The 144179-nt window shown below is 36.8% G+C and overlaps 6 protein-coding genes across 8 annotated transcripts; 4 read left to right on the top strand and 2 right to left on the bottom strand.

Annotated features, from left to right (window-relative positions):
• The first annotated feature begins 754 nt into the window (after positions 1-754).
• Dus2 (Dihydrouridine synthase 2) lies at positions 755-6357 on the top strand. Its single transcript, XM_073976614.1, has 5 exons — positions 755-1016; positions 1305-1898; positions 1959-2124; positions 5745-5965; positions 6032-6357. Exons 1-5 carry the CDS (start codon positions 812-814, stop codon positions 6283-6285), a joined length of 1440 nt encoding a protein of 479 aa, XP_073832715.1. The 5' UTR covers positions 755-811; the 3' UTR covers positions 6286-6357.
• Positions 6358-6446: 89 nt separating this feature from the next.
• Positions 6447-10931, bottom strand: mRNA-cap (RNA guanylyltransferase and 5'-phosphatase mRNA capping enzyme). The gene is made up of 5 exons (XM_073976613.1): positions 9451-10931; positions 7797-7932; positions 7326-7738; positions 7058-7257; positions 6447-6995 (listed from the first exon to the last, which is right to left on the bottom strand). The coding sequence occupies exons 1-5, from the start codon at positions 10563-10565 to the stop codon at positions 6748-6750; spliced, it is 2112 nt and encodes a 703-aa protein (XP_073832714.1). The 5' UTR covers positions 10566-10931; the 3' UTR covers positions 6447-6747.
• Positions 10932-32914: 21983 nt separating this feature from the next.
• On the top strand, positions 32915-55570 carry LOC141398871 (uncharacterized). Of its 2 annotated transcripts, XM_073976616.1 has the most exons (4): positions 32915-33193; positions 33373-33592; positions 52975-53169; positions 54529-55398. In XM_073976616.1, exons 2-4 carry the CDS (start codon positions 33407-33409, stop codon positions 55150-55152), a joined length of 1005 nt encoding a protein of 334 aa, XP_073832717.1. In that variant the 5' UTR covers positions 32915-33193; positions 33373-33406; the 3' UTR covers positions 55153-55398. The 2 variants fall into 2 exon arrangements, with proteins under 2 accessions (XP_073832717.1, XP_073832716.1); XM_073976615.1 differs by having other exon boundaries at positions 32916-33592; positions 54529-55570.
• A 26432-nt stretch (positions 55571-82002) lies between these two features.
• LOC141397088 (protein FAM210A-like) lies at positions 82003-85122 on the top strand. The gene is made up of 3 exons (XM_073973003.1): positions 82003-82648; positions 83825-83970; positions 84033-85122. Exons 1-3 carry the CDS (start codon positions 82134-82136, stop codon positions 84191-84193), a joined length of 822 nt encoding a protein of 273 aa, XP_073829104.1. The 5' UTR covers positions 82003-82133; the 3' UTR covers positions 84194-85122.
• Positions 85123-92460: 7338 nt separating this feature from the next.
• Positions 92461-100738, top strand: LOC141398873 (ADP-ribosylation factor-like protein 2-binding protein). 2 transcript variants are annotated; one of them, XM_073976618.1, is made up of 5 exons: positions 92461-97984; positions 98050-98138; positions 98211-98421; positions 100029-100350; positions 100412-100738. In XM_073976618.1, the coding sequence occupies exons 4-5, from the start codon at positions 100043-100045 to the stop codon at positions 100584-100586; spliced, it is 483 nt and encodes a 160-aa protein (XP_073832719.1). In that variant the 5' UTR covers positions 92461-97984; positions 98050-98138; positions 98211-98421; positions 100029-100042; the 3' UTR covers positions 100587-100738. The 2 variants fall into 2 exon arrangements, with proteins under 2 accessions (XP_073832719.1, XP_073832720.1); XM_073976619.1 differs by having other exon boundaries at positions 98211-98389.
• A 417-nt stretch (positions 100739-101155) lies between these two features.
• On the bottom strand, positions 101156-104777 carry LOC141398872 (tRNA (34-2'-O)-methyltransferase regulator WDR6). Its single transcript, XM_073976617.1, has 3 exons — positions 104675-104777; positions 103874-104617; positions 101156-103520 (listed from the first exon to the last, which is right to left on the bottom strand). The coding sequence occupies exons 1-3, from the start codon at positions 104751-104753 to the stop codon at positions 101311-101313; spliced, it is 3033 nt and encodes a 1010-aa protein (XP_073832718.1). The 5' UTR covers positions 104754-104777; the 3' UTR covers positions 101156-101310.
• Positions 104778-144179: the final 39402 nt, after the last annotated feature.

Here is a 144179-nt window from a genome sequence, read left to right on the forward strand (position 1 = left end):
ACGATAATTGCTATCGATAATCGACACCTAAAGGCCGCGGCCAATGCGGTCCGTTGTGTAACGCGTTGCGCGTTGAAAACAACAACCATATGAAAAATTTGTAAGTGATGCCAAGTTTGTTCTTGAAGTTTTCATGCGGCTTTAAGATTTTTTTGTAAACTCCCTCCATTTTTGCAAGGGAGATTTTTTTGGAGGAAAACACATGTTTGGGAGCGTTCATAATACCTCCTTTTTCTTCATCGGGAGCAAGTTGAGTTTAAGCATTAAGCTGGGATAAAATTATAATTTTTTCTATATAGTCGGCCTTCGACCGGGAATTTAAGACTTTCTGCTATGGACAGGAGCCAATCTAGGGAACGGAAACATTTTCTTTTAAATTAAAATTTTTCTCTAAGTAGCCGACATTTAACAAGGGAATTTTCGGAGGCCCACATTTCGGGAAGTATGGACTTCCGCATTAAATGTTATATCTATTTGTGATCAGGGTGACGAGACCTACCTGTGGCAAAAATTTGGTCCCGATCCGAGCTTAATGAAAACATTCAACTTATGCCCTCCATCGGAATTTTTTTCCGTGCGGATTTTTTATTTGTGATGGCAAAGAAGGGAAAGAGAGAAATTCCGCACGGAATTTTTATTCATGATTGGGCTGAATATATTGCCGTACCACTTCAAATCGTCATTAACAGTTCACCAAATTTGGCATCATTTTTCATTTGTTTATTGGCTGCACTTAAAAAATTCACATGGCACAACAGCTGTTGTTGGACAAACAAAACAAACAGGCAAGGAAAACAAGCCTTTCTATTTTATGTTGTTTTGGAAAATATTTAGTAATATCCTGAGAAAAATGACAGCAGGAAAACTAGATTATAGCAATAAAATCATTTTGGCGCCCATGGTCAGAGTTGGAACACTACCTACACGACTTTTAGCACTGGAAATGGGAGCAGACATTATCTATACGGAGGAATTGATTGATTTGAAATTGGTCAAATGTGTGAGAAGCGTTAATGGTGAGATGGAATTATAAGAAATATGGAAACAACTCTAGTTTAGTAAAAACTCTCCCATTTTGTAGCAATCGGTATAGTACAGCCGGGTCTAACCCGGGTTTTGTACCCGGACTTTCGGGTCCAATAACCGGGTAACCGTCCCCCAAAGAAAATTATACATTTCCGTGATCAGCGCAACAATATCTACGTCTGGAAAAAATTTCAGAAAAATCGGAGAGTTTTTACTAAACTAGAGTTAAGCCGAAGTATGCATTTTGAATACTAATTAATGGTGTTTCACATTTCCAGAGGCATTGGGCACTATTGACTATGTGGACCCTTCTGATGGTACGGTTAGTTTCCGTACTTGCAGCTTGGAGAAATCACGTTTGGTTTTACAAATGGGTACCTGTGATGCTGAACGTGCATTGGCAGTGGGCAAGAAAATACAGCATGATATCTCGGGGTTGGACATAAATATGGGTTGCCCTAAAGAATTCTCCATTAAAGGTGGAATGGGAGTGGCTCTTTTGGCACAGCCGGAAAAGGCCTGCCACATTTTAAAGACTTTAGTTGATAATTTGGAAATACCAATAACATGTAAAATAAGAATATTACCAAAACTTGAAGATACCATTGAATTGGTAAAGAAATTAGCTGGTACTGGTATATCAGCGATTGGTATACATGCCCGTACACGTGATGAACGGCCTCAACACAATCCTCACCCAGATGTAATACGAGAAGTGGTGAAGCACATAGATATACCGGTTATATGTAATGGTGGTTCACGAGATATAGAACGCTATGAAGATATTCTAAAATTTCGTGATTTATGTGGTGCATCAAGTATTATGGTGGCTCGTGCAGCCCAAATTAATGTTTCGATATTTAGGAAAGAAGGTTTGTTTGAATGTAATTTGCTTTTTTATTTTTTCAATTCAGATTTTGTATCTTTTATAGGTTTGCTGCCAATGGACGAATTGATTTGTAAATATCTAAAGTTAAGCGTCGACTATGACAATCCACCGCACAACACAAAATATGGTATTCAGAGTATCATTCGTGAACAACAAGAAACCCCAAGAGGGAAGCTGTTCCTGAAGTCTCAAACAATGCAACAAATGTGGTAAGTGGAAAAAAGATGTTTTTACAGGGGCTGTTGAGTTTAAAAAAATACACATTTTGTGGTCTTGAGATGCTTTTGAAAGTCTTTAAAAATCTTCCTTTTTATATTTTTGGGATGCTTTCGAAAGTCTTAAAAACACGTTTTATGTTGTCTTGAGATGCTTTTGAAGGTCTTAAAATACGTTTTATGTGATTTTGGGAAGCTTTTAAAAGTCTTCAAAAAATTTACGATTTTTGGCTTTAAGAAATTGTTTAAAAATCCACATTTTATGTAGGCTTGGGATGTTTTTGAAAGTCTTTAAAAAGAAATGTTTTATGTGGTCTTGGGATGCTTTTAAAAATTCGAATTTTATGTAGTCTTGGGATGATTTTAAGGGGTCGATCATCGATAACAATTATCGTTGAGTGGCGTTGCCAGTTGTCAAAATTGATCCACGTATGGCAACTCTCAACTGAAGTTGCGAATCTCAGTTGACGAAGCGGCTGTTTTTCAGCAACCACTAATTTTCAGTTGCAGTGAACATTTTCAAAGAAACAAGAAGTAAAATAGAAGGAAAAATAAACATTTTGTTAACCATTATTGATTCTTTGCATCATTAATTAATTTTGAGTATCAATATGGTGAAAATAACGACAAAGCAACAGTTCGAAATATTATGGGTCTATCTTGCATTGCCACTTAACTTGAGTTGAGTTGTCAGTTGTCTGCGCGACTGAGATGAAATGTTGTACCATTAATGTCAACTCAACTGGGTGGTCGATAAACATGTTATCGATCAGTGTTTTTTCAAACTTGTGACCTCTATTCGCAAAAAAAAAAACTTTAAAAAATAATTTGCGCTATGGATAACTCTTTTGTGTATTCTGGACAATATTTTAATATTTTGGCTGAGTTTTCGAGCAAATTTGGAGAACAACCCAAGATTGGAATATAACCTTGCCATTGAATCTTCGGATCGTCAAGTTTTATTTGCAAAAAATGATAAGTTCGGTGGAATTATTTTTTGATGATGAAGAAAATGTACAGGACGTTGCATCTATTAGAAGAAATTTGTGGGACAAGTCGAATCCATTGGAATTGCCATCTGCACTGTAAGTTGATGTTCATGTGGAAAGAACTGTATAATCAGTAAATGATTTCAGGTTTAAGGCGTATTTTCGATTGCCAAAGGATGCCGTAGTTTACATTGTGGAAACGTTAAAGGATGACTTCAAAGTTACAGATCAACAGAAATACCCACACTTTTAAAAGTGTGCGCAGCGTTGAGATTCTTTGCGGACGGAAGTTTCCAAAAGTCCCATGGCAATGATTTCAACAATTGCATGGGTCAATCTACATTGTCGAGCGTATTGAAGGAAGTTGTCCACTTGATATAGGACAAATTGTGCCAAAATTGGATCTTTCGAAGTTGACGGAGGAGGAAAAAAGACATAATAAAAACCATTTTTATTCAAAAACGAAATTCCCTGGTGTAGTTGGCTGTATAGATGGAGGATGTTCCTCATTTGTACTTAAACTGAACCTACTGTATTTGTCACCAAATTCATTTGCAAAAGATTTGCTGCTATCCGCACCAAAGGCGATAAATTCACTTATTGTGATGGACCACCACCAGTGTCGTTGAAGTTTATTTTATTTTGAGGCATTTTCTTTTTCAACTTTGCTTTAAAGTGAATCCAGACTCTGCCACTCTTCAGGTGTTCGTGTTGGAGTTTCATAGCTGTTTAAACTGTCCGAAATGGACCTCCACGCTTCATCCGCTGTGGCTTTGGTTTCACCAAAACTCCCGAACTCCTCGGGCTAAGTTTGGATTTTCACTCAGTTTATCAATTAATATTTCGAACTGCTGCTTTGTCGTTATTTTCACCATATTGATACACAAAATTAATTTATGATGCAAAGAATCAATAATTGTTAATAAAATGTTTATTTTTTCCTTCAAATTTACTTCTTGTTTCTTCGAAAATGTTCACTGCAACTGAAAATTTGTGGTTGCTGAAAAACAGCCGCTTCGTCAACTGTGATTCGCAACTTCAGTTGAGAGTTGCCATACGTGGATCAATTTTGACAACTGGCAACGCCACTCAACGATAATTGTTATCGATGATCGACCCCTTAATTGATAAACTGAGTGAAAATCCAAACTTAGCCCGATGAGTTCGGGTTTTTGGTGAAACCAATGCCAGAGCGGATGAAGCGTGAAGGTCCATTTCGGACAGTTTAAACAGCCATGAACCTCCAATACGAACACCTGAAGAGTGACAGAGTCTGGATTCAATTTAAAGCAAAGTTGAAAAAGAAAATGCCTCAAAATAAAATAAACTTCAACGACACTGGTGATGGTCCATCACAATAAGTGAATTTATCGCATTTGGAGCGGACAGCAGCAAATCTTTTGCAAATAAATTTGGTGACAAATACAGTAGGTTCAGTTTAAGTACAAATGACGAACATCCTCCATCTATATAGCCAATTACACCAGGGAATTTCGTTTTTGAATAAAAATGGTTTTTATTTTGCCTTTTTTCCTCCTCTGTCAACTTCGAAACGATCCAATTTTGGCACAATTTGTCCTCTATTAAGTGGACAACTTCCTTCAATACTCTCGACAATGTAGATTGAGCCATGCAATTGTTGAAATCATTGCCATGGGACTTTTGGAAACTTCCGTCCTCCAAGAATCGCAACGCTGCGCACTCTTTTAAAAGTGGGGGTATTGCTGTTGATCTGTAACTTACGTTGAAGTCATCCTTTAACGTTTCCACAACGCAAACTACGGCATCCTTTGGCAATCGAAAATACGCCTTAAACCTGAAATAATTTACTGATTATACAGATCTTTCCACTTGATCATCAGCTTACAGTGCAGATGGCAATTCCAATGGATTCGACTTGTCCCTCAAATTTCTTCTAATAGATGCAATGTCCTGTACATTTTCTTCATCATCAAAAAATAATTCCACCGAACTTATCATTTTTGCAAATAAAACTTGACGATCCGAAGATTCAATGGCCAGGTTATATTCCAATCTTGGGTCGTTTTCCAAATTTGCTTTACTCAGCCAAAATATTAAAATATTGTCCAGAATACACAAAAGAGTTATTCAAAGCGCAAATTATTTTAAATAGTTTTTTTTTTTTGGCGAATAGAGGTCACAAGTTTGAAAAAACACTGATCGATAACATGTTTATCGACCACCCAGTTGAGTTGACATTAATGGTACAACATTTCATCTCAGTCGCGCAGACAACTGACAACTCAACTCAAGTTAAGTGGCAATGCAAGATAGACCCATAAAAGTCTTTAAAAAGTCCGCACTTTAGGTGGTCATGGTATGTATGCTTATAAAATTCTTTAAAAATCCACGTATTATGTAGTCTTGGGATTCTTTTGAAAGTCTGTAAAAATCCAATGTATGAGTGTGCAACTGAATTATTTTGACGAAGTTTAAACAACACAAAGCAAATGACGGCACGAAAGTCAGCCTTTATGTGGTCTTTGGGATATTTTACAAATCTGAAAATGTTGTGTGTAAAAGTGTTGTGAGTTTTTGTCTCTGGCCCATAGTGTTTAACCATACTGCTGAATTGTGTTTAAAACCCACCTTCTACATTTTCAGTGACATTTGGAATATGGGCGACTATTGCCGTCAAAAAGAATTGGAATTACACAAGAAAGGATCATTTGGTAGAAGAAAAGTTATTCCCGGCCAAGTACCTGACTCTGAAATACTCGAGACTGTGGCGAAAAAAGCTAAACTAGAAAATGCCAACGGCAATGATGAGGACAAGGATATTATTGAAGATAATATTGCCTTTTTAAGATGTAACTATGATATGAGTAAGTAGATGTGATCTTTTAATGAATTCAGAAAAAATTATTTGCTAACTTTTATCACCTTTTCAGAGAATGATAAATTTCCCAAAACGCTACTCTATGTATATGCCAATAAAAATGAGCTATTACAACCAGTTTACGATACCGAAGGCAAAGATAAACTCTTTCGTTCGATTTGTAAATTTGATGGTAAACGTTATCGTTCCACGTTTTGGTCAAAGAATAAAAAACAAGCTGAACAGGCTGCCGCTTTGGTGTGTTTGAAACATATTGGTTTGGTAACGGAGGAGGAACTTATACGCAATGGCAGTATATTGAGATGATGATGGTGGATATGTAATTTTGTTTAAAATAAATGTAGAACAATTATATTTTTAAGATTGTCCTGACCAAAAGATGATGTTTTTGTACGAGTTCATTAGATTACTTACCCATTATCCTTTTGTTTCGTAGTGTCTATTCCACATAGAAGTACTTGATTCAATTCAATTAAAATGTTTTTTTTTTTTTCAAAAACAACTTTTCTGTGGTTCCATACATAATTTGTGTGATTTTTTGTTGATGCATTATTGGATAGCTAACTTGGTCACTATCAATGTTGGTTGTTTAATTTCAATTTGAAAATTTCAATTAAAACTAGTTTTTGTTTTTTTTTTTTTTTGTTTAAAAACGACATTTTGTCTGTCGATTTGTTTTTTGTGGACATGAGTTGTTGTTGTGGTTTTGCAATATTTCCTTTTGAGATATTTGGAAATATTTATTTAGATTACTAAAACTACGTATTACTAATTAGGAGGTGGTCGAACTTGTTGGGGCTGTTGTTGTTGTTGTTGATAGTGTTGCCGTTGTTGCTGCTGCTGTTGTTGATGTTGATGTTGTCTTTGATGATGATGTTGTTGATTGTTATGATGATGATGTTGATTATTGCTACGTGGCGGTGGCATCATATCATTATCATTCCTATAGCCATTGTGATGGATAAAATGTAATAGAATCTCTTTTGTCACGGGATTGCGTATGCTCTCGATGACGGCTGTAATGAAATAAGTCTTGTGGTGTGTACTTTACATTAAGAATATAATCTGGAACACTTACACATGGCAGTATTATAACTATTAGGCATTGTTTTATCGGTACGTTCTCTCATCAACTCCCATTGTCCCTGTCCATTTATGGTACATTCCACAATTTTATTATCCAAATTCATGGCCTTAATGGTTTTCGTAAAAGGCATTTGAGCAAATGGTGGATCATGACCACCAACAAATAGATAACACACTTTGCGGGTTAGTATTCTGTTTGGAAAGGATCATGATTAATAGATATTTTCCATGAAGTTAACAGGAATTTATCAATTACTTACCCTGCACCAGATTCGGTGTGAACTTTTAAACGAAAATCAACTGAATTCATATCCAACGGCTTCCATTTGAATACATCTGGACACACGCCAGCCGTGTAAGGTTGTTCAGATGGTTGAAAGATAAGACCATCCGGTTCATGGCATAAACTTTTGGCAAATTTCTCTCCCAACAATGAGGCCGATTGCCTGATATCCCAAAAATCTTTCTTGCGCAAACTAAATGGTTCCGATGGACGATTTATAATACCCTTCTCTATGGCTTTGTGACGCGGCATTATGACTTCCATGTCTATACATTGTAAACGATTTGGATAGAAATTCTCTTTACCAATATCACGATTACTAATTCGTATTATGTCATAGATGAGGTATCGTGGCGTGATTTGTCCATTGTATTTATCCAAAACCATTTCCTGTAATGAAAAATTTTTTTTAAGTATTGAGAGGGAAAAGCTTTTTTCTTTTACATACACCATCCAGTAGAGTATCCTCCAAATGTTCATGTAGGTTATTGTATTTTACAAATGTTAAATTCTCCACTTGGAACACGGAGTTGTTACGATCGATAAAATAGATTTCATCACGTTTGTTAATCAACATCATATATCTGGAAGGGAGGAAAAACAAGTGATTATTAGGAGAGATTAAAGAATTTTTTACAAAAATCGAAAGAGGACTGTAGTATTGAATTTTTAAAGATTTTTAGGATTAACCAAAAAGGCAATAAGCGTGGACATTTTTAAATATTTTTAGGAGCATCAACAAACAATAAACATGGATTTTTAGGAGCCACGAAAGGTCACAATGAACGCAGATTTTTTAAAGATTTTTAGGAGCCAGCAAAGGCTGCTACAATTGTATATTTTTTAAGGATTTTTAGGAGCCACCAACGCCCACAATAAACGTGTATTTTTTAAAGATTTTTTTTTAGGAACCACCAAAGACCACTATTAACGTGGATTTTTGAAAGATTTTTATGAGCCACCAAAGGCCACAATAAACGTGGATTTTTTGAAGAATTTTAGCAGCCACCAAAGGCCACAATAAACGTGGATTTTTTAAAGAATTTTAGCAGCCACCAAAGGCCACAATAAACGTGGATTTTTAAAGAACTTCAGGAGCCACGAAAGGCCACTATAACGTGGATTTTTTAAAGAATTTTAGCAGACACCAAAGGTCACAATAAAAGCAGATTTTTCAAGATTTTTTGGAGCCACCAAAGGCCACAACAAACGTGGAAAGTCGAATGCCCCAATAAACGTTGGTTTTTGAACTATTTTAGGAGCCACCAAAGACCACAATAAAGTGGATTTTCGAAAGATTTTTAGGAGCCAACAAAGACCACAATGTACTTGAATTTTTTAAAGGCCCCCAATAAACGTCGATTTTTTGAAGATTTGTTGTAGCCACCAAAGGCCACTATAAACGTCGATTTTTTTTAAAGATTTTTAGGAGTAACCAAGGTACCAAAAGATGTGCATTTTTTAAAAATTATTGGGAGCATCCAGAAAATAAAAAAAAAATACGCGTCAAATGAGGCAAAATAATTGAATTTTTTTATAGATTTTAGGAGCATCCTTCTATTGACTGAAGACCTTCTAGAGAGTACTTCCATAGACAGAAGGCTCCTTAGTTCATTTAAAATTAGAAGGGCCCCCAAAAAGTTCTTCTATTATCATCCTAGAAAGAAGTGTTTAATGCGTCGAATACTTTTGAAGAGTTCTTCTATGGATCGGAGACCTCTTGAATATCAGGTCTTCCATCCATAGATAGAAATCCCCTTCATGAAGTCTTAATTGCATTGGCTACTTATTGAAGAGTTCTTCTGTGGATCGAACAACCCTTGAAGATAACTTTTTCTTTATGTGGAATATTCTATGTTCTACTTTATTGTTCTACGCATAGAATACGGTGGTGGTGGTCTTCCACAAATAGGAGACTCGCGAATGTGGTATTCTATGCGTAGAAGATCCCCTGGAGACTGCTTCAATACAAAAAATGTCTCATGAAGATTTCTTCTATGCACAGTTGTTCCCCCCTAAAGTGGTCTTTTATACATAGAACAACTTTCAAAATTCCATAAACACATTTAAAAAAATTTGAAACAGGTTGCTATTACACTCACCTCGTACCATCAGCCTTCCACGAGACACGATATGGTATTTCTTGCAGTCTTTTCATATTTTGGCGATCCATCGAAACGGGCTGACAACCGGGGAAACCGCTTTTCTTCCAACCACACATATCTTGGACTTTTTGCTGCAGTTCTCCAAGACGTGGTTGATCACTGACCCATGTTACACCCGGTACACCTTCCATAAATTTGGCATTTTTAATAACAAGTTCACGGCGGCGTTTCTTTTTTGGTTTGCCATTTGATGAGCTGCCTGCCCCGTCACCACCCTCATCTCCACCATCATTATTACCATCTGCATCATCAGCATCCGCTTGGTCGTCAAGATCTTCTCCCTCATTACCATCATCGCCACCACCACCACCATCGTCTAATGAATCTATAAGTCCTAGGCTACCGCCATTGGAATGTGAGGAGGAACGTGCTGCCTTTGCCATTTGTGAATTGGATGAATGGGCCATCTCATCATATTTACGCTTTTTACCACGATCCGAATCATCATATTCCAAACACCAACCCGGCAACTCGGGTGCCGGTGGTGCATCTTCTTCGTCATCATAACGTCTATATAGTTCATTTATATAATCTTGTTTATATATACCCGGTGGTCGAATTTTACTAAATGTAGCCAATGCTGCCTCCACTGAAAAATCTAAACGTTCCACCAAAAACGAAGCTATGAGAAATCCCGTTCTATTGAAACCATGTGTACAATGGACACCAATAAGATCAAATGGCCGATCATTTATGAAATTATCCACAATCTCAATGAACGAACGTGTTTGTTCTGGTGATGGAGTCTCACCATGGCCACGACATTGCAATTTCACATACTGGGTGCCCTTGGCCTCAACAACGGCACGATCATAAAATCGTTTGGTATTTGTCAAGTCAATCCATAGACCCAAATTGAGTTTCAGCGTTTTGCAATAGCCAAATATCATCTCTGGATGAAAGAAACATTCCATGGGCATCTGATCATCGAATGCTGCACTTAATGGTGTCTTGAAAGCTATAAATTTCTCTGCAATAATGCCCTCACTTTTACGTGGACAATATAGCCACCGATTAGGTACTGGACCAGGTCCACGATTACCATTGGACATTTTCGCCTTAGTATGCTTCGCGTGATCACAGGAAAAGTACCACAGCAATTCTCACTACGTCTACTTTCTATTACTTTGCTTGCTGGTGTGACAGCTGCCACTTCAGCTGTTTTAAATAATCTATTTATCGCCTGTGTTTGATTGTGTACTATTTACCGTTCGCTGCTATTGAAATTTATGCATAATTTATTAATGTTTTTATGGGAATTTATTCGACTTGCTTATTTTTTGTGGAAAAAGTGTATCTCTGTATCTCAATACGGCCTTATCCTTTTTTCACAGAGTCACAAACATTCGGAGAAAATTGTTTGTGCTGTCAATTGCCAGCCGTCAACGTGGAAGTGTGATCAATTGCCGTGCCTGTAAAAATCGCTAGTTTATTATAGATTTGTTTACACGTGTTAAATATATGCGTTTTTTACTTAAAATGTATTGCTTGGTTTACATTTACGAAATCCACTCGATTTCAACTGTCAATTACTTTGCATATACGTCAAATGAAAATTCATCTGAAATCCACTGGATTTCATTTGACGTTTAGCATATGGATTTGACAGATGAAATCGAGTGGATTTCGTAAATGTAAACATAGCTTTAAGCAATGGAATTAACAGTTGAAATCGAGTTGATTTCGTAAATGTAAACTTTGTGTAAGGCTTGGTTTACATTTACGAAATCCACTCGATTTCAACTGTCAATTACTTTGCGTATACGTCAAACGAGAACTCATCTGAAATCCACTGGATTTCATTTGACGTTTAAGCAATGGAATTGACAGTTGAAATCGAGTGGATTTCGTAAATGTAAACCAATCATAAGATAAAAGAATAGAAGAGCAAGGGCAACATAGATCGAATTTTCTTCACTCTTTTATTAGAAATGACGCCCAAGTTTATTGAAACGTCGGATGTGTTTTCGGCTTTAGAAATTGCCCTTTTCCAGAACCTTTATGTTATCGGAAAAAATAGTAAGAACTAGTAGATTCTTGCAGTTCTGGAACAGACCAAATGTATACACTATTTTTCGTCTTTGAAAGAAATGATGTCACGTATGGTAGGGATCAACAAACTGGCTTGTTTGTAAGGATCTTTAAAACGGGGTACACACGATCAGTTTTGACTGTCGATTTTGTGTTTGCCTGATGACTGACAAAAATGAACGGCCACACTGGCATGCAACCGATTATTTGAGCAAAACTGATCGTGTGTACCCCACTTAAGCAACTGCTTATGAAATGTATCGAAAGGAATGCATTTTCCACAACTCCGTGTGGACTGCATCAAAAGATGTAGTAAATGGTCTGTTCCGGTACTGCAAGAATCTACTAATTTTTAATATTTTTTTCGATAACCTATGGTCTGTTCCAGTACTGCAAGAATCTACTAATTTTTAGTATTTTTTTCGATAAGATAAAGGAAAAAATATTATCGTAGTAAAAAGTAGTAGCTTCTTGCAGGTTCTGGAACAGAGCAAAAATCATTGCACAATTGCCAAGGTGGTCTCACACCTGCTGTTCGAATATGAAATGTCAAATCCCTTTATAAAAACAATTATTTTTGTTGTAATTTCCCCACAACATAAATAAAGTTTTGACATAACATATTCAAAATTTTACGATGCACCTACCTGGTGCCATGACAAAAATCCAGCCCCAGGTTCGAAAAAACCACAGAAAATCAAACCTACACCTATGCCCGCTTTCTTTCAAAATTGCCAATTGTGACAAACTTCAAATTTTGTTTATGTTTTGTTTTCAAAATTAATAAAATGTTAAACAAATAAATGAAACCTTGTAAAGAAAAGCTAACATTTTTTATGCGGATCTGCTATGCAAGTACGTACATATTTCATATATCTGGTGCTGCTTCCTCTGTATTCAGACTCAAAAAATCTGCAACATGGACTGGTTGCTTCCATAAATAATCAGGAGACAGTGGTGAGTGAGCTAAACAAATACAACGTGTCGTGTGGTTCCAATGCACATGCCGGGCATGTGTTGGGTGTCGTGGCATCAATTGTGGCCCAAATGAATTGAGCGGCCTGCGCAACTTCATCAGTATGAATGCTATATAAGTGAAGGCTCGTTGATAAAGAGGTCATCGTTTATACCCCTCTCCCCAGATCATGAAAATCTCTTCTGAGGTATGAGTGAAGTCTGTCCACTATATCGTGGCAATGTTGCTAAAGGCGATAACATCCAATCAGGTACTGCATCGACAACATTATGTTGTGCATTAGCACAAATTGTTCGTCTCCTCACGAATATGATCCAATGGTGTCATAAGGAGTCACCCTGTTGCAGTTCATTCTGGCACATTGGAATATTCTTCTACTGCGTAGCGCTAACATTTGCATACCACGCTCCGCATAGCTTACCACAGATCGGCCTATTGCTTCGTAAGAGGTTACAAGCTTTCTTTGTTCTGCCGGCCAGCGATCTGCGGACCTTATTCCTGCTTCTGATCTGTGCACTGGCGACTTAAACATGCTATGGAAATTTAAACCCAATATCTTGAGGGAGTTAGTGGTCGGAATCATTGACCAATATGTTGCGGGGAGACCCATGGATTTAGTGATGGAGATTTTCAGATGAAAGTACTGCAATAGGTCATCTACAGTCAACCAAAAAAGTCTACATACACCCTATAAATCTCGGGTTTTAAGGGCAAGGAAACATTTTTATGAAAATCCAAGAACATAGTTCTATCTCATATCCCTAATAAACAATATTACATACAACAAAAATATATTCCATAATGCGAATAACGGTAAATTCTATAAAAATTAAAAAATTAATAGGGAAAAAGTGTACATACACCCAATGAAATATAGAGATTACCGTAAAATTTATGGAATAAGCAATACAAATTTTACATTTTATTACTTTATCGACTGTCTATTACATATTTTAGACAAAATAGGAACATATTTGTGGATTAATTGCCGTTATTTAATGTCAGACTTCGCGTATAGCTCGTTAAGGCGGACCCCTGCAGATTTCTTTAAGTTTTTCAGTCTGGTAGTTTATGAAACCCCAGAAAATACAGTGGTACTAATAATTTTGGGATCCAAGAGCGCTATGAAGTTTTTGTTGTGCATAATATATGCTCCTGAGCTTCGCTAAATATACGAATTCCTGAGTTTTCTCATAAATATTATAGTTTTCACAACATCCCAAGGGGCAAATTACATACAGAAGCCTTCGAATTACCTTGTAATAAGGTCTGGTACAATCCTCGCGCATCCATTGAATCAGCAATGTAAAAGTATCCGACATTTATAACGCTTCAAGTGACCCTAACGACCATAATACGAGAGCATACTAGTTAACAGTGTAAATTTCATACAAATTTCATGCATTCTTTGGTGGTGCTTTTATTTTGATGCTTTGGAAACTTTAGGAGCGGGTTTGAATAATAATGTTGTACATTTCTGATTGAGTTAAGGTCCACAAATTTATTACAAGGTAATTCCAAGGTTCTTGCTTGTAATTTGACCCTTGGAATACAGTGAAAACTATAAAATTTATGAAAAACTCAGGAATTCGCATATTTAGCGAAGCTCAGGAGCATATATTATCCATAAGAACAACGTCAAAGCGCTCTAGGATCTCAAAATAATTAGTCCCACTATATTTTCTGGGGTTTCATAAACTACCAGACTGAAAACTCAAAGAAATCTGCAAGGGTCCGCCTTAACGAGCTATACGCGAAGTTTGACCTTAAATAACGCCAATTAAAGCACAAATATGTTCCTATTTTGTCTAAAATATATCATAGACAACCAGAGACATTCGATAAAGCAATAAAATGTAAAATTTGTATTGCTTATTCCATAAATTTTTTGGTAATATTAATATTTTATTGGGTGTATGTACACTTTTTCCCTATTAATTTTTTAGTTTTTATAGAATTTACCGTTATTCGTATTATGGAATATACTTTTGTTGTATGTAATATTGATTATTAGGGATATGAACTAGAACTATGTACTTGGATTGTTTTAAAAATGCTTCCTTAAAGCTGTTCTACACGGTATGTTTTTTACATATTTGTGCATACCAACTGTCACTTTTTACAAATCTGAATTTTGTACACATGGTGTGAACCATACAGAAATTTCAATGCATGAAAGTGTTATGTGCATACATATGTATATTTTTCGAATAGAACGCGCTCTATTCTCGTCTGTACAACCAAAGGTAAACAGCTGTTTTGTTTGTACGCGGAATAAATAAAGAAAACAACAGAAAACGAATGAAAAATAAAATTTTGCCGTGCAGAAGGAATCACATATGGGCGAATAAAAGTGACAGTTGCTATGCATGAATATGTAAAAAACATACCGTGTAGAAACCCCATTACCCTTAAAACTCGAGATTTATAGGGTGTATGTAGACTTTTTTGGTTGACTGTATGTAGATATTTAACCCATCACATATGTCATCAACGATAGGACCCGACGCTAAGATCGAACAATCATTCGCATACATTGCAGCCTCAATGCCGTCTGGGGAGTGTCACACGCGCCAACTCCTCTTTTTTTATTTATAACGACTTTTGTTTTAATTTTATTTTTATTACGATAAACATTCTTTATGTATATGTTTATGAAATTAAAAATTGTCATAACTTGAACATTAAAAGCAAAACCTATCAAAATGGGTTAGACACAAGTCGGCCACCAACGAAAAAAAATTGTAATCAGCTGTGAGCTCTGCCATACCTTTCTTATTATACCATGCTGCAAACAACAGCTGTGTTCCTTTACTTACCAGGGGTTTGATTCTATTTCGATGAAAATGTGAAATGAAAATTTTATAAAGGAAATAACTGTCAAATGAAAAAAAAATCATAAAGGAAATATTTTTCATTTCAAATTTTCATAAAACAAGAATTCAGCCCCTGAGGTTACCATTTTTTACCTGTAAAGCTTTCCTTAACCCCGAAAAGTGGCAAAACTGGAAGCAATTTTTCAGAGAGAGAGAGGAGAGAGAGCGAAAATGGCTTTCTCTTCTACCACAGGCTACCAGCAAAATTTCTGCAGGTAAAAAATGGGAGAACTGATTTTTCGACTTTTGTTTGACGATTATTTCACAATGAAGAAGAAAATGGACGAAAAACAGAAGAAGACGAACGCTAACAAAACTAAATTAAAAATTGTGAAATAAAAGACGAACATTGATTTTTTATGTTTCTTTTTGACATTGCTGCCAGATCTCCCATTTTTCCGTTCCTTTACTTTTCTGGTAAAAATGTTCATGAGAGGGCAATTTTGAGCAATTTTGACACTTTTCTCTTTTACCACTCTTACCATTAAAAAAGTAAATGAACAAAGCTAACTTCTAGTTGAGGTTTTTTGAAAGTACATATTGAGACTACAAAAACCCTAGTAGGGTTTTGTCCTGTCAGATCCAGTTCAGATTTTATGGTCTCATCTAAACCGGGCTAAATCTACAGTTTTTTGCATTTATCGGGCCTTTATCTCAGAAACGGATAGGATTTTGGCCTTGCTGTCTTTGGCAATAAACTAGTAGAACTTATCTTTTGAACAGACCACAAAAACTCCACCTAGGGCATCAAAATCGATAAAATATAGAAAATTTTACATAATTGCTGAAATTCTGATCAGTATCAGCTAAACTGTTGGGAGTTGAACCAAGTAACCATTTGCAAAAATTTTCCAAATAAAGTTCTCAACAATTCTTCAGAACACTCTGAAACTCTAAAATGCTTACTTATGCTTGGTTAACATTACGAAATCCACTCGATTTCAACTGTCAATTCCTTTGCGTATACGTCAAATGAAAACTCATCCGAAATCCATTGGATTTCATTTGACGTTTAAGCAATGGAATTGACAGTTGAAATCGAGTGGATTTCGCAAATGTAAACCAAGCATTAGTCCCGGTCCACACTAGAGTGATTTCATTGAAAAAATGTCATGAAATTATGCGGCTCTAGATCGACCTCCATACTAAAGTTAAATCATAAAATTGCTGTTGTGGAGAATTCGATTTAAGAACACCTAATTTCATGAATTTTTTAATGAAATTCACGCTTGTGTGGACCGGGAATTATACCCCGGTTACACTATTGAAGGTTAACCCACTGGGTTTAATAGATCCAGTGGGTTAATCTTTGCTGGTTACACTTAGCTTTTCGAGGATATAAACTGTCAGCTGATGTTTGTTTACGTATACATACAAAATAACTAATAAAGTCGTGTTTATCATTTTTACAATTTCTCGCATGAGATATCGTCCCCTCTTTGCTCATATTGGTATATTTTACACACAGGGATACATTTTTGTATCAAGGTATCAAGCGTACTTTTTGTTAAAAAAGTGTCTAATGTAAAAAATAAATAATTTTATGATTTTCAAATAACTTTAGATTTGTTAACTCCATAAAATCACATGCGACCAATCGTAAACGTGTAAAACACGACAAACTCTGTTGCATGGTACAATAATACAGGTAGCATTATCATGCCAGCTGATGGTAACATAATGTGTCAATTGCATTGAATTGATGTCAAATTTTGACATCTTATGTTGCCAACAATTGCCGATGCGGCTACCTGTGTATTTGTACCATGCTCTGTTGCAAAAACAGTTGCAACTTTTGGTAGAGTTGGATTTTTTTGCACAAATACCGAATACAACACTGTATATTTTGTGGATTTATGCCGGATTTAAAATAAATCCAGTCGTGAGAGGACCCAGCAAAATACATTGGAAGTAGTGCAATGTAGACTAGTTCTTTCACGGCATGTTTTTATGCAGTTCAAACGGAGTCGTGAAAAAGGCACTCCATTCCTCACATTTTAACCGCATTTGGATGCAATCCAAAGAATCACATCCATTTGTCACATTTTAACAACATCCCAAGGCAGTTCAAAGGAGTCGTGAAAAAGGCACTCCAATTCCTCACAATTTAACAGCATCCGGATGCAGTGCAAACGGAGTCGTGAAAAAGGCACTCCGTTCACTACATTTTATTAGCAGTTGTTAGAGATCCCTACATGTACATAAATCAGTTTGTACATCTCTACAGCAGCAGAATACATTTGTTAATACAAACTAAATAACATTTAATTTGTGAAAAATTTTCCGGTAACTCACGAGAAGAAAATTTCCCAGTGGAGTGCTGTTGGAGTAAATGTCGAAATCTTAACTGGTGATGGGAAGACAATATCAAACCCATTTAGCGGATGAAGCAAAAGCACTTAAGCTTGGATTAAATGAAAAGCGGGTGAAACACACATGTTTGCAATTAAATTCAATAGAGAATTTTCATAATTTGTGTTAATTTAATAAAGTTATTAATATTTTTGTTTTACACAAATAATAAATGCATTTTATTTTGTTATTCAAAACACGTGCTCCGGACTGCCTCCTATTCTACTCCAAAGGGTCAGTTAAAATGCAATGCCAAAGGGTCAGTTAAGATGCAGTGCCAAAGGTTCAGTTAAAATGCAATGCCAAAGGGTCAGTTAAAATGCGATGCAATGGAGTGCCTCTTTACGTGGTCACTCCCTTGTAAAAATCATGAGTGAAAATGCATAATTTGATGCACTTCCAAATCACTTGTACATATCATTTAACTGCCTCTTTGGAGGCAAACTTTTCGCTGGGGATTTAATTTTTGTATGGCAAATCTGGTCAGATTTGACCAGATTAAGCAATAAATCCTCATAAAGTGGGTTAACCCGGCAAAAAACTGTAGTGTAACCGCACTATTAAGCTTTGTTGCACAACTAAAAAGTTTTTACAATTTTTACGACTTTTACACATTTTACCTGAAAACCCGTTCCCGTACACAAAAAAGTTGTAAAATGTTCACTTCTCTTTAAACAAAAATGGCGCTGAATGACGCTCTCTTTAAAAATTTTTTACTCGACAAATTTGAGCGTGTAAAAAATAGTAACATGGTTGCCGGCTTCTGATTGGCTGGTACGCCGACTTTGACATTTGTTCCAGTTTTTTTGACGTATTTTCAATTTTTGCGTTCCCGAACTTTTTGAAAAAACTTTTGTTTGACAACAATTTTTCTCTCTTTTACGAGTTCTACCATTAAAAAGTACGAGAACAAAGCTTTCATGTTGTTTCAGCGGTATTTTCATCATATCTTTTACAACACGTAGTTCAAACACAGTTCACACCAACAGTTTATTCTCGCATATCGGATTTCACCACATTATTGACATATTTATTAAATCGTTGTTTAACAGCGTGTTTTTGTAAAAACTTTTTGCCCATTCGTTCGTCGATTTCATGAACGAAGACACAATTTGGTTTTCATAGCGGTTGACGTTTGTATTCGTGTGACAAACAAATGAAAGCTTTTTATTTTCGTAATTTTTTTGGTTTTCGTAAAAAAACCAGACGAACGAATACGTCAAAAATAAACGAATAGAAAAGACCCATCGTTTCGAATGAAAATTAAATAATTTGAGTAATAAATGGCACAAAACACACGAAAACTGGAAGGGAATGCAATTTTATTTATTTCCATAGAAGCACACGCGTATATGTACATCCGTTTCTTCATATTATCACAATTATTTTTGGACACATTTGATTACATTTTTTTCTTATTTTTTGTTTTTCATCTGTTTATCGGGGTTACCATCAAGTAACACATTTTACGTGCAGATGCCTATGCAAAATGCACAAAATAAGTATAATGGAAACCCTGAAATATAAAAGCTTTTATGAAATAGACAAAAGCTTTCAGATAAAAACGAATGGTTCGTAAAATTTTACAAGAACCAAACTTTGAACGTATACGTTTTAGTACGAACGGTTCGTGTGACAGGCAAGCATTTTTACAAAAACACCCTGTAAAAGTATAATGAAAACAACATGATAGAGGCATTTTACAAGAATGGCATGTGTATTATATTCCAGCGAATATTTTTCCAAAAGAAAATTAAAGAAAAATAAAGAAAATTAAAGGTTTTCGAGATATGATGCGAAATGTATACAAACTATGAAAATTTTCGATATTTTATAAAATTTGAGGCAGTAAATGTAGTTTTTCGAGGTAAATTTTTTTACAAATATTTTATTTTTGTCCTTATCTACAAATTTGCTTCAGAGGTCAGATGAATATTTACATAGGTTTCAGAGATATAGCCCAGAATTGCTTTAAAAAGTCAATATTTAAGGATGCTTAGTTGGGGCTATAAAATCCAAGCTGGATCGGACACAACAAAACCCAACTAGGGTTTGTCGTTTGCGTCTGTACTCTCAAAAAATATTCTGCTCAAATTGTTTACACAAGATTACCTTAAAAATGTTGCACAGTGTTACAAAAACCGTACTAAAGTTGTAAACGATTTTCATATAAATTTTGTGTAAGGGAACGAAAAATGTGTAAAAGTGGTAAAAATTGTAAAAACTTTTTAGTTCTGGAACAGAGCTATAATTTGTACCAGAATACTCATGTTTTTTGCAATAGATCTTTACCGATAATGTAAAATGTTTTCTCTTCCACTATATGACATATAGGTAATAGCACGGTTACACTACAGCTTTTTGCCGGGTTAACCCACTTCATGAGGATTTATTTGCTTAATCTGCTCAAATCTGCCCAGATTTGCCATACAAAAATTAAATCCTCTCATGGCTGGGTTTATTTTAAATCCGGCACAAATCCACCAAAAAATACAGTGTTGTATTCGGCATTTGTGCAAAAAAATCCAACTCTACTCAAAAAGTACCAAAAGTTGCAACTGTTTTTGCAACAGAGTTTGTCGTGTTTTACACGTTTACGATTGGTCGCATGAGATTTTATGGAAATCATAAAATTATTTATTTTTTTTTCATTAGACACTTTTTAACAAACAGTACGATTGATACCATGATACAAAAATGTATCCCTGTGTTTAAAATATACCAATATGAGCAAAGTGGGGACGATATCTCATACGAGAATTTGGAAAAGTGTAACACACGACTTTATTAGTTATTTTGTATGTATACGTAAACAAACATCAGCTGACAGTTTATATCCTCGAAAAGCTAAGTGTAACCAGCAAAGATTAACCCACTGGATCTATTAAACCCAGTGGGTTAACCTTCAATAGTGTAACCGGGGTATAAACATAACATGACGGACACATAACATAAATAAAAAATTCAACGATATAAAACTTTCAGCGAAAGTTCATGGAACCCTGCGTAGCATTTCATTTCAATGTTTACAATCTATGGGAGGATTTTGTTTACATTGAATTAATATCACAAGCATTTTTTAGATTTAGTAATGATATTTTTCTATAGACAAACCAGTAAGGAAAGGATCATAGTCGGGCGGGGCCGACTATATGATACCCTACACCACTGGGAATATGTAAAATATAGGAGATATGTATCAATTTGAACTGATTTATATACATATATATACACATCCCAAATTTCTTCAAAATTAGACAGAGCGGGCGAAAATATACATAGGAGCTATATCCAAATCTGAACCGATTTCGATATAAGTTGTTACACTTATTTCTAGACTAAATTCAGTCACACATTCCAAATTTCATCAAAATTGCACGTAAATAGCGTGTTTTCAGCAAATACGTCAAATCGGCCGAAAATATATTTGGGAGCTATATCCAAATATGAACCGATTTCGATGTAGTTTGGGACATTTATTTTGAGACCGAATTCAGTTACACATTCAAAATTTCATCAAAATCGGACGTATATAGCGTGTTTGGTGCAGCAAATACGCCAAATCGGCGGAAAAATATATGGGAGCTATATCCAAATCTGAACCGATTTCGATATAATTTGGTACATTTATTTATAGACCTAATAAATTTAAATGTCAAATTATAGCTACATCGGTCTGAAAATGTAGCTACAAACGTCAAAACAACGCAAATCGGGGGTACCGTTATATGGGGGCTATACCAAAACGTGGACCTATGTCCACAAGTTTGGCTATATAAGTTTATTGACACTTAAGAACCGTAAGTGTCAAAATATTGCTAAATCGGTCTGAAAATGTAGCTAAAAACGTCAAAATACCGCAAATCGGAGGGTACCGTTATATGGGGGCTATACCAAAACGTGGACCTATGTCCACAACTTTTGTTATATAAGTTTATTGACACTTAAGAACCCTAAATGTTAAATTATAGCTACATCGGTCTGAAAATGTAGCTAAAAACGTCAAAATACCGTAAATTGGGGGTACCGTTATATGGGGGCTATACCAAAACGTGGACCTATGTCCACAACTTTTGTTATATAAGTTTATTGATACTTAAGAACCCTAAATGTCAAGTTATAGCTAAATCGGTCTGAAAATGTAGCTAAAAACGTCAAAATACCGCAAATCGGGGGGTACCGTTATATGGGGGCTATACCAAAACTTGGACCTATGTCCACAAGCTTTTTTATATATGTTTATTGACACTTAAGAACCCTAAATGTCAAATTATAGCCAAATCGGTCTGAAAATGTAGCTGAAAACGTCAAAATACCGTAAATCGGGGGGTACCGTTATATGGGGGCTATACCAAAACGTGGACCGATATATCCCATCTTCGAACTTGATCTTCCGACGGCTAAAAAAATGGTATTCCCCAATTTTCAGCGAAATCGGTCAACAAATGCGACCTGTATGTTGCGAACGGACGGACGGACGGACGGACGGACGGACATGCATAAATCGACTCAGAAAGTGATTCTATGTATATCCCTAGAAGGAACTATGGGTCTATCTCGCTTCCTTTTGTATGTTACATACAAATGCACTAACACATAATACCCCTTACCACATAGTGGTGTAGGGTATAAAAATGAACTGATTGATATGACATTGATTTGTGTTGAAAACATATATTGATTTGTTTATAACAGATTTTGTATTATTATTATTGTTGTTAATAATAGAAAAACGTACACTCAAATAAAACATCTCAACAGGTGGTGTCGTACACTCGCACAGACCATTCGGACTCTATGAGGAGTAGGTACAATATCATTAAACTAAATATAGAAGAGCGGTATCTACTTTAAAAAGGCTGTCAAGCACCAAAACTGGTATAAACATGGAATTTTGAAGACTAAAATACCACAAATGTTTGAGTAAAGTTTTGTGTCATTTCTAGTAAAAGAATAAATTATTGCCCGTCTAAAATTGAGCGAGGTTGCCTTTCGTATTTTATTTTAAAATTTTTAACACTTAAAATTTGCATGTAATTATTTGGCCATTAAATGTGATAATCGTTGAATGAAAAATTTGATTGATTTCTTAATTGGTAATATTGATTAATAACTATAATATATTATTCATGAAAATATGTGTGTGGTAAAATTTATATTTAAATAACCACTTAACTGAGACATTAGCATCCCAATTTTTCACACAGATAGTGAGATTTCATGTCTGAACGGCATCCGTGAATGAAGAATAAATAAAGAAGTTTGACGTTGTTAAAATACTGAAATATATCACCAGAATATTAGAGCGGATTCATTTGATCAATTGAATTTGATCTCATCATTAGAAGTGATCCCAAAGTTTATGTTATTTTGGGTGGAAAACAAATTATAATACAGTTATGAAATTAAAACTATGTAAAATTATTCCTTGCTTAGGCATTTTTCATTCTCTTTAAAATTAAATTTGTTTCGAAAATATTTAAAAAAATATCCATAATCTCATCAGCCAAATACCTCTTTTTTTGTTGTAAACAAATACCAATTAAATTACAGCGGGCAGCAATAATATTTTCAATTGTTTATGGACTTTCTTTGTACAATAAAAATTGTATTTTTATGTAAAAAGAAAGATGGCTAAGACGAACAAGAGCTTCGTCATGTAATCAATAGTTGGATGTTGATCATAAATTTACACTTTTATTACGTTTTATGTGGCATGTAGCAGTAATCACAATCGATTTATTTAAACATATAGACAAACAGATACCATTTGTATGTATGTTTGTACATTCCATATACAACCACCCACCACCCTCCATTTGAAAATGTTGCTGAATTTCCGAATGTGATTTCCGTTACACATACGGAAAATGTTCGGCCAACAATTCAATTCGAATAATTTGCAAACCGAACGGTTCAGGGTTACCGTATTATATTTCATTTCTATCGTACTAAAAATGTTGGAGAAAAATTATCAAAATGTTAAAATAACATATACAGTCGCTAATGTGTGCAGTAGGGTTATGATGATTTTGATGAACTTTTGCCTACGATTAGATAAAATCTTAGTTATAAGGTGTTTCGATAAAAAATCTCACACAGAAAAAGCTTTTAAAGTTTTATATAAGCTTTTTTGAAAAATTTTGGAGTTACTTTAAGAACATATATACAAAGCTTTAAAGCCACACGACATAACAAAATTACATAAGCATTTGTTTCTCACCAATTTTATTGTCATATCATTTCATATATATAATTTTATGTCATATAACCTTATTCCATATATCATATCATTTGAAAGTGGTTTGTGCGTGACCTTTTTCATTATTTAAACTTTTTTTTTCAATTTTAAACATAAAGTTATTGCTCTGTTCCAGAACATGCAAGAATCTACTAATTTTTACTACGATAACAATTTTTCCTTTATGTTATCGGAAAAAATAGTAAAAATAAGTAGATTCTTGCAGTTCTGGAACATACCATATTTTAGTTATTAATAGGCAAAAGGTCATTCATTCGTGCAACAGAAAATAATTTTTTGATAACATTTTTTTTTAATTCATAATATTTTTCCAAAGTGTTTTGTGGTGACCTTTTTTAATAATTAAATGGAATGAACGTTGCTGCAAAGACATAAATACAACTAAGACTAGACAAAATGCATGCAACAAAAAAATGTTTACGAAACTTTGTATAGAAACATTACCCTTAACAGGTTGCAGTTAATTCAAAATCTCAACCAAGGAGGAACATTTCATGTAATGCTATCAGAAACGAAATTTATGAATTCAAGGATCTATTCAAGAATAATTTTATGTCAATTGGATCGGTAACTTCGGTTAAATACGTAAAAATGTATAAAAGAAAAAAATGTTATATCACCATATCGTAATATAACATTATGTTAAATTCAAAAGCCATTCACTGAAGAATGATAGCAAAAGAAATGTCTTATCTTGCTGTATTTAGCTCTGTTCCAGAACTAAAAAGTTTTTACAATTTTTACCACTTTTACGCATTTTGCGTTCCCGTACACAAAATTTATATGAAAATCGTTTACGACTTTTACAAGTTTTACGACTTTTACCACTTTATAAAGTACGGGAACAGGCCATTTATGTCTTTGTTGCTGTTTGCATTAATAGCCAAAGTCATTCATTCTCGCTACAGGAAATCTTTTTTGAGAAATAATTTCAAAAAGTCATAACCCTAGTGTTTCGCCATTTAATAGGCTGTTTGCATTAGATCTTTTTGCCGGGTTAACCTTCATTATGAGGATTTATTTGAGGTTTGGGCTCTGGAATTGACATTTAAAACTCAGTAGGTTTTAAATGCACTTAACCCGATTTAATAAACCCACTGGGTTTCAAATATCAATTCCATAGCGCAAATGTCAAATAAATCCTCATAAGAAGGTTAACCCGGCAAAAAAACTATAATGTAAACGCCGCTTAAGTACAAACGGGGTATTACTTGTTGCGTCCACACCAGCAAAACTGCCGTGAAATTACGTCTCCGGAAAGTTTTTATTCCGGTACATAAGAGCAAACGTGGCATTAGCGTCTTTACAACATGACAATCAAAACATGAACTCAACTGTCCTGTCATGTGTAACCACAGTGTAATAGAATTGCACTCCGTTCGATACAATTTATAAGCAGTTGCTTTAGAGATCCCTACAAAAAAAAAAAAACAGTTGTTTGATACCTATCCGCCGCTGGCGAAATCATTTATTCTAAAAATAAAAGAGAGTGTATACATTTCTAAGAATTTGTTATAAAATAAAGAAATAAAAACTTCAGCTGCTCACATTTTTGCGGTAGTTCACGAGACGGAAATTTTTAATGGAGTGGAGTGCAGTTGTAGTCCATGTCGAAAGCTGAACTAGTGATGGGAAGGCAACATAAAAAAACCTTTAGGATGATGAAGCAAAATCAGATGCGCATGGTTTAATTGGAGAACGGCGAAAGTAAACTCAAATGTGATTGAATTTAATGGAAACTTTTTTTTTAAAATTTGTGTTTATATAATAAAGTTCTTTGCATTATTGTTTTATACATATAATAAATGCATTTTATTTATTCTGGGATATTTCGCAATGGTTTGCATTTTTTTGCATCTTTAGACCGACTAAAAATGCAATCCGAAGAGTGCCTTTAAATTCAATCAAAAACACTCTGATTTGGATCGAAAATGGAGTGCACCCTACCTGAGTGCTGTGGAAACTGGAGTGCATCCTAGTTGCGCGTTCTCTTATAAAATTCTTAAATGAATTCATAGGAAAAGATGTACTCGAACGGCACTTGTACTGTACACTTGTAGTTATTTAACTGCATCCGCGGATGCAAACTTTTTGCTGGGTAGTGTTACCACTGCATTATAATAGCTCATTTAGACTAGCCATAAATCCTCAACTGGATTTAATAAATCCAGTACAAATCTCATTACATTTAGATATACCTTTGGAGGATTTAAATGGCAGTCAGCTGATTTTTGTTTATAGCGCAATTACTAAGGTAGATGCAACTGATCGAATTTAAAACATCAAAGGAAGTTGTAAATTGAATTCGTCTCAAAAAACATACGGCAAATTACAAATTTATTGTATAATAGTACGTTTATATATAACCGGATTTAACAAACCCACTGGGTTTGTTAAATCTTGTTATATATAAACGTACTATGATATTGAAAATGTTACCACATTATCCTACTAATGCAAACTAATGAACAAATAAAGAATTACTTTATCGTTTAATAGGCGTTTACACCAGAAAATTTGTCTTCAAATACAACTCTGATTTACTAACACATACAAACATTTATCGGCTGTCTACCAGCTGTCCATCATTTTTTCACAGACAGTCGGGATAACAAATTTTTTACATATTTGTAAAAATAAGTGAGATAACAATTGAAATGTGTTGTAAACAAGAGAACATGAACAAAAACAATATATGTGAAAGGAAAACAAAAATAAATCGATGATTTTTATTCATAATTTTACAACTGTTTTTGCAGTTGTCGGGACGCCTACGCTACACAGGCAAATTTTGGGTTTTTGACAATCAGTACATGAACTCAACTGTCCTGTCATTTGTAAACGCAGGGTTATGTCATGTTCATACTAGCATTTGAATCACGTCGTTCATTCTCATAATTATGTACACGAATTAACCCGTTCATACGACATGGTACACAATTCATAGCAACATGATTCATATTTTCATACTTTTTATTTACTGATTTTTAAGAAAGTTTCAGCCAAAAGACGAGTCAAATTAATTAATATGAACTGAAAAACATTTATTCTTTTTTTCAGATATCTATTTAATATTAAATAATATTATTTTCATTCATATTTTCTATTTTTCTTACAATTTTGGTGTTTTCAGCACATTTTTTACTTTTTCAATTTTCAAAATTAACGAGAGAGAGACCTGCCAAAATAACTTTTTGGTATACAGAATTTCCGGCAGGCATTTGACTTTTGTTTCTAAATTTGTACGCGATTAATAAAAATAAAATTATGAAAATCATCACCCTGTTCTGTCAGTGTAATTTTACCCACACATAAACAATTTAAGCGCTCGCTCTTCTTGGTCGGCTATGTGCTAGACACACACATAAATAAAATGAGAAACAATTGCAGAGACAAGTTTATTAACAAAACAGTGGAACGCACTGAAAAGTTCTTAAAACGAAACAGAGATATTCTAATATTAAATGCGGACAAGGGAAATGTGACAGTAGCTATAAGTAAAGAGGATTATAAAACGAGAATGAATGACATAATATCAGATATGATGACGTACCAGAGGCTGACCAAAGATCCAACAACGGGCCTTATCAAAAAGAATAATGAACTTGTGGAGGAGTTATATAAGAATAACATAATTTCGTCAATTGAAAGGAAGAGAATGAGAACGGACGTGGCTACATTCATATAGATAACTACCCATTAAGACCAATATGCTCATCGGTTAACTCACCATCAATAGAGTTATGCAGATATGTGACGAACATTCTAAAGAACTTAACAACTAATTCAAAGTACAATGTAAGGGATTCGGTACAATTTAGAAATAAGATACAGAATTTGACGATTGCGGATAATGAAAAGATGGTTTCATTCGATGTGGTATCACTGTTTCCCAGCATACCTGTAGATTTAGCACTCTCAATTATAGAAGAAAAATGGGACGAAATACAAGAATACACAAATATGACAAAGAGCCTATTTTTAAGTATTCTAAAATTCTGCATAAAGGACAATCGTTATTTCATATATGATGACAAACTGTACAAACAAAAGAAATGACTACCAATGGGTTCACCAGCTTCTCCGATTGTAGCTGATATAGTTATGGAGAAACTACTTGACACCTGTATGGAACAACTGACGACAAAACCTGTAATATTGACGAAATATGTGGACGATCTATTTGCAATTCTAAGAGATAATGTAATACTGGATACAATGGCAATACTCAACAAATTTAACATCAATATAAAATTCACAATGGAAGAAGAGAATAATGGTTCAATCCCTTACCTCGACACTTTAATAAAAAGAAAGAATGGAAAATTGGAAATAGACTGGTACCAGAAACCTACGGCATCTGGCCGTATCATCAATTATTATTCAAAACATCCAAAACAAATGATTATAAATACTGGACGCAATTTGATAAATAGAGTACTGAACATAAGCGATAGTAAATTCCATGAAAATAATAAAACGAAAATAAGAGAAATACTTACCAAAAACGCATTTCCCAAATCATTAACAGAAAATTTAATATCAAACTACAACAAACCAAACAATAAAGCAAAACCGGACAAAATATATAAAACCATGGTCTATATACCTGGTATTTCTGAGAGATTCCATAATTCTGATTTATATGACAATAATAAATTTAATATTGCACAACGTTCAAACAACACACTGAAACGGCTGTTCAGCAATACCAAAAAGAAAATCCCAAGACTTGAAAGACACAATGTTATACAGTATGCAAAGTTCATATTCGTACACCCCTAAAAAATGAATAAAATCGTTATTAATTCCATATTTTATGTGCAAATATGAAATAATTGATAGGAATTACCATAACGAAGAAAGATTTAAGAATAACAAAACAAATTTTTAATTTATTCCGTCATTTAGGTATAGATGGCGCCTGTGTGGGTGGCAAAATTCGTATTCGTACACCTATAAGCACTATATATTTGGAGTTTTTTTAAATATTTTCAAAGCAAAATACCGCAAATTTTTGTTTTAGACTTCTTTTTGAATGCCTCTGCTATATAAATGTTTAATAATAACGGTAATTTTATTAAAAATTTTGCATGAATAAAAAGTCGGAGGAATATTTAAAATCCTTAAGAAAAATGTGGTAGATATGATTAGCTATTGCAATTTATTCCCGAATTTTTGACGAAAATAGCTAATAGCAGTCCTTCTGTAACAATGTTTGAGGTCTAATATGAAAAAAAAAGTTGTCAGCGTTTGGAAATGCAAAGAAACGTAATCCGGGCTTAGGTAAAGTAAACACATTTTTGGTTTTTACTTGGTAAAAATCGGAAGTTTCGTTTTATATTTGACATAAAATGTATTGAAGTTTTAGAATACGGTTTCGAAAATCATTCTATGTCAAGAAATATCGGAAATTACGAGGAATAAAAAAATTTTAATTAAGAAAATTTCCCCAGAAATAATGCCTTTCTTCAAAAGGTTACCCCACGTTCTTTCCTGGACTATTTAATTAATTCTTTTGACATTTTTGTACTCATTTTGGATCCTTTGGTAAAGAAATATAATTTTCAAGAAGTAAAAACCACTATTTTCGCAATTCGGCAGCCATAACCATCGTTCATAGTAAGGGTAGAATTTCAGTCGTACGCAGACAGTATGAAAACTTGTACAGTTTCATTTTTCTTCATAATTTCTCACACTTTTCGGCATAAAATGATTTTCGAAACCGTATTCTAACACTTCAATACATTTTATGTGAAATATAGAACGAAACTTCCGATTTTTACCAAGTAAAAACCAAAAATGTGTTTACTTTACCTAAGCCCGGATTACGTTTCTTTGCATTTCCAAACGCTGACAACATTTTTTTTTCATATTAGACCTCAAATATTGTTACAGAAGGACTGCTATTAGCTATTTTCGTCAAAAATTCGGGAATAAATTGCAATAGCTAATCATATCTACCGCATTTTTCTTAAGGATTTAAAATATTCCTCCGACTTTTTATTCATGCAAAAATTTTAATAAAATTATCGTTATTTTTAAATATTTCTATAGCAGAGGCATTCAGAAAGATGACTAAACCAAAAATTTGAGGTATTTTGCTTTGAAAATCCTTAAAAACTCCAAATATATAGTGCTTTTAGGTGTACGAATACGAATTTTGCCACCCACACAGGCGCCATCTATACCTAAATGTGGGAATAAATTAAAAATTTGTTTTGTTATTCTTAAGTCTTTCTTCGTTATGGTAATTCCTATCAATTATTTCATATTTGCACATAACATATGGAATTAATAACGATTTTATTCATTTTTTAGGGGTGTACGAATATGAACTTTGCATACTGTATATCGAATCGAATGTGACGGTAATGAGGAAGATAAATGTGGCAAAATATATGTGGGCACCACCAAAAACAAACTCAAGCAAAGACTTTCGGCACACAAATCTGACGTTAAATTAAGGAATCAAAACTCTATACAAAAAACTGCGCTTACGGAACACTGCAAGCTTAACAACCACCTCCCAAATTTTGAAAATGTTAATATCCTACAAACAGAGAGTAACTATAACAGACGTTTAACATTAGAAATGCTGCATATTAACAAAATACCAACAAATAAGAAGATAAACTACAAGAGCGACACTGACAATGCAGCTTACTGCTATCGATTCCTAACTCAAAAGAGAATGTGCAATACGTAAAAACCTTTCAGTGCAATATTTACATCAGACAATTGTAGTGAAACTACGCTAGATCTTAAGTAATATTTGACAACATAGTTTTTACGTATATGTATGCGAATCTTTTGATGTTTTTATTATTTTTAATTTTTAGTCTTTAGAATGCTGTGATATTTTTCTGTATTATTTTATATCTTTAATTATACAATATAATTGTTATTTTGTAGATCTACCCCTGAAGATGCAATTTTATAATTGCGAAATATTGGGATAAATACCGAATAAAAATATACTGACCTCAAGCTCGAAGATAATTTTATTTTTATTAATTGGATAAAAAGGTCGAAAAACATAACAAAGTTATTTGTACGCGATTTTGAAACGATGGACAAGAAATGCAACTGCAGTAAAAGAAGAGAGAAAATTTGCTATGATTTGAATGTAAGCTAGTCGTAAAACCGTTTACATTTCATTCATGTTTTGCAGTTTTTCTAAAAATATTTGGGTTTTCAATAAATTTTTAAAATTTGCATTTTTCCTGTCATAACTAATTTATTTCGATAAATTCTCTCATTTGTTAGAGATGGGACATAATTAATCGTAGTTCTGAGAGTAATTTAAATTGAACGTTGTTCGTTCTCAAAATTTTGTATGGGAAATGAAGTAATTATATCGTAATTTGGGTTCGAATAACGAATAGAGAGTGAATTACCGTCAGTCTGAACAAGGCATTAGACGTCGTAAATATTATGGCTATATCGCACCATATGCTTTTTCACATGTATGACATCAGCTGGTCTGTTTATTAGTATACCCAAAGTGACAACATATGGTCTGTTCCTTTACTTTTAAAAATGGTAACAGTGGCAAAAAATGGTAAAAGTGGCGAACTGCTCCCATATAAATTGCGTGTTTTTTAAAGTAAAGGAACGCTTTGCAGGTTAAAAATGGTAACCTCAGGTACGTAAAGGAACAGAGTAATACATGTGAAAAAGCATATGGTGTAATATAGCCATTAGCCTTGGTTGTTTAAAATTAACTTTGTACAAGGCAAGGCACATTTATAGAAGGTAGAAGTGACAATTTTTACTTTTTTGGTAAATTTGGTTTTTTAAAGTGTAATAGGGTCTACTTATGAAATTTGGAAATTCGAAATTTGCTACCATAAAATACTTATTTTTATCCTAAACATGTAATAAAAAAGACCCACGACAGTTCTGAATGTTACTTCTACCTTATGTAAAATGCCTTGACTTGGTATATCAAAGCAAATTTTTTTCTAGCAACAAGTTGCAAAAAACAGAGTTGTATACGAGAATTTATGCGGGATTTAAACAAATCCACTGAATACGAGGATTTTTTGTTGTATGGCAAATAAAACCTGATAATGCGCTAAATCTGACTAATGATGACATATCTAAATGGCCTATAACATAATAATATATATGATCTGTTCTAGAACCTACATGAGTATACTAAATTTGTCAAAAAAATAAAAAATAATTCAGTCTTGCAGGTTCTGGAACGAAGCATTAATATAATTGTTCCCACAAACATCCCAGAAGGGTCAAGGGAGAAGAAATATTTGATTTCATTGCATATACACATCGTCATAAAGGAGGTTATCGAGAAAAAAGCTAATAGAAACATGCTTTAAGGTATACAAGATTAAGTTTAAGTTTATTTTTTTATTGAGACTTTTTAACAAAATCAAGGTATTTGAAACGTTATAAAGGAGGTACTTAAAACTGGAATGTATTATTTTAATGACTGATAAAAAGAATATAACCCAAGTTATTAAAATCAGCAGTCAAACAATCATTATATATGTTTACAATAAAAAAAGAAAACGCTTGCTCCCGACGTTAGCAGAATAAGAAGAGTTCTTCCCCAAATAAATAAATCCTCATAAAGCTATACAACATTAATCCCAATCCGACCAAATATCATATATCAGTGAATAGACGGCAACACCGAATGATCCGTTGATTTTGTAAAGAACACAATAACAAACATCCAATCCAAAAATGACCAAATTGAAATTGTTTTCAATTTGTTTATCGACTTTTAGTTAATTTATGATCAATAACAAAATACACACACACACAAACAGATGAAGGAAAATAATGTCGAATCACCTTTTAATCCTCACAAGACAGACGGACAATAAGCAGCCCAGCTAGCAGACAAACGATTGCGGATTGTTTACTTTTATTAATTCATTGCGATGACCATTCATTCGTTGTATTTTCCCATGAAACACGAGTAGTGAAAATTGGATATTTTTCGGAAAATTCACAGAATACATCTTTCACGAGTGCTCTAGTACGTGGCCGCGATCTGTGCAAACGTTTTCTTTCATTTCAGGCATTTAGTATGAAAAGAACATTTTAACAGGAGCCTTTGCTCTATAAACCGACGGGAGATTCTCGACACCGACCGGTCTATAGTGGATACTTCCGTTAAATTTGTGTTGATTAGTATCTGTTTGAAACGTAAAGTGAAAATATAAAGCGAAAATTTGTGTAAAAGAAAAATTAATAAGAAGGAATTTATTACACAAAATAAAATAACAAATAAGAAGAAGAAATAATAATAATAAAATAAAGATGTTTTTCGCAAGAAAATATAAAAGTGATTTAAAAAAAAAAATAATTTTAATTAAAAAATATAGAAATACATAAGTAAATATAATTAAAGTTTAAATAATGCCCAGTGAAGCAAAAGTGTCGCCACCTAAAGTCGTTCGTCATGGCAGTGATTCACCAACACATTCAAAAACTCCCTCCATATCCTCGTCAACGGCAACGTCCACCACGAAGCGCATGGATTCGCTGGTCGATGATGAAATTATACAAAAGAATTTAAAGGAATTAATGGATAAGAAAAATCGAGTAAGTGCCAAGAAGTCTTGCAGGAACTATCAACCAGCATTCATATTAAAGAAATAAAATAGGGTCGGAATGCACATGGACCATTCTAACGTTGTCGCTGAAGATTTTTTTAATTCTGGTAATCCCGTTGTTATACAAATAAAACTAGAGTTCCTGAGTATTATCGAATTCAGAACAAGAAAGGGAGAGGAAAAATTGGGCTCCGCAATATTGAAGTGATGCAGATCTGTAACCCATTCTTGTAGCTGATTTTGACTAGCCATAAATCCTCAACTGGATTTAATAAATCCTGTACAGATCTCATTGCATTTACCCTGCGTTTACAAATGACAGGACAGTTGACTTCATGTATTGATTGTCAAAATGCCCCAACTTGCCTGTGTGACGTAGGCGTCCCGACAACTGCAAAAACAGTTGAAAATTTTTGAATGAAAATCGTCGATCTCTTTTTGTTTTCCGTTCACATATTTTGTTTTTGTTCATGTTCTTTTGTTTTCAACACATTTCAAATATTAGCTCACTTATTTTTACAAAAATGTCAAAAATTTGTCTTCTCCACTGTCTGTGAATAAATGATGGACAGCTGGGAGACAAACGACAAATGTATGTATGTGTTAGTAAATCAGAGTTGTATTTGAAGACAAACTGTCTGGTGTAAACGCCTAGTTAGATATACATTTTGGAGGATTTAAATGTCAGTCAGCTGATTTTAATTCATAGCACAATTACCAAGGTTGATGCATCAGCCCATCTTATCGAATTTGAAACGTCAAAAGAAGTTGTTGTAAATTGAATTCGTCTCAAAAACCACACGGCAAATTACAAATTTATTGTGTAATATTGAAAATGTTAGCACACTATGCCACTAATGCTAACTAATGAGCAAATAAAAAATAATTTTATCGTTTAGACATCGTAGATATTAGTCTTGGTTTAGCAAATAAAATTCGGCTAATGTCACATCTAGAAGGCATATTACGCTCATCTATAAATATTTCAAGTTCTGTTTGTCTATCGCTAACTTCTTAAGAGAGGCACCGCCCTCCAAAAAGAAACTGAGTACCTTTAAGTCGTAAGGTCGCGGTTCTATTTCTTTAGCAGTGGTGGAAGCTATGCTGTAACTGCAATGGCATAACTCTGCTACCACTTCCAGATGGAGACGTAGTAGCTACCAACGATAAGGAGGGCTCCTTACTTTTGCAGACCTTTCCGGATTCCTAGTGCCGAGCCTACTAATGGTTTCGCAAGTAGGTGCCTGCGTTAAGCGAGTAGACGAGCCAACAGTTTGTGATTTCATTAATCTCTTTAGATTGGAATAGCCGTCCTCAGATGATGGTACTCGCTTTGCCCGTTTGGGCGTGAGCAGTAATTCTGTCGTTAGATTTCCTTTGCATCGGCCTCTGTATTTCTTATTGGGTGAGGGAGACAACTTATTCGTTGATGCTGATGACCAGTGCGTGTCTTCCTTGCTGTCGATATCTGTCTTCGAGGTTTCCTTCATCTTGGCAATTGCCTGATGTCGACACCCTTGAATTCATGAGCTGGTCAGATCTTTGAACTTCATTGGTAGGTTTTAATTGCTGTGAGAGCTTTTAGAATTATTTGGATACATTTCATCAATCCTCCTCATTGACTGTGTCCTTCTCGATTAACCGTCTTGAGAGGCAGGCAGCTCTTTTTAGTGTTTTTCTGTCTAATTTTCCAACTTGTCGAGTGAGGGTAACTATGTTCCTCTTTCCCGTCTTCTCCTTTCAAAGCATTCTGCCAGTGCCGACAGTTTATCTACCGAAGGAGGAGTAGTAACACTTGGTTTATTCTGGAGCGCTCCTTGTTAGTGGCTACGTTATCTGAAGAGTTGGAACATTGGAGCTTTCGAACCGTGGAAAAAAGGAAGGTAGAACCTCAGACACGTTTCATGACGTTGCGCTGAATGATCCGAAGAGGTACACTAGTAATTTAAATTGAAAATCTGTCAAGGCCGAAGAAACGAGATCTGCATCGCCATAGATTTTTTCGCGAAGAACCAATTTATCTAGTTGTTAACATCAGCTTCGATTCGTCAGCAGCACAGTAAGTGCTGCACTTCACATCTTCACATAGTAGTTGTGGACTCAACCAGTATAAGAAGTGCGATAGGACAGTGTTTATGGCGCCCGACTTATCAACAGTAAAGCGTTTCACACTATTTGAGGATATCGAACAGACTAACCTTCGGCCAAGTTTGAAACTTTTGGCAAAATAAAAAAAAAAATTATATGAGTGGGCGCCAGCCGTGCGTGGAACTCAGGAACAAGATGTCGAAGGTCCGTAGGGAGTAACAGGGAGTTCCCCAAGGTGGGATGATATTTCCAGTCCTTAGACAGCAGTACTTGGGTTACAAGTAAAGAAACCTTGTTGACCATATATGACGCGATAGGTCGGATTGTGTTATAGCTCTGGGAACTGAAAAATTGTGCCTCCTTGTGATGATATACAAAGAGATGAAGATTCGTTCAGTACTTGCTCGGTTTGACTGCCATAGTCATCCCAATCGCCAGACACAAGGATAAGAACCACGATGCATGTGTTTTGGATTGCAGTTAAAGGCAGTCTAAAGATGCAATAAAAATGCAAGCCAATGCAAAATATCCCGGAGTGAATAAAATGCATTTATTATTTGTTTAAAACAATAATATTAAGAACTTTATTACATAAACACAAATTATACAAATTCTCCATTAAATTTAATCGTGACCGAGTTTATTTCGTAATTTTTGAAACAAATTCTTAGAATTTTAGACACTCTTATTTATATTTGGAAAAAAAAAATACTGCGACGTCAACAAATTGGCTTGTGCATGTAGGGATCTTTAAGCGAGTTCTTCTGAAATTTATCGAAAGGAGTGCATTTTTCATAACTCCGTGTGGGCTGCATTCAAAGATGTTGTGAAATAATAACTCTGCATTGCCCTACTTCTAAACTTTTTTGCTGGGATAGATTATGTAGTTAAACAATATAAAGGCAAACTAATACAACTTTCCAAAAGCTCTACACGCTCATTTCAAAAGATATTGTGATATTCGTACAATAATTACGTCATGTGTATTAATATTTTTGGATGCTGTTCGTCCATGCAAATCAGCATGTATTCATTCATGTTCACTCAATGTTTACATTGTAAAATAATATTGAACAAATATTCAATTATTTTAGGTCAAGATTAACTAACCACTGAGATGTGAATGTGATTGGCAGGCATGGACTGCCACAAGTTTACAAAGAATAACAAAAAACAAATAAAAAGCCCTCACCATGATACATTCTGAGATAATATGGAACAATTAGTTTTCTTTCCGTTACGAAAGTACCTAGGCCCACAATTTTAGGTGAAGATGTAGTCACTTCTAGGATGCTCGACAAATCAGGATAAGTCATGGAAATGGCGGAGGTTCTATCTTCGTTCTTTCCAGGGTTCGAGTGTGACTTAATTGTTGCCCACAACCACTAATTTCGGCTCCAATGTGGGGGATCTTCAAATTATCTAGCCACTTTTTCCGTTTCTACTCGACGACCAACCATTAAATTTCAAGAGTTATACCCTAATTCAAATTAATTTGTGCATTATTCACATTCTTAATGCACAAAATCAAAGGGAATTTAAACTGAATTTAGGTGTTTCAATATGGCAAGCCTGTAAAAGAGAGCCCATATTCATGTATGAGAGAGAGCAATATTCATGCTCTGAGACACAATTTACATAGCAAACAACAGCAAAACAGTTGTTTACCAGTAAACAGCTGTTTCGTAAATGCAGAAACTGTCGTCTGTCAGGTTAAAATTAAATACACACCTTAATGCAAATTAACGTTGCCGTCTGTCTACGGTATTAGCTCCCTAACTCTGGGATGACTAGGGTTGGGAAAAATTTTATAATTTTTCCGCCGCAGCAGCAATTTATGGTCTGTTCCAGAAGTGCAAGAACCTACTAATTTCTACTATTTTTCCTATAACATAAAGCATGGCAGAACTACCAGGTAGTGGTATCACACCAGCTGATCGAATATGAAAAGTCAAATCCCTTTATAAGAAAATAATTTTTGTTGTAATTTCCCCAAGAACATAAAGAAAGTTTTGACATAACATATTCAAAATTTTACGATGCCACTACCTGGGTAATTGTGCCATGAACATAAAGGAAAAAAATGTTATCGTAGAAAAAAGCTCCGTTCCTTTACGTGCAAGAATCTTCAAGTTTTACCACTTTTTACTCGAAAAGCGTTCCATTACTTCAGACACCATAAATTTCAAATGAATCCGGCAAAAGTTGTATAAGTTTACAACTTATACAACTTTTGCCGGTTTTACCACTTTCAAAAGTAAAGGAACAGACAAAAAAATAGTAGATTCTTGCAGGTTCGGGAACAGAACAATTAACAATAACGATATGGGGACGCTAATAGTTAGTTTACACTAATTTTATGCCATGCTCATACCAGCCTTTGAATCACATTGTTCGCTCTCATAATTACGTACACGAATTAACCCGTTCATTCGACATGGTACAAAATTCATAGCAATATGATTCATATTTTCATACTTTTTATTTACAGATTTTAAAGAAATTTTCAGCCAAAAGACGAGTAAAATTAATTGATATGAACTGAAAAAATATTTGTCCTTCTTTCAGATATCTATTTAATATTAAATTATATTAGCTTCGTTCCCGTACTTTTTAATAGTACTTACTTACTTAGCTGGCCCATTACAGAACTTTTGTTCCATAGACCGAACTAAGAACAGATCTTCAATTCTCTCTGTTTCGTGCTTCGCTTTTTGGAATACCGCGCCTTGTTTTCTATTCATCCACTTGTTTACGCCATCTATTCTTTGGCCTGCCAATTCTGAGTGCACCGCCATGTGGCTCGAACTTATACGTCTTTTTAGCGGGTTCATCATCGCTGATTCTTATTATATGGCCCAGCCAACGCAATCGCTGCATTTCGATACGTTTATCTATACGGATGTCGTTGTGTAGCAGATACAGCTCGTGGTTCATACGACGTCGATATTCACCGCCAACGCAGATCTACTTGCACAAGTACCCAGGCTTCGAAGCCATACATCAGCACGGGTATTATCAGTGTTTTGTAAAGCGTTATTTTTGTTTGACGAGTTGTGGCTTTGTTTTTAAAGTGCTTACTTAAGCCAAAGTAGCATCTGTTGGCCAATATAGTTCTTCTTTTTATTTTACAACTGATGTCGTTTGTTGTGTTTGCGGTGGTGCCGAGGAGGTATACGAAGTCTTTTACTATCTCAAAATTATAGGAACCAACTTCAACAGTTGGTCCGACCTCAATGGACGCATTGCGCGTCGACACCATCAACTTGGTCTTCTCGCCGTTTACCGCCAGACCCACTTTAGCATATTCTCCATCGACTTTCATCGTCCCATGATGTCTATATCATCAGCATAGGCAAGTAACATGTGGCTATTGGTGTAGATTGTGCCACTTCTTTTGACGTTTGCCTCTCGTATAACCTTTTCTAGCAGGATGTTGAAAAGATCACACGAAAGGCTGTCTCCTTGCCTGAAACCTCTTCCGGTAAAAAACTCTTCGGAGAGGTTCTTTCCTATTTTAACTGAAGATCTTGTGTCAGTTAGAGTAATTTTTCAAAACCGAATGAATTTTGCGGGAATACCAATTTCAGACATGGCTTGGAATACCTTTGAAAGTAGCGGACGGTCGAAGGCTGCTTTATAATCGACAAAAAGGTGGTAGGTGTGGATCTACATCTCTTGGATCTTCTCCAGGATTTGCCGCCGGGTAAATATCTGGTCAATGGTGGACTTGCCAGGTCTAAAGCCGCATTGGTATGGTCCAATTGTTTCGTTGACCATGGGCTTTAGTCGTTCGCACAATATCCCTGAAACTATCATGTATGCGATAACTTACTTACTTACTTAGCTGGCCTTTTACAGAACATTTGTTCCATAAGCCGAACTAAGAAAAAATCTCCAATTCTCTCTGTTTGCTGCTGTATTTTCCCAATCTGGGATATGTAGCTTACTGATATCTCGTTTCACTTGTTCGCTACAACGAAGCTTTGGCATTCCAGATCTGCGAGAACCTCCATGCGGCCCGTATTTATACGCCTTTTTAGCGGGTTCATCATCACTCATTCTTATAACATGGCCTAGCCATCGCAATCGTTGTATCTCGATTTGTTAAATTACATTGATGTCATTGTATAGTTGGTACAGCTCGTTGTTCATACGACGCCGATATTCGCCGTCAACACAGATTGGCCCGTAGATCTTTCGAAGAATTTTTCTCTCAAACACGCCAAGCACTGCCTTATCTACTTGCACAAGTACCCATGCTTCGGAACCATACATTAGCACAGGTAGTATCAGTGCTTTGTAAAGTGTTACTTTTGTTTGACGAGAGGTGGCTTTATTCCTAAACTGCTTACTCAGCCCAAAGTAGCATCTGTTAGCCAACACTATTCTTCTTCGTATTTCACAACTGATGTTATTTGTTGTGTTTATGGCGGTGCCGAGGTAGACGAAGTCCTTTACTACCTCAAAATTGCGATAAGGAGAATACTTATGCCCCTATAGTTGGAGCATAAAGCTTTATCTTCTTTCTTATGGACGGGACACAGGATGCTCAGGTCCAATCTTCGGGAATGCGTTCTTCCTGCCAGATGGAGCTAAGTAGCTGATGCATACACCTTATCAGCGTATCGCCTCCGGTTTTAAACAGCTCGGCTGGTAGGCCATCAGCTCTTGCTGCCTTATTACTCTTCAGCTGGTTTATTGCCGTCTTTACCTCATCTTGGCCGGGCGGTATACATTCAATACCATCTTCTGGGATTGCATCTGTGGTATCTTCGTTGACTTCGCTACTTTTGGATACCAACAGTTTGGAAAAATGCTCTTGCCATATCCTTAGCACACTATCTGTATCAGTTACCAGATTACCTTGCTGGTTTCTACAGGAGGATGTGCCAGTTCCAAAGCCATAAGTTTGATGCTTGACTCTTTGGTAGAATTTTCGGACTTCATTCTGTCTCCTGTATATCTCGATTTGTTCACACTCCCGCTTTTCCATCTCTCTCTTTTTCCTGCGGAAAAGACGATTCTCCTCTCTCCTTTTCTCTCTGGTATCCAAGTATTGATTTTACGGCTGTTTGCATGTAGTGGGCGAGTCTTTCATTCACTGGGGTGATGCTGGAGACCAGATGTTTTAACCTCAGACCAACTACAAATCCGCAACCAAACTCATGCTTTGAGTCATGCCAGTTATAATACAGTGCGTCACCTTTAGGTTCCATCGTATTTCCTGTATGGCAGTAATGTCGGCCTTGTACACTGTTGAACACCATTATGTGCTTTAACCCTGGTGACAGATTTCTGAATGGAAGTCTCAACGATCTTTGAGTTGATAATTCTGCTGCTACGGAACTTTCAGTTAATAAAGGACCTTTTAAGACAATAAAGGATGCATCTCACCGAAGTTTCAGTGTGGTGGATGCGGATGTGACAAAACTGAGGACATCCACATTGGTCCTTTGTTCCCCTCCGTGCCGGCACCGACCAAAATGAATATGAAGCAGGCATTGCGGGAAATGCTGCTTGTGCAATTATCTCTCCAAGAGAAATTTAGTTATATTCTGCATTTAATTGACTATAGGAGAGATGTTTATGCGTTATGCGTTATGCAGATTTAAATTGCCAATTCTTGGTAGTGACTCCCCACAGACGTCTCGCACCAATTTTGCTGTCGCCTATAAATGTTCATATTTTTGACACATAAAAAATATTCTTCATAAGAAACGAAACTAACCCAGAAATTTAATTATTGAAAAATTACTTTACAAAATTCTTGTTGCATTCCTCATCATCAAACACACACCCTCTAGTAAATCATGCAGAAAGTCCCCTTCCTGAAAAAAAAAATAATGCAAAGATTTATTTTTAGATGTTTTGTTGTTATTTTGAGCGCGAAAATGTGGTGCTGTTGTTATTATTTTGATTTTTTTTTATTGAAAATAATGTTCCAGTTTAGTTGCCGCCTTTCCATCAATGATGATGACTGAAATGGCTGTCTATTCTTGTTTTCAGTCCCCGTTTTTGTTGGTGTTGTTGGAAAGGAAATTTAGTTGATAAAAATAAATGGTAACGCAAAGCTAAAGGAATGAAGGCAAAATGACTAACAAAAGAACAAAAACCCCTGAAGAAAAATTATAGCAAATCTATAAATCTTTTAAAATCTCAAATCTCGAACACCATCAGTTTATTAACAGTTGCACATTCACATAAACACACACATACGTAAATACATAGATAAATACAATTAATGTAAACAGAAATGTTTTTAAATAATAGGAGAAAAATAAATAGGAAAACAACAAGTTTCTTTTTTTTCTGATGGAACAGAAGGGGGTCCATTAACGATGTAGTTTGTTATTCTTTGAAGTAATAGTTTTTCCGTTATACACATTCATGCATTGCTTCATATGATTGTGTGTAACGCAATCAAGATGCACACATCCACTTTTTAGGTGCGTTCCAAAATCGATAGTTTGATTAGAGTTCCTTGCATGAGTTATGATATAGTGTTGGAACTTCCTGCTAATAATCGCATAAACGATTTTTTGGTTCGTAGTGTAGAGGAAAACAATTCAGTTAAAAGGCCTCGGCACATATTGTCCGTTGAGTGCCACGTTACCACAACCACATGAACACTTCTAGAACAAAATTGGCATCACTTACACAATTTTCATGTGTTTGTCATTTTTGACACGTGACGTGACTAACAATGGACCGATTGTGCCGAGCGCTTTAGAGTGTAATGTGGATGGATTTATGCTTAACGCTATTAACCTCCTGTTTTTGTTAAAAAAATATTCTTTATTTTGTAGATCGTTTTATACGCTTTAACGCAAATGTAGAACGCTGATTTTTAAATGAGGAATTCTTAACGATATATGGAGCGGGTATACATGTATGCCTTCTGGGGGCTGAGGTATGGATGCCTAAATTGCCACCGTGGTGCAATGCACACCCGCCTTGCACGCAGAAGATCGTGGGTTCGATTCCCCGGCTAGGTAACATCAAATTTCCAACGGTGGCAAAATACCCCTCAGTAATGTTGGCGACATTTCCTGAGTATTTCAGCCATGTAAAACTTCTGTACAAGTGGTGCCTTAGGACACGCCGTTCGGACTCGCCGATAAACTGTAGGTCCCATATCATTGAGCTAATGTGAATCGGGGTGCAAACATTGATATGAGAGAAGTCTCCCCTGTCCCGCCTTGGATGTTTGTGGAATAATTACATTATTATAGACGAATGAACAAAAATTATTTACAAAAACAGACACGTTAGTAGATTTTGAGCCTTACATATTTCCCTCGGTAAAGCCTACGACGTCATTCAGTGCAGTTTCTACCGATTTATCTTTGATATAGGCATGTAGGACAGGTCTAATAACGGTATTTGAAGGCTTGCTCCTGGTTTCAATGTCACGAGCCTATATAAGATTTTTAATAGAAATTAACTTGACTTGTCAGCTTGGGGGATGTATTGGCTCATTTAGACTAGCCATAAATCCTCAACTGGATTTAGTAAATCCAGTATAAATCTCATTGCATTTAGATATACCTTTGGAGGATTTAAATGGCAGTCAGCTTATTTTTGTTCATAGCACAATTACTACGGTAGATGCATCAGCCCATCTGATCGAATTTGAAACGTCAAAAGAAGTTGTTGTAAATTGAATTCGTCTCCAGAAACACACTGCAAATTACAAGTTTATAGATTAACATTGAAAATATTAGCACATTATGCTCCTAATGCTAACTAATGAGCAAATAATTATTTATTGTGTCGTTAAGACATCGTAAATATTAGTCTTTGTTGATTAAAATCAACTTCGTATATCAAAGCAAATTAAAATTTTTCGCCAGGTTTAAAAGTTTTGACATTTTAAATTATTTTTGTTGTCGCGATTCACCGATGCATCTACCTTGTTTCTTGTGCCAGCTTGCAACCAAAGACGAAAAAGAAATAATGCCAAGTTTACACTTGCGCTCCAAAATCCACTGGATTTCACGAAATCCTGTAATACACCCCGGTGTTTACACTTATTTTTTGTTGATTTCAAACATATCACAATGATAAAGGTGGATGCATATGCGCAGCTGATCGAACATGAATTTTCAAAACAAATTATTTTAAATTGAATTAATCATAAAAAATATACGACAATATAGAACTTTACAACTTTATTTGGAAAATTATCGTAAAATTATCTATATATCGTATTAATTATGTATAGTACTAACAAATAAAAAAATAAAAAATTATTTTATCGTTGAGATTGCGAAATATCGAACAATAAAAATAATTGATATATTGACCTCGAGCTTGAAAAAAATACTTATTTCTATGGCGAACAAAAAAGGTCGAAAAAAGCAACAACAAAGTAAAGTTGAGACATCATAATACATTTTGATAGATAAAAGTTGTGCTCAGAACCTACAAAATATTAGTACTTGCAGTAGTTTTCCCGTTTAGTGCTAAAAATGCGTTACCGTACTCCGAAATCTAGCAAGACTTGCACTTCTCTTTAAATAGCGCCGAACAACACCCTCTTCTCCGGTTTTCCGCCATCCAATTTTGGCCTAGTAGACTAGCAGCAAGCATATTCATATGTTCATTTGTATCTAATATTATAACTGGTACGTTGATTTTGACATTTCTGCTGGACTTTTTGCGATTTCCGTCATTTTTCCGTTCCCGTAGTTTTTAAGAAATTTGTATGGGGAAGCAGTTTTTGAAAATTCCCTCTATTTTCTAACATTACCATTAATTTTGTAAATTCGCTCTTTTTTCTAACATAACCACTTAAAAGTACGGGAACACAATCAAAAATAGCATTTTAACTAATGGTCTGTTCCTTTACTTTTAAAAATGGTAACAGTGGCAGAAAATGGCAAAAGTGGTAAACTGCTATCATATAAATTGTATGCTATTAAAAGTAAGGGAACACTTTACAGGTTAAAAATGGTAAGAAATGGTAACCTCAGGCACGTAAAGGAACAGAGCAAAAGTAATTTAATATTTTTTCACATTGTTTACAAATTTTGATACTAACATTTTTTGTTGCAGCAATTCGCACATCTACCTCGTTCATTGTGATACGTGAAAAGTGTTGCAACTTTTGGTACTTTTTTTCGGCAAAAACAGGGTTGTATATCATGTGTTATGTTAACCTTGTATAACAACGGCGTAAGCCGCTGCGTATACGACGTCGTGATTGTGTGCAACACCACACAAACTTATCGTGTGTTCCCCTTCACACATTTTCGTTCCTTTTTCTTGACAATGTGGCATCACTGTAAATAGAAATGTCAAACTTCGGGCATGACAAGAACACCGAATACGAATGCATTCATTTCAATTTTACCCGCAAACCGGCCAGTCGTCCAATAAGGAAAAAATTGCAAATTAAGAATTTGCTGTACAAATCCGCCATTTTGAATAGCTCCCGTTCGAGAATATCATAATTCTAATCTTCGGGAATAATTATTAAATACTTTCCGTACGGAACATTAAAATAAACGCGGAATTAAAAACCAACAATAAAAGGGTGAGTTTAGTGTGGAATTTTTAGTTTGGCCAAACCGGCATACTAACATTGGCGTGTGCAATTTTTTTTTGCGTTTACCCAACAGGTTGACCAAAGGCACATAGCGGTTGGCATTAACAATTCGGTACAGCACTCCCCGCCAAATTCCACCACATTAGGCATGAGTGCAGTGCAAATAATTTCAACACCGATTTAAGGCTATTTCTCTTTGTAAAAGCCACCCGTGTTCACAAAACGAATTTATTGGGGAAATTTTTTTTGCCCGGCCATAAAGGCCTGCGTACATAAGCTGCCTTGCCTGATTGCCTTGCTTACCTGCTTCATTTCTGACGTAATAAAAATAATAGAATAAAGACAAAATTTCGAACTGGGTTGCCATCAGTTGGAAATTGGGTCGGCCTTCTTTGTTCTTTTATTTTTTATTGAAGCAGCAAAGCAAGGTAATCAGGCAGAGCAGCTTATGTACGCAGGCCTTTACACCTGCCCACACATACATTCCCTCTCAAATATTGGACAACAGCCGTAGCCACCGTCATTGCCTAAACAATTTCCGGAAATCATTACATTTTTGTGTGACACCTTAGCCTTGCCTATCGAATCTTTGTGCAGTTCAGAAGCTAAAATCATTGTCAGTCCTCATCATTCCTGTGGGGCAATACCAACTCAACTTTAGCCTGCTTTTAGATCAAGAACAACAGTTACCAGCAATTTTGGCCTACAACTACAACAACTTGGGCTATAACACGACAAGTAGCCGGCCAGGATAGTACAGATAAGTACAAAAGTGAAGAGTCTGAATATGTGTGTATCCTGAACATCGTGTTGTTTTTTTAGCATTGCATATTTTTCTGCCACAGGCAGGGAAATATGAAATCTAAATTTTGTCTTCAATCATTCGACGGTCAGCCGAACTAATTTGTTATTTTTTTTTATATAACCTTATGTATTTCCTATATACATAAGGGTATATAATATTATATATGTACATGTGTGTATCCCTATATACAAGTAGTGGATTTTGTAACGGGTCAACATCACGTGCCGTAACGGTACCCAACGAAACTTGTACAGTCATCATATTCCTTACTTGTGATCCTTTTGGAATAAGAATTTATTCAGGACATTTTTGCCCATTTTTGCAAACCATAAAAAAAAAGGAAAAATATATGAAATGTTTTGCGGATTTAAATTCATAGAAATATTTTCGCATCAATTTTTTGTTTGTCCCGAATGAAATGGGTTCATGAATAATGGCGCGTTAATGATAAATTAATTATTGTAGAAACCTTAGGTGAGACCAGACGTCTATAACCCCAAAATAAAGCCTTTATTTCGGCACAATAATATCAAAGTTATTCTTTGAATTCATTTACCATAATTTTGAAGTGTAATTTTAACAAATACATTTTAAGAACGCCGAGGACCTAAAGACAGACAGATTTGATTTTTTTCTACGAAATTATCTGGAATTTAAATCCATATTATTTTTGGTATTCCGATCCAGTAATTATACACACGTTTACAACACAATTTAGTTGAGGGTTGCTGCACGTGATTTGTCCAGTTTTGTGTACATTTTGTGTAATTATTATGAATTTTTTTTTTGTGTAATTTATTTATACAAATATTTTAACCTTGTATGACCTTTAAAGTCAATTATAAATTATCTTGAAATTTCTTTATATAAAAATAATTGAACTAAAGTCAAGTCCTTGTACTTAAACCTTTTGCAAATTGAAATAATTTATCTGAAATTAGCAGCGCAACACATTGTTAATGTGTATCCCATGTTTTTTATTAACCTTTTCAAAATTTTAAATCATTCTTTTAAGGAATGAATATGATCCTAATCAATTGAGCTCGATAGAATAGGACTTTTGATAGTTATAATCGAAGTGTGATTTAGCACTATTATATGTGGGATATACATCTTTTGAGTATAGTTATCTATATTCTTAGCCGTATACCTGTATGAACATTGATATATTTCTATACAACGTATATTTATATGATTTCTTAAATGAATTGGCTTCCATTTTGGAAGTAATAATTGTAATTCGATTTCCGAAACCATACCTTATCGAACCACCCTATCTTATAATTCGAATGTGCTATGAATAAATTAATGAATTCTGAATCTGAATAGTGTTGACCATTAGTCATTATGTGCTAGTTACTTGTATAAGGTAATGTAGGGGGTAATAAGGCAGCCGGTGGTTGATTTTTGGGAGTCATCATCATCGATGAGACTCATTGGGGATTTTGTAGAAAATCCATTGGGAGGGCATGGTATCCCAACAAACACCTTGGGTACCCATATCAACAACAGCAACATCATATCATTTTTCTTCTTTAAATAAAGCATCCTGTTTGTGATTGCGAATTAATAATGAATCAATTTTGTTTATGGCTAGTCAGGAGTGGCCACTGAGCTAGGCCGAATTTCTTCAATGGCAAGTGTATACCAGCGACATCTTGGTATGCCTCATTCCCCTTTACACTCCCGACATAGTTACATAACACATGTGTACTGTGATTTCGATGTTGATTTCGCTGAAATCACGAAATGAGATGATTTCATTTTTGTACGCGAAATCATGATAAATTCTGCTTGATTCCGCGCGAAATCCCGAAACGTCTCCGAAATCACGAAACGACGCCGAATGTAAACCAAGCATAAGACTAGACATAATAGCTTTTTACGTAATAATTAGTAATAATTATTACTAATGTTGCAGATTTTGACAGCTGTATAAAGAAAAAGTTGCTGAAAAAAATGTTTCAGCAACATTTAGTAAGTAAAAAGACACACCTAATGCATGAAACAAAAATTGTTTATGAAACAATGTTTAGAAACATTACCCTTAACAGAAACAATGCAGGTTGCAGGTAATTTAAAATCGCAATCTAGGAGGAACATTTCATATAATAGGTGTGTCTTTTTACTTACTAAATGTTGATGAAACATTTTTTTCAGCAACTTTTCCTTTAGACATCTGTCAAAATCTGCAACATTAGTAATAATTATTACTAATTATCACGTAAAAAGACACAGCTAATATTATCAGAACATTTCATATAATATTATCAGAAGAATTCCATGTCAATTGGATCCTTAAATTCGCTTAAATACGTATAAAACGTATAAAAAATGTTATTTTACCATATTGTAAAATTACTTTAAGCTGAAAACAGATACAACGTTTGATTAAAGTTTTGCGTTGGGCATCGATAAAAAACAACAACAACAACAGGGCGACGACGATACCAAAGTCCAGCGTTTATCTGTTTGTCGGCATATATTTCAAATGAATTTGAATTTTTCGGCATCATGCCCAACAGTGTAAAAACGGCCAAAAACGACACAAAACTTTACCCAAACGTTGTATGTGTTTCCAAAGACATAAATACAACTAAGACTAGACAAAATGCATGCAACAAAAAATGTTTACGAAACTTTGTATAGAAACATTACCCTTAAGTCCCGGTCCACACTAGCGTGAATTTCATTAAAAAATTTCATGAAATTAGGTGTTCTTAAATCGAATTCCCCACTACAGCAATTTTATGATTTTACTCTACTATGGACGTCGATCTAGAGACGCATAATTTCATATCAAAATTTCAATGAAATTACTGTAGTGTGGCCCGGGACTAACAGGTTGCAGTTAATTCAAAATCGCAACCAAGGACGAACATTTCATGTAATGGTATTAGAAACGAAATTTATGAATTCAAGGATCTATTCAAAAATAATTCTATGTCAATTGGATCGGTAAATTCGGTTAAATACGTAAAAATGTATTAAAGAAAAAAATGTTATACCACCATATCATGATATAACATTAAGTCTGTCTGGTTACCTTCCCAGCAAGAATTGTCCAGCAAGAACTTTCTCAGAGAGTAAGGGGTTTTTATTCTCTTTTGCTAGAAAATTGTAAAAAGTAAACAGACACCTCCCAGCAAAAACCAGCAAGCAATCAGCTGACTTGCCAAAACAGAACAATTTGTCCGCCAACAAAGGAAGCAAACACGTTGTATTTTATTAAAAATAAAAAAGAAAATGAAACAAAAAAGTATTTTTCCACTTTACAAATTTGTTCTCCATAAAACAATACAATTAGACTATGTTATTTCCACAATAAAATTGTTTTTAATGTTCACAAACATAAATCAACAAAAAACTAAAAACGGCTGATTGATTGTTTTCAGGAAGAAGAAGAGCTTGCAAGTGCTTGCTAGAAGAAATTTGTCCAGCAAGAATTTGCAAGCTCTCAGTGAAAGAACTGTCAAAATGTCTCTCTCGAATCGCTCTCTTTTGCTGGTTTTTTGTATTAACAGACGACTTCCAGCAACAATTGGTACAAATTGTTACAAATTTTAGGGTAACCAGACACAGCTATTATGTTAAATTCAAAAGCCATTCACTGACGAATGATAGCAAAAAAATGTCTTATCTTGTTGTATTTTTGTCTTTGGTTTCCAGCTTTATGTTAAATTTAAAAGTCATTCACTGAAGAATGATAGCAAACAATTTCTTATCTTGTTGTAATTATGTCTTTGTTTCTATCAATAGGTCTGTACGATAACCCAAAAATGTGTACAAAATCGTACAAATTTTTACTGAATGCTGTTCGATAAGAAAATTATTCAGCAAAAGAAAGCGACTTTGGTGAGTTTTGTGACTGAGAACTTGCAAATTTTTGCGGGACAAATTTTCCCATCACCTGTTCAATGTAAACAACTCGAAATGTTAACATTTTTGACCAAGAAAATTTCACAATTGCACATTTTTTTAGATTTTAAAGCGTTGTGGATAGGATTAAAGCATTAAATAAGTAAACTGCAATCTTAAAATTTGTGTTTTTGTTCCGTTTGTTGTAAAATATCAAAAGAAACAAAAACAAATTTCATATATTTTCGGAAACAGCTGACTTTCTTGCAAGTTTTTGCAAAATGTTGTTCGATAACTCTTTGCAATTTTTCTTGCCTGAGAGAGCTTGCTGGAACTGACTGAGTAATTATTGCTGGGAAAGTTATCATACACACCTAATATGTTGCAAAAAAACAGAGTTGTATACGACGATTTATGCCGGATTTAAAACAAATCCACGCAATACGAGGACTTATTTTTGTATGGGAAATCTGGTAGACTATCGCGGGATTTAGCAAATAAATCCAGATAATGCCCTAAATCCGGCTAATGAAGTCAAATCTAAATGGCCTATATGCCACAGTCTGGTCCCTGCATGGGAGCGGAATGAACCATAAACACAGACCAGCAACATACGATCTTGACTCCGATCTTCGATAAGATGCAATCAATTGTCACTGATCTTCACAGGGTCAGCTCTGTCGATGATTTTCATTCGTAATTCATCTGGTACTATTTTTCTCTGGTTTTGTTTTCACCACTGCTACCAGTAAGAAGTGCTCCGAAATATACCTTGTGACTCAGGTTTTACTTGTGAGGCTACCTTTGCAGTGCTTGCTTGCTTCACTCTCAATTTTATGTAAATGAATAAAGGCCAGGTACTACCTAATTAACATGCGGTCCTGCATTTCTTTATACTTTTACACAAATTTAGGCTTGGATAAGCGTGAATTCTCCTTCTGTTCGCACCTTTAAGGTTCGGAGTTCTGGCTCGGTTTGGGTCTTCTAGCCTTTTGAGTCTGGTACCTCCTCCGATAAAGGTTTGATTTTGGTAGGTGTATAATTTGTGGGGCGTTGAGTTAGTTAAGTCAAAGTCCAGGTCTTCGATGACAATGAATTCGACTTGACCTCTTCGGTCATCGAAATGAGAGGTAGCTTATTAAGGTTAGAATTTCTCTTGGACAAGTGAGGGTATGTTGTTCCGAATTTGCTCACCACCTTGAGCTGGTTCCAGATTACTTTACTCTCTCTCAGAGGGATGGATGGTGGTTCCCGGCCAATGTACTTCCTGAGATAGTGCATTGATATCCTCTTCTCCTTAGTCAACCGATTTGCTGTGCTAATTGAGGCAACGGACACGTCAACCAAAATTTTGGTCAATCCTTATTAAGACCTGAGTACATAAGCTACCACGCCTGCTTGCCTTGCTTTGCTTTCCTGCTTCATTTCTGACGTAACATAAAATAAAAGAATAAAGAAGGCCGTGCCAATTTCGAACTATTTTGCCCTTTTCGTTTTTATTCTTTTATCAGAAGCAAGCAAGGTAAACAGGCGAGGTTGCTTATCGGTGGTGCTCAAAATATTTTGTGCATTAGTCTCTCTGAGCGAGTTTTCCTTTGATAAACCACGACAGATGAGAACAGAGAGCATACATATGTTGTTGTTGCAGCCACGTTGACGTATATGGGTGATTGAGCTACGGCTTTTGCTTATGTACCCAGACCTTTGGACTCCTGCGTCGGAAGGCTATCAGTTCTATCGGCTTCAGTCAATGGACGGTCCCTTTGTGTGCCCGACGGTCCCGTTTTCAAGGCATTAGATGTTATCACTGAAGACGAGGCTGGTTTAGCTACTACTACTGCTTTATTAAGGTCGACTGTCATTGAGAATTTGTATGTTGAGTACTCCTTGCTCGTCCCCTGCCGAAACTACTGTCTTGGTAGCATGGGTTTCTCCAGCAATGATTTTTTCCAAAATCTTTATGCATGGGATATACTGCAGAACGTGGTACAATAATACAGGTAGCATTATCATGCCAGCTGATGGTAACATAATGTGTCAATTGCATTGAATTGATGTTAAAATTTGACATCTTATGTTGACAACAATTGCCAACATATCTTTTTGGTATACAGAGATTCGGGCAGGCATTTGATTTTTGTTTCTAAATTTGTACGCGAATTTGAAACGACGGACAAGAAATGCAACTGCAGTGGAAGAGAAGACAAAATTTGCTATGATTTGAATGTATACTAGCCGTTAAACTGTTTACTTTTCATTCATATTTTGCAGTTTTTCTAAAAAGTTTTGGATGTTTGGATAATTAATTTATTTCGATAAATTCTCTCATTTGTTAGAGATGGGACATATTTTATCGTCGTTATGAGAACAATGTATTGAACAATGTACAAAAATCGTTGTTCATTCTCCAAAATTTTGTATGGGAAATGAAGTAATTGTATCGTAATTTGGTGTCGAACAACGAATAGAGAGCGAATTGCCGCTAGTCTGAACATGGCATTATCAGAAATGTCGCCAAACTTTACTGAAACCTTGGATGTGTTTACGTCCTAACTGCAAACCTTGGAAAGCCTTACTATTATAGTAAGTTTACATATAACCGGATTTAATAAATCCACTAGATTTCAAATGTCAATTCAATTGCGTATACTTCAAATAAATAAAGTTAGCCCGGCACATGACCTTACACGCCTACCAAAACAACTTGTAAACAAACAGACATAATAGTTCTGCTCCTTTACGTGCAAGAATCTACGAGTTATACCACTTTTTACTCAAAAGCGTTCCCCTACTTTAAAGTTCACAACTTCTACTACTGTTGCCACATGGCACAAAAAATGTATTTCAACAGGTTATAACATGACCGGCCTTGTCGTTTATAATCTATTTTTTCACCTATAAATCGTGAAATTTTTATTACTTTTTTAAAAGTTTAAGCAATGGTGGGATATTTATAGTTCATTGTTTTTTGCTATAATTATTTATAGCTTCCATATGAACAATTAAAGTAATGTTACCTTGAATTATTTTTTTTTATATTTTCTGTTCTTCTTTTCATTTTTTCTAGGAAGAACGCAAGGCCAATGGCCGTATGGTGGCCGTCATCGTAGCTGCACTTGTGATATTCTGTGCCATTTATCAGGCATGGATAAAGAAATCTGTACACTTGGCCGGTGTGCTGGTGCCGGCTTTAATAATGCTTTCATTTGCCGGTTGGGTTGTGATTTTGGCTAAACGCGACAAAGCGAGAAGAGCACTTTTTGTAAGTATGAAAAAATTCGTTAGTTCAACTTTCTCAATAAACGTTTGGGCCGTTGTTACACTGATGGGCGTGGATGTCGAAAAGTTCCATTATTTGGAATTTCATGCTGCAAAACATATCAACGCTCATTGCATCCTTGTGGTTGCTGTTTTTTGTCAACGGGTAACGCAAAACATTAAGCTGAAAACACATACAACGTTTGAGTAAAGTTTTGTGTCGTTTGGCCGTTTTTACACTGTTGGGCATGATGCCAAAAAATTCAAATTCATTTGAAATATATGCCGGCAAACACATCAACGCCGGATTTTGATGTCGGCGTCGCCCTGTTGTTGTTGTTTTTTTGTCAACGTCCAACGCAAAACTTTACTCAAACGTTGTATGTGTTTTCAGCTTTACTCAGACGTTTATTGTGTTCTCTTCATATGCAACAATGGTCCAGACTATAGACCCCTTATGTGATGTAAAAATGCTCTTAATAGCCTGTGTATATTATAGCTTTTTGCCGGGTTAAATGGCGTTTGCCTACAACCGTATTTAATAAACCCATTGGGTTTCAAATGTCAATTCAATAGCGCAAACCTTAAAAAAATCCTCATCAAGAAGGTATTAATTTCCTTTATGAGGATTTGAATCCCAGTGGACTTATTAAATCCGGCTATATGTAGCACTATAAAACGGCGTTTGCATTAGAGCCTTTTCCGGGTTAACCTTCTTTATGAGGATTAATTTGACTTTTGCGCTATGGAATTGACATTTGAAACCCAGTGAGTTTATTAAATCCGGTTAAGTACAAAGGGTATAAGGTCATGTTTATATTATAGCCTTTGCAGGGTTATAGTGTGGTTACACTATATTTTTGCGCCGGGTTAACCCACTTCGAGAGGATTTATTTGACATTTGCGTTATGGAATTGACATTTGAATCGTACTATAAGTCGATAACAGAATAAAGCCGCAGTAACACCGAAGTAGTTTTAATAAAATGTGTCTTTTAACTTGCGAATTCCATTCAATGAAATATTTCATAAAAAATCAGAGATTTTGGATAATATATATCCAATGACTTATTTTCATTGAAACTTTTTGCCGGGTTAATAACCCGTTTGCTCTTAACCGTATTTAATGAACCTACTGGATTTTAAATGTCAACTCCATAGCGCAAACGTAAATAAATCCTCATGGAGAAGGTTAACCCGGCAAAAACCCCTAATGCAAACACCGTTAAACCTTCATTATGAAGATTTATTTTTTTACAATACATTATCTACTTAATATAGAATTACACTATGTTCCGACATGTTCAAAATTTCCCACGTTCTAGCCCCATTACAAAAATTCCCTTTTTTTCCTCCCATTTCAGGATAAATATATGGAAGAAATATCGCAGAAAAACAAAGAAGAATTGGAAGCCAAGAAAAACAATCATCACAACAAACAACGAAAACCCAATGAACGCAAATCTTCATCCGAAACGGTGCTAGAATATGTTAACGAAATTAATAAAGGTGGTGGTGGTGGTGGGGGCGTGGCGACAATAAATCCAACCACAAAAGAAGTCCTCAACACCACACGAGCGGTGCGAAGTAAAGATCATCGTAAACATCGAAAATATAGAAATATAGATGGACTGTTGGATTCATCGGCCATTCCGCTGCCAGCACGTTATCCCGCCCACAAAGATTTACGCACAAAAAGACCAAGTATACGACAAAAGTTGTTTCGACAAACGGGCCTATATCATATGTCAGCAGCATCGGCTGCAGCGGCGAATAGTACACGTACCCTGGTACAGGCTGTTATCAATAGTACACCGGCAGCTCAACCACCGGGTACACATATAGGTGATGCTGTTGTCATTGTACCAGCTGCAACGGCCGTAAGTCCATCGACCACTATGGCTTTAGAAAATAAACGCAGACAACAAATGCAACGGGTAAAGGCACTCAAAGAACCGACAATGGTGCGTATGGGTTCGGCACCGTAATGCATTGGCTGCCTTTTGTATAACACATACGCATCATTGCGCGCCGTGCCTCGAAATATTTATACGCCCCACGGTCCCTCCGATCCCTTTGCGTACACAACCAAATATACATAGATTACTGTACATAAATAATGATTGAAATATAGATGTTAATGAATTATTAATTGTTTTCTATACCAAAAACTTCGTATTAAATGTATTTTTTTATAATGAAATTTTAAAATTAGTATTAAAAATAAGAACCAATAAATGGTCGGTTCCTGTACTGCAAGAATCTACTAATTTTTACTATTGTTATCGTAGTAAAAAATAGTAGATTCTTGCATGTTCTGGAACAGAGCAAAAATAAATCAGCATTTTCAATAAAACGAAATGTTATTTATTAAAGAAAATAAATAAAAAGAATATTTCTAAAGTATTTTATGTAAATTTAAATGTGTATCACACAAATGATGCAACTTTACTTGCAAAGGTAAGTTAAAATATTAGCTTTGTTCCTTTACGTTAATGTTTCTCAAAGTTTATTTATTTGTTTATTTATTTATTTATGTATTTATTTATTCGATATCAATTAATACATAGAAAGCCCACAAGGCCAAGTTTATCATTTTTAACTCGGAAAGCGTTCCTTAACCCAAAAAAGTAGTAAAACTTGAACAAAATTTAGAGAGAGCATGCCAAAATGCCTTTCTCTTTTACAACTTTCTGCTCAACAAATTTCATGGTGTAAAACGTGGAAAATTTGTGAAACTACTGATTTGACATTTATTTGACAATTAAGACAAAAGAAAAAAAAAGAAGTCAACGCTCACTGTCAAAGCAAAATAAAAATAAATAAAATAAAGTTTGTTTTTTACTTTAAGTACCAGTAAAAAGTTGACAACACTGCTGCTAACGGAAGGCCTTACAGTACATTTATATTAAGGCATATTTATATAATGCGGCTTCTACACGGTATGTTTTATGCATAACTACTGTCACTTTTTACAAATCTGAATTTGGTGCACATCATGGCACAATTACCCAGGTAGTGGCATCGTAAATTTTTGAATATGTTATGTCAAAATTTCTTTATGTTGTTGGGGAAATTACAACAAAAATAATTTATTTATAAAGGGATTTGACTTTACATATTCGATCAGCTGGTGTGATACCACTACCTGGTATTTCTGCCATGGTGCCATATAAAAATGGGTATGTATACATATGCATTTTTTACTAATAGAACACGCTCTATTCTCGATTAATAGGTATTTGTGGAGATGGAGTGCAACGCTGTTAAGCCCTGAGTACATAAGCTGCCTCGCCTGCTTACCTTGCTTGCTTTTGATAACACTATGCAACACTGAAAATGCAAACAACTTCTAGCATGGATTTTTTGAAAGTACATATTTAGACTACAAAAACCCTAGTTGCGTTTTGTCCTGTCAGATCCAGTTCGGATTATATGGCCTCATCTAAACCGGGCTAAATCTTCACTTTTTTGCATTTATCAGGCCTTTATCTCAGAAACGAATAGGAATTTGGCCTTGATGTCTTTACCAATATTGTAGCCCTAAACTAGTAGAACTTATCTCTTGAAGAAACTACATAAGAAAAACTCCATCTAGGGCATCAAAATCTATAAAATATAGAAAATTTTACATAATTGCTGAAATTCTGGTCAGTATGGGCTATACTATTGGGAGTTGAACCAAGTAACCTTTTGCAAAAATCTTCCAAACAAAGTTCTCAACAATTCTTTAGAACATTCTGAAACTCTAAAATGCTTACTTCTTGTTGTTTCTGTGGTATTTTGCATCATATCTTTTACAACACGTATTTCAAACACAGTTCACACCAACAGTTTATTCTCGCATTTCGGATTTCACTACATTATTGACATTTTTATTAAATCGTCGTTGAAAAATGTACTGAAAACAACGGCGTAGAGGCATTTTACAACAATGACATGTTCTGAAGAGTTGTGTATTACATTCCAGGGAATATTTTTCCAAAAGAAAATATTCAGAAAAAATTAACGGTTTTGGAGATACGGTGCGAAATGTATAAAAATTGTGGACTTTTTGCATATATTTTGAAATTTGAGGCATTAAATGCAGCTTTTCGAGTTCATTATTTCTCCAAATATTTTATTCTTGTCCTTATCTACAAATTTGCTTCAGGGGTCAGAAGAAGATTCGCATTGGTTTCAGAGATATAGCCCCGATTTTTTTTAAAAACTCAATATTTAGCCATGTTTAGATGGGGTCATAAAATCCGAGCTGGATCTGACACAACAAAACCCAACTAGGGTTTCTTGTCGTTTGGGTCTGTGCTTTCAAAAAATCCTCAGTTCGAAGTGTTTGCACAAGATCACCTTTAAAATGTTGCACAGTGTAAAAGAATAAAAAAGAAAAGGGCAACCCAGTTCGACATTTGATCGGCCTTCTTTATTCTTTTATTTTTGTTATGTCAAAAATGAAGCAGGAAAGTAAGGCAATCAGGCCATGCAGTTTATAACATAAGCTGCCTTGCCTGATTGCCTTGCTTTTCTGCTTCATTTCTGACATAATAAAAATAAAAGAATAAAGAAGGCCGAGCAAATTTCGAACTGGGTTGCCCTTTTCTTTTTTATTCTTTTATCAGAAGCAAAGCAAGGTAAGCAGCAAGGCAGCTTATGTACTCACCCCTTTACAGTACTGTACTGGTAACGGAACCCATACTGATGATCAGCAACCGGATAGTTGGTTCTTGTGCAAGGGAGGAAAGAGTAAAGCCCCAAGAGTTGTTGTTGTTGTAGCTTCTACAAGTGCATGTAAATCTTTATTTTATTGATTCGGCTCTGCCTCCAAGTTCAGAAAGGACGCCACCTGAATAGGATTAGTCCAAAGAGAGAGATGAGTTAAGTCAGTCGGGTTGGCTGGGCAGTTAAACAGGTGCTGCGTAGTATGCGGACCGGTGCCACATGCCGGGCTGATATTCAGCGTACCATCAATCCTGGTCCAGTAAGAATTGAGGCGGCTGCACCAACCAGATCTAAGTTGTGCCAACCCGACCCTCGTTTGTCTTGGCAGCTGTTGTTCTTCCGCTGCCACGGGTGGTGGATGATCTTCGAGGACGATATTCACACTGTAGGCTGCCAGAGCCTCTGCAACCGCATCAGTATGAATGTCTCTTAAACCTGCCTGGTATGCCCGTTGATCTAGAGGTTCTCTTTTATATCTTTGGACCTCTCTCTCTAGATCTCTATAATCCTCGCTAACTCGCCTGGGGGGTTCAGGCATATCCACCAGATGGTGATTTGGGTGGTCTTGCCTACATCATCCAAGCAAGTACTGCATCGTCAACATCCTGTTGTGACAATGCACAGGAAGGATCTTTGTCTCCTCATGTAAATGTTCCACGGCGTTCTGACAGATTTGTAGTTTATCCCATTGCGTATCACTTACGTTATCAAACCACACTGGCGCCGCATAGCTTACCACAGACCGACCTATCGCGTTGTATGTGGTTAACAAGGTTTCTTTATCTGCACCCAAAGTGCTGCCGGCTAGGGACTTGAGGACCTTGTTCCTGTTTCTCAGCTTATCGCAGATAACTGTAGTATGCTGGGACGACTTATACATACTATCGAATGTGACCCCTAGGACTTTGGGGTAGTTTGTGGTCGGAATAATTGCACCGTCGACCTGCACATTCAGTGAGAGCTTCATTTGCGCCGTCCATGTGGTGAACAGTGTGGCTGTTGACTTAGTGGTGGATATTTTCATATTCCTCGCGTGGAAAAACTCTACAGGATCAATGAGATAGGCATTTAGCCTGTCACAAACGTTACCGATATTGAGACCTGACGCCATGAGTGTACAATCATCCGCGTACGTAATTAACTCAATACCGTCGGGAGGGCGTGGAATTGCAGAGAGGTAGAGGTTAAACAGTTCCGGAGATATCACCCCTCCTTGGGGAACTCCCTGTTTCACTCTACGGGGTTTGGACTTCCTGTCTCTGAGTTCCACGTATGACTGGCGACCACACAAACAGTAGATGACCCAGCGTTTCAGACAAGGCCGGAGGGTAGTATTCTCGATATCCTCGAACAGCCTAGCATGGCTGACCGTATCAGATCCAATGCTTTGGTCAGATCCAATGCCTTGGTCAGATCCAATGCTACCATCACTGTGACATGGTTTGTCCTGGTTGAGTCCTCGTCCAATATATGTGGAAATGGCATGCAGTGCTGTTGCGGTACTGTGCTGCTTCCGGAACCCGTGTTGATGGTGTGCAACTGGATAACACGATCTGAGGCTGGGGAGGAGTAATGCCACGAGTATCTTTGCTGCTGGTGATAGAAGTGAAATCGGCCTGTACAACTCACCTTTACTGGCATCTTTGCCAGGTTTCAGCAGCGAGACCACCCTGCCCATCTTCCAGGCATCGGGAACAATTAGAGTGGCTAGCGATAAGTTGAGGACCCCACTTAAATACTCGACTCCTGGGTCATCCAGCTGTTTTAACATCACCATAGAAATTCCGTCAGGTCCAAGCGCTTTGGATGACTTTGCGCCTCGGATAACATCTGCAACATCATCCATCGTAAATTGCGGCGGTTCTTCCTCGGCTGGAAGAGATGGCAAACGACACAAAACACTTCTCTTCGCCCGGTCGCTATCGGGGTGCTCGATAAATTGTCGGCAGAAATAGCCAGCGCACCTCTTCGGATCTGTCACAGCCACGCCGTTAAACGTGACAGATGTCCGATCGTCTCTCCTACCAGGGTTCGATAGCGCCTTAACCGTTGTCCACAATTTATTACAGCCGGCTCCAATCTTGCAGCACTTCAGATGTTCTAGCCACTTTTTCCGCTTGTGTTCACTGACTAATCTATTGACTTCCATTGTCAGTTCCCTGACTCTGGGGTCGTTAGGGTTCGTGCGTCGAAGCTCATCACGCTCATTAGCTAATCCCGTAGCCTCTGCTGGGAAATTGGGTCTTATTTCAGGTATTCGACCAGCAGGGATAAAGCGAGCGGCTGCAGCAGTGATGATGTCTCGGAACTTCCTCTCTGCTACCCGAACATCAGAGGGACTGGGCAGTTCTCTGAAGCGTTGATTAGTGAACTCTCTGAAACCTTGCCAATCCGCTTTTAAATGATTAATGAAAGTGCGGCGTTCAGAGGTTATGAAGTCTGGTGGTCTGTTTATGGAGATGAGGATTGGGAGATGGTCCGACTCAAGGGAAATTACGGGTTGCCCCAAGAGTCTTTTCTACAGGCGACAAAAGCGAAATCGGTCTGTGCGATTCACCTAGGATCCTTGCCATGCTTTCTTAGCGCCAATATCATCCATTGTACATTGAGGCTGTTCTTTCTCGGCGGGAAGAGATCTATTGGGACAGAGTAGCCATTCCCGACATGCTCGACCAATTAAAATAACTTGGAAACCTCTTCGTAACGTAACGTCGCCAAAAGTGTCTGAGGTCCTATCTTCCTTCATTCTAGTGACTTAACCGTTAGCCACAATTCAATAATTCTGGCTCCAATGTCAGATGATCTAGCCATTAATTCCGCATGTGCATGTGTGAACCTGTCCAGTGTCGGCTCCCTAATAATAAGTTTACTTACCTACTTAGCTGGCCTTTTACAGAACATTTGTTCCATAAGCCGAACTAAGAAAAAATCTCCAATCCTCTCTGTTTGCTGCGTATTTTCCCAATCTGGGATATGTAGCTTACTGATATCTCGTTTCACTTGTTCGCTCCAACGAAGCTTTGGCCTTCCAGATCTGCGAGAACCTCCATGCGGCCCGTATTTATACGCCTTTTCAGCGGGTTCATCATCACTCATTATTATAACATGGCCTAGCCATCGCAATCGTTGTATCTAGATTCGTTCAACTACATTAATGTCATTGTATAGTTGCTACAGCTCGTTGTTCATACGACGCCGATATTCGCAGTTAACACATATTGGCCGGTAGATCTTTCGAAGAATTTTTCTCTCGAACACACCCAGCACTGCCTTATCTGCTTGAGCAAGTACCCATGCTTCGGAACCATACATTAGCATGGGTAGTATCAGTGTTTTGTAAAGTGTTACTTTTGTTTGACGAGAGGTGGCTTTATTCCTAAACTGCTTACTCAGCCCAAAGTAGCATCTGTTAGCCAACACTATTCTTCTTCGTATTTCACAACTGATGTTATTTGTTGTGTTTATGGCGGTGCCGAGGTAGACGAAATGCTTTACTACCTCAAAATTGTATGTACTAACATTCACAGATGGTGCGAGGTTAGTGGACATATTACGCGTCGATACCATCAACTTGGTTTTTTCGCCGTTTACTGCCAGACCAACTTTAGCAGATTCTCTTTCGACTTTTGCAAAGGTGTCAGTTACTTCCTTTACCGATCGACCCTGATGTCAATGTCGTCGTTTACATTTACGAAATCTACTCGATTTCAACTGTCAATTCCATTGCTTAAACGTCAAATGATATCCAATGGATTTCTGATGAGTTTTCATTTGACGTATATACAAAGGAATTGACAGTTGAAATCAAGTGGATTTCGTAAATGTAAACCAAGCATAACTCCGGCTTCACCAAGGTTGACTCGACGAAGTTCAACAAGTCCCGCCACCTCTGCTGTAAAATTTGGTCTTACATCGGTTATTCCATTTGGAAGGTATATAGTGAGCGGGTACAGTTGTAATAATGTCGCGGATAGAGTTGGGCAATATCGTTCAATTAAACGATCCGGATCACTATCTCGTTCGATGGACACCGGTAATTTCTTTGACAAAACTGTGTTTACTTAATATCACACGTTGATTTTTATGGTGTTACTCATTCGTTTTTGAACGAGGACAGTGATTCGGATCGTTCAATTGAACGAGATTGCCCAACTCTAGTCGCGGAACAGCTTTTCTGCTAACGGAACATCAGAACGATTACTGCTCAGGTCCTCATTGACCGTCCAAAAGGTAGAGTTATCAATCTGCTTAGTCAGCGCTGTATTCCTATGGTCATTACGTAGGAATGAATGCCACATCTTATAATAAACATTAAAGTCCTTAAAATCAGTGTGTTACGAAGAAATAGAGCTACGTGAACTGGTCGGCACCATAGATCAACAGGGTGCAGGTTTGTGGGACACTTCGAGCAAAGGCTCAGTTGGACCTTTGGTAAATGTCCTTAATGTCTTGTATGATTCTGGGCTGGTAGGTGTTGAGGATTGTAGACCAGCCAAATCTAAGTTGTGCCAGGATTGTTCTTGTGCATCTGGATAGAGATTTCCCAGATTCCGATACCCGATCGTATGACATCCTGGATGTCCTTCCTGATGTGCATAGGGAATGAAACCTGAATTACAATGTCGCGGTTGAGATTCATTGGCTGATGACATGCCAGCGCGAACTATCGAGCGAGCAACAAATTATGTTGCTGCCCAAAAGGCATCCTTGCCACTTGATGAAATTGACCACACTCGACATCTGGACACGAGCGACTTGCTGCTTTATACGTTGTCAGCAAGATCTCCTTGACTTTACCCTAAGACGTGTCTGAGCACATTATGTCTCTATTGTTCTTTTGTTTTTATCGCGGCTGCATGTGTAGATTTTTAAACGTGCTCCCCACATCCTTTGTCCACGATGTGAATACGGTTGCAGTTGTTGTTGTTATAACCCCTACAGGTAAAGTAGGATCGGTGGAAAGAAAAGAAGAAAATTTGAAAAAATTTGGCAACTGGGCATCCACATCCAGCCCTAGAAAGCGAGCCGCCAGGACTGGATGGGCCCACAGTGACTCCGGTGTCAGGTCTGTCGGGTTTGCAGGACACGCGAAGAGGTGCCGAGTGATGTTCTGTGTTTGGCCGCATTTAGGGCATGTATTCATTATCTCAGGATTCAGGACGGAGAGATAACTGTTGAGGTACCTAGAGATACCAGATCGAAGTTGGGATAATATCGATCTGGTATCCCTAGGTAGTGTCCTCTCATCTTCATGAATGGGTGGGGGTCGCCCACCTAACACAACACTGCATGTGTAGGTTGATATTTGATCCTCGACTACTTTTGTGTGGGCCTGTCTCAGTGTCATGTGAATGTCAACATCAGTTGGATCTGAGAGGATTTGGGGAAGGTTGGAGAGTTCTTTGCGGAAGTCAAGTCTGATTGGTTCATCTCTTTCATTGGGAGGTCTGGAAATGCTTGCGTGGTTTGGGTGATCCCATTTAGCGCATTTGATCGCATGTTGTCTTGTGAGGAGGGTACAGTGAGCTTGCACCGGGAGAAGTTTTGCTTCATGGTGAAGGTGATTTTCAGGGGCATTGGAGTGGCATCATGTTGCTATACGCAATGCAATGTTTTGCACCCTTTGAAGATTTCCCCATTGTGTGCCACTTAGACCGGGTGACCATATAGGAGCAGCGTAGTCCATGAGGGGGCGTCCTAAGGCCCCAGGTACTACCGGCAAGCGCTTTGAGAATTTTATATATTTTGCCTACGTTCCCTGCTACTACTTCAGCTTGTTTGCAGAAGTAAAGTAGATTTTCAAATGTTACACCCAGGATTTTGGGGTTTTTGATCGTCGGGATGGTCTGTCCTCGGATGTGTATGTTTAGTTGCGCATTAACTTCTTTAGTCCACGATGTGAGGATGGTGGCTGAGGACTTAGGGGCTGATAGTTGTAGGTTTCTGCCTTCAAAGAAGTCTTTAAGGGAAGGGAGGTAACCATTTAGGTCTGACTCTAAGTCTGAGATTTTCCTGCCTGTAGACATGACTGTGCAGTCGTCAGCGTAGGAGATTAAATTCACATTCTCGGGTGGGTTCGGGGCCTTCGACACATAGAGGTTGAAAAGCAGTGGGGATAAGACTCCACCTTGGGCAACCCCCTGCTGGTTCTTCCTGGGGGGATGTTTGTCCTCGGAATTCTATATAAGGTTGCCTTCCAGCCATGTAGTTTACCAACCATCTCTTTAGGTAGTTAGGGAGATAAGTCTCCATAACGTCGTTCAGAAGTATGGTGTGGTTAACTGTATCAAAGGCCTTGGATATGGTTCTTTTGTGTGGTCTCCTACTCTTTAGTCCTTCCGTGATCCTGGTCGTGACTTCAATGAGGGCTGTTGTGGTGCTTCTTCCGGTTATGAAGCCATGTTGGTGGTCGGCCAGATGAAAGTGCTCAGTGAAGTACGGTAGGAGGATGGACCCAAGGATCTTCACGACTGGGGATAGGAGGATGATGGGTCGGTATGAGTTTCTTAAGTGCGTGGGTTTACCCGGTTTGGGGACTGGGACTATCTTTCCGATCTTCCACATATCGGGGACCTCGAAGGTGCTGAGACAAAGCCATCCGGACCAATTGCTATGGAGCTTTTGGCAGCTTTAATTTTTATAAGCACATTATCCGTTGTGATGGTGGCTGGGTCCGTATTTGACTTTAGGACACGGGAGGATCGGCGTAGCCTTCTTCTTTCGCGGTCAGGTGTTGATGGATGTTCAACAAATTGCCTGCAAAAGGCGGCTGCTGTCTTAGCTGGAGTTTTGGTTGTGTTTTCACCGAATGTTATTTTTACGTTGTCGGAACGCCTGGGATTTGAGAGGTTTCGGATCGTATGCCAGAGACGTTTTGTGTCTGGATCCGATTCCTCTAAGTGTTTCCTCAATATTTGTCTCTTGTTGTTTGATACCAGTTTATTTATTTCTTTATTAAGATCATTAATTCTGTCGTCCGACGGGTTGGTTTTTCTAATGGAGTCCCTGAAGTCCGCAAGTTTCGTGGCTTCAGTCGGGAAGTTAGGCCCGGCTGGGATACATCTCTTGCAGCCTTGTGTGCAGTTGATTTGTGCGGTGAGAAGCGTACATTTCATTCCTATAGAAATTGCTCATTGATGTGTTGATAGATAGTGTCAGGATTTGCGCTATATATCAAGATGCCGTCTAGACACAGCGCTTAGATGGTTTTGCTCTGGATATCGCTGCACTGATTTCCTCCGACTTAAGCAAGAATGCCATACTTCTTATGCACCGAGGCTTTAGTTTAGAGAATCCCACTACTTATATCCATTTAGAACATAGTACGAGAAGAAGTTTTACGTCGAAAATGGAAGAAATCCTATGATCTGTTCCAGAAACTGCAAGAATCTACATTTTTTTACTACGTCAACAATTTGTCCTTCATGTTATCGAATCTACATTTTTTTACTACGACAACAATTTGTCCTTCATGTTATCGAAAAGAAAATTGTAAGAAGTTGCAGATTCTTGGAGTTCTGGAACAGACCAATAAGTTACACTTTTATATGACTAATATTTAAAATTTCTAACCCAATTTAAATTTGTTTTGTCAAATAAATATAATCTGTTTAATGTTAATAAAAAAAAATCTCATTCAATGGCATTCACTACGGCTTTCCTCATCATCGAACACAGTGCATTTCTTTCTGCTTGTTCTAGGTTTCGCCAATGGAAATTCTCAAAGCAAGAAAATCTTCACACTGAACTTTTTTTTTTTGTAAAATCCAAATCAAAAATAAATTCCATACAATTATTTAGAGAAAGGTTACCTTAAATAAGAAAGAGACTGGAGCGCGGACATTTACCATTAACCCATTTGATGTTGTTTTTGTTTGTATTACAATAGAGCAAAAAAAAAAGCTAAATTTCGATAAATTTGTTATGTTTTTCCGAACATAAATTTGCCAATTTAAAAATATACAAATAGATTGTCGATTTTATTTTCGTCGGGACGTCTGTGATTTCGCACTCCATTCAAGTCTATGTGCCACACCGAATGTTTATTTTTTCCGAAATACAATTTTCTCCCCCACCCATCGCCCTCCCAAAAGATCATTTATTTACTTAAACATTTTGTTCGGTCGTTTCATCGTTTCGTTGATGTTTTGATGGTGATGATGGTGGATTTGAGTTTTGTTTATAGATTTTGTTTATTTTTTTCGTTTTGGGAAATTGGTGAAAAAATAACAATTGCAGTCATTTATCAGACATGATCATCAGGTGTACAAATTTGTTGTTGTAATGTTTTTCTTTTGAAATCAATCACTTGAAATTTAAAGGGTTTTATTGAAAGAAATTCTATAGATGAGATGAGCCTTCTATTAGTGCGAATATGCAAAAATATACACGAGTACATACATACGTATTAATAATAAAAAAAATTTTCTATGGTGTATTAAATACTTGGCCTGTTCCAGTACTTTTTAAAGTGGTAAAAGTCGTAAACTATTTTCATATAAATTTTGTGTACGGGAACGCAAAATGTGTAAAAGTGGTAAAAATTGTAAAAACTTTTTAGTTCTGGAACAGAGCTAATATTTTCATTCTTAAAACTGTGTGCAATTCTCTTATATAAAGCAAAACATCTTTATGGCACTATACATTGTTAATGGCCCTCAATGAAACCTAAGATTTTGGTAACAATTCTGAGAAAACAAACTATCTCAAACAACGCAACTAAATTTTTACACATCCGGATAATTTTCGCCTTCTTATTATTTTTGTGGTGCAAAATCAAAACATGTGTTTTATATCAAAATTGTAATTGCAATCACGAAAAGAATTGCTGCTATGATTATTTACATAAAAATTTATTCGCATTCCTTAATGCTAGACAAAATACAGTGGTTTGCGATTGTTGTTGTTGCACCAATGCAAATACATATGTTCGTTCGTATATTTTAATCAGTTATCTGATTCCGTATCCAGATTCAAAAGTAAAAATCTCATTGCCTTTAGGTATACCTTTGGAGGATTTAAGTCAAAAGAAGTTGTTGTAAATTGAATTTGTCTCAAAAAACATACGCAAATTACAAATTTATTGTTTAATATTGAAAATGTTTTAGCATCTACCTTGTTTCTTTTTCCAGCTTGCAACTTTTTGTATTTTCTAGCAACATGTTGCAAAAAGCAGAGTTGTATACGAGGATTTATGCCGGATTTAAAACAAATCCACTTAATACGAGGATTTATTATTTTATGGTAAATCCGGTGGATTATGACCGGATTTATAGCTCATTTATATGCCATTTAGATATGACACCATTAGCCGGATTCAGCCCATTATCAGGTTTTATTTGCTAAATCCAGCCAAAATCTACCAGATTTCCCATACAAAAATAAATCCTCCTATTGAGTGGATTTGTTTTAAATCTGGCATAAATCCTCGTACCTACAAAAAGATGCAAGCTGGCCCAAGAAACAAGGTTAATTCCTACAATAAAAATAGTTTAAAATGTCAAAATTTGTAAACAAGGCGGAAAAATTATGCCAAGTTTACACTAGCGCTCCAAAATCCACTGGATTTCACGAAATCCTGAAATACACCCCGGTGTTTACACTTATTTTTTGTTGATTTCAACCATATCACAATGATCAAGGTAGATGCATATGCGCAGCTGATCGAACATTGATTTTCAAAACAAGTTGTTCTAAATTGAATTAATCGTCAAAAATATACGACAATATTGAACTTTACAACTTTATTTCGAAAATTATCGTTAAATTATCTATATATATCTTATTAATTGTGTGTAGTACTAACAAATAAAAAAAATAATAATGTAGTACTAACAAATAAAAATAATATCGTTGAGACATCATAATAATAAATTTTGATAGATTAAAGTTGTGTTCAGAACCTGCAAAATATTACCACTTGCAGTAGTTTTCCCGTTTAGTGCTAAAAATGCTTTCCCGTACTCCGAAGTCTAGCAAGACTTGCACAAAAAAACAAAAATGGTGCCGAATAACACCCTCTTCTCCTGTTTTCTGCCATACAATTTTGGCCTAGTAGAAACTAGCAGCAAGCATGTTCATTGACATCTAATATGATAGCTAATACGTTTCATTTGACAATTTTGCTGGAGTTTTTGCAATTTCCGTCATTTTTCCGTTCCCGTATTTTTTAAGAAATTTGTATGGAAAAGCAATTTTTGACAATTCGGTCTTTTTTCTAACATTACCATTAGAAAAGTACGGGAACACAATGAAAAAAAGCATTGTAACAAAGTAATTTAATATTTTTTCACATTGTTTACAAATTTTGATACTAAATTTTTTTGTTGCAGCAATTGACCATCTACCTTGTTTATTGTGATATGTGAAAAGTGTTGCAACTTTTGGTACTTTTTTATGCAAAAACATGGTTGTATATCATGTGTACTGTGATTTCGATGTTGATTTCGCTGAAATCACGAAATGAGATGATTTCATTTTTGTATGCGAAATCATAATAAATTTTGCTTGATTCCGCGCGAAATCACGAAACGCCTTCGAAATCACGAAACGACGCCGAATGTAAACTAAGCATTAAATTTGTTTTGATGCACAATGTTGATTTTAATCAAACAAGACTAATATTCACGATGTCTAAGCAATAAAATAATTCTTAATTTGATCTTTAGTTAGCATTTGTAGCATAATGTGCTAACATTTTCAATATTAAACAATAAATTTGTAATTTGGCGTATGTTTTTTGAGACGAATTTAATTTACAACAACTTCTTTTAATGTTTCAAATTCGATCAGATGGGCTGATGCATCTACCTTGGTAATTGTGCTATGAACAAAAATCAGCTGACTGCCATTTAAAACCTCCAAAAGGTTGTATTTTGGAGGATTTAAATGACAGTCAGCTGGTTTTTGTTCATAGCAAAATCATGATACAATAAGAAGGTAGCAGCAACTGCCGTTTTTGGTAACATAAGATGTCAAAATTTGACATAAATTCAATGCAATTGACACATTATGTTACCATCAGCTGGGCTTCAGCTGGGCTGATAATGCTACCTTCTTATTGTATCATGAGCACAATTACCAAGATAGATGCATCTGCCCATCTGTTCGAATTAAAAAAGTTAAAAGAATTTTTTGTAAATTGAATTCGTCTCAAAAAACATACAGTGGCACAGAAAAGTTTACATACACCCATGGTACAATAAATTGTAGGTAGGCCAGGTATGAAAATCGCTGAAAAACACAACCCTGTAGCCATGGCTTAAAACGTCAAATGGCATGCAGCAATAATAATGGTAGATGTATCTGCATAGTTAGCCGATTTTAGAAAAAACATATGGATTTTAGAACTTCACTTTTATAATAAAAGCGCCAAATAAAGTAAAATATAAAAATCACTAGCTATGCTGCAGAATATTTAGTCTGTTCCAGTACTGCTAGAAAAGACTTTCAAAAATAGCACAAGTTATACCCAAACTTACGACAGTGAAAACAAAAATGTCATTCGCTTCTATTACCTTCTACTTGACAAGTTTGGCTGATCAAACATCAAGATTGCGGGCATCTGCTTTGCATATACGTTGACATTGCAGCTAGAATTTTTACAATATTTGCAGTTTTTCCGTTCCCGTACTTTCAGAACAAATTTCAATTATAATCAATATTTTACAAATCGTTATTTCGCAAGTATCACTATTAACCAATTTAATTTTGCCAATGCTAATAGAATTTTTTGTCCTTGTTCTCAATTTTAAGATAATATCTTACAGTGAAGTTTTTGTTGGGAAAATTCACCGATGCATCTACCTCTATTATTGTATAATGTCCACAACAGTAAGAAATGTCAATCCTGCTTTTGACAGAAGAAGCCATAAAAAGAAAAAAATTTTAATCAGCTGTTAGCTGTGGCCTACCTATGAATTATTCTACCATGCTTACACCCTACAAAAATGCAGTTTTGGCCAAATCGTTGGGTTTTTTACAGCAACAACTGCACTGTGTGGCTCCTTGGTGACAAAATTACCATAATTACACAAATTTATTTAAATCTAATACGTATATTTAATACAATTTAAGAAATTCAATTTTCACAACACAGAAAAGTATACATACACCCCAAGGAAATACGAGTATTATCGTAAAATTTATGAAATTAGTAGCAAAATTTATACATTTTTTTAGTTTTGGCGAATGTCTCTGGGTGTCTGAGATATATTTTAGAGAAAAGAAAATAATTTTTGGGGGTCAAATGCCGTTATTTAGGGTCAAATTTTTTATATACCTCGTTAACACTGACCCTTGCTTAATTTTTTGCTTTTTAGGTATTGCACTTTATAAATAGCACAAAATTCGTATCAGATGGCAAATCTTGGGGAGTTGTTATTGAGCAAAATATTCCTTCCTGGACGTCGATTAGTGTACGTTTTTCCTCAAATTTCTCAGGAAGTTAATATATTCCGCGGAATTTCTGGCGCAAATTACATACAAAATGCATTGAATTGCCTTGCAATATGGTCAGATACAATCCCTGGGCATTAATTGAATCAGAAATGTGACATATTGTGTTACAAACCTGTTCCCAAAGCTTCTAAAGCAACAAAATATAAGCACTACCAAAAAAGCATAAAATTTGTACTGTAAACAACGTCGTTTTCATATTATGATCATTACCGTTACTATAGTCGCGAAACGTTTCGTATAATTGTACATTTCTGAGTCAATTGATGCCCAAGGATTGTATCCGACAATATTACAAGGCAAGTCAAGGCCATATGTATGTAATTTGCACCAAGAATTCCGCGGAATCTATTCACTTTCTGGGAAATCCGAGGGAAAACGTGCAGTTATCGACGTTCAGGTTAAGTTGAGGGGAGGCAAGTTGAGGGCGGGGAAGTTGAGGGGGGGCAAGTTGAGGGGGGTTAAGTTGAGGGCGGGGAAGTTGAGGGGGGTTAAGTTGAGGGCGGAGAAGTTGAGGGGGGTTAAGTTGAGGGGGGTTAAGTTGAGGGGGGGCAAGTTGAGGGCGGGGAAGTTGAGGGGGGGCAAGTTGAGGTGGGGCAAGTTGACGGCGTGGAAGTTGAGGGGGGTTAAGTTGAGGGGGGGCAAGTTGAGGGCGGGGAAGTTGAGGGGGGGCAAGTTGAGGGCGGGGAAGTTGAGGGGGGTTAAGTTGAGGGCGGGGAAGTTGAGGGGGGTTAAGTTGAGGGCGGGGAAGTTGAGGGGGGTTAAGTTGAGTGGGGGCAAGTTGCCCCCCCCTCAATTTCCCCCCCACCCCTCAAGTTCCCCTCCCTCAACTTCCCCGCCCTCAACTTGCCCCCCCCTCTACTTGCCTTCCTCAACTTAACCCCCCTCAACTTCCCCGCCCTCAACTTAACCCCCCTCAACTTGCCCCCCCTCAACTTCCCCGCCCTCAACTTCACCGCCCTCAACTTAACCCCCCTCAACTTCCCCGCCCTCAACTTAACCCCCCTCAACTTCCACGCCGTCAACTTGCCCCCCCCACCCATAAATTTCCCACCAGCATTACACAAAAAATTTTTCCAAAAATATATCAATTCATTTTTACTCGATTTTACTCTTCGAGTGAACTCGTACTCTATTCCGTGTATTTTCACTTCCACTCTTATTTTTAAACCCCGAGTACTCGCGAGTGCTCTCAAATAAAACAAAAGAGTGGAGAGTAAACTTCTTTTAAAACTCGCACTCTTCGAGTACTCCCACTCGCTGGTACTTTTCACTCGCGAGTAAAAACGAGCAAATCGGACTTTTTACTCCCACTCTTCGAGTACTCCCACTCGCGAGTACTTTTCACTCGCGAGTAAAAACGAGCAAATCGGAGCTCTGTTTATGACAGATTTAAAACAAATCCACTCAATAGGAGGATTTATTTTTGTATGGGAAATATGGTAGATTTTGACCGGATTTAGCAAATAAAACCTGATAGTGTGCTAAATCCGGCTAATGTAGTCATATCTAAATAGGCTATTAGCAAATTTAGGTTGGTGATACGCGGAAGAGTTTTAGGCGGTATCGCCTGCGACAAATTAATTGCCCAGGAGAATCGCGATTTATTCTTGGGCGATAGAAAATGTTTGCAGGGATTTTCATCAGTCTTGAAAAACTCACACACACATTCTCAAATTTTCGAAAATTTATACATACTTTTACAAATGCTGTCGGACAGACATGCACAAGTTCCAAAATTGTTTGCTGGGGTAATAAGGTTCTCAATATTCTTGTTTTACACAAAAAACAAATGCGTTTTATTTATTTTGGGATAGTTTGCAATGGCTGCATCCCAGCTGTGGTGCATCCTAGCTGCGCGTTCTCTTGTTCTATACACTTGTACTGATTAAACTGAATCCACGGATGCAAACTTTTTGCTCTGCGCTAAGTCCCGGTCCACACTGGAGCAATGACATAATTTCCTATAATTTTTTATTGAAATTGCTCTAGTGTGGACAGGGACTACGATTAAATTACTGATTTCTCCATAGAAAATTTTGCGAACGAATGACGATTTTTCTATGTTGTTTAATAGTACGTTTACATTTACGAAATCCACTCTTTCAATTCCATTGATTAAATGTCAAACGAAATCCAAAGGATTTTAGATGAGTTTTCATTTGACGTATGCGCAAAGGAATTTACAGCTGAAATCGAGAGGATTTCGTAAATGTAAACCAAGCTTAAGGTAAAATACTTTCTGAACGACGAATAAATATGTATGTCCCATCCAAGGCATATCGACCAGGTAGTGGTATCGACATATGTATAATTATAAATTCGATGGGATGCTCGGTGCATCCAACAGAGCTAATCTGTATATGAATTAATAAGATGAAGCAGTCGGTCTGCTTTAGTTGAGTGGATGTGAGGCACTGATTTATTCAAAATATTTACAACTTACTTGCTACTTTACAAAATATTTCTTAACCTCGGCCATGCTAGAACAAACCAGGGACTGGATTCTTTTTCTATGAAAAATTTAAATGAAAAATATTTCCTTTACAGTTTTTTTCATTTGACAGTTTTTTTCCTTTATAAAAGTTTTCATTTCAGATTTTCATAAAACAGAATTGAGCCCCAGGTAAAGTAAATACTACAACAAATACAACTCAACAACAACCACATAGAAATTTGTTTTTGTACATGTAAACAAAATAAAGAAATGTCTATAAATTATTGGAATTTAAAAAACTAATAATTTTTCACATTTGATTGAATATTTTGACAAACTATCTTTTTTCTGTTTTGTTTGGCTTTCAGGTCAGAAAATGAAAAACAAAAGATTTTTTTATTTTTAATTTTTATTTATTTTTCCAATATTTCGATCATCGTCGATGATCATCATCAGGGATTTCTTTAATTTCAAGTGAAAAACAAGTAACATTTAGTTATAACAATTTATAAACAAAAATATGTAAGAATTAATTACATTTTGTATTTCTCTGGTTTTACTAAATGCCACTAGACACAACTTGATCACAACTGATTTTCGACTAACCAAAGTTCTTATGTTTCTCAATAATGTTTCGATATATTTGAGCACAGTGCTCTGTGTCTATCATGTAGTTCATTTGGTTTTGCACATTCGTTTCTTGGGTTAGAATATCAAAATTCTTGAAGTTTGGTGTGTGCCCAGTTTGTGCACAATGTGCTGTAAGGGCCGCCTTCTGTTCCAAAGGCTTATTTTTGGATTTTTGATCTGATTTGTGACCACTTAATCTTGTTTTTAGCTTATTTTTCGTTGTGCCAACGTACACTTTTTGGCACGTGCTTGACGAGTCACCATTGCACTTTATTTTGTAGACAACATGGGATTTATCTTCAACAGGTGTTTTTGATTTTGTTTTTTGAAAAACATGAATGACAACTTGTTAGATTTTCAATTTGAATGTTTCCATATCATTCCACTAAATGCATCATTTCTCGCAGAAAGTAGAATTCTTGCAAAAATGTTTGGGGTTGCTGGTAATTCATTGAAAAAGGAGAAGCTGTTTCAATCGTATGCTTTTGAAAACAAAAAGGCACATGTTCATTAGGGCTTTATTTTTTTCAAATTTAACAAAATACCACACATATCTACAAATATTGTACCGGCTCTATAAGCGGTGTTTTAGTGTGCGGCATGTCGTTCGGACCTGGAGGATGTTACATGTCAATGATATGAAGGAGTCTTTATGGGAAATAGTTTTTTCCTAATGAATAAATTTGTTCTTCAAAAAAATATATATCCCTAATATACCCCGAACATAGAAATAAATATATAAAATGTCGTATGGAATTTGACACTAACACTACAGCCCAGTTCAGTCAGCGGGTTATTGGTGCTACCTTTTCTTGTTCTACCATGAGTAATTTTATGAAATTGATGTTGTGGGGAACTCGATCTGAGAACTCCTAGTTTCATGCACGAATACAAAACAACTAACATTTCGGAAGGCGCAATCGAAATCGCAACTTTTTTGTATTTCTTTATTTTTTTAATTAATTCTTAGAATTTTAGACATTCCTTTATGTATGTATTTGAAAAAAAAAACTGCGAAACCTTTTTTAGGTATCAACAAATTGGCTTGCTTATAGGGATCTATAAGCGAGTGCTTCTAAAATGAATCGAACGGTATGCATTTTTCATTGCATCGGAGGATTCCAGCAAAAAATTTTGGATGTTGTGCAATTGGAGTTATGATTTCACAGCATCTTTCGATGAACTCCAACAGAGTTATGAAAAATGCACTCTGTTCGATACATTTTATAAGCAGTTGCTGTAGAGATCCCTACAGAAAAAAACACTTGGTTGATCCCTACCCATTTCTTTAAAAGATAAACGAGAGTGTATATATTTCGAAGAATTTGTTATAAAATAAAGAAATAACAACTTAAGTTGCGAACATTTTTGCTGTAATTCAAGAGACGGACATTTTTAATGGAGTGGAGTCCATGTCGAAAGCTGAACTAGTGATGGGAAGGCAACATAAAAAGGAAGGAGGAAGTAAGCTCAAATGTGATTGAATTTAATGGAAACTTTTTTTAATTTGTGTTTATATAATAAAGTTCTTTGTGTTCTTGTTTTACACACAAAAATAAATGCATTTTATTTATTTTGGGATATTTCGCAATGGCTTGCATTTTAATTGTATCTTTAGACTGATTAAAAATGCAATCCGATGGCCCAATTATAAAGGTCCTCTCTCAAAAACATCTGATTTTGATTTGAACTGTCAAAATTCATTTTTGTCGTTTTAATTCGCCGAGTAAACGAACACACCTACAACTGAAATAATCGAGAACAACATATTTTGTTGTTGCCTGATGACTGACAAAAGTGAACGGCCACACTGGCAAGCAACCGATTATTTGAGCAAAACTGACAGTGAAAACTGATCGTGTGTACCCCACTTTAGACCAAAATCGAAAAATCGATTATTACCGGCAAATAAACATAAATTAACTAAATTAACAAAGCAGGGCTATGCGTTTAACCCTTCGTTGGACACCGATATTGTTTGTCACATTCGTAACACATGAGTCTGGCCAGACCCATGTAATAAATATAAAATTTTTAGTAAACTTAATTAATATTTTCGTATAAAAAGTTGTAGAATATGTTTTAAGGATCCTAATCTTACATATATAATCGTTATTTGTCAAAAAAACATACCGAAAAACACTAAATTTAATTAATTTTATCAAGGTAGTAAAAACGGACATATGCCTATGGAGTAAAAATTCTTACTTTTCTTGTCTCTATGCTCGAAAATCCTATTTATATATAACTTCAATGCACTATATTTTATTTTGGGGTATTACTCTGAATGAATAGGGTCTATTTTATAACTTTACAGCTTATTGCAGTGCTATAACGATAATATCAATAGGTAAATGAGGGCATATGTCCTAAGGACTTTCTTCTAATTCATATGGAGAATCCTATATTTGAACCATTCCACTCCACAAAAAGAGCATAAAGGCTTTGTAATGGGTTTTATTTGTCCAGTTATGTGTAAAATTGTCTAAAATAAATGCGTAACCCTATTTCCAAGGGATTTTTTTAGGTTGTGGTACGTACACTGATTTCAAACCCATCTCCTACTTTTGCGACCTTTTTACGTGCAATTTTGAAGACATGGTAGGGTGAAATGCGACAAATTTCATAAAATGGTATTCATTCTGTCAAATAATGTAGAAAAAACAATTTTAAGAAAAATTTTGGAAATTTTTCAATAAAAAATAGGTGGGGTCTGGCCAGACTCATGTGTTACGAATGTGATATGTATGTAAAAAAATCCTTGTAGCTCCTTTTCTGGTGATCCTTTTGACTTCATGTTTCTTTCGTTGCAAAGGTAAGAAAATTTCATGAAGCTACCTGAAATCTCAGGTCCATAGCTTTATTTTAACCCAGTTTAAAATGCAAAATAAAATGAAAAAGGCCTGGCTAGACTCAGGTGTCCAACGGAGGGTTAAAATATATATACATAAAGGCCCCCACTCATTTATCAGTCTGTGCCGTCAGTCCGATGAACCCTTTCTGTATGTGTGACTGACAAGTGTGTAGCACCAACCATCAGTCAAGTCTAAAAATCTTGAATTTCTCCTCCACAAATGAATAATTTCTACGTTTTTTGTGTTCCTACACGAACATTATTTTCTGTTTTTCAAAATTGTTTATTGACAATTTGAAAATAAACACAATTCACCCAGACTGATGGGGGTTCATTTTGAAATCAAAACTATTTTGATTTTTATCAGTCTTGGAAAACTCACACATACATTCTCAAAATTTCAAAAATTTACACATACTACCATAAATGCTGGCAGTCAGACTGACTAATGAGTGGGGGCCTTAAAAAATAAAGTCGAGCACTCATATATCAGTCTGTTCGACAGCATTTGTAATAGTATGTGTAAATTTTCGAAAATTTGAGAATGTATGTGTGAGTTTTTCAAGACTGAAGAAAATCCAAATAGTTTTGATTTCAAAATGAACCCCCCTCACCCAATGATTACACATGCAAGTAACTTACAGACAGTTGTGTATACATATTATAGTCGAAACTTCAATTTTTTCGAACTGACACTTGCATGTGTAGACGTTCGGAAAAAAATTGAAGTTACTTTCAAAGCACTTACATTGATTACTGACAAGAAAATTTTGTCGGCAGTGAGGTTGTTAGTTGGTGTGGCAATGAATATGTGTGAGTGTATTTGTGTTTTTCGAACTGCCACTTGCATGTGTAAACGGGGGGTCAGTCTCGGTGAATTATGTTTAGTCCCAATTTACATTGGGCGAGTTTACTTGCGGCAATTGTCATTTTGTAGGAGAGAGAGGTGAGGCATATGGTAACCCTTTGCCTCTCAGCACCCTCTCTCACCTACAAACTGACAATTGCCGCAAGTAAACTCGCCTAATGTAAATTGGGACTTATTTTCAAATTGTCAAAACACAATTTTCAAAAACAAATAATAATTGCTCTGTTCCAGAACCTGCAAGAAGCTACTATTTTTTACTACGATAAAATTTTTTCCTTTATGTTATCGAAAAAATAGTAAAAATTAGTAGATTCTTGCAGTTCTGGAACATACCAAATGTTTGTGGAGGAACAAAAAACAAGTTCAAATTAATTAATTTTGGAGGAAAATTTGAAGATTTTGAGGATTGACTGAAGGCTCGGCTACACTTGGCATTTCATTTGGCATTCCAGTGCAAAAATTTAAGGAGGAAAGAACAAAATACAAAATGGTAAGTTTGTTTGAAAATTATTTTATTTATTCAAAAGCCAAATAATTTTTAATTTAATTTTTTTTTTCAAGGCAAAGCATTATAGACGCCAGCGCCAAGGACGTGGACGCGGAGCAAAGAAAATGGTTATTATTATAACCAATAAAGACGGCTCCGTGACCACCACCACCACGACAACCACAACCAACGCCACCAGAAATTCCAATTTCCGAGGAAGAGGTTCCAATTTCCGAGGAAGAGGACGACGGTATGAAAGAGGACGACGGTATGGAAATGGAAGACGCCAAAGAGGAGAAAGAGGCCCCATCCAAAACAATAATAAAGACGTTGCCTCTTCCTCGAAGCAGGTGGGTGGTTCAGAAATACCTTGTTGCTCCAAGGACGTGCCTGTCAACGCCAACGACGTGGAGGACGCGGAGCAAAGAAAATGGTTATTATTATAACTAAAGAAGACGGCTCCGTGACCACCACCACGACAACCACAACCAACGCCACCAGAAATTCCAATTTCCGAGGAAGAGGTTCCAATTTCCGAGGAAGAGGACGACGGTATGAAAGAGGACGACGGTATGGAAATGGAAGACGCCAAAGAGGAGGAAGAGGCCCCGTCCAAAACAATAATAACGATGTTGCCTCTTTCTCAAAGCAGGTGGGTGGTTCAGAAATATCTTGTTACTCCAAGGACGTGCCTGTCAACAATGTGCCTCCAACCGTCAACAATATGCCTGCAACCGTCAACAATGTGCCTGCAACCGTCAACAGCCTGCAGTCAATGGCAATGATTCCGATCAGGAGGATGCAGACATAGACACGGAGGATAATGTGAAATTAAAGGAGCTACAATTTTATAATTTTTAAAATTGTCATATTTTATGTTTGTTTTAAGTTTGTCATAATTTTTCATGAATTAGAATAGTTGAATTTAATTCATTTTCAATAAAAATATTATTAATTATTATAATTAATTTGGATGGATTACAATTATTATTCTGGAAGAGGTTAATCAAAAATGTTGGTAAAAATTGGGCGCACGATAACTCTTGAAGGGAAGAACCGATTTGGTCCACACCTTACACATCCTATAGATCAGGTACCTCCCACACTTTAAGACCTGGGGCTGGATTTTTGTTCTATGAAAATTGGAAATGAAAAAGATTTCCTTTATAATTTTTTTCATTTGACACTTTTTTTCCTTTATAAAAGTTTTCATTTCACAGTTGAGCCCCTGCTCTCGAATCACTTTGATTTTTGTTGAAATGACTTACATTCGCTACCAATCCATACTTCTTCACAAAAAGGCCCGAAAATTGTGGAGAGCTCGAACCGAATACTGCGATACTGTAACATTTCTTCGAATGTTAGATAAATTCGAAGGTGGAAGGAGTGGACCTAAAATGGTACTCTAAATATTGTCGAAACTGAGTTAAAAAAGTCCTATCTATCGATATCCCCTCAAATTTTTGCGCTTTAATCCTATCCATACTGTTTTGAAAACCCCCCTAAATACGTAAGTTTTTTTTTTTGGAAAAAAAAGTATTTCAATCCACACAAGCTGAGGGTATATCTCTAATGTCGTTATTTACAGGAAAAAATATGGAAATTGTTGCATATATTTTGAAATTTGAGGAAAAAATGTAGTTTTTTGAGTTTATGCAAAGTAATCGTTGCCGTCCCTGCATAATTATTTTTTGAAAAAAAAAATTTCATTCTGACACATTCTGTCGTTGAGGAAAGAATTTTCAATTCCTTCAGAATTTTTCAAGTTCCTTCGTCCCGGTCCACACTAGAGTAAATTTCATTAAAAAATTTCATGAAATTAGGTGTTCTTAGGCCGAATTCCCCATTAAAGCCCCCATACACTATCAAATTTTGATGTCAACATTTGTAGTAATATGCGTAATTTTTTAAAAATTTGAGAATGTGTGTGTGAGTTTTATGGATTGAAGAAAATCAAAATAGTTTTGATTTTCAAAATGAAACCCAATCAATCCGATGAATATGGTTTATTTTGAAATTTTCCAAAAAGCAATTTTGAAAAACAGAGCATTGTGTTTGTGAAGAAATAAAAAAAATTAATTCTCTTTCGAGTTGAGCTATTAGACCTAATAGGTACATTGAAAAATTAGGAATCCACCGAAGTCTAATAGCTCAACTCGAAAGAGAATTAATTCAAATATCACTCTAAAAATGACCTTCGCCTTAATAAGGCAAAACAAACAAAAAAAAAAAATTAAGTTCATTCAGTTTTTGAGGAAAATTTGAAGTTTTCCGTTGCAGATTGAAGACTGATTGAATGCTTTGCCATACACTTATCAAGCTCACACGTACAGAAGAAGTTCATCGGCTTGGCAATCAAATTTGATAGTGTATGCCATGCTTTACAGCAATTTCATAATTTTACTGTACTATAGAATTCAATCTAGAGTCTCATAATTTCATGTTAAAATTTCAGTGAAATTATTCTAGTATGGCCCGGGAATTCAGGAAAAGTGAATTTATTTCAAGCGAATTTTTCAAGATTTCAAGAAGAGGATTCAAGATGCCAAAACTCCCAACCGGAAAGGTATGTTTGTCTGTTTTTTACAAAAATTATTACAAAGTCCACGCCTTTGGAAAAATATTATTCCTTGTAGACATACGTAGTCCCGGTCCACACTAGCGTGAATTTCATTAAAAAATTTCATGAAATTAGGTGTTCTTAAATCGAATTCCCCACTATAGCAATTTTATGATTTTACTCTACTATGGACGTCGATCTAGAGACGCATAATTTCATATCAAAATTTCAGTGAAATTACTGTAGTGTGGCCCGGGACGTACGATTCGTTCCACTCCTTCCGGTACCTTTCATACAGAATTCGTTAAATGGTTAAATGACCCTTTTATTTTCCTTTCCTTGACATTCAAAATTATTTTTTTATTTATTTAATTATTTATTTATTAATTATTTTTTTATTTATTTATGTATTTATTTATTTATTATTTTTTTATTTATCTATTAATGTATTTATTTGTTTATACATTTTTTACTTATTTATTTATTTTTTATTTTTTTACTTATTTTTTATTTTTTTTACTTATTTTTTATTTTTTATTTATTATTTTTTTATTTATTCGATATCAATACATAGAAAGCCCACAAGGCCGAGTTTATCATTTTTAACTCGGAAAGCGTTCCTTAACCCAAAAAAGTAGTAAAAATTGAACAACATTTATAGAGAGCATGCCAAAATGCATTTCTCTTTTACTACTTTCTGCTCGACAAATTTCGTGGTGTAAAACGTGGAAAATTTGTGAAACTACTGATTTGACATAGGAAAAGATGTACTCCAACGGCAAATGTACCGTACACTTGTAGTGATTCAACTACATCCGCGGATGAAAACGTTTTGTTGGGGTGTTTATATCAAATTGAATGTCAAAACGAAATGTCAAAAACGAAGCCAGACGAAGAATTCAAAAGTTCAACAATTTTCAACTTTGTGGCCTGAAGCCTCGCTTCGTTGGCGTCTGTCCTATTGAAAACAGTACAATTTCACTTTTTCGTTTTGAATCGAGGCGGAAAAAATAAGCAACAAAAATCCATTGTGTTCTCGTCTTAACTGCATCCGTGGATTGTCGATGGTCAGACTAGCAAGGTTTCTTGAAACCAATTTCGGTAAAGTTTCTTTTCAAGTTTCGTTAGTGTCCACACTCGTTAACGTGAAATTTAAGATTTTTGCGTGTCCTCTTTATTTTACCATTCGCGTTTGTTGTGTTTCTCATACCAATAAAAGCAAAAAAAGACATAAATAAACCAAAAAAAAAAACAACATAAAATAATTAACATTAATAATTAAATTAATATTAGTAGTTAAATTTTCACTATTTCATTAATTAAATGTTTTTATTAAATCTTTTTATGTTTGTTTTGTTGTTAACGTTTGCTTGAGAAAATAAAAATGAAAGAAAATGGAAGAAAAAATCTTGCAACGAATAACAAGAAGAGGCAACACAACAAACACAGAAAGTCCCAATTTACATTAGGCGAGTTTACTTGCGGCAATTGTCAGTTTGAAGGAGAGAGAGGTGAGGTATATGGTAACCCTTTGCCTCTCAACACCCTCTCTCACCCACAAACTGACAATTGCCGCAAGTAAACTCGCCTAATGTAAATTGGGACTAAACCATGTACATGGGTTTCACTACTTCATACCCCTCGCCTATAATCTGGACGTCGCCATGTTGAAATCGTGCTAGTCTGACCATCGACATTCAGGCTTTTGTTGGGATATAAACAAAACTTTTGTGTACAGTACACTGTATTTTACTTCCTATTTGAGCAACTGATAAACGCTATCAAATTAATCGCAATTCAGTACAATAAACAGACGCTTTTCATTTGAAAATACTGTAAGCAACATTGTGTAGCTGTCACTTTTGGTCGTTCATTCGCTCTCGGTGAAGAAAAATAATGCAATAAGAAGGAAAATAATTCAAATCAGAAAGGAACTGCTGTGCAATACCATCACAGAAAATATGAATACTTTGCGATTATTGGCCCATGCCTTGAGGGCAAACAATAGCGGCATCCAAATTGTACAGAAACCCTTGAATCACGAACAAATGTGCCATCTAAAACGTGCATTTCATCATCGTTCAACGGGAGCAGTATTTATACGTAACGACGCAACAAGAACAGCAACAACAACAACAATATTAACCGGCAATCAACGGCGGCACCACCATCAAATTCAGTGTGGTCTTTTGTTGCCATCACAACATCAGGTGTGGAATACCACCACACCACAATTTTGTTCCACAACAAGGCGGCTATTTACCACAAAACAATGTCCAGATCAAACCAACAAATCCGATACAAAATCAGCAGTAGCATCAACAGATGTCAATGATATCTTGTTTGGGGAGGCCTCGAAGTTGGGTTTATTTGCCAAATTCAAATTGATGTATAAGAAATATTGGTATGTCTTGATCCCTGTGCATGTTGTCACATCAGCAGGATGGCTGGGAGGTTTCTATTATCTATCACAAAGGTAAGTTGATGTAAATGTAAGATGTAAAGGCTTAGAAGAGATACATTTTTGTATTGGGGTCAAATTGTGTTACCCAACAAATGAAAGTGAAATTTTATTTTAGTTTCTATTATTTACTTTATAGAAAGAAAGAAAATCTTCACACATTTGGCCTATGTGACTTAATGCGCATTGGTACCGCCGCCATGGCATGTTATTGTCTTGTTGTTGTTTATCGAATGTCGTTGACCATAGATTGTCTTTTTGTTGTCAAAATTCATTCTCGAAAGTACCTTAAATGCATTTGTTTTGATCTATAAATATGTACGTACCCGAGCTATGAACTGAGAACAATAAATGAACATGATAGAAAGTGAAAACATAAACAAAGATATGAAAGAAGAGCAAAAAAATAAAAATTATTGTTCTGGTGGGGTAACATCGAATATACGATACACTACATTTAATAGTATCGATTTTCAAGTACAAGGTAATTGTGAGAGATTAGATGAAGGTAGAGGGTTCGTATAATTCTTAGTGTATAAATATTTCAGATTTTATATGATGTCTCTGTAAATTAACTAAAATGTCTTTTTCGCACAATAACCATCTAAAGGAATGACTCCCAAAATGTGATCGAGCAGTTCCAAGGTGGACTATGTTGATCCATTCCTTCATGTACCAAGCGGAGTAGGTGTTGAAACTCGTTGTGATCGTGACCACAACATTATACTGTTTAGGAAAGCCAATACTACATCCTGATATATATACCATGAAATGTCCCAATATTTAGGGATAGGACATTTCTTCACACACCCCTCGCACAAAAGTTTTTATTTGTGTTTGTTGACTTTATAACAACGTTATAATTCTATTCCCCATACTTCTGTCCACAATGGCTTCAATGATCCAAGTGATAATCTTAAAATTTAAAAGGATTATTATTTTTTTCTAAACTGGCTCATAAATGCCTAAAAATTTACGCTGACAATTTCCAAAACATATTTTGTCACCTACAAATTCTATTTATTTTTTACATCAGGAATCTGTTCATAGTATATTTGGGTACACCACTCTTGTTATTGGTTTTTGTAGAGTAATAGGATGAGAGTATTTAGCTGTCGCCCGACTGATTCTCTTTGGCTTGTTACATACATTATATATGGATTATAATCATGTTTAACTTTCCCTTCTCAGTGGCGTTGATGTTCCTGCTGTTTTGCAATATCTGCACTTGAGTGAGACCATCATTGAAAAGGTTCAAGGCTCAAGTTTGGGACACTGGGCTATTGCATATTTGTGCTATAAAGTTGCAACACCGCTACGTTATGCCATTACGCTTGGTAAGTCAGCATTAAACAAATTTCTCCTCGAATTCTCATTAAGCTTTCCAATTCCTTTGCAGGTGGTACCACTATCTCCATAAAATATCTGGTACAGGCTGGTTACATTAAACCAATGCCAACCAAAGCAGAAATTCTTCAAATGTATGAAGATAAAAAAGCTCAACGTGCTGCTGACAAGGCTCAACAACAAGAAGAAAAATCACAACGTGAACAAAAATGATTTCTAATGCAACACTGCAAATTAAAAGGCATTGATGAGAAAAATTGCTAAAAATTTGTGGTGTCTAAAAACAGATAAAAATGAGACTCTTAATACAAGGAACAGGAGAAATGTGTAAAGCGACTACGATAAGCATTACGACTAAAGCGAATAGTTTTGTTTTTTCTTTTGTACCCACCTATATTTAATGTTATTTTTAATGTAAATTCCCAAAAAAGGAATGTTAAGGCCTCGACACATAAGAAGCATGGCATTCTTGCTTAAGTCATATCTGGTAAATGACTAAAGACCAAGTTCGACCTAATAAAATAATTTCAGAATCACATTTGAATTAGGTCGAACTTGGTCTTTAGTCATTTACCAGATATGACTTAAGCAAGAATGACATGTTTCTTGTGTGTCGAGGCCTTTAGTTAACTTCTGATAACCCCATGGAACCTGCTGCCTGTCTTACATGTATGAGTAGATCAAGGAACGACTATTTGATTCTTTGGTTTCGATTTGTTTTGTTAAAGCAATGAAAAGTAATTTTTAAGGAAATTCTGTTGTACTCTTTTTTTTTGCTTCTAATTGTTCAAGTTTTCTTATCTGAACATTTCGTTAAAACGAGAACTCCCTACCAAACATAGAATTTATTATAAGCGTAGCTTTTATTTTTATATTGTTTAAAAGGCTTTCCTTTACAAAGGTAAATTCTATGCTTGAATGTTGTGTTGAGAAATCAATCTTGGAAAAAAAACCAAAATCGCTATTTAAACCTTGTTATTGTTTTATAAAGCACTGTAAAAACAGAAAAAATGAGTAACATAGTCTTTAATATGTTTTAAGTCAACTTTAAATTGGAATACAGATATATCATTAGAAATGATGTCCTTAACAATAATAAAATGAAAAAGAAATAATATTAAATATTATTATCTTAAACGTTATTTGAACGTGTCTATTTATATTAATCAACAATGTCACAGGAACGAATTCCGATCGAGAGTGGAATTAATTCCTTATTTAGCTTCTTCAGTAGTGCGATTCTTTAACTCATTTTTTGATTTACCGACAAAAATCGGTAAAATTAAAACGCAAAATTATGAATGAAAAGTTCAAATAAAAGTTGACAACACTCTTGCTATCGGTAGTATTTTACAACTGCTTTTTTTCATGGCTAACTTTCCGAAAAACATCGGTAATTTCGGAACGAAACCACTTTTGATTTTGCAAGCGGAATTGTATTTTTTGAAAACTTGCCCTTAAGTCCGAAAGGCTGGCCATTTATATGAATGAAATAAATAATAAATAGGGTGACGTATGGGATGGAAGATACCAAGGAACGGTCCTGACCGGTTTTAACATGACAAAGTCCTGGATTTATCTTGGTCCCTCTTTCATCTCAAATGGACACTGACCTCCCCGTGGTGTCACCTGGGGAACTGCCTTTAACACCCGTTAAAGGTAGTGAGCTAACATGTGCCGCGCGTTCACCCATAAGAACGTTAAAAACTTGGGTTTGGACGTCGGGTTAGTAATCCTCCCCTAGAAAAAACAGCCTACTATGAAAAAACGAAAGAAAAGAAAAACAAACCTCTCTAAAGTTGACGAACCCCGCAAACGTTTTAAGGACCACGATCTGCGAATCTGCACCTGGAATGTTCGCACTCTTTATAGAGAAGGTGCAGTCTTCGCATTGGCAGACGTACTTGAGAAGTACAAGGCCGATATTACTGCCATACAGGAAATACGATGGAACGGGAAAGGCGTCACAACAACACCTAAAGGTGACGCCCTGTATAATAGCTGCCATGACGTAAAGCATGAGTTTGGTTGCGGATTCGTATTAAGTCGGAGACTAAAACATCTGGTATCCAGCTTCACCCCAGTGAATGAAAGACTTGCTGCAATTCCAATAAAAGCTAAATTCTTTAACATCAGCTTTATTTGCGCTCATGCTCCCACTGAAGAAAAGGACGAACAGACCAAAGATATATTTTACGAGCGCTTAGAAGAAACATATGACCGTTGCCCTGCCCATGACATTAAAATCATTCTAGGCGATTTTAATGCCAAAATTAGAAAGAAGAATATCTTTGGCCCAACAGTCGGGAAATTCAGTTTCACAGTGAAACATCTGAAAATGGTATGAGGCTGATAGACTTTGCAGCTGCAAAAAAACATGGTAGTTAGCAGTACCAGATTTAATCATCTCGATATTCATAAGGGCACCTGGCTGTCTCCAGATCAAAGAACAAGTAATCAAATTGATCATGTTGTGATAGATGGAAGACATTCATCGAGCGTGTTGGATGTACGATCGTTCCGAGGCGCAAACATTGATTCGGACCAATACCTTGTTGCAGCAAAGGTACGTACCCGTCTAAACGCTGCAAATAAATCACGAACAGACACAACGCGGAAGTTGGACATCAATAGGCTGCCACAGCATATTCCACTCAACTAGCCCAATTGCTTAATGAGTGCACTCCTTGTCCCGATAACATAACAACACAATGGAAAAATATTGCCCACTCCATGCAAACAGCCGCAAAATCCATACTTGGATTCCAGAGACCTCCACAAAGGAATTCATGGTATGACCGGCATATAGAGCTACTTTACAATCAGTAGCAACGCGTAGCGCACGAGAGAGATATCGGGAGAAAAGTAGAGAAGAGAAACGTCTTTTCCGCAAGAAAAAGAGAGAAATGGAAAAGCGGGAGTGGGAAAAAATCGAGATGTACAGGAGCCAGAATGAAGTCCGAAAATTCTACCAAAGAGTGAAACATCAAACAGATGGCTTTGGTACAGGCACATCCTTCTGTAGAGACCAGCAAGCTAATTTGGTAACAGATACAGATAGCGTGCTCAGGATATGGAAGGAACATTTTTCCCATCTGCTGGTATCCAATAGTAGCGAAGACGATGATACCACAGATCCAATCCCAGAAGATGGTATAGAATGTATACAACCCGGCCTAGATGAGGTAAAAACAGCAATCAACCGGCTGAAGAATAATAAAGCAGCAGGAGCCGATGGCTTACCAGACGAGCTGTTTAAAACCGGAGGCGACGCGCTGATAAGTTGCATGCATCAGCTACTTAGCTCCATCTAGCAGGAAGAACGCATACCCGACGATTGGAACCTGAGCATCCTGCGTCCCGTCCACAAGAAAGGAGATAAGACTGTATGCTCCAACTATAGGGGCATAAATCTTCTCCCTATCGCCTACAAGATAGTGTCAGGGATATTGTGCGAACGACTAAAGCCTATGGTCAACGAGATAATTGGGTCATACCAATGCGGCTTTAGGCCTGGCAAGTCCACCATTGACCAGATATTTACCCTGCGGCAAATCCTGGAGAAGACCCATTAGATGCAGATCGACACCTACCACCTTTTTGTCGATTATAAAGCAGCCTTCGACAGCCCGCTACGTTCAAAGGTATTCCAAGCCATGTCTGAATTTGGTATCCCCCCAAAGCTCATCCGGCGGCTTTGTAAGATGACTTTAACTGATACTAGGTCATCAGTTAAAATTGGAAAGAACCTCTCCGAACAGTTCAGTACCAAAACAGGTTTCAGACAAGGAGACAGCCTTTCGTGTGACCTATTCAACATTTTGCTCGAAAAGGTAATACAAAAGAAATTACACAATTTACACCAATAGCCACATGTTACTTGCTTATGCTGATGATATAGACATCATGGGACGATCAGTAAAAAAAGTAACCGATACATTTATGAAGGTCGAAGGAGAATCTGCTAAAGTGGGTCTAGCTGTAAACGGCGAGAGGACCAAGATGATGGTGTCGACGCGCAAAGCGTCCATAGAGCTCGGACCAACTGTGAAAGTTGGTACCTAAAATTTTGAGGTAGTTAAAGACTTCGTCTACCTCGGCACTGCCATAAACACAACAAACAACATTAGTTGTGAAATAAGAAGAAGAATTGTATTGTATGCTACTATGGTTTAAATAAGCAATTTAAAAACAAAGCCACATTTCGTCAAACAAAAATAACGCTCTACAAAATGCTGATACTAACCGTGCAATGTATGGCTCCGAATCATGGGTACTTGCGCAAGCAGATAGAGCAGTGCTTAATGTGTTTGAGAGAAAAATTCTTCGAAAGCTCTACGGTCCGATTTGCGTTGACTGTGAATATCGACGTCGTATGAACCACGAGCTATATCAGCTATACAAAGACATGAATATAGTTAAACGTATCGAGATGCAACGATTGCGTTGGCTAGGCCATCCTAAAAAGGCGTATGAATACATGCCACATGGCGGTGCACGCAGAATCGGCAGGCCTAAGCTTCTATGGAGCAAACAAGTGGATGAAGAAATGGAAAGGCGCGGTATTCCAAAAAGTCAAGCGAAAAACAGAGAGGAATGGAGATCTTTTCTTAGTTCGGTCTATGGAACAGATGTTTTGTAATGGGCCAGTTAAGTAAGTCCTATACATACATTTTCTTTATCATAAGAAAATAATAATTTAAAGTTTTTTTTTATGAATTATGTTTTGGATTGAATATAGGTTAGGTTGTTGTTGTTGTTGTTGTAACAGTGTTTTTGTTATGTTTATTTGTTCGTTCCTCTGTTCAATCTGGCTCTGGGTCTATCTCCAGTTCAAGAAAAGTGGCTGCTTCGATGGGATGTAGCCATAGATCCACTGGAGTTAGATGGGTAGGTTTGGCGGGGCAGTTAAAAAGGTGTTGTGTGTCGTGCGGGCCCATGCCGCATACTGGGCAGATGTCTTGCACGGTGCGATCGATTTCCGCCCAATAAGAATTTAGGCGACTGCAATATCCCGAGCGTAGTTGGGCCAAAACTACTCTAGTTTGTCGTGGCAGCTGACGCTCCTCAGCTGCGATAGATGGAGGATGTACTCCAAGTACTTTATTCACACTATAATTGCTTAAGGCCTTGGCAACTGCGTCCGTGTGAATGCTTGATATGCTTGTTGATCTAGGGGCTCTCTCCTATATTGTTGGACCTCCGTCTCTAGAGCATGGATATCCTTCCTGATCTGCCTGAATGTGTCAGGCCTACCCACAAGATGGTGATTGGGATGGCTCACACGGTAACATCCAAGCTGGTACTGCAACGAAAGCTCATTGTTTTGCTTCACTGAAAGAAATGTAGCCTCCTCATGTAGATGGTCCACTGAAGATTTGAGGATGCACCCTGTTGCTGTTCTCAGGGCGGCATTCTGGCAAGTTTGAATCTTTTTCCAATTCATATCACATAAATTCGGGGACCAGACTGGAGCCGCATAGCTTACCACAGACCGACCTATCGCGTAATATGTGGTCAGCAAGGTTTCTTTATCTGCACCCCAAGTGCTGCCGGCTAGGGACTTGAGGACCTTGTTCCTACTTTTTAGCTTGTCGCAGATAGCTGTGGACGACGTGAATGTAGTGTCGAATGTGACCCCTAACATTTTAGGGCAGTTTGTGGTCGGAATTCTGCTACCATTGACCACGACATTCAACTCACGTCCAAACTGCGCTGTCCATATGGTGAACAGAGTGGCTGTAGATTTTGTGGCGGAAATCTGCATATTCCTCGAATGGAAAAAGGTGGTAAGATCGGTTAAATAGTTGTTCAGTCTTTCACAGATGTCATCAGGATAGGTACCTGACGCCAGGATCGTGCAATCATCCGCATACGTTACGATCTCGATGCCGTCTGGAGGGGGCGGAATACAGGAGAGGTAGAGGTTAAACAGTTCCGGAGATATCACCCCACCTTGGGGAACTCCTTGTTTCACTCTACGGGGCTTGGACTTCTTGTTCCTAAATTCTACGTACGACTGGCGTGCACACATATAATTGACTATCCAACGTTTCAAGCTTGGCCGGAGGGTTGTCCTCAAACTGCGTGGAGTGCCTGACTGTATCAAAGGTTTTTGTCAAGTCAAGCGCCACCATCACTGTTCTATCGCACGGCCGTCTCTGGTTGAGTCCTTTACAGATATATGTGGTAATGACGTGCAGCGCTGTTGTCGTGCTGTGCTGCTTAGGAATCCATGCTGATGATCAGCAACTTGATAGCTATTTCTGATACTGGGGAGGAGCAAGGCCTCAAGTGTCTTTGCTACGGGCGACAAAAGCGAAATCGGTCTGTACGATTCACTTTTGCTGGCATCCTTGCCTGCTTTCCGTAGTGGGACCACCCTGCCCATTTTCCAGACTTCGGGAACAACGAGGGTGGCTAGCGACAAGTTGAAGACTTTGGTGAGATACTCGACTCCCGGCTCATCCAGCTGCTTCAACATTACCATGGAGATTCCATCAGGGCCCAACGCTTTGTATGATTTAGCGTTCCTGATGGCATTGGCAACATCATCCATTGTAAACTGTGGTGGTTCCTCCTCGGCAGGAAGAGATCTGATGCGACGTAATACTCTTCGCCCTGTCACTCTCGGGGTGCTCGACAAACTGTCGATTGAAATAACTTGCGCACCTCTTCGGGTCAGTCAACGTAACGTCGCCAAACGTGACTGAGGTCCTATCTTCTCTTCTTCCAGGGTACGAGAGTGACTTAACCGTTGCCCACAATTCTCCAATGTTGCAACTCTTCAGATGATTTAACCACTTGTTCCGCTTATGCTCGCCGACCAGCCTGTTAACTTCCAGTGTCAGCTCCCTGACTCTGGGGTCATTGGGGTTGGTTCGACGAAGCTCATCACGCTCATTTGCCAATCCCGTTGCCTCTGGTGGGAAGTTTGGTCTTACTTCGGGTATTCGACCAGCAGGAACGTCTTTCGGCTACCCGAACATCAGAAGGATTGGGCAGTTCTCTGAAGCGGTGATTGGCGAACTCTCTGAAACCGGGCCAATCAGCTTTCTTATGATTGACGAATGTGCGGCGTTCAGAGATAATAAAAACGGGTGGTCTGGTAATGGAGACAATTATGGGGAGATGGTCTGATCCAAGGGAAATGACGGGTTGCCAGGTAACGTCATTTGTCAGACCAGGTGACACGATGGTTATGTCTGGCGAGCTGTGACTCTATCCTCTAATTCTGGTTGGGGCGTCCTCATTGACCGTTGTAACGCCACAATTGCCTCCGTTTGCTGGGGTGAGCTCGCGGCGGCCAAGGTTACGTCACAGAAATTTATTTGATTCAGTGACTTGAGTAAAGGAAAACGCACTATGTTTAGGGATCTGTTTCTGTTTATTGATTTAAGAACGAACGTAAGTATAAACGACAGAGTTGACTTATTCTGTGGGAAATCCGGCGCAAACGGTAGGAGACCTTGCACGGAACTCCTTGGTCCCGACGACGGAAGCGGCGTAGACAACACGCTTCAAGTTGTGACTAGGCTGCTCCACGGGTGCTGTCTGGGCTCTGTTCGGGCGTCTTACGCTGTCCAATCGGGTCTCGTTCTTCGGCCGACGATGAGTGGCTTAATGTACACGCTAGTCGGGATGTAGGTCCGTAGCGGTGTGCGAGGAATGTTCGTCCGGGCTGTTGTCACGGATAAGCGGCGTACCAAAACACGCTTAGAACGGGGTACCCACGAAGAATGGTGCTGGCAGAGTTCGGAACGCGCCTAACCGACTTGAGACTTCGGGGTCGATAATCTTATCTGGGTCAAAACCCGGTGAACTGAGATAAGGGCCAACGAAACGCGTTTATCCGGGGTGAAAACGCGAAGACTGCGATAAGCGGCAAACGAAACACGCTTATCCGGGGTGAAGACGCAAGGACTGCGATGAGCGGCAAACGAAACACGCTTATCCCGGGTGAAAACACGAGGACTGATGTAAGCGGCAAACGAAACACGCTTATACGGGGTGGAAACGCGAAGGCGGCGATAAGCGGCAGACGAAACACGCTTATCAGGATTGAAAACGCAAGGACTGCGATAAGCGGCTAACGTAACACGCTTATCCTGGGCGAAAGCACGAGGGCTGGGATAAGCGGCAAACAAAACACGCTTATCCGGGTCGAAAACGCGAAGGCTGCGATAAGCGGCGAACGAAACACGCTTATCAGGGATGAAAACGCAAGGACTGTGATAAGCGGCTAACGTAACCCGCTTATCCTGGGCGAAAGCACGAGGGCTGGGATAAGCGGCAAACAAAACACGCTTATCCGGGTCGAGAACGCGAAGGCTGCGATAAGCGGCGAACGAAACACGCTTATCCTGGGTGGAAGCACGAAGACTGGGATAAGCGGCAAACGAAACACGCTTATCCAGGACGAAAACGCGAAGGCTGCGATAAGCGGCGAACGAAACACGCTTATCAGGGGTGAAACGCACGGACTGCGATAAGCGGCGAACGGAACACGCTTATCTTGGGCGAAAGCACGAAGACTGGGATAAGCGGCAAACGAAACACGCTTATCCGGGACGAAAACGCGAAGGCTGCGATAAGCGGCGAACGAAACACGCTTATCCGGGGCGAAAACGCGAAGGCTGCGATAAGCGGCGAACGAAACACGCTTATCAGGGGTGAAAACGCAAGGACTGCGATAAGCGGCGAACGAAACACGCTAATCCGGGGCAAAAACGCGAGGACTGCGATAAGCGGCAAACGAAACACGCTTATCGTGGGCGAAAACACGAGGGCTGAGATAATCGGAAAACGCTACACGCTTATACAGGTTGAAGACGCGAGGGCTGCGATAACTAATCCCGAACACTGTCTGAACCGGCGGATGGAACACTGAAACGCACTGCTCAGAACACGTCTGCTCCCTTGGTTAACACCGTTTCCTTTTATTTAGCACTCTACTCACCAGGTTCTTCAGAATCTCTTGTGGGGTTCCTTGTTGACACGGCACGTGTGGGTCGCACTAATGACTTTCTTGAACTGTCCCCTTTAAGCGTCATCAACTCCCTTTTATAGTGTCGTTAATAACATCACTCATCTAAAACTAGCAACAACACCATTATGTTGTCCGTTCTTAGGTATTCTCACTCTATGCATTAGATTCCCTAACGCATGGTCGTTGTTGCTAGTTGTTTACCTACTAGTTGCCCATCAATGCCCTTACGCATGTATGTTGTTGCTTGTTGTTTTCGTCCATCACCAGCATCGATGCCTTTACACATGTGCGTTGTTGCTACTTGTTTTCGTCCATCAGCAGCATCGATCCCTTAACGCATGTGCGTTGTTGCTACTTGTTATGATATTTTTGGCGATCGCACTGTGGCCTAACGGTATGTTGTTTTGATGAATTTTTGGCGTAAACAACAATGAGGGCCACTCGGTCAGGCAGGGAAAAATCGTGGCGAGGGTGGTTTACTCAGAACGGGAACCAGGTTATGAATAAAAAAAAAAAGATGTTATGTTGGTAATTCATTTTTATAGTGGAAATTCAAAAAAAAAAAAAAAAATAACAATATTAAGAAAAATAAAAAACAATAAAGCAATAACAAAAAAAAAATAAAAGAATAAAAAAAACAAAGTTATTCATCGCTCCAGCCATGGTGTGGCGGAAACGAGTTCGGCGACTTCCGCCTTCACACCGTGCAAAACGTAGAGCTGTCAATCTGCTCAGCCAGTGCTGTACCTCTCTGGTCGTTTCCGAGGGCCGAATGCCCGAATGCTACCCCCATACATTCCATGTATGGGTCATTACACAGGCTCAAGCGAGATAGGTCTGTATTGGACAGACAGGTGTAATAGGAAAGCTAATCCCCCACCCCCACTTCTGGTGCGATCCTTCCTTAGCACGTTGTAACCATCACAACGTTGTAAGCTACAGTTGTTGTTGAGCTTGGATTCTTGTACAGCAGCGACCTTGATATTCCTCCGACTCATGAAATCTACTAATTCCTCGATCTTACCTCGGAGTCCATTGCAATTAAATTGCAAAAAAGATGCATTCTCTGGGATTGGGACAACAACGGCTGGTGTGAAAGGCTGCGTGTGCGGTTGTTGTCGAGGGGACTGCGGGGGAGTTTCGTAGTCAGACGATGACTCACTGGGGACTGTGTTCACGCAGCATGCAGCAACTTAGTCCCTGTCGTAGTCCCTCACGTGGACAAGTCTAGAGCAACCCCTTAGATGCACCCACTCCTGACATCTATTGCATCTCACCGAAGGTTGGATGTGGGTGAAGATGCGGATGTGACAAACTGAGCACAGATATATTGGTCCTGGGTTTTCCTCCGTCCCGGCACGGACCAAGTGAATTCGGAGCAGGCATTCCGGGATATGCTGCTCCCAGCACAGAAAAACGAAACAAATACAAACACATGTACACAGAGGTGGCAGCCGCTGGCCGGAACGATGATTTTGTGTTGTTCCGGGCCAATTCGGTACGAAAGAACCCGCTGCCGTGGGATTGATAATTTTGCATATGTCATATGTTTTGATTACATTTTAATCAGAAGCCAAAAATATTCCCAGCCCCAAAATTTGACATGAATCGGACCAAAAATAGGAAAAATAGGGGTTGCATAAAATTCCGCTGTCTAATCATTAATAAATTTTATGTATCAAAAATATGGAGAAAATAAGAACAAAACAGTTTAAAATATTAATTGATAAATTGAGTGCAAATCCAATGCGCACATGTGTTGCATCTATACAGCCGACTACATCAGGGAATTTCGTTTTTGAATAAAAATGATTTTTATTTTGTCTCATTTCCTCCTCCGTCAACTTCAAAACGATACAATTATGGCACAATTTGTCATCTATTAAGTGGACAACTTCCTTCAATACGTTCGACGGTGTAGATTGAGCCATGCAATTGTTGTAATCATTGCCATGGGACTTTTGGAAACTTCCCTCAGCAAAAAATCTCAAGCAGCGCACATTTTTAAAAGTCATCCTTTAAGGTTTCCACAATGTAAACTACGGCATCATTTGGCAATCGAAAATACACCTTAAACCTAAAATAATTTACTAATTGTACAGATATTTCCAACATGAGTTACGGTGCAGATAGCAATTCCAATGGATTCGACTTGTCCCTCAAAATTCTTCTAATAGATGCAATGTCCTATACATTTTCTTATCAGTTGGCTTTGCCGACAGAGATATGTATACCCTCAGCCTATGTGAATTGGAACTTTCATTTACGGACAGATCGAATGCATTTAGGGCCTTTTCAGAATTTTGTAGCACTTTTTGGACATTTGAACTTGCCGACAAAAATGTGGATTAGAAGTGTTGCGGAGGACATACTTAAAAGAATTGGCCGGCATAGTCCATTATGAAAGTGGATCTTATTTTGTAGTCATATCGTTTCGATAGATATCGCACCCACTGGTCATTTCAGGGGGTCATCGTATGCTAAGAAGCGAGGACTTGTCCACGGAAAACATAACATCGCTGTAAACAGGACCACAACGAATAGCATCGGCATACATTTCCAAAGGATCTTCGAACAGACAATAAACTGCACTTAAACAAAAATGTTTAACTTTTGCAGGGGAGGTACCTTAAGGAGTGGACCATTGGGCCATTTTAGTTGTGGACATGTATTGCCCATCTTCGAACTGAAACTACGTTTGGACAAAATATGACGAAGGCCAAATTTCGGAACAATTCGGTTGTTGTTGTTGTTGTAGCAGCATAGAAGCCTACGTGAAGCACAGGTTTGATGCTGGGTTGGCAGCCGCTGGCCGAAACACTATGGTATGGGGTCAATCCGGTACGAAAGAACCCGCTGCAGTGGGATTGAACAATTCGGTTGACCAGTTCGAGTGTTATAGTGCGCTCCAGCCACTACACATGGTGCCATAGGGACTTTTACAACTTTCGGGCTATTTTCTCAAGAAGTATATACTTGCCCCTGAAAAATGTTGTACCATCGTGACGGGGGTCAGTCAATGCAAGTTGCATCAACAAAAATCAAAGTGATTGGAGAGAAGGTCTTAAAGTGAACTTTTCCGAAATTTTGTGTGGGAGGTACCCAAAGGAGTGGAAAATATAGTCCATATTCGAACCTGATCTATATGTGGTAGATATATTAGGATGTGTAAAGTATGCACCAAATCGGTCACTCCCAACAATTTTCCGAGCATTTTTGAGATTTTGTGGGGCAGGTACCTGAAGGCTTATCTTCGAACTTAAACTATGTTTGCACAAAATATTACGAAGACCACATTTTGGACCGAATCGGCAGATCAGTTCGAGAATTATCTTGTGCTCCAACAACTACACACGGTGTGTCATAGGTGTTTTTGTAACTTTCAGGCTATTTGCTCAGGAAGTATGGGTTTGCCCCTGATGAAACTTGTACCGTCGTATAGAGGACATTTAATACAACTTCCTACAACAAAAATCAAAGCGATTCGAGGCCAGGTCCTAAACTGAACTATTTCGAAATTTTGTGTGGAAGGTACCCGAAGGAGTGGACCGATTGAGTCCATATTGGAACCTCATTTAGCTCTGGTAGAAATTTTACGATGGTTGCTTCCTTCAAGAGTTAACTTTCGCACAAATTTTTCGAACATTTTCGAACTTTTGTGCGGGAGGTATCCGAAGGAGTGGACCGATATGGCCCATTTTCGAACTTAGCCTAAGTTTAGTCAAAATATTACTAATGTCCGTTCGAGAGTTATCGTGCGCACCAGCCAGACGGACGGACATTGCTAAATCGACTCCAAACTGTCTGAAACGAATTTCGTCCAAACACACTTAGGGTCTAAAACCATTATTTCGATGAGGCACATTTTGCTTACTTACTTGACATCAATAACACAAAATTTCATCTCAGTCGCACACTCATACATTATACATGTTTGCTTTTTTACTTGCTGTTGCGGGCCCTTGCAAACCAGAGTCCGCCCCTGCGGCCGAAAAAAAAATTACGCGTAGCCCCAACATGAAATGAGGCCTAAACGCCTACGTGGCGGCCTCCAGCCCACCTTAATACCCTAGCTTCCAATTTAATGCCATGATGGGGAAGCTAGGGGAGCTTGTGGATACACCGAAGCGGCTGTTCACGTGCTAAGGTGCAACAGCCGTATCCACATGTAAATAAAAAGATGTTTTTCTTGATTTTTCTGTTGGCGTAGAGTATTTTGTGCGGTTGGTGGCACAAACAAGTCGTTGGGGTGGTCTTTTGTGGTACAGCCATGGGTGAGGAGAGTTTTAATGATATTTGTGGCCAGTAACTCTCCCCAAACCCAGAAAAGCTTGGTAAATTTTCGACGTCTGTGGACATATACAATGACAACCTTGTGCTGTGGGGTGGAAAACATTTATTGGAGAAAGTTTCCACAGTATATTCCCCGGTTGCCATTGTACATGCTGACCATAGTGATGAGGGATCTGAAAAAGAAAGAAAATTGATTAGCATAGAATAATTAAAAGTAAATAAAAGTATAAATAATGTTTTTGCTCTATACACGAGAGCCGGCAAAACTATTGTTGACAGATGGTCAGCTGTTGTTGTCAAATGTGTACTAAAAGTAGTTGCCACTACGTTGTTGTTGGGCCTCACTGTTTGTTAGTGTAGAAATCACCTCAAAATTTAAAAGAGGGAATTTGGCATATAAGTGCCCAGAATTCTCTTAGAAGACAAAACGGAAATGCGTATGAACTTCATTATGAAGTAAGAGTAGGATCTTATTTTTTAAATTTTGATGAGAAATTGCTCAAGTTATAAATTACGGAATGTATGTAATAAATAAGAAAGAATTTTCTAGGGCTCATCGATGCATACGTGACTTGTATAAAGTCATTTGGAAACTTAATGTTCGGTGTTAAAGTCCAGATTAATATACAAAGACATTTGTGGTTACTCCAAACACTTAATGTAAAGAAAATTTTTTTCAAAGTTATTTTTTTAACACAAGTAAAATTAACATACCTTAACAAGTGAGTGGAAGAATTAGTAAAGGTTTATTAAGTGCTATAATAAAACGCGTTGATTATAATTAAAGGTGGCGGTTTCATTATTGGCAATAGAAATAGTGAATCAACTACGGCTGGCTGTTGTATATTAAATATATTCTGCAGATGAGGATAAAAGGCAAGTTAAGCACTATTAAGCCCCAGTGAATTGATGGTGATAGTTTGTTTTAATTTTTTTTAATGAAATTAGATTGGCTCCGAAAGTAAAAAGGTCAGATATTGATACCAAATTTTATACCGAGAAAGAGACTGAAGTGCAGTGGGGCAGGTTGCGTAATTCCCTGGCCATCGATTACGTAATCTGCGTGGCCGTGACGTTTCAGAACGGGGACCAAGCCATTCCTGTTATTAATTCCTTTTGATGTAAAAGTAAGCCCGAACAGTCTAAAGGATTTAAAAAGGTCAGTCAAGTAGTTTAAGTGATTCCATGGTAGCCAAATAAAACGTAACCGGCAGCCTCATATATTGGAGTACTTTGATGAGAAATCTTTGCTTAAAAGACAACAAAAAAAAAAACTTGTTGAACAAGACAATCATTCTATTACAATTTAAAAATTGACTTACCTTTAACTATTACCAGTGTACATGCTGAGGATTTTGTTTTAAGTATATGTTAGTGTATGTTTTTTTTCGTATTTATTTTATTGGATATTTTTTTTTTTGTAATTGTTTGTGATCCTTAGAGGTATCAAAATTAACGGCGATAATTTGATCTAGACCGCGCAGGATTTGACCATTCTTATATGATATTCTAAGCCCGGTGATTATTCAGAAATTTATGTGCATGTACTTGTGTCTTTAGGGAGCTCCTTCAGGACTGTGTAAGAGTGTTTGTGAGAAATTTGATAATCATCAGAAGTCGTAGAGTCATATAGGTTATGAAGCAGAACATCAGTAACGTATACCAACGCATTGTGACGCAGGCCAACGCATATTGACAATTTTGCATATTTGATTGCCTCTTGGGAAGTTAGGTTATGATGTATTTAGGTTAATGAAGTATTGATGATAATTAAGTTTATGCGAAAACAATCAAAGTTGGAAAGGCTTTAATATACATGTATGTAAATCGTTTATTTGTGAAGATAATTTAACGACATAAACCTTCAGAATAATCATTTTTTTTAATTTGTATTTTGAATACAGCGTATTACCCGCGATTAGAGGTTCAGAAATATAAGGTCACCAGACCGTTCGATTTTTTTTTATCCTCAAAAGGAATTCAATATACCAGTTTGTGTACAGCTGGAATCTGTAGGCCATAAGTGAAAGACATAAAAGTATAGTATTATTATTTTTTTTCTTTGTTTAATTTTATTGCATGCCTAGGTTATGTTAATATAAGATACGTTGTTCGACATTGTTTTTACTAGATAATAAACTATTATGATTTGAAAAGTAGGTTTTTAATTGATATGGAATAATCGGAGAGAGTAAACGGAAGGGAAGGTAAGATGTGGTGGTGATGTGGTAAGGGCGGGTTTAAGGGGTCACTGGCGGTGAAATGCACGGGTGACTACGGTTGGGAGGGCGGCTCGGAGGGCATTAGGACAGTCCTCCCACTCTGTTGGATAAGCATTTGGTAGAGTAGTAGTGTTTTGATGATGACTTTTGAAAATTATTGAACGGGCCTTGGCGCTGGGAAAAAGGGTTGGGACCCTCCCTGAGTGGTGACAGAGCTAGCTATGGACCAACGGCGACGCGTCCTTCAGTGCACCCAAGGTCACGTAACATTGCGTTCAAAAATGCGTATTTTTGACGCTTTAAAACACGTAGCTTCGCAGTTGTTAAGTACTACGGCGTCAAGAAACATAGTACTTCACACATTTGCAAACGATACGGAAGTCCAACCACTTTTCCAATAACTCTAGAAGCTGTTACCCGGGCAACCATTCAAATTCTATGTTGTCAAATAATTTTAATTGTTTACAAAATAATCAATATAAGTCCTTAGTAATTATTAACTAGAAAAAAATTAAATAAATAAAATATAACTTAAAAAATTTAGATAATAAAATTCAAATGGATTCCCCTCAAGAAGATACCAGCCCCACCACCATCATTGATATTATTGGCATAACAAGTGGTAGTGAATTTTTCGATGAAGTTATTGGTCACATAGAAGACATTGTACTCTGTGATGAATTCCATCAAATGCAAGAAGACTTCTTAGAACAACATTGGCATCGTTTTGAAGCGACAGAAGAAAATAAATTGGAATATATGGACATTTTTGAAGAGTATAGTAATAAATTTGAAAATTATATTATGCAGGAATTGCAAAAGCGTATGGAGAATTTTGATATTGGGAAATTTGTGGAGGAATTGAGGTAAGAGAAAGAAATATGTGAAACAACCATTGCAATAAAAAGTTTGTGTATTTTTTTCTAGTTCATATGACACCCACGGGGATCCGTATGGCTTTGGGGAATCGGAAATCTTCGAATTGCTGCATTCATTTAGCGATTTTCAGACATTCAAGGATTTAATGTTGGATTATCGCAGTAAAAAGGAGGGTCAAGTGCCACATTTGGATTTTGACATACTCATAACACCGTTGAGATGATAAGCGACCGGCGGGCAATATATACATGTTTTATTTGTGTAAAATTTTATGTAAATTGGTTCTTGTGCAATATTTCTTTAATTCTTGGCGTACATAATTGACTTATTAAAATACATGACCGAGTAATATTCAATTCGGAAATTTAATAGAAACCATGCGCTGTATCAGATCACTTCTTGTGCAGGAATACCCAAAATGCAAAATGATTGACACACCTTGCAGACATATAGCCCAACTATACGGGTATGTTCTGGGACACACTTCACTCCACAAGCATTGTGTTCACCCCATTTTCGCTTATTTTTTGAGTATTTTATGGACGGACTATAGTGTACTCTTCTTTTTAAATACCCTAATGAATCTTAGCCCTAAGAAATTCGCATAAAATAGGAGTAAATGGGGTGGACAAAATGCTTGAGGCGTGAAGTGAGAGGTGAAATGTGTCTCAGAACATACCCGATTTACTTAACCACCCGTGAAACGTAGCATAATGGTAGGATGATGTGTGCGACTTCGGTAGACTCCTAATTTTTCAATGTACCTCTTAATAAGGCAAAAATAATACACCGTTTTGTTTTTGGAAAATTCTATCATATTTTACTATTAATTGATAAAGTTCTTCTATAAAAATCCATGGAATCTTTCAACATGATTTGAGGATAGGTACATATAAAACATTTATTTATTTAAAAAAATGTACACAAAATTTATTTGGTAACAATAACTAATTTCTAAGCTTAATTAATTGCATGCCACAGCCATACAAAAGGTACAAATCATTCACAAGACACACACCCTTTATATCAGCAACACAGGAGTGGAATTTATCAACAACTTCCCCAGTTTGCAAATCTAACTTATAAAGCATTTGATCCACACCACTTGTATAGCCATAACGACCATCCGAGGAAATTGCCGAGGCACAAACTTGAGCCGTGTGTAAGGAGGGATTAGAGAATTTACTTAAACATTTAAAGTTTTGAGATAAATTCAATAAACTTAAACTGATTGCCTGATCATCGCCACCAGAAAGTATTTGCAGAGTTTTTTGTTGTACATCAAATGTTAGAGACAGTCCATTAATACCACTGGAATGATGCTGGATTTCATGAAGGCAATTTGTCAATTTTGAATCAAAGAAACGTAAATAACCATCGGTCGCAGCAGCCACAAGATAATCATATTCCTTAAGATATCTAATTTGTAGTAGACATTTCTTATAGAAATATTGTGAGGTTAGAGTTATTTGTGGATGGGGATTTAATTGCAGATGTAGACTTCTTATGTAGCCATCTGAACAACCAATGAATATTTGATATTCTTGATTACCGAGTTGCTTAACATCCAAGGACATAAGGCGTGTTTCCGGATCAAAATTGTAGTCGGTTTTGTTACTGTTGCTATTGCTGTTTTGTTCCTCCGGTTTTACAGTATAGTTCAGCAGTTCTTGTATGTGGAAATTGTCCCTGATGTTTATTTTATTCACACACAATTGTGCCCTACCACCTCCGGAAAAAATAAGAAATTCCTCTGTATTGAAGGGTTGTAATTTAAGGGCCCGAATATTCGATATATGGCAGTGTAACTCTTGACATTGCTCTAAACCTTGATTGGTAATGGTGTGGATTTTAATCAGATTATCATCTCCTGCAGAAACAGCAATGGGTACTTTATTCACTGTAAGGATATCCATTATATTACAAGGTGCAATGTGCCATTTTTTGGCTGGAGGTAGGCAAGTCAGGCCTTTGTTGAGTAGTGACAGTTGATAAAATCTAACTCTCTTGTTTTTGATGAAAACCAAAGAAATCTGGTGATTGTTGGGGTTTATAACATAATGCCAACAACGATGACCACCACCACAGGATAGCTGCAGCAGGAAATCATATTCCCTGGTCCATACCGCAAAATGATTGTCATTGAAACCCAAAAATAGCTCATGATTTCCATGCCAATTTGGTATGATGTATTCTATCCATGACACCTGGACAATTTCTCGAGAACAACTGGTAATTGTGGCTTCTTTACAGTCTATATTATATAGCTTGATAGCGCCATCATGGCCACAAGACCTTACCAAGACATTTTCTTCACGTTCCTTAACAATTTGTAGCTGAGTAGCTCCCAAATTACCATGGGGATGTTTCAGGGTGTCACACAAATCATAACTCGTTTGGTTGTCATTCAATTTATACAACAACAGATTACCCAAACGATTGCTGATGAGCAAATATCCTCCTTGGTGGAGTAATAAAGCCGTTGTAAGCCAAGGCTCTTTACACTTGGCTAATAGCAATGATCGCTGGTGCTCCCCCTTTTCCAGTTGCAGCAGGCAATTGTCCTTATCATCGCATATCAAATAATCATTGGGACCAAAGAAGACAAAGGCCCGAATAACACCCTCTAACAGCTGTTGATCCACGATAACCTCAAATGTTGATTTATCCTCCTGCCATTGCAGCAAAAGCAAACGTTTAAAACCACAAATGGCCACACGATTTCCGCACACTTCCATAACAGTGCATTTAAAGTTAAGGCCCACTTCCAATTCCTCCCATGTTCCCATTACTCCATATCCATTCCTTTGGTATAACATCCGCATCAAACGATTTTCATTCGTTATGCCCAAAATGTGTTGGTCTTTAAGGAATTTCACTTTGGCTATATATTCTGAAGGTCTGTCTGTTGATACTTCGGGTAATAAATGCATGTCTTCTGTGGCTGATTGTATCTTTTCCAATTCCAGGCTTAAATCATAGGCCACCATATTTCCAATGGAACCCAAGGTGTAAATGGTTTTGTTGTCTGCATTGTATATGAAATTCCAAATGGTGGCACCAAACTGCTGACGACGTTTGAATAGTAACTCGCCATTGTTTCTCCACAAACAGAAATAGGAATCCTCACCCACACTTAGGGCATAAATATTTGAGCCTGGAATGAGGAAAAAAAGAATTTTAATTATCAAAACCGTTCCAAGAGGTTCCACAGGTAGCTTTCGTTTGGTTCCAAGTTTAAAGTCCATATTGAGTCCTCTTCGTTTCATTCTAAATGATAAAAAATCCATCCTTTTCGTTGTCTCCAAGAAACCATTAAAATACCTTTGTCCTTTTTGTTGCGGTAAAACCCTTTGAGAAATCCTGTTCGGATGCTCTTAACAGAGAAATTCTAGTCAGAAATCTACGTCTACTGTCCTCATATGCATCTCAACCACGTCTTCCGTCTTCGGTTGTTTATTGGCATTTTTTAAAATGTCATCAATACATACTACTTCCCCTTCAACTTACCATCTTTAATTATCCTTCCCTTGAACACTCTGGCGACATGACCATAACCACTTGCCACAGGTTTCAGACTTGAAAGCAAAAATTCCTCTTTTTCGCCCCCACCTAACGTCACTTTCCACCATTTCACAGCACGATCATCACTTGTGGTAATCAGCTGTTTGGAATCATGATCATAATCAATGGAAAATATCACTCCATTATGGGCCGAAATACGATGTATCAAAGGCGAATGTTTGGGCTTACTCGGTATTTCATGGTTCTCTTCATTTACGACGGGCTGCCATATTAAAAGTTCACCAAATGCATTACCCGAAAATACCACCAAATCATTCCATCTTGTACCATATAGATGAGCACAATATAATGTAGATTTGTCGCTACAGGATATGCGTTCTCTTAGCACACATAACTGCTGTGCAACATCATAATCAAAACGTAAAATGATGCTGTGGGCAGTAAGCAAAATGACTTCATTGGGTTCTTGGAGAAAACATCCACAGCTAATCCAATCACTTAGTGTAGCCCGAAAGAACTCGGAGAAGTGCAACTTTCCATCACTGTAAAAGGTGTTGAGTAGCACAAACTCCTTTTCTCCATAGACCAGCAGTGATCCATCATTGTTTTTATGTATTCCATGGACTTTATTTGTTAATTTGATATCCAAAATTTCTTCTTGCCACAGTACTTTATTGTCTTCGTCATTTTCTTGCCTCTTTGTAAATAAATGCAGTTCATCTCCCTTGCCTATGGAGATAAAGTGATTTAGAATCTTTTCATTTTTGCTAATAAATGTCCACTTACCGGTAATTATGGCATTTTCATTGAGGATTTCAATTGCGATGGAATCGGTCAATGTTTCAATCACTTTACCACCCATCATAACGTGTTTGTGTGTAGTGCTGTTGTTTTGTTGTTGCTATTATCAAAATCAACAACACATGTGAACAAGATAACGACTACTACACTTTTTTACATCACTGTCCGTGTAGGGCAAAACAGCTGATACTCACGAGAGCCGTTAATCAACGCAATTTAAAGAATTATTAAATACAATTAAATTTACTCATATAAAATGTTTATAACGAATAATTTACCATTAATTTCGCAAGGAAAGTGAGTGAAATGCATTATAAAAGTTAAAAAACACGGATAGAGAGAGGGAGAACAGAGACGAACAGAGACTACAATTAAAAAAGTTGTGGCGGTTGTGGCGTCGGACAAATTTACCAAGGATTAAAAAACTTTTGTTTTTTTATGTGTTCCATTGATTGTGACATTGAGTCCATGCAATTAATTGTAAGAAGTGAAGTGGTGAAATTTGGCAATTAAGGCCAAGTCGATGGTCAGACTAGTAAGGTTTCTTGAAACCAATTTCGTTAAAGTTTCTTTTCAAATTTCGTTAATGTCCACACACGTTAACGTGAAATTTAAGATCTTTGCGTGTCCTCTTTATTTTACCATTCGCGTTTGTTGTGTATCTCATACCAATAAGAACAAAAAAAAGACATAAATAAACCAAAAACAACACAAAATAATTAACATTAATAATTAAATTAATATTAATAGTTAAATTTTCACTATTTCATTTATTAAATGTTTTTATTAAATATATTTATGTTTGTTTTGTTGTTAACGTTTGCTTGAGAAAATAAAAATGAAAGAAAATTCAAGAAAAAATCTTGCAACGAAGAACAAGAGGAGGCAACACAACAAACACAGAAAACCATGTACATGGGTTTCACTACTTCATACCCCTCGCCTATAAACTTGACGTCGCCATGTTGAAATCGTGCTAGTCTGACCATCGACCAAGAGAAATGATATGAAACAGGTGGCAACAGGTTGTGGTGATATTGCCAGTAAAAAGGATCATTGAGAAGGGTAAGTAGAAACAATATTAGTTACTTTTTATGACTATTTATTGTGTCTTGATTTTTCTGCAGTTTAAAGATGAAAATCCGTTTTCCAAGAATGGATTTCCATAATATGTTAGTCGAGGCAGAATTCAGCGGCACAGCATGTGGTTATGTTGCCACTATCATAAGTCTTCTCTTGCCATAAAAGGCGTTTGCATTAGAGATTTTTGCCGTGAAATGCGCTATGGAATTAAAACCCAGTGGGTTTATTATTATTTTTTTTAATCCGGTTAAGTGCAAACGGGGTAATAGTTTGGATTTTGCGTACAGCGTTCCGGTCATTCAAAATGTGAAAAATTATACTTGTAATGCCTCCAAATTGATTTATTTTGCGTTTTCAAATCCACCCTATAGTAAAAAGAAGAAAAGAAGACATATAATAATGACCCTTATAAGTCTTTTATTGCGGTAAATCGGTGGCAGTTGAATGAAGAAAATGCGTTTTAAAATTTTGAATAAAAGGCGCGGTGGAGTTCAACGGCATTGCTATGACATTTTTGCAGAGGTAGGTTTAGCTGAGAAGATATTTTTTCTTCCCTAAAAGGACATACTGGTCTTATATGAGAAGTCCTATTGGTCTCCCATGAGAAGTCCTATAGGTCTTCAATGAGAAGACCTTTAGGTCTTCAATGAAAAGACTTGTCGGTTCTATACGAGAGGCCTTCAACTCGAAGATCCATTGGTCTTCTATGAGAAAACTTATTGGTCTTCCATAAGAACACCTATTGGTATTGTATGAGAAGACCTGTTGATCTTCTATGAGAAGACCTATTAATATATGAAAAGACCTATTTATTCAATGAGAAGACCTACTGGTCTTCAATAAAAATACCTATTGGTCTTTCATCAGAAGAACTATTTGTCTTCTAACAAATACCTATTGGTCTTATATGAGAAGACCTGTTGGTCTTCTATGATAAGACATATTGGTGTTCTATGAGAAGAACAATTGGTCTTCTATGAGAAGATCTACAGCTCTTCTCTAATAAGACCTATGGTCTTCGATGGGAAGATCTATTAGTATTCAATGAGAAGTCCTTTTGGTCTTCAATGGGAAGTTCTATAGGTCTTGTATGAGAAGTCCAATTTGTCTTTTATAAGAAGGACAATTGGCATTGGCCTTCTCTTATAAGGCTTGAACTTCTATAGGAAGGCCCATTGGTATTCGATGAGTAGACCTATTGGTCTCCTATGAGAAGAAGACCTACTAGTCTTCTATGCTGGGAGACCTACTCGTCTTCTATGAGCAGACCTACTCGTCCTTAATTGGAAGACCTTCTGTTCTTCAATAAGGCACTCTCTTATAAAAGCTTTTGGTATTCGATGAGTAGACCTATTGGTCTCCTATGAGAAGAAGACCTACTAGTCTTCTATGCTGGGAGACCTACTCGTCTTCTATGAGCAGACCTACTCGTCCTTAATTGGAAGACCTTCTGTTCTTCAATAAGGCACTCTCTTATAAAAGCTTTTGGTCTTCTATGAGAAGAACTATTGATATTCTGTGAGAAGACAAAAACATGGGCTGAAATAACCGAAGAAGACAGAAGAACTTTTAGAAGCTACTAAAGAGACCAGAGGTCGTGGTTTTCTTAAAGTTTTTCAGAAGCTACTAACGGAACGGATTTCTTTAAGGTTTTTAGAAGCCACTAAAAGGACAGATGGTGTGGATTTCTTAAAGGTGTATGGAAGCTACTACAGATGCCAGAAGTCGTAGATTCCTTAAAGATTTTTAGAAGCTACTAAAGAGGCCAGAAGTAGTGGATTTCGTAAAGGTTGTTGGAAGCTACAGAAGAGTACAGGAGTCGTGGATTTCTTAAAGGTTGTTAGAAGCTACTAAAGAGGCCAGAAGTCGTAGATTTCTTAATGGTTTTTAGAAGCTACTAAAGATGGCAGGAGTCTCAGATTCCTTAAAGGTTTTTAGAAACTACAATAGAAGGCAGAAATCCTGGATATTTTAAAGGGTTTTAGAAGCTACTAAAGGCTTCCTAAAGACTTTTAGACGCTACTGTGGAGGACAGAAGTCAAAGATGTTTCTTTAGAAGCTACTGAGGAGGGCAGAAGTCGGGATTTCTTAAAGGTGTTTAGAAGCTACTGAAGAGGGCAGAAGTCGGGGATTTCTTAAAGATTTTTAGACGCTACTGAGGAGGACAGAAGTCGAAGATGTCTGTTTAGAAGCTACTGAGGAGGCCAGAATTCGGGGATTTCTTAAAGGTTTTTAGATGCTACTGAAGAGGGCAGAAGTCGCGGATTTCGTAAAGGTTGTTGGAAGCTACAGAAGAGTACAGGAGTCGTGGATTTTTTAAAGGTTGTTAGAAGCTACTAAAGAGGCCAGAAGTCGTGGATTTCTTAATGGTTCTTAGAAGCTACTGAAGAGTGCAGAAGTCGTAGATTCCTTAAAGATTTTTAGAAGCTACTAAAGAGGACAGAAGTCGTGGATTTCTTAAAGGTTTTAAGAAGCTACTAAAGAGGACAGAAGTCGTGGAGTTCTTAAAGATTTTTAGAAGCTACTAAAGAGGCCAGGAGTCGTGGATTTTCTAAAGGCCTTTAGAAGGTACTAAAGGCGGCCGAAGTCGGGGATTTCTTAAAGGTTTTTAGAAGCTACTAAAGAGGCTAGGTGTCGTGGATTTCTTAAAGGTTGTTGGAAGCTACTGGAGAGTACAGGAGTCGTGGATTTCTTAAAGGTTTTTAGAAGCTACTAAAGAGGCCAGAAGTCGTGGATTTCTTAAAGGTTTTTAGAAGCTACTAAAGAGGCCAGAAGTCGTGGATTTCTTAAAGGTTTTTAGAAGCTACTAAAGAGGCCAGAAGTCGTGGATTTCTTAAAGGTTTTTAGAAGCTATTAAAGAGGCCAGAAGTCGTGGATTTCGTAAAGATTGTTAGAAGCTACTGAAGAGTACAGGAGTCGTGGATTTCTTAAAGGTTTTTAGAAGCTACTAAAGAGGCCAGAAGTCGTGGATTTCGTAAAGGTTTTTAGAAGCTACTGAAGAGGGGAGAAGTCGTGGATTTCTTAAAGGTTTTTAGAAGCTACTAAAGAGGGCTGAAGTCGTGGATTTATTAAAGGTTTTTAGAAGCTACTAAAGAGGCCAGAAGTCGTGGATTTCTTAAAGGTTTTTAGAAGCTACTAAAGAGGCCAGAAGTCGTGGATTTATTAAAGGTTTTTAGAAGCTACTAAAGAGGCCAGAAGTCGTGGATTTCTTAAAGGTTTTTAGAAGCTACTAAAGAGGCCAGAAGTCGTGGATTTCTTAAAGGTTTTTAGAAGCTACTAAAGAGGCCAGAAGTCGTGGATTTCTTAAAGGTTTTTAGAAGCTACTAAAGAGGCCAGAAGTCGTGGATTTCTTAAAGGTTTTTAGAAGCTATTAAAGAGGCCAGAAGTCGTGGATTTCGTAAAGATTGTTAGAAGCTACTGAAGAGTACAGGAGTCGTGGATTTCTTAAAGGTTTTTAGAAGCTACTAAAGAGGCCAGAAGTCGTGGATTTCGTAAAGATTGTTAGAAGCTACTGAAGAGTACAGGAGTCGTGGATTTCGTAAAGGTTTTTAGAAGGTACTAAAGAGGCCAGAAGTCGTGGATTTCTTAAAGGTTTTTAGAAGCTACTAAAGAGGGCTGAAGTCGTGGATTTATTAAAGGTTTTTAGAAACTACAAAAGAGGGCAGAAATCGTGGATTTTTTAAAGGTCTTTAGAAGGTACTAAAGCACAGCCGACCAAGAAGAGGGCACACAAAATTCTGAATATTTCAACTTTTGAGAGTGTGTTAGTTAGGTTGTATGCACGCATGCTGCAAAACAAAAACAAATCAAAACATTTTCTCTCTTTTGTGTGCTCTTTTGTTGCGTTCGGGTCGTGTGTGTGTGAATTGCCGAACAACTTCGTAACTTCAACAATACCAAAGAACGGCCTTGTACTAAAGGCGGCGAAGTCGTGGATTTCTTAAAGATTTCTTGAAGCTACTGAGGAGGGCAGAAGTCGAAGATCTCTGCTTATTTTTCTTATATGTTTTTAGAAACTACTAAAGATGGTAGAAGTCTAAAGTAACTGTTCTGAAGTAATCAATGTCTTCATGTACCATTACGATTCGGCCATAAATAATCCGATCGCTTAAATCATTTCAAAATCACTCATTATAACACTTCAAAAGAATTTCGCATTACAAAAATCAAGTGTTCCATTTCTTCACTTATTCTTCGATTTATTTGTTGAAAGTCACGTTTTTAGTGTCCCTTATAGAAACACACACCCCCTTTCTTGTTGTTGTTGGTACAAAATAAATACATAAATTGTATGTAGTTCCACAAGTGAGGCAGGCGGCAGGCAGCGTTGACGACGCTCATGAATTATAACACTTGCCAAAGACAAATATTTACTCAGATGACAACTAAGGAAACCAATGGAACAAAAAAGAAGCCCGGCAATGACCAACAGTCAAGAACTACCAAAACAAGCAACAATTTGAAAACGAAAGGCCAAAACCGTACTTAGAAAGATCGAAACAAACAAAAAAATATGCTTATCACGTTCAAAAACATTTTCCTCCATATGAGTCACATTGTTGTTGTTGCGGATCGACCTGGGTACCATCTAACAGTTTGTCAGTTCGTTGTCTGATCACTACAACAATTGATAATTAAACACGGACCATCAATTTTTATAGTTGAAATTTTCTTGAGAATTACCAACAAGAGAAGAAGAAGAAGAAAAAAGGCAAAATCATTGACTGATAAGACAGGAGGAAAATATACCTAGTTTTGTAGAACCCGCACCAGCAGCTTTGAATTCCCCAACAATATATGTCGGAATAGTATTGTTTATATTGGGAATATCAATGGAACAAATGAATGATGCATAACGTCGTTATGCCCTCCCATATTTGTTGTTGTCACTCACTTGGTTTAGTTGATTTGTTTTATTTGCACCATGAATAGAGGGTCTAATGACATTAAGCGAGCCTGATAAGCGATTTTTTCCTCAGCTAGACAGACTCAACAATAAAACGGTTAATGATAGTATTGATAACACATGGACATCATAGTACATTTGTAGTTATGTATTGTATGATGAATTATGTGTGATTGAACGTGCTGCAAAGTATGTATGTGAGGAAATTAATAATTGTTAAGAAATAACCAGTTTGAAGGTGTTTAAAATAGATTTTCTTTAAGAGGAAAACTTCATTGAGAGTTCATTGATTTTCCCCATAAAAAAGATACGCTATTACCTGCTATTACAATTTAAACATGACCCGAGAAGTGGCCTTGAGTCGGATCCAAATGTAAACGTTTTGAACTATTGCGGAGGAGGTAACCGAATGAATGGTCCCTTTTTGAACTTGTTCTAAGTTTGAGAGAAATATTAAGATGTGCAACATTTGGACTAATGCCAGACACTCCTTTCGTTAGTTGTCTTGTGGACCAGTTAGTCTTTAGGCTAACGAGAGTATATACATACATAGAAGTCCGGATTCCTTAGAGGTTGTTATATGCTGCTAAAGAAGGCAGAAGTCGTGACATTCTTAAAGGTTTTTAGCAGCTACGAAAGAGGGCGAAAGTTGTGGATTTCTTAAAGGGTTTTAGAAGCTACTAAAGAGGGCGGAAGTTGTGGATTTCTTAATGTTTTTAGATGCTACTAAAGAGGGCAGAATTCGTGGTATTCTGAAAGGTTTAGATGTGCAACATTTGGACTAATGTCAGCCACTCCTTTCGTTAGTTGTCTTGTGGACCAGTTAGTCTTTAGGCTAACGAGGTTTTAGGCTATACATAGAAGTCGCGGATTCCTTAGAGCTTTTTATATGCTACTAAAGAAGGCAGATGTGAAGGATTTCTTAGAGTTTTTTCTATGCTGCTAAAGAAGGCAGAAGTCGTGGCATTCTTAAAGGGTTTTAGAAGCTACTAAAGTGGGCGGAAGTCGTGGATTTCTTAATGGTTTTTAGAAGCTTCTAAAGAGGGAGGAATTTGTGGTACTCTAAAAGGTTTTTAGAAGCTACTTCTTATAGAAGGCAAATGAGTCTTCTCTAAAAAACTAATAGATCTTCTCATAGAAGGACAATGTGTCATACCTTAAAGACCAATAGGCTTTCTTGTAGAAAACCAATAATTCTTCTCCTAGATGACGAATAAGTAATTTAGAAGAAAAATAACACTGTGTGTAATTTTTTGTGTCATGGAAAATTAACCAAATTCTGACACCGCAGCGTGATAGAAGACTAAAAATAAGAAGACACGTGTCTCGGCGTTTTTCCCTGTTACTTCGAATTTCGCGGTTATGGGCCCCCAAAGACCTTAGGCCTTGATGTCAAAAAGGACCATTTTGTCAGGCTCATATCTTCTAAACCGCTAAGAATTTTGGTTTACTCGTGGAGGCAAAGTTGTAGCTCTCATCTTAAAGAATAATAATTGTGAAGACATAAAATCTATTCAAGCTTATCTTCAAGGTCAACATCGTTAAGGTCAAGTTTCCGTTATAATTTTTTCTCAGATTTTGGCCTACAGATATCAAACCGATCAAAATTGACAACCAACTACAAAAATATACCTTAGATCTCAATAAACAACTTTCCAGAACATACGAACCCTGTAGAAATGGTTCTTAAAGGTCAAAATAGCAAAACAAATGCAATTTTTATTTTCTTTTTTCGGTTTCTGCTCCATAGAAATTAAACCATTCAAAATTCAAAAAAACATTCAACCACAATAATGTGGTCTTAAAGGTTAAAATAGCAAAAAAACTTTAGAAAATATTCGATTTTTATAATTTTTTCTCCGATTCTGGTCCATAAATACCGAACCGTTCAAAATTCAAGAATACAAGCAACTACAAAAATGTACCTAAGATCTCAGTTAACAACTTCCTAGAACATATGAACATTCTAGGAGCGGCCCTTTAAGCTCAAAAGGATAGACGGATAGATATGAAAGTAAGCGTATACACATGTTACTTATTTACATATGTACATACTTATTTATTATTATTTTTTTTCAGATGTACAGAGAGGTACACGAAAGGTCACCGAAAAGCAGGAAGATGTCCTTCTCCCAATCGATGCCAACTGGCTCAGAAATGGAAAAGTCACATTTATCCGCTTTCCAAATTTTGTTCTTCACATTTTGTTTTGTGCCCTTGTCTTGTTCGTTTGTTAAAAGCGTCTCCGCTTTCTTTTTCAATTCTTGTTTGTTTTAGTTTTTTATTTACTGTTAAAATGGAAAACAAGGAAAATAACGAGCACGCTTACTGTCACAATTGCAAACGCAAAATCCAAACAAATAACAACAACAATGACAACCCTCCCAATACTTACTTAGCTGGCCCATTACAGAACATTTGTTCCATAGACCGAAGTAAGAAAAGATATCCAATTCTCTCTGTTTAGTGCTTCGCTTTTTGGAATACCGCGCCTTGTCATCTCGTTGTCCACTTGTTTGCGCCATCTATTCTTTGGCCCGCCTTTTTAGCGGGTTCATCATCGCTCATTCTTATTTTATGGCCTAGCCAACGCAATCGCTGCATCTCGATACGTTTAACTATATTGATGTCGTTGTATAGCAGATACAGCTCATGGTTCATGCGACGTCGATATTCACCGTCAACGCAGATCGGCCCGTAGATCTTTCGAAGAATTTTTCTCTCAAACACGCCAAGCACTGCCTTATCTGCTTGCGCAAGTACCCAGGCTTCGGAACCATACATCAGCACGGGTAGTATCAGGGTTTTGTAAAGCGTTATTTTTGTTTGACGAGTTGTGGCTTTTTTTTATACCCTCAGCCTTTAGGCTAAGGAGGGTATATACACTTTTATACGATGAAAATGTGCCTCATGGAAATAATGGTTTTAGACCCCAAGTATGTTTGGACGAAATGTATTTCAGACAATTTGGAGTCGATCTAGCCATGTCCGTCCGTCTGTCTGTCCTGCTGGCTGGAGCGCACGATAACTCTCGAACGGATGAACCGATTCGGTTCAAATTTTGGCTTTCGTTATATTTTGCCCAAACTTATTTTAAGTTCGGAGATGAGCTACATTGGTCCACTCCTTCCGGTACCTCCCCCACAAAAGTTCGAAAATGTTCGGAAAGTTTGTGCGCACGATAATTATAGAAGGGAGTGACCAATTTGGTCCATACTTGGTATAGCGTAATCTTTCTACCAGAGTAATATGAAGTTCCAATATGGTCTTAATAGGTCCACTCCTTCGGGTACCTCCCATACAAAATTTCGGAAAAGTTCAGTTTAGGGCCATCTCTCGAATCGCTTTGATTTTTGCTTTAGCAACTTGTATTCACTGTCCTCCATACGACGGTACAAGTTTCATCAGGGGCAAGTCCATACTTCCTGGGAAAATATCCTGAAAGTTGCAAAAAAAAACCCTATGACCGTGTGAGGTGGTTGGAGCGCAAGACAACTCTCGAACGGATCTGTCGATTTGGTCCAAAATTTGGGCTTAGTAATATTTTGTGCAAACATAGTTTATGTTCGAAGATAAGCCATATCGGTCCACTCCTTCAGGTACCTCCCCCACAAAAGTTCAAAAATGTTCGGAAATATTGTTCGTACGGTAACTCATGAAGGAAGTGGCCGAATTGGTCACATCCTAATATATCTACCAGATATAGATCAGGTTCAAATATGGACAATACTTGTCCACTCCATCCGGTACCTCCCACACAAAATTTCGTATAAGTTCACTTTAAGACCTGCTATCGAATCACTTTGATTTTTGTTGAAGCAACTTGCATTCGTTTCCTCAATTACGATGGTAAACGTTTTTTCAGCGGCAAGTCCATTCCAACTGTCCAAAGGGTGTAAAAAACCCCTATGGCACCATATGTAGTGGCTGGAGATCCACTTCCATAATGGTCAATGTCGATCCATTCCTTTAAGTATCTCCTCCGCAAAACTTTTGATCTTTATCATAATCAACATTTTTATCCGTTCATACACCCAAAATTTTTAAAACCCCCTAAATACATACGTTTTTTTGGGAAAAATTGTTTCAATATACACAGGCTGAGGTATATCTCTGTCGGCAAAGCCGACTGATACTTTTTTACTTGTTAAAGTGCCACCGTGGTGCAATGGTATGCACGCCCGCCTTGCACGCAGAAGGTCGGTGGTTCGATTCCCCGGCCAGGCAACACCAAACATTTTTCAACGGTGGCAAAATACCCCTCAGTAATGTTGGCGACATTTCCTGAGTATTTCAGCCTTGAAAAACTTCTCTATAAGTGGTGTTTTAGGACACGCCGTTCGGACTCGGCGATAAACAGTAGGTCCATATCATTGAGCTAAATATGAATCGGGGTGCACTCATTGATATGAGAGAAGTCTCCCTTGTCCCGTATGGGATGTTGTGGAACAATGTTTTTGTTTTTAATGTGCTTCCTTAAGCCAAAGTAGCATCTGTTGGCCAATACAATTCCTCTTTTTATTTCACAACTGATGTCGTTTGTTGTGTTTACGGCGGTGCCGAGGTATACGAAGTATTTTACTACCTCAAAATCGCATTGCGCGTCGACCCCATCAACATAGTCTTCCCGCCGTTTACCGCCAGACCCACAAAACTCTTCGAAAAGGTTCTTCCCTTTTTTAACTGAAGATCTTGTGTCAGTTAGAGTCATTTTACAAAGCCGAATGCGCTTTGCGGGGATACCAAATTCAGACATGGCCTGGAATAACATTAAAGGTAGTGGGCTGTCGAAGGCAGCTTTATAATCGATAAAAAGGTGGTAGGTGTCGATTTGCATCTCTTGGGTCTTCTCCAGGATTTGCCGCAGGATAAATATCTCCTCAATGGTGGACTTGCCAGGTCTAAAGCCGCATTGGTAAGGCGCAATTGTCAATTATTCGTTTGCAAAATATCCCTGACACGATCTCGTAGGCAATCGGGAGTAGACTTATGCCCCTATAGTTAGAGCATACAGTCTTATCTCCTTTCTTGTGGACGGGACACAGGATGCTCAGGTTCCAATCGTCATGGTACGCGTTCTTCCTGCCAGATGGAGCTAACTAACTGATGCATACACCTTATCAGCGTGTCGCCTACGGTTTTAAACATCTCGGCTGGTAGGCCACCAGCTCCTGCTGCCTTATTATTCTTCAGCCGGTTTATTGCTGTCTTTACCTCATCTTGGCCGGGTGGTATACATTCAATACCATCTTCTGGGGTTGGGTCTGTGGTATCTTCGTCGACTTCGCAACTATTGAATACCAACAGTTTGGAAAAATGCTCTTTCCATATCCTTAGCACACTATCTGCATCTCTTACCAGAGTACCTTGCTGGTCTCTACAGGATGATGTGCCAGTTCCAAAGCCATCAGTTTGATGTTTCACTCTTTGGTAGAATTTTCGGACTTCATTCTGGCTCCTGTACATCTCGATTTTTTCACGCTTTTCCATCTCTCTCTCTCTTTCCTGCGGAAAAGACGTTTCTCCTCTCTCCTTTTCTCCCGATACCTCTCTCGTGCGCTACGCGTTGCTACTGATTGTAAAGTAACCTTATACGCCGCATTTTTCTCTTCGGTAGCAGCACGACACGGTACCGCCGTGGTGCAATGGTATGCACACCCGCCTTGCACGCAGAAGGTCGTGGGTTCGATTCCCCGGCCTGGCAACATCAAAATTTTCAACGGTGGCAAAATACCCCTCAGTATTGTTGGCGATATTTCCTGAGTATTTCAGCCGGCGATAAACTGTGGGTCCCATATCATTGAGCTAATATGAATCGGGGTGCACTCATTGATATGAGAGAAGTCTCCCCTGTCCCGTCTGAGATGTTTGTGGAACAATTATTATAGCAGCACGACACTCCTGATCATACCATGGATTCCTTGGTGGAGGTCTCTGGCATCCAAGTATGGATTTAGCGGCTGTTTGCATGGAATGGGCAATACTTTGCCATTGCGCTGATATGTTATCGGGATGAGGAGTGCTTTGATTAAACAGTTGGGCCAGTTGAGTGCAGTATGCTGTGGCTATCTGTTGTGATTGCAGATTAGCGATGTCCAACTTCCCTGTTGTGTCTGTTCGCACTTTGTTTGCTACGTTTAATCTGGTACGTACCTTTGCTGCAACAAGATAGTGGTCTGAGTCTATGTTTGCACCTCGGAACGATCGTACATCAAACACGCTTGATGCATGTCTTCCATCGATCACAACGTGATCAATTTGATTTCTTGTTCTTTGATCTGGCGACAGCCAGATGCCCTTATGAATATCGAGATGCTTAAATCTGGTACTGCTAACTACCATGTTTTTTGCCGCTGCGAAGTCTATCAGCCTCATTCCATTGTCTGATGTTTCACTATGTAGACTGAATTTCCCGACTGTTGTCCAAAGATATTCTCCTTTCCAATTTTAGCATTAAAATCGCCTAGAACAATTTTAATGTCATGGGCAGGACAACGGTCATAAGTTTCTTCTAAGCGCTCGTAAAATATATCTTTGGTCTGTTCGTCCTTGTCTTCGGTGGGAGCATGAGCGCAAATAAAGCTGATGTTAAAGAATTTTGCTTTTATTCGAATTGTAGCAAGTCTTTCATTCACTGGTGTGAAGCTGGAGACCAGATGTTTTATCCTCCGACAAACTACAAATCCGCATCAGTGCGTAGGTTTTGTTGTGACGCCTTTCCCATTCCATCGTATTTCCTGAATGGCAGTAATGTCGGCCTCGTACTTTTCAAGTACATCTGCCAATGCGTAAACTGCACCTTCTCTATAAAGAGTGCGAACATTCCAGGTGCAGATTCGCACATCATGGTCCTTAAAACGTTTGCGGGGGTCGTCAACTTTTGAGGGATTCGTTTTTCATTTCTTTTGTTTTTTTTCATAATAGACTGCTTTTTCTAGGGGAAGGTTACTAACCCTGGGCCCAAACCCAAGCTTTTAACGTTCTTATGGGTGAACGCGCGGCACATTTAGCTCACTACCTTTAACGGGTGTTAAAGGCAGCTACCCTAGATGACACCACGGGGAGGTCAGTGTCCACTTGAGATGAAAGAGGGACCAAGATAAATCCTGGACTTTACCAGATTTAGGAAATGCAATTGACAATTTACCATCGTGGTGCAATGGTATGCACACGCTGAAGGTCGTGCGTTCGATTCCCCGACCAGTCAACATCAAATTTTCAACGGTGGCCAAATACCCCTCAGTAATGTTGGCGACATTTTCTGAGTATTTCAGTCATGTTAAATTTCTCTACAAGTGGTGTCTTAAGTCACGCCGTCCGGACTCGGCGAAAAACAGTAGGTCCCATATCGTTAAGCTAATATGAATCGGGGTGCACTCATTAATATGAGAGAAGTCTCCCTTGTCCCGTATGGGATGTTTGTGGAACAATTATAATTGTCAATTTAAATGAAGAGTTTTAGTTAAACATTTTTGATTTAAACGCGGCCTAATTATTCTCTAAAGAGTTTTTTCAGCACCCAAAGATTCAATTTTAAGCTTTAATTAATTTTAATTAATTTTTGTCCACGAAATATTGGGACGAACAAAATTTGACTAATTTCATGCTATTTTAAAAAATTAAAAAAAAAAAATAATGATGAATATCAATGAAATAAAAATTCAAATATCAATGGATCAATCACTCGGAGTGAACCCTGAAATTCTATATGAATTTCATTTGTTTTATTGTTTTTTTTTTCTAACCTGTTTCGAGAGATACAAAAAAACTAAATTATCACCTCAGTGGTATTTCCGTTTAAAAGGAAAAAATATTCGACCCAAAGAATGCAAAATAACCTGTTGAATTTCAGTATTGAATACAAGCAAAGCAAATTACCACCACCTAACTGAAGCAACAACAAAATATCCAATGGATCGTCTCTCTCTCTCTCTATATTAAAAAAGACTATTTCACAAAACGTCGTATTATTGAACTAGACCAAGTCACACGACTTGAAAACGTATTAAATGTGCTTAGAACGTGATTTGCCTTAAGAAGGGGGCAATCGATCTGCTGACGTACAAGAATAGCGACAGAGGCAGACAGCGGCATACGTCAATAACAATAAGGTATAACGTAAGCGATATGTATAATCTAGCTTGACAAGTGTGTTACAGTGTCAAAGAGAGCTGTAAAATAAAACACTTGAAATTCCTATATTGGGTGGCATAGCTGTTGCATGATCATTTACCCCGCCCCCTTTTCCACACTTTTATTTTAAATTCCATGACCGTTTCCAAGAAATTAATTTCTTTCATTTATTTGGAATACAAAAAAATAAAATTAAAAATAGATTTTGAATTCAATTCCTTGTTTCTTTCTTCTTCTGATTGCCATATTTGGCAACTTATCAAAAAGACAGACGAGCCCCTCTTTTTTGTGCTTTGTTTTGAATGGTTTGTCTGTCTTATTTCCTCTAGCCCCTCTTTTTCCCTATCACTGTGAAACTTTATCACTTTTGTTTGGAAAGATTTCTTTCGGTTGTTCCCTTCTTAAGGTCACAGACCGCTCAACACGTGCTTTCACATCTTCATCAACAGAGCCGCACCATTTATGGCCGAAGCGAAATGTATGCTGTTGCCAAGTGCCGTAGCCAATGATTTGAAATTGATATTCATTTATTCATGTATAAACATTTTTTTGTTGCGTTTTTGTTGTTATTTTTATTTTTATAAGAAAACAAAAATTTACTTCAATAAACCAGACTTCGGCTACACAGTGTACAGTTTGGGAATATTTTATAAAATTTTAATTGAGACTTGTGTTGTATTTGTTTTTGATGACTAGTTTGATTTTTGGAGGAAATTGATTGTTAATGAAAATGAAGACTTATTAATCTTCTATTCGACCTATCCTATGGTCCTCTTCTATAAGAAAACCTACTGCTAATCCATAAGAAGACCTATTGATCTTCTATGAGAATGCCCATTGGTCTTCTAGGAGAAGAATACTGCTCCTCAAGGGTCTTCTATAAGGATTCGTGATAGTCTTCTAGGAGAAGACCTATTATATTCAATGACAAGACCTATTGGGGTTATACGAGAAGGTCTATTGGTCTTCTCTGAGGGACGCATTCGTCTTCTATGAGAAAACTTATTGATCTTCTATAAGAGGACATTTTGGTCTACTTTAAGAGCACCTATTGGTCTTCTGTTGTTGAATCAGCAAACGTTTGTCAAGGCTAACATGATTGAAAAACAAAAAAACTATTTATAAGTCTTATAATCCTCCAGTTACTCCAAGTTCTTGAATACATTTTAGATGCTTTGCTGAAGTTAGCCCCTTTGTAAGTACATCAGCTACCATATCTTCAGTCCTCTTGTATTCTAAGTTGATATATCCTTCGTTTTGTTTTTGATGAATAAATTGATATCAGAAGTCAATGTGCTTTGTTCGCGAATGATATCCAATGCTTTCAATTAACTTCTGAGCACTCTGACTATTGTTGAAAATTTGTACTGGAGTTGCCGCTATGCCAATTTCTGCCAAAATAATTTGAAGATAAGTTGCGTCTTTTACAGCTTCTGTTATAGCTAGTAATTCAGCTTCTGTACTCGATAAAGCGACTGTTCTCTGCTTCCGAGCTTCCCAAGTAATTGCACCTTCAGACAAGATAAAAGCATATCCAGAATAAGAGCGTCTATCTGATAAGTTCGATCCTCAATCTGCATCTACAACTCCATACAATGGTAGAATGCTCTTAGTGTATTTTAAGTCCTTTATTGATCGTTCCTTAAAGATATCGCAATATTCGTTTTGCCGCTTGCCAATGTTCAGCACCATAATTTGAATTGAATTGACTTAAAGAATTTACGGCATATGCTATATCTGGCTAAGTACATCAGTGCCCCAATTAAACTTTGGTATGGAAATTTTTTCATTGTTTCTATGTCAGGTTGTGAGGGTTTTTCCAATTTGCTTTGTATTTCCAAAGGTGTATTCACTGGTTTGCAATTCTCAATTCCAAAACGTGTCAGTATTGTTTCAGTATATTCTTTTTGATTCATTGAAATCACGTTACCTTTCAAATCGTGACAAAATTCAATTCCGATGTATTTCTTCACTTTTCCGAGATCTTTTATTTCAAATGATTCTGCTAAGGACTTCTTAATGTAATTTATCATCTTTCTGTTATTCGAGGCAATCAGCAGGTCATCCACATAAACCGTAACCATTGTAATTTCTTTCCCATTTCTTTTGTTAAACAAACAAGGATCCACTTTTGATGCAACTAATCCTAGTTGTTCGAGTTTTGTACTCAGCTTTTGATATCGTTTAAAACCAGATTGTCGCAGTCCATATATAGCCTTTACAAGTTTACATACCGGATCTTGACATGATTTCCATTTGCGCATTTGTGCAATCTTCTCAGCCGCATCACTTTTTAGCTTACTTGTTCCAACTGTTTCACCTCGGCATAATTTTTGCAACATTTGTTCCAAATATTCAGGAATTTCCATAAAAACGTTTTCGTGAAGATCTCCATTCAGGTAAGCTGTGACGAAGTCCATTTGATGCATTTCAAGTTTCTTTTCTACTGCTACTGCTGATATAAGACGAACAGTTGATGCTCTAGCAACCGGCGAATAAGTGTCTGTAAAGTCCTCCCCTCGACGTTGGGAGCATCCTTTCGATACAAGTCGTGCCTTTCTTTTGTCGTCCACTTTGGTTCGTAAAACAAATCTGTTACCGATGATTTTTCTGTTGGTTGGCCTTTCAGTTATTTCCCAAGTTCAGTTCACAATCTTCATAAGACTCGTCGTCCTCTTCGGTATTTGCGTTGTCTTTAATTACATTCGTTTCAACATTTTGCTTCGATTTTTCTGGCATTTTTCCACGCTTTCCAGTACGAACAATGCGTCTTCTATCTCTATTCGGATTTTCAGCTTGTTGTTACACATTTTCTTCCTCTGTTGAATATTCCGATTATTCATCTATTTCCTGGCTATCTTGATCCGTCAATTGATCAATTGAATCGTCCCGGTTCAAACTGATATCAACTATCTTCTCTGACTTTTCCCCATACAAATCATCAATGAATCTGACGTCACCACTGACAATTACATGACGTTTACGTAGTGACCACAAACGATACGCCTTTGCTTCCTCTGAATAACCAACTGGTATGCATACTTCCGAACGAGAATCAAATTTCCATTGGACTTGTCCTTAATCAAAACATAAGCTCGAAGCCCAAAAGGTCTTAAGTGCTTGATCGAGGGTGTCTTTCCTGTCAACAATTTTATAGGTAGCTCGCCTTCAACGGCTTTAGTAGGACATCGATTGCGTATGTAACAAGCAGTGTTAATTGCTTCTGCCCAAAATACAGTAGGAACACCTGCATGCTTCATCATGCATCTGGCCATTTCTAAAACTGTCCTATTCTTCCTCTCAGCAACGCCATTCTGTTGCGGGTTGTGGGGTGCACTCAATCGTCTCTTGATGCCCGTCTCTTCTAAATACTTGTTAAACTCTTTGTTAATATATTCGGTTCCATTATCCGTTTGTAAAAATTTAATCTTCTTACAGGTGAAAAGTTCCGCTGAATTCATAAACTTCTTGAACGCGTTGAACAAACACATCCGATTTCTTTTCCAAAAAATTTACCTCGCAGTATCTTGAATAGTCATCGATGAATGTGACGAAATATTTTGAATTTGCATGCCAATTCACTCGCATCGGACCACAGACGTGACTGTGAACCACCTCCAATAGTTCCGTTGCACGTTTCTCATTGCCACTTTCGAAACGTCCTCGTGTTTGCTTCTCAATCAAGCACACTTTGAGAACTGTTGTTGGGGTCGTATTTTTATTCCATGAGCCATTTTACCATTTGCCAGCGCTTTCAAATCACGTGACCTAACCGTTAATGCCACATATCCATATCATTCGACTTAACCACTGCTTACTTACTTACTTAGTTGGCCCATTACAGAACATTTGTTCCATAGACCGAACTAAGAAAAGATCTCCATTCCTCTCTGTTTTTCGCTTGACTTTTTGGAATACCGCGCCTTTCCATTTCTTCATCCACTTGTATGCACCATCGAAGCTTAGGCCTGCCGATTCTGCGTGCACCGCCATGTGGCATGTATTCATACGCCTTTTTAGCGGGTTCATCCTCGCTCATTCTCATGATATGGCCTAGCCAACGCAATCGTTGCATCTCGATACGTTTAACTATATTGATGTCGTTGTATAGCAGATACAGCTCGTGGTTCATGCGACGTCGATATTCACCGTCAACGCAGATTGGTCCGTAGATCTTTCGAAGAATTTTCCTCTCAAACACACCAAGCACTGCCTTATCTGCTTGCGCAAGTACCCATGCTTCGGAGCCATACATTAGCACGGGTAGTATCAGCGTTTTGTATAGTGTTATTTTTGTTTGACGAGATGTGGCTTTGATTTTAAATTGCTTACTTAAACCATAGTAGCATCTGTTGGCCAATACAATTCTTCTTCTTATTTCACAACTGATGTTGTTTGTTGTGTTTATGGCAGTGCCGAGGTAGACGAAGTCTTTAACTACCTCAAAATTGTAGGTACCAACTTCTACAGTTGGTCCGAGCTCTATGGACGCTTTGCGCGTCGACATTATCAATTTGGTCTTTTCGCCGTTTACCGCCAGACCCACTTTCGCAGATTCTGCTTCGACCTTCCTAAAGGTATCAGCTATTTCCTTTACTGATAGTCCCATGATGTCTATGTCATCAGCATAAGCAAGTAACATGTGGCTATTGGTGTAAATTGTGCCATTTCTTTTGACATTTGCATCTCGTATTACCTTTTCCAGCAAAATGTTGAATAGGTCACACGAACGGCTGTCTCTTTGTCTGAAACCTCTTTTGGTACAAAATTCGTCGGAAAGGTCCTTTGCAATTTTAACTGAGGACCTAGTATCAGTTAAAGTCATCTTACAAAGCCGGATGAGCTTTGCGGGGATACCAAATTCAGACATTGCATGGACTACCTTTGATCGGAGCGGAATGTCGAATGCTACTTTATAATCGGCAAAAAGGTGATATGTGTCGATCTGCATCTCCTGGGCCTTCTCCAGGATTTGCAGCAGGGTAAATATCTGGTCAATGCTGGACTTGCCAGGTCTAAAGCCACATTGATATGGTCCAATTATTTCGATGACCATTGGCTTTAGTCGTTCGCACAATATCCCTGACACTATCTTATAGGCAATAGGGAGAAGACTTATGCCCCTATAGTTGGAGCATACAGTCTTATCTCCTTTCTTGTGGACGGGACACAGGATGCTCAGGTTCCAATTGTCGGGAACGAGTTCTTCCTGCCAGATGGTGCTAACTAGCTGATGCATACACCTTATCAGCGCGTCGCCTCCGGTTTTAAACAGCTCGGCTGGTAAGCCATCGGCTCCTGCTGCCTTATTATTCTTCAGCCGGTTGATTGCTGTTTTTACCTCATCTTGGCCTGGCGGTATACATTCTATACCATCTTCTGGGATTGGATCGGTGGTATCTTCGTCGTCTTCGCTACTATTGGATACCAGCAGATTGGAGAAATGTTCCTTCCATATCCTGACCATGCTATCTGTATCTGTTACCAGATTACCTTGCTGCTCTCTACAGGAGGATGTGCCTGTACCAAAGCCATCTGTTTGATGCTTGACTCTTTGGTAGAATTTTCGGACTTCATTCTGGCTCCTGTACATTTCGATTTTTTCACACTCCCGCTTTTCCATTTCTCTATTTTTCTAGCGGAAAAGACGTTTCTCTTCTCTCCTTTTCTACCGATATCTCTCTCGTGCGCTACGCCTTGCTACTTATAGTAGAGTAGCCCTAGATGCCGCATTTTTCTTTTCAGTAGCAGCACGACACTCCTGGTCATACCATGAATTCCTTTGTTGAGGTCTCTGGTATGGAGTGGGCAATAATTCGCCATTGTGTTGTTATGTTATCGGGACTGGGAGTGCTCTCATTAAGCAATTGGGCTAGTTGAGTGAAATATGCTGTGGCTATCTGTTGTGTTTGCAGCCTATCGATGTCCAACTTCCGCGTTGGAACGTTTAGACGGGTACGTACCTTTGCTGCAACAAGGTAGTGGTCCGAATCAATGTTTGCGCATCGGAACGATCGTACATTCAACACGCTCGATGAATGGTCTTCCATCTATCACAACATTATCAATTTGATTACTTGTTTTTTGATCTGGAGACAGCCAGGTGCCCCTATGAATATCGAGATGATTAAATCTGGTACTGCTAACTACCACGTTTTTTGCCTCTGCGAAGTCTATCAGCCTCATGTCATTGTCAGATGTTTCAAAAGATATTCTCCTTTCCAATTTTGGCATTAAAATCGCCTAGAATAATTTTAATGTCATGGGCAGGACAACGGTCGTATGTTTCTTCTAAGCGCTCATAAAAGATATCTTTGGTCTGTTCGTCCTTGTCTTCAGAGGGAGCATGAGCGCAAATAAAGCTGATGTTGAAGAATTTTGCTTTTATTCGAGTTGAAGCAAGTCTTTTATTCACGGGCGTGAAGCTGGAGACCAGGTGTTTTAACCTCCGACCAACTACAAATCCGCAACCAAATTCATGCTTTATGTCATGGCAGCTATAATACAGTGCGTCACCTTTAGGTGTTGTTGTGACGCCTTTCCCGTTCCATCGTATTTCCTGTATGGCAGTAATGTCGGCCTTGTGCTTTTCAAGTACATCTGCCAATGCGTAAACTGCACCTTCTCTATGAAGAGTGCGAACATTCCAGGAGCAGATTCGAAGATCATGGTCCTTAACACGTTTGCGGGGGTCGTCAACTTTAGAGGGATTTGTTTTTTCATAGTAGGCTGCTTTTTCTGGGGGAGGGCGTCCAAGCCCAAGTTTTTAACGTTCTTATTGGTGAACGCGCGGCACATGTTAGCTCACTACCTTTAACGGGTGTTAAAGGCAGCTCCCCAGGTGACACCACGGGGAGGTCAGTGTCCACTTTAGATGAGAGAGGGACCAAGATAAATCCTAAACTTTGCCGTGTTAAAGCCGGTCAGGACCATTCCTTGGTATCTCTCATCCTCTACGTAACGCAGCCGCACACGCAGCATTTAAAACCAGTCGTTGCTGTTTCATTCCCTGGAAATACATCCTTTTTGAAATTTAATTGAAATCGGCTCCGTGGTATGATCGAGGAAACAGTGGATTTCGTCAGTCGAAACAATATCATTTTCACGGCGGTACAGGAAACCAAGCTCAACAACAACTGCAGCTTACAGCTTTGTGATGGTCTGAGGAAGCATCGGGATTAGCTTTCGTATTGCACCAGTCTGTTCAATACAGACCTATCTCGTTTGGTTCTAATGACCCGTACTTGAAAATTGGGGTAGCAGTGAAGTGTGGAACTGCCCTCTAACTTGCTGAACGTATACATACGTTATAGGTCCAAAACATTTGTCCGCTTTTGGAAGGTAATAACCGTCTGGTTTTCGGGGCACTTTAATGTTACCCTACCCCTATGGTCGTTTTCGATGACCCAATGATAGTGTTGGCTGAGCAGATTGATAGCTCTAAGTTTTACACGGTCAATGAGGATTCCCCTCCCAGAATTAGTGGAGAGTGTCACAGTTCGCTATACATAACCGTCGTGTCACCTTGTCCGACAAATTACGTCGTCTGGCAAACCGTCGTTTCTCCCCATAACTGTCTCCATCACCGTCTGATTTCATCATCTTTGAACGCCGCACTTTCGTCAATCACGGGAAAGCTAATTGGCCGCTTCAAAAATCTGCTCAAACCTTCTGATGTTCCGGTAGCAGAAAGGACGTTTCGAGACATCGGCAATGCTGCAGCCGCTTGCCATAATCCTAGGGGGTTACTCTCTATTGTGATGCGTTAGAAAAATGCAATGCTTAAGGAAATTAAATGCGTCTCTAATACTTTTTCGTATCTCCTTTCGCAAGTATTTTTGTTCTTTTTTCCTTTCTGGCACCGCCGCAATCTGTAATACAAAAGCATATGTCAAAATCGTGTGTTAACGCAAATATCTTGCGCTAACAAAATACCAAACGCAAACGCATCGCAATACAGAGTAACCCCCCTGTTGGTCGAATACCCGAAGTGAGACCAAATTTCCCAGCAATGGCGACGGGATTAGCAAATGAGCGTGATGAGCTGCATCGTGCTAACCCCAGAGTCAGGGAAATGACAGGTTGATCGGTGAGCATAAGCGGAAAAAAGTGGTTAATTCATCTAAATAGGTGCATTGGAGTCGGAATTAGTCAAGTGTAGGCACTATAGTGACTTAATATATCGAATCCTGGAAAGTAGGACCTCAGTCACGTTTGGCGACATTACGCTAACAGATTCGAAGAGGAGCGCACGTTATTTCAATCGACAGTTTGTCGAGCAACCCGGAGTGAGAGGGCGAAGAGAAGAGTAATGCTGAAAAACCTGAAGTCGAGTATCTCAATAAAGTTCGCAACTTGTCGCTAGCCACCCTCATTGTTCCCAAATTCTGGAAAATGAGCAGGGTGGTCCTTCTACTGATAGCAGGCGAGGATGATAGCAAAGGTGAATAGTACAGACCGATCACGCTTTTTTCGCCCGTAGCAAAGATCCTTGAGGCTTTAGCAATTCAGTTACTGATCATCAGCATGGGTTTCGTAAGCAACACAGCACGACAACAGGACTGCACGCCATCTCCACACATATTAGTCGGGGATTCAACCAGAACAACCAGAAACCTTGTTGATCACATATAACGCCATTGGTTGGTCTGTAGTAAGCTATGCGGTGCCAGTTTCGTCCGCGAATATAAATGCAAAGCGATGGAAAAAATATGCAAACTTGTCAGAACGCCGCCCTGAAAACTGTCATGTCGTCAGTGGACCATCTAAGTGAGAAGACAAATATTATTCCAGTGCGGCAACACAATGATATGCTTTCTTTGCAGTATTTGCTCGGGCGTTACTTTGAGAGCCATCCCAATCACCATCTGGTGGGTAGGCCCGACACACACAAGGGGGATATCCACGTTCTAGAGGAAGAGGTCGAACAATACGGGTGAGAACCCCTAGATCAACAGGTATATCAAGCAGGTTTAAATAGCATTCAAATGGACGTAGTTGCTATGGCCATAAGTATTTATAGTGTGAAAAAAGTCCTCGAAGTACATCCCCCTTCTATCGCAGCTGAGGAGCGTCCGCTGCCACGACAAATCAAAGTAGTTTTGGCTCAACTACGCTCGGGATATTGGAGTCGCATAAATTCTTATAGAGCAAAGATCGATCGCACCGTGCAAGCACAACACTCTGCGCCTTTTCAACTGACCTACAAAACCAATACATGTAACTCCAGTGGATCGCAGAGGCAGGTTGAGCAGAAGAACGAACACACAGAAATACAGTAATAAACACTGTTACAACAACAACAACATGAGGATAGGGATATGGACCGACCCGAGCAAAATTACGGTTTGCCAAGGTACGTCATTCGATCGATATGTCAGGCGAACCATGGTATTCGCTGTGAAAATGTGGAGCGGATCCAAGCTATTATTCTGCGGAATATATATTTAGCAGTTCTATTTCGGTGATTCCACACTTTACCATCACCTCCATATCCTCCAAAAGAGATTGGTATGTACTGGACTAGTGCAATCACAACCGAAGACTGCAGCTGTTCTTCAGCTTCATTTTCTCAATCGCCGTGCCCATGGACCAAAAATGTTCGGAGCAGGACATACCGCTCCCAAAATAAAAATAAAGGCTAACACGGGCATGTAGTTGCTGGGGTGACAGTTCCTGAACGAAATCATGTTTTTGTGGGTCAATCTGTAATATGAAGCTAATCTCACAGAAGACCAAGAGGTCTTCTCGCAGAGAACCAGTTGAATTCTCACTGAAGATCAGTAGGTTTTGTCAAATAAGACTACAGATCTTCTCGCAGAATACCAAAAGTTTTTTCTCAAAGTAGATTAACAGAAGACCAATAGGCCTTCTTACCGAGACCAATTGGACTACTCACAGAAGACCAATAGAATTTCTTACAGTATTCTCACAGGAAACCACTAGGTCTTCTCAGAGAAGACCAATAGGTGTTACAAAATAGCTTTTAAAAAAGAGTAATAGGCCGTCTCACATAAAAAATTTTTTCTCATAGAAGAACAAGTAAAACAGTGTCAGTCGGCTTTGAATTGCCGACAAAAATGTGGATTAGGAATTAACTGCACTAAGACACAAATGTTGAACTCTTGTGGGGGAGGTACCCTTAGGGAGGACCGATATGGCCGATTTTAGAAGTTAAACTAAATTTTGACAAAATATTAGGAGGTCCAAAGTTTGGACCAAATTCGTTGCCACATTCAAGTGATATCGTCCTAGCATTTTAGTGACATTTTTTAAATATTGGGGAGAAGTACCGGAAGGTGTGGACTGGTATTGCCCCATGAAACTAAGTTTGGATATAATATGACGAAGACCAAATGTTGGACCAAACCCGTTGAACAGTTCGAGAGTTATCGTTCTCTCCGACAGCCACATATGGTAACGTAGGGGGTTTTTACACCTTTCTGTCTGTTTTACCGTCTAATGGAGGTAGCGAATTCAAATCGCTTCAACAAAAATCAAAGTTATTCGAGAGCAGGTCTTAAAGTGAACTTATCCGAAATTTTGTGTGAGAGGTACCAGTAGGAGTAGACAAATATAGTCCCTATACGAACCTGATCTATATCTGGTAGATATATTAGGAAGTGCAAAGTATGGATTACATCGGTCACTCCCTTCAAGAGTTATCGGGGGCACAAATTTTCCGAACATTTTTGAGATTTTGTGGGCGAGGTGCCTGAAGGAGTGGACCGATATGGCTTATCTTTAAATTTAAACTATGTTTGGACAAAATATTACGAAGGCCAAATTTTGGACCGAATCGGCAAATGCTTTTGAGAGTTATCTGGAGCTCCAACCACTACACACGGTGTCGGTGTCGGCTTTTTGCATCTTTCAAAGTCATTCGAGAGCAGGTCTTAAAGTGAACTTATCCGAAATTTTGTGTGAGAGGTACCAGTAGGAGTAGACAAATATAGTCCATATTCGAACCTGATCTATATCTGGTAGATATATTAGGACGTGCAAAGTATGGATTACATCGGTCACTCCCTTCAAGAGTTATCGGGGGCACAAATTTTCCGAACATTTTTGAAATTTTGTGGGCGAGGTGCCTGAAGGAGTGGACCGATATGGCTTATCTTTAAATTTAAACTATGTTTGGACAAAATATTACGAAGGCCAAATTTTGGACCGAATCGGCAAATGCTTTTGAGAGTTATCTGGAGCTCCAACCACTACACACGGTGTCGGCTTTTTGCATCTTTCAGGCTATTTTCTCAGGAAGTATGGACTTGCCCCAGATAAAACTTGTACCGTCATTTGGGGGCGGTGAATACAAGATGCTACAACAAAAACCAAGGCGATTCGAGAGCAGGTCCTAAACTGAACTTTTCCGAAATTTTGTGTGGGAGGAATGGACCGATTGAGTAGAAATTTCACGATGGGCAAAGTATTGACCACATCGGTTACTTCCTTCAAGAGTTATCGTGCGCGCAAATTTTCCGAACATTTTCGAACTTTTGTGGGAGAGGTACCGGAAGAAGTGGACCGATATAACCCATCTTCGAACTTAAACTAAGTTTGGACAAAATATTACGAAAGCCAAATTTTGGACCCAATCGGCTCATCCGTTCGAGAGTTATCGTGCGCACCAGCCAGCCAGACAGACGGACGGACATTGCTCAATCGACTCCAAATTGTCTGAAACACATTTCGTCCAAACATACTTGGGGTCTAAAACCATTATTTAGATGAGGCACATTTTGCCCGTATGAAAGTGTATATACCTTCTTTAGCATAAATGATGAGGGTATAAAAACAAGTTTTTCTCACTAAAGACCAACAGGTCCTTTCACAGAACACCATAATAATATATCACAAGGACTACTTTCGGCAAGGAGGTCAATGAGCTCCTCCTTCTCCACTTGAAATCATAAATCCTGGCGCCTGATAGGTTTTTCCATCTGAGGACATCCCTTTGTTTAGCTAGTTTTGTGTCATCGGTTGGGAAATTTGGTCTAATCTTTATTATACGACCCACAGTGTTGCCGCGTGGACAAAAATCAAAAAATGTGTTTATGTTTTTTCTTACAGTAAACACATCCGATAAAACGAATGAAGTTATAGCTCTTTAAATATGAAAAATATTTCCCAGATAATCTAAAGCGATAATCATATGAAAATTAGACGACATTTAAAATAACATTTTCTGAAAAGTTTGTTGATAATATTAAAAGTTTTGGATGGGGATTTGAAGGGTGGGCTATAAATAAAAAATTATAGTACAAAGAGTTGACATCAACTGCACATGGGCAAAGTACCGTTATCAAGAACTAAAAATTTAAATTTGATAAAAAATATATAAATTCTTAATATTTCGTAGAGTAGATCTTTTGATTGCCACCTATTGCCACCTTGGCTCTTGATTTCCGTTAATTGGACATCTCTTCCGAAGCGAAATGTGTAAAAATATTCTGCCCATCTCTGCAACCTTCTGAGATATGTAGGTTCAGATTTTATATAGCCCCCATATATATCTTTTCCCGATTTTGCTACAGCTTGTTCAATTTTGATCGAATAGCCTTGAAATTAAATATGTGTTATTTTCTTAGGCCCCTAAATAGCTACACCGATTTTCACAAAAATCGGTTCAGATTTGGATATAGCCCCCATATATATCTGTCCCCGATTTTGCTATAACTCCGTCAATTTTAATCGAATAGCCTTCAAATTTGATATGTGATATTTTCTTAGGTCCCTGAATATGTTCACCGATTTTCGTAAAAATCGGTTCAGATTTGGCTATTCGATCAAAATTGGCCGAGTTATAGCAAAATTGGGGAAAGATATATATGCGGGCTATATCCAAATCTGAACCGATTTTTGTGAAAATCGGTAGAGCCACTCAGGGGCCTAAGAAAATATTACGTATTAAATTTGAAGGCTATTCGATTAAAATTGACCGAGTTATAGCAAAATCGGGGAAAGATATATATGGGGGCTATATCCAAATCTGAACCGATATTGACCAAAGTTGAATTTTTCATTCCTATGCCCTTACAAGTACTTGTGCAAAAATTCATCAACCTAGGTCAACTCCTTCTATTTTTGTCCACTTTTGTATGGAAGCGGCAACACTGTGCGACCTGGTGGTATGCCTTCCTTACATGTTTTTACGATACCTTGCCTGAAGACCTTTTCGACTGCCCCCGTGGTGGAAATATTTTTTTCTGTCATTCTGTTCAACAGTTCCCAATCAACCTGGTTGAAGTTCACAAATGTCCTTTCTTCAAAGGAGGCCGTTGTATCGACCGTGATTATTCTAATGGTGCTGGGGAGGTGATACGAAATTGTTGGTTGATATCTACGTGGCAACGTAAATTTTCCGAAGTCCAGAGTATCTTAGATGCGTTTCGGTGCTACATAAAAAACGTTTGACTGGTTGTTGTGGTAGCAGCATAGCTCCAGCCGCTGGGCGAAACGCTTTTGTTTACATTAATTAATTCTCTTTCGAGTTGAGCTTTCATAACCTAAGAGATACATGGAAAAATTAGGAGTCTACCGAAGTCCCACGCATCCAACCATTACGCTCCGTTTCACGGGTGGTTAAGCCGATCTTCAGGCGTATTAGGATGTTGTTTGTGTGGCAGACGAAGGCAAAGCTTGGTAACTAGTATATCGCACTTCATTAGATAAATGCATATGCGAAATTATGTCAGTTAATTGAAACTCCAAACTTTTCCTATAGTCCTGCTTGGTAATCCCATTTTCAATGTTCACAAATACTATGGTATGTTTTATTCCTACGTCATTAGTAATTGCTCTCCTATATCATAAGATTTTTTGGATCATCAATTATTGTCTACTAGAGTTTTGACAAGTTGATGGTGGCTCAGAACGCTTTTGGTTTCGAGTCCATTCGGTATGAAGAATCCGCAGTCGCCATTAAAGGTCCTATGTTACAGTACCACCTACTATATCCAAAGAAAAAACACATATTCCCTGTGAGAAGTCTAAAATCTGTTCAAGATATTCAATTGATTTTTTATGACGAAATGATAGATGATGAAATAATAATATGAAATTTCATAGTTACGCTGTTTTACAATTCAGCTATCACTGATATCTTAAAGCAATTGCATGGATAGAAAAAAAGACAAACAAAAAAAACAATTTGTCTTAAAGAAATTACAAAGTAAACAATGTAATTTTTCAATTTTTCTGCTCTAAATAAATATTACAGCGAGACAATGTTGTTCTCCATCGTTCAAGTTTTCCCACATTCAATGATTGTTGTTGTTGTACAAATCTAAATTGACGTTTATTTGATGGTTGTTAATTAAAAAGTAAATAAAAGAAAATATTTATGCCGTCGGATGGATGACTTGTTGGGCTGTAATAGATCTACAAATAAAAAAATCAGCATCATAATTATCTTTGACGATAATGACGATATTAATGAGTAGTGAGAAAGAGTAAATCAAATGGGAGAGCAAAATATTTTTATGCTACGTCATAATGTGAGAATCAATGGCACGGAGTAAAAAATCATTAAGAAACAACAAATAAAGTTTAAAACAATTCTTATGAAAAATATTTAAAATTATTGAAAAAAGAAATAGCAAATAAAAAAAAAAAATAAAGCAGTCATGGTCATCAAAGTCAGACATTAAATTGAATTTCTTCATAAGTTTTTTGTTTTATTCCAATGTGACTTGCCGTTCGGCTTAAAATCAAACAAAAACAAGTTTATTTCTGAAAAGAAGCCATTGTAATATCTGAATTGATTGACTTAATTTATGAAAATTTCAATTTGTTTCCATGAATTTTGTTTAAAAAAATGTATGCAAATATTTAACAAAACAAAATGATATTTATTTATTTTCGATATGTAAATTAATATTTTTCCATGAAATTTGTTTTCAAAAATATGCAAATATTTAACAAAAACAAAATGATCTTTATTTATTTTCAATATGTAAATTTGAATATTAAGTAAATATATTTTGGGTAACAAAATAAAAGCAAAAGTGTAAAAAATCGCATATATGTATGAACACTTGAAATTGATGAATGACTTGCCACCAACTTTTTTTTCGAAAAGTTCAGGGCCGATCAAAATGCATTTTCATTTTAAAATAATTTTTTAGAATGATTAAACAAAAATGTAGTACAATACAGTTTTAAAAGGGAGAAACAACTGGGGATACTTATCCATGAAAAGGAACACATAAAAATCCCATAATTGTCTTTATGCATCCTGTTGACATGGCCCAGCCAACGCAATCGTTGTTACTCCATACTGTTTACTCTATCGATGTCGTTCGGCTGGTACAGTTTAGTTGGTGAGTCACCGACAATGCATATTGATCCAATCTTTCGGAAAATTTTGTTGCATCTCGTATGACCTTTTCCAATGCGATTTTAATAAAACCTGCTTTTGTGTTAAAAGGCTCGGAGATGTCCTTTCATAATTTAACTGCTGATATTATTTTTAAATCCATGTCTGGTGGCCTTTTGAAAAAATATTTTTTAAAATATGCACGTTTTGTGACCTTTTGAAAACTTATTTTTTAAAAAATTCACGTTTTGTGGCCTTTTGAAAAAATATTTTTTTAAAAAATTCACGTCTTTTGGTTTTGAAAAAATATTTTTTAAAAAATGCACGTCTTTTGGCCTTTTGAAAAAAACAAAATGTGCATTTTTAAAAAATATTTTTTAAAAAGGCCACAAGACTTGGATTTTTTTAAAAAATATTTTTTCAAAAGAGCCACAAGACTTGGATTTTTTAAAAAATATTTTTCAAAAGATCCACAAGACTTGGATTTTTAAAAAAAAAATTTTCAAAAGAGCCACAAGACGTGGATTTTTTAAAAAATATTTTTTCAAAAGAGCCACAAGACGTGGATTTTTTAAAAAATATTTTTTCAAAAGGGCCACAAGACGTGGATTTTTTAAAAAATATTTTTTCAAAAGAGCCACAAGACGTGGATTTTTTAAAAAATATTTTTTCAAAAGAGCCACAAGACGTGGATTTTTTAAAAAATATTTTTTCAAAAGAGCCACAAGACGTGGATTTTTTAAAAAATGTTTTTTCAAAAGAGCCACAAGACGTGGATTTTTTAAAAAATATTTTTTCAAAAGAGCCACAAGACGTGGATTTTTTAAAAAATATTTTTTCAAAAGACCACAAGACGTGGATTTTTTAAAAAATATTTTTTCAAAAGACCACAAGACGTGGATTTTTTAAAAAATATTTTTTTCAAAAGACCACAAGACGTGGATTTTTTAAAAAATATTTTTTTCAAAAGACCACAAGACGTGGATATTTTAAAAATATTTTTTCAAAAGACCACAAGACGTGGATTTTTTAAAAAATATTTTTTCAAAAGACCACAAGTCGTGGATTTTTTAAAAAATATTTTTTCAAAGGACCACAAGACGTGGATTTTTTAAAAAATATTTTTTCAAAAGACCACAAGACGTGGATTTTTTAAAAAATATTTTTTCAAAAGACCACAAGACGTGGATTTTTTAAAAAATATTTTTTCAAAAGACCACAAGACGTGGATTTTTTAAAAAATAGTTTTTCAAAAGACCACAAGACGTGGATTTTTTAAAAAATATTTTTTCAAAAGACCACAAGACGTGGATTTTTTAAAAAATATTTTTTCAACAGACCACAAGACGTGGATTTTTTAAAAAATATTTTTTTCAAAAGACCACAAGACGTGGATTTTTTAAAAAATATTTTTTCAAAAGACCACAAGACGTGGATATTTTAAAAATATTTTTTTCAAAAGACCACAAGACGTGGATTTTTTAAAAAATATTCTTTCAAAAGACCACAAGACGTGGATTTTTTAAAAAATATTTTTTCAAAAGACCACAAGACGTGGATTTTTTAAAAAATATTTTTTCAAAAGACCACAAGACGTGGATTTTTTAAAAAATATTTTTTCAAAAGACCACTAGACGTGGATTTTTTAAAAAATATTTTTTCAAAAGACCACTAGACGTGGATTTTTTAAAAAATATTTTTTTCAAAAGACCACAAGACGTGGATTTTTTAAAAAATATTTTTTCAAAAGACCACAAGACGTGGATATTTTAAAAATATTTTTTCAAAAGACCACAAGACGTGGATTTTTTAAAAAATATTTTTTCAAAAGACCACAAGACGTGGATTTTTTAAAAAATATTTTTTCAAAGGACCACAAGACGTGGATTTTTTAAAAAATATTTTTTCAAAAGACCACAAGACGTGGATTTTTTAAAAAATATTTTTTCAAAAGACCACAAGACGTGGATTTTTTAAAAAATAGTTTTTCAAAAGACCACAAGACGTGGATTTTTTAAAAAATAGTTTTTCAAAAGACCACAAGACGTGGATTTTTTAAAAAATATTTTTTCAAAAGACCACAAGACGTGGATTTTTTAAAAAATAGTTTTTCAAAAGACCACAAGACGTGGATTTTTTAAAAAATAGTTTTTCAAAAGACCACAAGACGTGGATTTTTTAAAAAATAGTTTTTCAAAAGACCACAAGACGTGGATTTTTTAAAAAATAGTTTTTCAAAAGACCACAAGACGTGGATTTTTTAAAAAATAGTTTTTCAAAAGACCACAAGACGTGGATTTTTTAAAAAATATTTTTTTCAAAAGACCACAAGACGTGGATTTTTTAAAAAATATGTTTTCAAAAGACCACAAGACGTGGATATTTTAAAAATATTTTTTCAAAAGACCACAAGACGTGGATTTTTTAAAAAATATTTTTTCAAAAGACCACATGTCGTGGATTTTTTAAAAAATATTTTTTCAAAAGACCACAAGTCGTGGATTTTTTAAAAAATATTTTTTCAAAAGACCACAAGACGTGGATTTTTTAAAAAATATTTTTTCAAAAGACCACAAGACGTGGATTTTTTAAAAAATATTTTTTCAAAAGACCACAAGACGTGGATTTTTTAAAAAATATTTTTTCAAAAGACCACAAGACGTGGATTTTTTAAAAAATATTTTTTCAAAAGACCACAAGACGTGGATTTTTTAAAAAATATTTTTTCAAAAGACCACAAGACGTGGATTTTTTAAAAAATATTTTTTCAAAAGACCACAAGACGTGGATTTTTTAAAAAATATTTTTTCAAAAGACCACAAGACGTGGATTTTTTAAAAAATATTTTTTCAAAAGACCACAAGACGTGGATTTTTTAAAAAATATTTTTTTCAAAAGACCACAAGACGTGGATTTTTTAAAAAATATTTTTTCAAAAGACCACAAGACGTGGATATTTTAAAAATATTTTTTCAAAAGACCACAAGACGTGGATTTTTTAAAAAATATTTTTTCAAAAGACCACAAGTCGTGGATTTTTTAAAAAATATTTTTTCAAAGGACCACAAGACGTGGATTTTTTAAAAAATATTTTTTCAAAAGACCACAAGACGTGGATTTTTTAAAAAATATTTTTTCAAAAGACCACAAGACGTGGATTTTTTAAAAAATATTTTTTCAAAAGACCACAAGACGTGGATTTTTTAAAAAATATTTTTTCAAAAGACCACAAGACGTGGATTTTTTAAAAAATATTTTTTCAAAAGACCACAAGACGTGGATATTTTAAAAATATTTTTTTCAAAAGACCACAAGACGTGGATTTTTTAAAAAATATTTTTTCAAAAGACCACAAGACGTGGATTTTTTAAAAAATATTTTTTCAACAGACCACAAGACGTGGATTTTTTAAAAAATATTTTTTTCAAAAGACCACAAGACGTGGATTTTTTAAAAATATTTTTTTCAAAAGACCACAAGACGTGGATTTTTTAAAAAATATTTTTTCAAAAGACCACAAGACGTGGATTTTTTAAAAAATATTTTTTCAAAAGACCACAAGACGTGGATTTTTTAAAAAATATTTTTTCAAAAGACCACAAGACGTGGATTTTTTAAAAAATATTTTTTCAAAAGACCACAAGACGTGGATTTTTTAAAAAATATTTTTTCAAAAGACCACTAGACGTGGATTTTTTAAAAAATATTTTTTTCAAAAGACCACAAGACGTGGATTTTTTAAAAAATATTTTTTCAAAAGACCACAAGACGTGGATATTTTAAAAATATTTTTTCAAAAGACCACAAGACGTGGATTTTTTAAAAAATATTTTTTCAAAAGACCACAAGTCGTGGATTTTTTAAAAAATATTTTTTCAAAGGACCACAAGACGTGGATTTTTTAAAAAATATTTTTTCAAAAGACCACAAGACGTGGATTTTTTAAAAAATATTTTTTCAAAAGACCACAAGACGTGGATTTTTTAAAAAATAGTTTTTCAAAAGACCACAAGACGTGGATTTTTTAAAAAATATTTTTTCAAAAGACCACAAGACGTGGATTTTTTAAAAAATAGTTTTTCAAAAGACCACAAGACGTGGATTTTTTAAAAAATAGTTTTTCAAAAGACCACAAGACGTGGATTTTTTAAAAAATAGTTTTTCAAAAGACCACAAGACGTGGATTTTTTAAAAAATATTTTTTCAAAAGACCACAAGACGTGGATTTTTTAAAAAATATTTTTTCAAAAGACCACAAGACGTGGATTTTTTAAAAAATATTTTTTTCAAAAGACCACAAGACGTGGATTTTTTAAAAAATATTTTTTCAAAAGACCACAAGACGTGGATATTTTAAAAATATTTTTTCAAAAGACCACAAGACGTGGATTTTTTAAAAAATATTTTTTCAAAAGACCACAAGTCGTGGATTTTTTAAAAAATATTTTTTCAAAAGACCACAAGTCGTGGATTTTTTAAAAAATATTTTTTCAAAGGACCACAAGACGTGGATTTTTTAAAAAATATTTTTTCAAAAGACCACAAGACGTGGATTTTTTAAAAAATATTTTTTCAAAAGACCACAAGACGTGGATTTTTTAAAAAATATTTTTTCAAAAGACCACAAGACGTGGATTTTTTAAAAAATATTTTTTCAAAAGACCACAAGACGTGGATTTTTTAAAAAATATTTTTTCAAAAGACCACAAGACGTGGATTTTTTAAAAAATATTTTTTCAAAAGACCACAAGACGTGGATTTTTTAAAAAATATTTTTTCAAAAGACCACAAGACGTGGATTTTTTAAAAAATATTTTTTCAAAAGACCACAAGACGTGGATATTTTAAAAATATTTTTTCAAAAGACCACAAGACGTGGATTTTTTAAAAAATATTTTTTCAAAAGACCACAAGTCGTGGATTTTTTAAAAAATATTTTTTCAAAAGACCACAAGACGTGGATTTTTTAAAAAATATTTTTTCAAAAGACCACAAGACGTGGATTTTTTAAAAAATATTTTTTCAAAAGACCACAAGACGTGGATTTTTTAAAAAATATTTTTTCAAAAGACCACAAGACGTGGATTTTTTAAAAAATATTTTTTCAAAAGACCACAAGACGTGGATTTTTTAAAAAATATTTTTTCAAAAGACCAGAAGACGTGGATTTTTTAAAAAATATTTTTTCAAAAGACCACAAGACGTGGATTTTTTAAAAAATATTTTTTCAAAAGACCACAAGACGTGGATTTTTTAAAAAATATTTTTTCAAAAGACCACAAGACGTGGATTTTTTAAAAAATATTTTTTCAAAAGACCACAAGACGTGGATTTTTTAAAAAATATTTTTTCAAAAGACCACAAGACGTGGATTTTTTAAAAAATATTTTTTCAAAAGACCACAAGACGTGGATTTTTTAAAAAATATTTTTTCAAAAGACCACAAGACGTGGATTTTTTAAAAAATATTTTTTCAAAAGACCACAAGACGTGGATTTTTTAAAAAATATTTTTTCAACAGACCACAAGACGTGGATTTTTTAAAAAATATTTTTTCAAAAGACCACAAGACGTGGATTTTTTAAAAAATATTTTTTCAAAAGACCACAAGACGTGGATTTTTTAAAAAATATTTTTTCAAAAGACCACAAGACGTGGATTTTTTAAAAAATATTTTTTCAAAAGACCACAAGACGTGGATTTTTTAAAAAATATTTTTTCAAAAGACCACAAGACGTGGATTTTTTAAAAAATATTTTTTCAAAAGACCACAAGACGTGGATTTTTTAAAAAATATTTTTTCAAAAGACCACAAGACGTGGTCGTGGTTTAAAAAATATTTTTTCAAAAGACCACAAGACGTGGATTTTTTAAAAAATATTTTTTCAAAAGACCACAAGACGTGGATTTTTTAAAAAATATTTTTTCAAAAGATCACAAGACGTGGATTTTTTAAAAAATATTTTTTCAAAAGACCACAAGACGTGGATTTTTTAAAAAATATTTTTTCAAAAGACCACAAGACGTGGATTTTTTAAAAAATATTTTTTCAAAAGACCACAAGACGTGGATTTTTTAAAAACATTTTTTCAAAAGACCACAAGACGTGGATTTTTTAAAAACATTTTTTCAAAAGACCACAAGACGTGGATTTTTTAAAAAATATTTTTTCAAAAGACCACAAGACGTGGATTTTTTTAAAAAAATATTTTTTCAAAAGACCACAAGACGTGGATTTTATTGAAAAATATTTTTTCAAATGACCACAAGACGTGGATTTTTTAAAAAATATTTTTTCAAAAGACCACAAGACGTGGATTTTTTAAAAAATATTTTTTCAAAAGACCACAAGACGTGGATTTTTTAAAAAATATTTTTTCAAAAGACCACAAGACGTGGATTTTTTAAAAAATATTTTTTTCAAAAGACCACAAGACGTGGATTTTTTAAAAAATATTTTTTCAAAAGACCACAAGACGTGGATTTTTTAAAAAATTTTTTTTTCTAAAGACCACAAGACGTGGATTTTTTAAAAAATATTTTTTCAAAAGACCACAAGACGTGGATTTTTTAAAAAATATTTTTTCAAAAGACCACAAGACGTGGATTTTTTAAAAAATATTTTTTCAAAAGACCACAAGACGTGGATTTTTTAAAAAATATTTTTTCAAAAGACCACAAGACGTGGATTTTTTAAAAAATATTTTTTCAAAAGACCACAAGACGTGGATTTTTTAAAAAATATTTTTTCAAAAGACCACAAGACGTGGATTTTTTAAAAAATATTTTTTCAAAAGACCACAAGACGTGGATTTTTTAAAAAATATTTTTTCAAAAGACCACAAGACGTGGATTTTTTAAAAAATATTTTTTCAAAAGACCACAAGACGTGGATTTTTTAAAAAATATTTTTTCAAAAGACCACAAGACGTGGATTTTTTAAAAAATATTTTTTCAAAAGACCACAAGACGTGGATTTTTTAAAAAATATTTTTTCAAAAGACCACAAGACGTGGATTTTTTAAAAAATATTTTTTCAAAAGACCACAAGACGTGGATTTTTTAAAAAATATTTTTTCAAAAGACCACAAGACGTGGATTTTTTAAAAAATATTTTTTCAAAAGACCACAAGACGTGGATTTTTTAAAAAATATTTTTTCAAAAGACCACAAGACGTGGATTTTTTAAAAAATATTTTTTCAAAAGACCACAAGACGTGGATTTTTTAAAAAATATTTTTTCAAAAGACCACAAGACGTGGATTTTTTAAAAAATATTTTTTCAAAAGACCACAAGACGTGGATTTTTTTAAAAAATATTTTTTCAAAAGACCACAAGACGTGGATTTTTTAAAAAATATTTTTTCAAAAGACCACAAGACGTGGATTTTTTAAAAAATATTTTTTCAAAAGACCACAAGACGTGGATTTTTTAAAAAATATTTTTTCAAAAGACCACTAGACGTGGATTTTTTAAAAAATATTTTTTCAAAAGACCACAAGACGTGGATTTTTTAAAAAATATTTTTTCAAAAGACCACAAGACTATTGATGTCGTTCGGCTGAAAAACTATTTTTTAAAAAATCCACGTCTTGTGACCTTGTGAGAAAATATTTTTAAAAAAATCCACCTATTGTGGCCTTGTGAGAAAATATTTTTTAAAAAATGTGGGCAGATGCTTTGCACGTTGCCATTGATCTTTGCCCTAAAAGAATTTAGGCGACTGCAATGTCCCGAGCGTAGTTGATTAGTCGTGGCAGCCGACACTCCTCAACTGCAATAGATGGGGGATGTTCTCCGAGGACTTTATTCACACTATAATTGCTAATGACCTTAGCATTCACACCGACGAATGCTATTTAAATCTGCTTGATAGGCCTCCTGATCTAGGGATTCTCTCTTGCATCGTTGGACCTCTTTCTCAAGAAGTTGGATATTATCCTTGATGTGCCTGGTTGTGCCGGGCTTACCCACCAGATGTTGATTGGGATGGTGACCTTTCTGACATCCTGGACCTTTTTAACTGCCCTGTCAAATCAACTTAACTAACCCCGTAGTTTTGTAGATACAACCCATCGAAGTTGCCACTTTTCTAGGCCTGGATACAGGGCAAGATGGAATTTTCTATCTCCTACGGCACGCTGATAACTCTCTTACCCTCATCTATTCATACCCGTTACAAAAATTGTACCCATTTACATAATCGACCCCTCCAAAAAAGCAATAAAACCTTCACATTGAATGCTTGCCCTACAATTCTCGCCCATCAAAAAGTATTGATTAATGTATGGTTTTGATATTCTGATGGTCATATGGCGGCGGCCAGACACTTGATTAACACATAATTTCAATTCAAATATTACCGGTTACAACTGATTTGAATGTTTTTGTAACTGCATTTAAGTCAAAACAACGATTTTCATAACATTTGCCGTTTTTATTGCATTTTTTCAATATGCACCTCCAGCACCACTGACCACCATAATTGGAGCGGACTTTATACTTAACTATCAGGGAAGGGGTGGGAGGTAAGATTTCTTAAGTCTTGCTTAAAATTGCGTGAGGAGCAAGAGGAAGGAGGACAATAGCAGCTGATGACCAAACAACAACAACAATTGCTAAATTTATTATTTTGTTATTGGACTTTAGTTAAAAGTTGACAGTCAATCAATATAGAGCGAACGGGGTGGGGTGGTCAATATTTCCGAATCAAACAATTTAAACAGAGTTTTGTTTTTGTTTTCGTTTTTTTTCCTAATGTTTGTTTGGCGTTAATGGAAAACAATAAAAAATTAAGTAAGTGTGTTTTTATTATGTGTTTTTGTTTTATTATTTCATGTGCTGCCTTTGTTGTTGTATTTTTTTTAGTTGAATTACTCTTTGAGGTGAGTTTTAGAGGTCATTGAATAGCATTCGTTCATTCAGCGGCTTAGTCATTTGTGAAATATTTATGTACATAGATTGGAATGCTTCCAAGAAGTATTGAGGTGTTAGAAGACCTTTCAAAAGTTTTTTGGTTTGAGGGTCTCACCTGCTAGAGGAAAAAAACAACTCCCTTGAATAGATCTTTTATAAATACGACAATTTTGTAAATCTGCAATCGGTTCAGCGGTTTTTGAGTCCATTAACTTCAACACCTGGAAAGTTTTTGCGGATTCTGAAACTACAATGTTCATAGAAGAGAAAAAACAACAAAAAATCGCCGGAGCGCTTTTTAAATAAATCGCCATTAATGTTGACATTTTTAGGGTTTTTTTAGGTTTTCACGATATTGCTTGGAAACCGCAAGTCCCATCGAAATGGGACTAAAGAAAATGTTGCAGCTATGAAAATTCTCTACAAGATTGACCTTTATGATAATTTCATAGGTTTTACCATTATTGAGATATAGAACTTCGCCGCTTTTTTAATAAATCGCGATTCAAGTTGACATTTGTAGGGGTTTTTTAGGTTTTCACGATTTTGCTTGGAAACCGCAAGTCCTATCGAAATGGGACTAAAGGAAATGTTGTAGCTACGAAAATTCTCTACAAGATTGACATTCATAATAATTTCATAGTTTTTACCGTTATTTAGATATAGAACTTCGCCGCTTTTTAAATAAATCGCGATTCAAGTTGACATTTTTAGGGGTTTTTTAGGTTATCACGATTTTGTTTGGAAACCGCAAGTCCTATCGAAAAGAGACTAAAGAAAATGTTGTAGCTATTGAAATTCTCTACAAGATTGATCCTTATGATAATTCTATAGATTTTACCGTTATTGAGATATAGAACTTCGCCGGCCTTTAAATAAATCACGATTCAAGTTGACATTTTAGGTTTTCACGATTTTGCTTGGAAACCGCAAGTCCTATCGAAATGGGACTAATGAAAATGTTGTAGCTATGGAAATTCTCTACAAGATTGACTTTTATGATCATTTGAAAGGTTTTACCGTTATTGAGATATAGAACTTCGCCGCTTTTTAAATAAATCGCAATTCAAGTTGACATTTTTACGGGTTTTTTAGGTTTTCACGATATTGCTTGGAAACCGCATGTACTATC

The sequence above is a fragment of the Musca autumnalis genome, unplaced genomic scaffold, assembly GCF_047663935.1.
Source record: "Musca autumnalis isolate F117 unplaced genomic scaffold, ASM4766393v1 scaffold_3, whole genome shotgun sequence".
Taxonomy (NCBI): Eukaryota; Metazoa; Arthropoda; class Insecta; order Diptera; family Muscidae; genus Musca; species Musca autumnalis.

Coding starts and splice junctions, on each gene's coding strand:
- LOC141398872 (XM_073976617.1), bottom strand. CDS start 104,753: ATGATGGGTGGTAAAGTGATTGAAACATTGACCGATTCCATCGCAATT. Junction 104,618..104,674: donor TGAAAATGCCATAATTACCG/GTAAGTGGACAT, acceptor TTATCTCCATAG/GCAAGGGAGATGAACTGCAT. Junction 103,521..103,873: donor GGGAAGGATAATTAAAGATG/GTAAGTTGAAGG, acceptor TCCTCATTCCAG/GCTCAAATATTTATGCCCTA.
- Dus2 (XM_073976614.1), top strand. CDS start 812: ATGTTGTTTTGGAAAATATTTAGTAATATCCTGAGAAAAATGACAGCA. Junction 1,017..1,304: donor ATGTGTGAGAAGCGTTAATG/GTGAGATGGAAT, acceptor TCACATTTCCAG/AGGCATTGGGCACTATTGAC. Junction 2,125..5,744: donor CAAACAATGCAACAAATGTG/GTAAGTGGAAAA, acceptor CTACATTTTCAG/TGACATTTGGAATATGGGCG.
- LOC141398871 (XM_073976616.1), top strand. CDS start 33,407: ATGCCCAGTGAAGCAAAAGTGTCGCCACCTAAAGTCGTTCGTCATGGC. Junction 33,593..52,974: donor TAATGGATAAGAAAAATCGA/GTAAGTGCCAAG, acceptor CATTTTTTCTAG/GAAGAACGCAAGGCCAATGG. Junction 53,170..54,528: donor AAGCGAGAAGAGCACTTTTT/GTAAGTATGAAA, acceptor CTCCCATTTCAG/GATAAATATATGGAAGAAAT.
- LOC141398873 (XM_073976618.1), top strand. CDS start 100,043: ATGGATTCCCCTCAAGAAGATACCAGCCCCACCACCATCATTGATATT. Junction 100,351..100,411: donor AAATTTGTGGAGGAATTGAG/GTAAGAGAAAGA, acceptor ATTTTTTTCTAG/TTCATATGACACCCACGGGG.
- mRNA-cap (XM_073976613.1), bottom strand. CDS start 10,565: ATGTCCAATGGTAATCGTGGACCTGGTCCAGTACCTAATCGGTGGCTA. Junction 7,739..7,796: donor AGGATACTCTACTGGATGGT/GTATGTAAAAGA, acceptor TTTTCATTACAG/GAAATGGTTTTGGATAAATA. Junction 7,258..7,325: donor CACACCGAATCTGGTGCAGG/GTAAGTAATTGA, acceptor CTTTCCAAACAG/AATACTAACCCGCAAAGTGT.
- LOC141397088 (XM_073973003.1), top strand. CDS start 82,134: ATGAATACTTTGCGATTATTGGCCCATGCCTTGAGGGCAAACAATAGC. Junction 82,649..83,824: donor TTCTATTATCTATCACAAAG/GTAAGTTGATGT, acceptor TTCCCTTCTCAG/TGGCGTTGATGTTCCTGCTG. Junction 83,971..84,032: donor ACGTTATGCCATTACGCTTG/GTAAGTCAGCAT, acceptor ATTCCTTTGCAG/GTGGTACCACTATCTCCATA.